This window comes from Nerophis ophidion, linkage group LG04, assembly GCF_033978795.1.
Source record: "Nerophis ophidion isolate RoL-2023_Sa linkage group LG04, RoL_Noph_v1.0, whole genome shotgun sequence".
NCBI classification, from domain to species: Eukaryota; Metazoa; Chordata; class Actinopteri; order Syngnathiformes; family Syngnathidae; genus Nerophis; species Nerophis ophidion.
In genome coordinates, this window is record NC_084614.1 from 80,673,483 (window position 1) to 80,795,982 (window position 122,500).

At 38.6% G+C, this 122,500-nt stretch overlaps 5 protein-coding genes across 9 annotated transcripts in view; 2 read left to right on the forward strand and 3 right to left on the reverse strand.

Moving 5' to 3' along the window:
* Positions 1-557, reverse strand: part of LOC133552012 (transcription factor COE1-like) — a 100,415-nt gene extending 99,858 nt beyond the window's left edge. The window contains exon 1 of one of the 3 annotated variants that reach the window (XM_061899247.1): positions 157-557. In XM_061899247.1, coding sequence (XP_061755231.1) covers positions 157-275 — 119 coding nt within the window. In that variant the 5' untranslated portion in view covers positions 276-557. The remainder of the gene's footprint in view (positions 1-156) is intronic. The other 2 variants (XM_061899248.1, XM_061899249.1) reach the window with 2 other exon arrangements.
* Positions 558-12,413: 11,856 nt separating this feature from the next.
* On the reverse strand, positions 12,414-51,323 carry LOC133552013 (RING finger protein 145-like). Of its 3 annotated transcripts, XM_061899252.1 has the most exons (13): positions 51,175-51,256; positions 43,770-43,903; positions 33,873-34,122; positions 33,688-33,796; positions 33,525-33,616; positions 29,005-29,240; positions 28,737-28,912; positions 23,272-23,412; positions 23,010-23,192; positions 22,709-22,856; positions 22,514-22,636; positions 13,850-14,083; positions 12,414-13,783 (listed from the first exon to the last, which is right to left on the reverse strand). In XM_061899252.1, the coding sequence occupies exons 3-13, from the start codon at positions 34,054-34,056 to the stop codon at positions 13,418-13,420; spliced, it is 1,992 nt and encodes a 663-aa protein (XP_061755236.1). In that variant the 5' UTR covers positions 34,057-34,122; positions 43,770-43,903; positions 51,175-51,256; the 3' UTR covers positions 12,414-13,417. The 3 variants fall into 3 exon arrangements, with proteins under 3 accessions (XP_061755236.1, XP_061755234.1, XP_061755235.1); XM_061899250.1 differs by lacking the exon at positions 43,770-43,903 and having other exon boundaries at positions 51,175-51,323; XM_061899251.1 differs by lacking the exon at positions 43,770-43,903 and having other exon boundaries at positions 51,075-51,230.
* Positions 51,324-59,411: 8,088 nt separating this feature from the next.
* Positions 59,412-68,268, forward strand: LOC133552014 (ubiquitin-like domain-containing CTD phosphatase 1). The gene is made up of 10 exons (XM_061899253.1): positions 59,412-59,569; positions 59,701-59,948; positions 60,021-60,112; positions 63,890-63,975; positions 64,949-65,064; positions 65,128-65,226; positions 65,295-65,332; positions 65,486-65,584; positions 65,663-65,907; positions 67,845-68,268. Exons 2-10 carry the CDS (start codon positions 59,795-59,797, stop codon positions 67,870-67,872), a joined length of 957 nt encoding a protein of 318 aa, XP_061755237.1. The 5' UTR covers positions 59,412-59,569; positions 59,701-59,794; the 3' UTR covers positions 67,873-68,268.
* Positions 68,269-71,193: 2,925 nt separating this feature from the next.
* On the reverse strand, positions 71,194-79,457 carry LOC133552015 (ubiquitin domain-containing protein 2-like). The gene is made up of 3 exons (XM_061899255.1): positions 79,122-79,457; positions 72,312-72,548; positions 71,194-72,240 (listed from the first exon to the last, which is right to left on the reverse strand). The coding sequence occupies exons 1-3, from the start codon at positions 79,189-79,191 to the stop codon at positions 71,765-71,767; spliced, it is 783 nt and encodes a 260-aa protein (XP_061755239.1). The 5' UTR covers positions 79,192-79,457; the 3' UTR covers positions 71,194-71,764.
* A 10,567-nt stretch (positions 79,458-90,024) lies between these two features.
* LOC133552016 (beta-2 adrenergic receptor-like) overlaps positions 90,025-122,500 on the forward strand; it is a 42,370-nt gene continuing 9,894 nt past the window's right edge. The window contains exons 1-3 of the mRNA XM_061899256.1: positions 90,025-90,125; positions 116,372-116,552; positions 122,342-122,500. The exon at positions 122,342-122,500 is cut by the window's right edge and continues 133 nt beyond it. Of these exons, the coding sequence (XP_061755240.1) occupies positions 90,054-90,125; positions 116,372-116,552; positions 122,342-122,500 (412 nt within the window). The 5' untranslated portion in view covers positions 90,025-90,053. The remainder of the gene's footprint in view (positions 90,126-116,371; positions 116,553-122,341) is intronic.

Below are 122,500 nucleotides of genomic sequence, written 5' to 3' on the forward strand. Positions count from 1 at the left end.
ATTTATGGACCCAAAAAGCATGCAGGAATATACTCATGCATGTGCTCATTTGGGACTTCAGAAGAATTTCTTGCAAATTGACATTCGAAAAATTCTATAAAAATGAGTACCAAAGCAGGAAGTGTTCATCATGCGTGTTGGTCAGGTTGTGCTCACCTTTGTGCGGCCGTGTGAGCGTCCAGCACGCCGCCCCCCTGCATCCAGCCCCGGACGGCGTTCATGCCGACCAGCGGCTCCTCCTTCAGGCTGCCGCCGCTCCGCTGGATGCCGAACATGGACGATGCTCTGTGGGCGCGCACGGCACTTGTTCCTCCGGCGGGTGCGCGCGCTACATGGGCCAAGGTGTGCAAATGTCCAAAAAGGTGGTCCAAGGTCTGTGGCGCCTACCACGACTTCAGCATCACCGGAGTCCTGCAGGGTCCACTTGACTTCAGCGTGTCCGGTCCTGAGGAGGTTCTGGAGAAGACTTCCTCGATTCTGTCTTGTGGGGAAGCGCACACGGCTTCTCCCGCCACGGGGAGCGGGCGGGGGGTACGGTGAGGGGCTAGAGGGGACTTGGTGGGCGTGTCCAGGATGAGAGGCCACGCCCCCCCGTGAGTGGAGTGGACGTGTGTTGCTCTGAAGTTTGATGATGAGGGAAATAAGTTTCATGATGGAGGGGAAATAGCATGAAGTTTGTGTTGGAGGAAAAAAGTGAAGTTTCAAGATGTTTAAGAGAAATGTGATGAAATCTGATGTTGGAGAGAAAATACATAAATCTTGCTGTTAGAGAGAAAAGACATACATGTTAATGTTAGAGAGAAACAACATGAATGTTCATGTTAGAAACTGCATACATTTTTAATGTTAGAGAGAAATAACATGATTTTTTATGTTGGAGAGAAATAGCATGAGTTTTGATGTTTGAGAGAAAAGACAAAAATGTTGATGTTAGAGAGACAGAACATACTTTATGTTAGAGAGAAATAACAATTTTTTATGTTAGAGAGAAAGAACAATTTTTTATGTTAGAGAAATAACATGAGTTTTGATGTGAGAGAATAGATATAAATGTTGATGTTAGTGAGAAATAGCATGAGTTTTGATTTTTAAGAGAAAAGACAAAAATGTTGATGTTAGAGGGAAAGAACATGATTTTTTATGTTAGAGAGAAAGAACATAATTTTTTATGTTAGAGAAATAACATGAGTTTTGATGTGAGAGAATAGATATAAATGTGGATGTTAGAGAGAAGTAACATGAATTTTGATGTTAGAGAGAAACTGCATACATTTTGATGTTAGAGAGAAGTAACATTAATTTTGATGTTAGAGAGAAATAATATGAATTTTTATGTTAGAGAGAAATAGCATGAGTTTTGATGTTTGAGAGAAAATTAAGTTTCATGATGGAGGGGAAATAGCATGAAGTTTGTGTTGGAGGAAAAAAGCATGAAGTTTCATGATGTTTAAGAGAAATATGATGAAATCTGATGTTGGAGAGAAAATACATAAATCTTGCTGTTAGAGAGAAAAGACATACATGTTAATGTTAGAGAGAAACAACATGAATTTTCATGTTAGAAACTGCATACATTTTTAATGTTAGAGAGAAATAACATGATTTTTTATGTTGGAGAGAAATAGCATGAGTTTTGATGTTTGAGAGAAAAGCCATAAATGTTGATGTTAGCGAGAAATAGCATGAGTTTTGATTTTTAAGAGAAAAGACAAACATGTTGATGTTAGAGAGAAAGAACATGATTTTTTATGTTAGAGAGAAAGAACATAATTTTTTATGTTAGAGAAATAACATGAGTTTTGATGTGAGAGAATAGATATAAATGTGGATGTTAGAGAGAAGTAACATGCATTTTGATGTTGGAGAGAAATAACATGAATGTTTATGTTAGAGAGAAATAGCATGAGTTTTGATGTTTGAGAGAAAATTAAGTTTCATGATGAAAGGGAAATAGCATGAAGTTTGTGTTGGAGGAAAAAAGCATGAAGTTTCATGATGTTTAAGAGAAATGTGATGAAGTCTGATGTTGGAGAGAAAATACATAAATCTTGCTGTTAGAGAGAAAAGACATAAATGTTAATGTTAGAGAGAAACAACATGACTTGTCATGTTAGAAACTGCATACATTTTTAATGTTAGAGAGAAATAACATGATTTTTTATGTTGGAGATAAATAGCATGAGTTTTGATGTTTGAGAGAAAAGCCATAAATGTTGATGTTAGTGAGAAAGAACATATTTTTTTATGTTAGAAAGAACATCATTTTTTATGTTAGTGAAATAACATGAGTTTTGACATGAGATAATAGATATAAATGTGGATGTTAGAGAGAAGTAACATGAATTTTGATGTTAGAGAGAAACTAAATACATTTTGATGTTAGAGAAAAATAACATGAATGTTTATGTTAGAGAGAAATAGCACGAGTTTTGATGTTTGAGAGAAAAGCCTCAAATGTTGATGTTTAAGAGAAATGTGATGAAGTCTGATGTTGGAGAGAAATAATATGAATTTTGGTGTTAAAGAGAAATAACATGAATTTTGATGTTAGAAACTGCATACATTTTTAATGTTAGAGAGAAATAACATGATTTTTTATGTTGGAGAGAAATAGCATGAGTTTTGATGTTTGAGAGAAAAGCCATAAATGTTGATGTTAGCGAGAAATAGCATGAGTTTTGATTTTTAAGAGAAAAGACAAAAATGTTGATGTTAGAGGGAAAGAACATGATTTTTTATGTTAGCGAGAAAGAGCATAATTTTTTATGTTAGAGAAATAACAAGAGTTTTGATGTGAGAAAATAGATATAAATGTGGATGTTAGAGAGAAATAACATGAATTTTGATGTTGGAGAGAAATAACATGAATGTTTATGTTAGAGAGAAATAGCATGAGTTTTGATGTTAGAGAGAAAATTAAGTTTCATGATGGAAGGGAAATAGCATGAAGTTTGTGTTGGAGGAAGAAAACATGAAGTTTCATGATGTTTAAGAGAAATGTGATGAATTTTGATGTTAGAGAGAAATAACATGAATTTTTATGTTAGAGAGAAACTGCATACATTTTAATGTTAGAGAGAAATAACATGATTTTTTATGTTGGAGAGAAATAACATGAATGTTTATGTTAGAGAGAAATAGCATGAGTTTTGATGTTTGAGAGAAAATTAAGTTTCATGATGGAAGGGAAATAGCATGAAGTTTGTGTTAGAGGAAAAAAGCATGAAGTTTCATGATGTTTAAGAGAAATGTGATGAAATCTGATGTTGGAGAGAAAATACATAAATCTTGCTGTTAGAGAGAAAAGACATACATGTTAATGTTAGAGAGAAACAACATGAATGTTCATGTTAGAAACTGCATACATTTTTAATGTTAGAGAGAAATAACATGATTTTTTATGTTGGAGAGAAATAGCATGAGTTTTGATGTTTGAGAGAAAAGACAAAAATGTTGATGTTAAAGAGACAGAACATACTTTATGTTAGAGAGAAATAACAATTTTTTATGTTAGAGAGAAAGAACAATTTTTTATGTTAGAGAAATAACATGAGTTTTGATGTGAGAGAATAGATATAAATGTTGATGTTAGTGAGAAATAGCATGAGTTTTGATTTTTAAGAGAAAAGACAAAAATGTTGATGTTAGAGGGAAAGAACATGATTTTTTATGTTAGAGAGAAAGAACATAATTTTTTATGTTAGAGAAATAACATGAGTTTTGATGTGAGAGAATAGATATAAATGTGGATGTTAGAGAGAAATAACATGAATTTTGATGTTAGAGAGAAACTGCATACATTTTGATGTTAGAGAGAAGTAACATGAATTTTGATGTTGGAGAGAAATAACATGAATGTTTATGTTAGAGAGAAATAGCATGAGTTTTGTTGTTTGAGAGAAAATTAAGTTTCATGATGGAAGGGAAATAGCATGAAGTTTGTGTTGGAGGAAAAAAGCATGATGTTTCATGATGTTTAAGAGAAATGTGATGAAGTCTGATGTTGGAGAGAAAATACATAAATCTTGCTGTTAGAGAGAAAAGACATACATGTTAATGTTAGAGAGAAACAACATGAATTTTCATGTTAGAAACTGCATACATTTTTAATGTTGGAGAGAAATAGCATGAGTTTTGATGTTTGAGAGAAAAGACACAACTGTTGATGTTAGAGAGACAGAACATACTTTTTTATGTTAGAGAGAAATAACAATTTTTTATGTTAGAGAGAAAGAACAATTTTTTATGTTAGAGAAATAACATGAGTTTTGATGTGAGAGAATAGATATAAATGTTGATGTTGGTGAGAAATAGCATGAGTTTTGATTTTTAAGAGAAAAGACAAAAATGTTGATGTTAGAGGGAAAGAACATGATTTTTTATGTTAGAGAGAAATAACATAATTTTTTATGTTAGAGAAATAACATGAGTTTTGATGTGAGAGAATAGATATAAATGTGGATGTTAGAGAGAAGTAACATGAATTTTGATGTTAGAGAGAAACTAAATACATTTTGATGTTAGAGAGAAATAACATGAATGTTTATGTTAGAGAGAAATAGCATGAGTTTTGATGTTTGAGAGAAAAGCCTCAAATGTTGATGTTTAAGAGAAATTGATACAGTCTGATGTTGGAGAGAAATAATATGAATTTTGGTGTTAAAGAGAAATAACATGAATTTTGATGTTAGAAACTGCATACATTTTTAATGTTAGAGAGAAATAACATGATTTTTTATGTTGGAGAGAAATAGCATGAGTTTTGATGTTTGAGAGAAAAGCCATAAATGTTGATGTTTGAGAGAAAGAACATACTTTTTTATGTTAGAGAGAAAGAACATATTTTTTTATGTTTGAGAAATAACAAGAGTTTTGATGTGAGAAAATAGATATAAATGTGGATGTTAGAGAGAAATAACATGAATTTTGATGTTGGAGAGAAATAACATGAATGTTTATGTTAGAGAGAAATAGCATGAGTTTTGATGTTTGAGAGAAAATTAAGTTTCATGATGGAAGGGAAATAGCATGAAGTTTGTGTTGGAGGAAAAAAGCATGAAGTTTCATGATGTTTAAGAGAAATGTGATGAAATCTGATGTTGGAGAGAAAATACATAAATCTTGCTGTTAGAGAGAAAAGACATACATGTTAATGTTAGAGAGAAACAACATGAATTTTGATGTTAGAAACTGCATACATTTTTAATGTTAGAGAGAAATAACATGATTTTTTATGTTGGAGAGAAATAGCATGAGTTTTGATGTTTGAGAGAAAAGCCATAAATGTTGATGTTAGCGAGAAATAGCATGAGTTTTGATTTTTAAGAGAAAAGACAAAAATGTTGATGTTAGAGGGAAAGAACATGATTTTTTATGTTAGAGAGAAAGAACATAATTTTTTATGTTAGAGAAATAACATGAGTTTTGATGTGAGAGAATAGATATAAATGTGGATGTTAGAGAGAAGTAACATTCATTTTGATGTTAGAGAGAAATAACATGAATTTTTATGTTAGAGAGAAATAGCATGAGTTTTGATGTTTGAGAGAAAATTAAGTTTCATGATGGAAGGGAAATAGCATGAAGTTTGTGTTGGAGGAAAAAAACATGAAGTTTCATGATGTTTAAGAGAAATGTGATGAATTTTGATGTTAGAGAGAAATAACATGAATTTTTATGTTAGAGAGAAACTGCATACATTTTAATGTTAGAGAGAAATAACATGATTTTTTATGTTGGAGAGAAATAACATGAATGTTTATGTTAGAGAGAAATAGCATGAGTTTTGATGTTTGAGAGAAAATTAAGTTTCATGATGGAAGGGAAATAGCATGAAGTTTGTGTTGGAGGAAAAAAGCATGAAGTTTCATGATGTTTAAGAGAAATGTGATGAAATCTGATGTTGGAGAGAAAATACATAAATCTTGCTGTTAGAGAGAAAAGACATACATGTTAATGTTAGAGAGAAACAACATGAATTTTGATGTTAGAAACTGCATACATTTTTAATGTTAGAGAGAAATAACATGATTTTTTATGTTGGAGAGAAATAGCATGAGTTTTGATGTTTGAGAGAAAAGCCATAAATGTTGATGTTAGCGAGAAATAGCATGAGTTTTGATTTTTAAGAGAAAAGACAAAAATGTTGATGTTAGAGGGAAAGAACATGATTTTTTATGTTAGAGAGAAAGAACATAATTTTTTATGTTAGAGAAATAACATGAGTTTTGATGTGAGAGAATAGATATAAATGTGGATGTTAGAGAGAAGTAACATTCATTTTGATGTTAGAGAGAAATAACATGAATTTTTATGTTAGAGAGAAATAGCATGAGTTTTGATGTTTGAGAGAAAATTAAGTTTCATGATGGAAGGGAAATAGCATGAAGTTTGTGTTGGAGGAAAAAAACATGAAGTTTCATGATGTTTAAGAGAAATGTGATGAATTTTGATGTTAGAGAGAAATAACATGAATTTTTATGTTAGAGAGAAACTGCATACATTTTAATGTTAGAGAGAAATAACATGATTTTTTATGTTGGAGAGAAATAACATGAATGTTTATGTTAGAGAGAAATAGCATGAGTTTTGATGTTTGAGAGAAAATTAAGTTTCATGATGGAAGGGAAATAGCATGAAGTTTGTGTTGGAGGAAAAAAGCATGAAGTTTCATGATGTTTAAGAGAAATGTGATGAAGTCTGATGTTGGAGAGAAATAACATGAATTTTGATGTTAGAGAGAAATAACATGAATTTTGATGTTAGAGAGAAATAACATGAATTTTGATGTTAGAAACTGCATACATTTTTAATTTTAGAGAGAAATAACGATGTGTTATGTTGGAGAGAAATAGCATGAGTTTTGATGTTTGAGAGAAAAGCCATACATTTTGATGTTAGCGAGAAATAGCATGAGTTTTGATTTTTAAGAGAAAAGAAAAAAATGTTGATGTTAGAGAGAAAGAACATGATTTTTTATGTTACAGAGAAATAGCATGAGTTTTGATGTGAGAGAATAGATATAAATGTGGATGTTAGAGAGAAGTAACATGAATTTTGATGTTAGAGAGAAACTGCATACATTTTGATGTTAGAGAGAAACAACATGAATTTTTATGTTGGAGAAAAATAATATGTTTATGTTAGAGAGAAATAGCAGGAGTTTTGATGTTTGAGAGAAAAGCCTTAGATGTTGATGTTAGAGAGAAAGAACATGTTTATGTTACAGAGAAATAGCATGAGTTTTGATGTGAGAGAAAATATATAAATGTTGATGTTAGAGAGAAACAACATACATTTTTATGTTGGAGAGAAATAGCATGAGTTTTGATGTTAGAGAGAAATGACATGACTTTTGTTGTTAGAGAGAAATACCATGAAGTTTCATTATGTTTAAGAGAAATATGATGAAGTCTGATGTCTGAGAGAAATAATATGAATTTTGATGTTAGCGAGAAATAACATGAACTTTGGTGTTAGAGAGAAACTGCATGAGTTTTGAAGTTAGAGGGAAAATACATAAATGTTAATGTTAGATAAAAATAGCATGAGTTTTGATGTTAGAGAAAAAAAATACATAAATGTTGATATTACAGAGAAATAACATGAATTTTTATGTTGGAGAAAAATAGCATAAGTTTTGATGTTAGAGAACAAAGACAAATGTTGAAGTCAGAAAAAAATAGCACAAGCTTTCATATTAGAGACAAATTACATGAATTTTTATGTTGGAGAGAAATAGCATGAGTTTTGATGTTAGAGAGAAAAGACAAATGTTGATGTTGGAGAGAAATAACATGATTTTTTAATGTTAGAGAAATAGCATGAGTTTTGGTGTGAGAGAAAAAAGATATAAATGTTGATGTTAGACAGAAATAACATGATTTTTTTTTTGTTAGAGAAATAGCATGAGTTTTGATGTTGGAGAGAAATACCATGTTTCTTGATGGAGGGGAAATATCTTCAAGTTTGTGTTCAAGAAAAAAACCACAAGAAGTTTCATGATGTTTGAGAGAAATAATATGAATGTTGATGTTAGTGAGAAACTGCATACATTTTGATGTTAGAGAGAAATAACATACTTTTGTTGTTAGAGAAATAACATGAAGTTTCATGATGTTTAAGAGAAATGTGATGAGGTCTGACGTTTGAGAGAAATAATATGAATTTTGGTCGTAGCGAGAAAAAACATTAATTTTGATGTTAGAGAGAAATTCCCTGATTTTTCAAGTTAGAGAGAAATAACATGAGTTTTGATGTTACAGAGAAATGCCATGTTTCATGATGGAGGGGAAAAAAACCATGAAGTTTCATGATCCATCCATCCATCCATCTTCTTCCGCTTATCCGAGGTCGGGTCGCGGGGGCAGCAGCCTAAGCAGGGAAGCCCAGACTTCCCTCTCCCCAGCCACTTCGTCTAGCTCTTCCCGGGGGATCCCGAGGCGTTCCCAGGCCAGCCGGGAGACATAGTCTTCCCAACGTGTCTTGGGTCTTCCCCGTGGCCTCCTACCGGTTGGACGTGCCCTAAACACCTCCCTAGGGAGGCGTTCGGGTGGCATCCTGACCAGATGCCCGAACCACCTCATCTGGCTCCTCTCCATGTGGAGGAGCAGCGGCTTTACTTTGAGTTCCTCCCGGATGGCAGAGCTTCTCACCCTATCTCTAAGGGAGAGACCCAAACTCATTTGGGCCGCTTGTACCCGTGATCTTATCCTTTCGGTCATGACCCAAAGCTCATGACCATAGGTGAGGATGGGAACGTAGATCGACCGGTAAATTGAGAGCTTTGCCTTCCGGCTCAGCTCCTTCTTCACCACAACAGATCGGTACAACGTCCGCATTACTGAAGACGCCGCACCGATCCGCCTGTCGATCTCACCATCCACTCTTCCCTCACTCGTGAACAAGACTCCTAGGTACTTGAACTCCTCCACTTGGGGCAGGGTCTCCTCCCCAACCCGGAGATGGCATTCCACCCTTTTCCAGGCGAGAACCATGGACTCGGACTTGGAGGTGCTGATTCTCATTCCAGCCGCTTCACACTCGGCTGCGAACCTATCAAGTGAGAGCTGAAGATCCCGGTCAGATGAAGCCATCAGGACCACATCATCTGCAAAAAGCAGAGACCTAATCCTGCGGTCACCAAACCGGAACCCTTCAACGCCTTGACTGCGCCTAGAAATTCTGTCCATAAAAGTTATGAACAGAATCGGTGACAAAGGACAGCCTTGGCGGAGTCCAACCCTCACTGGAAATGTGTTCGACTTACTGCCAGCAATGCGGACCAAGCTCTGACACTGATCATACAGGGAGCGGACCGCCACAATAAGACAGTCCGATACCCCATACTCTCTGAGCACTCCCCACAGGACTTCCCGAGGGACACGGTCCAATGCCTTCTCCAAGTCCAAGAAATAACCTGAAGTTGTATGATGTTAGAGAGAAATAACCTGAAGTTGTATGATGTTAGAGAGAAATAACCTTAAATTGTATGATGTTAGAGAGAAATAACCTGAAGTTGTATGATAGAAAGAAATAACCTGAAGTTGCATGATAGAAAGAAATAACCTTAAATTGTATGATGTTAGAGAGAAATAACCTGAAGTTGTATGATTGAAAGAAATAACCTGAAGTTGTATGATGTTAGAGAGAAATAACTTGAAGTTGTATGATAGAAAGAAATAACCTGAAGTTGTATGATAGAAAGAAATAACCTTAAATTGTATGATGTTAGAGAGAAATAACCTGAAGTTGTATGATTGAAAGAAATAACCTGAAGTTGTATGATGTTAGAGAGAAATAACTTGAAGTTGTATGATAGAAAGAAATAACCTGAAGTTGTATGATAGAAAGAAATAACCTTAGATTGTATGATGTTAGAGAGAAATAACCTGAAGTTGTATGATAGAAAGAAATAACCTGAAGTTGTATGATGTTAGAGAGAAATAACCTGAAGTTGTATGATAGAAAGAAATAACCTGAAGTTGTATGATGTTAGAGAGAAATAACCTGAAGTTGTATGATGTTAGAGAGAAATAACCTGAAGTTGCATGATAGAAAGAAATAACCTGAAGTTGTATGATGTTAGAGAAAAATAACCTTAAATTGTATGATGTTAGAGAGAAATAACCTGAAGTTGTATGATAGAAAGAAATAACCTGAAGTTGTATGATGTTAGAGAGAAATAACCTGAAGTTGCATGATAGAAAGAAATAACCTGAAGTTGTATGATGTTAGAGAGAAATAACCTTAAGTTTGATGTTGGAGAGAAATAACCTGAAGTTGCATGATGTTAGAGAAAAATAACCTGAAGCTGTATGATGTTAGAGAGAAATAACCTTAAATTTGATGTTGGAGAGAAATAACCTGAAGTTGCATGATGTTAGAGAAAAATAACCTGAAGCTGTATGATGTTAGAGAGAAATAACCTTAAGTTTGATGTTGGAGAGAAATAACCTGAAGTTGCATGATGTTAGAGAAAAATAACCTGAAGTTGTATGATGTTAGAGAGAAATAACCTGAAGTTGTATGATGTTAGAGAGAAATAACCTTAAGTTTGATGTTGGAGAGAAATAACCTGAAGTTGCACGACGTTAGAGAGAAATAACCTGAAGTTGTATGATGTTAGAGAAAAATAACCTGAAGTTGTATGATGTTAGAGAGAAATAACCTGAAGTTTGATGTTGGAGAGAAATAACCTGAAGTTGCATGATGTTAGAGGAAAAATAACCTGAAGTTGTATGTTGGAGATAAAAAAAACCTTTAGGTGATGTTAGAGAGAAAGAACCTGAAGCTGTATAATGAGAGAAATAACCTTGAGTTTAATGATGTGAAAGATAAATAACCTGAAGTTTGATGCGAGATATATTCTAACCTGAATTTTAACGATGTTAGAGAGAAATAACCTGAAGTTTAACGTGAGACCGATTTTAATCTGAAGTTTGATGATGTTGGAGATAAATAATCTGACGTTTGATGTTTTAGAGAAAGTTTGATTTTCAGAAATAACTTGAAGTTTGATGTTAGAGGAAAAACAACCCAAAAATTGATGATGTTCAAGATAAATAACCTGAAATTTTAAGATGCTAGAGAGATTTAAACACGAAGTTTGATGTTGGATAAATAATCTGTAGTTTTATGATGTTTGAGAAAAATAACCTGAAGTTTAATGATGTTAGAGAGCAATGACATGAAGTCCCTGTTGATATTGAAGCCGTGAGTGTGTGCAGTGTTTTGGTTAATGTGTTCAGCAGCTAAATAAACAGCGAATAGCGACAACAATAATAGCACTAATAGTGGGAATGATGGAACATAATTGCAGCCACATTTTCTCTGCTCCTTTAAAACTCAACCAGCATATTCACTCATGATATTGTTATATTTAATTTACATCAATCTAAATAATGTGGGACATTTAGCTTTTTTTAAAGCCAAACTCTCTAAATAATATTAGATTAGATAGTACTTTATTTATTCCTTCAGGAAAATTAAAATTTTCAGCACAATCCGTTTCAAAATTAGACAAACATTACAGGGAGACAGAACAGGATTGCTGACGGGTCTGCTGGCTTCCAGCGCCCCTTACAAAAAAGGTGAGATACAGGTAAACAGGTAAAAAATTCTATAAAATAAAATAAACAATTTTTTTTTTTAAATCGGTCCAAGTCTGGGCCCTGGAGAGGGGGTCCAGACTGAGGCCAAGGGAAAAAAACAACAACTCATAGCCATAGTAAGTGAAGTGAATTGTGAAGTGAATTATATTTATATAGCGCTTTTCTCAAGTGACTCAAAGCGCTTTACATAGTGAAACCCAATATCTAAGTTACATTTAAACCAGTGTGGGTGGCACTGGGAGCAGGTGGGTAAAGTGTCTTGCCCAAGGACACAACGGCAGTAACTAGGATGGCACAAGCGGGAATCGAACCTGCAACCCTCGAGTTGCTGGCACGGCCGCTCTACCAACCGAGCTATACTTATATATAGTATTATATTTACAACATACAAGTAAACACTACATTAGGTACACACTGCTTTCATAACTTTATATTTCATTCCTGCAGGATACTGAATATATGTCCATATTATTAATAATATAGACATACTAGCAATATATATTGAGAAAGAGCCAGAACATGTATACAATTTCTTAACATGGTGTACCTGATGAAGTGGCCAAAAGTAAAATGACTTTATTGAACGTCTTTTATCTAATTGTGGGGAAATAAAGCAAAAGCATGCAGTAAATATTTTTTTTTTTAAAAAGTCAAACTTCTTCCCAGTAAGAAAGGTAACTCACGTGCTGGAGAACTGCAGCGCCATCCTGTGGCTGAGGAGTGACACTGCAAAGAGGGCAACTGCTTGGTTAGAGGAATTGAGCTCACTTTCAAAGCCGTCCCAAAAGAAATAGTCGCCTGCAGAGTGGATGCTTCATTTTAATTGGTGTAAAACGCCACAATCCCACAATGCCCCTGGCCTTCATTCACCGTCGTCACAGCGAGGTCAAGTCGAAAACGCGCCGGTTCTAGAGGGAGCGTGTGAGCGCCGAACAGTCGCGAGGATATAGAATTTGGAGCGGACCGTCGGCGATGATGGCGTGGAGCTCGTGTGCAAAATACGTCAAAGTCTACATTTCATCTCATACAAAAATAATCATCAATAAACATTTTGGTGGCACGGGAGAGGGGTTGGGGGGGGGGCGGGTCTCATCCTACATTCATCATGTATTCATGCTGGACGCCGCCCCCTCCCCCCTCACACCTCCACTTGACAAGAGCGCTAATAACACTGCGTGGAAGGTAATGAGCGCCCGCTCCGAGTCGTCTGCGTCCAGCCGATCCCACTCCTGACAGTGGAGCGATCACACCGGCTGTGGGGCGCGTCATACGGGGCCGGAGAGGGCGTGGCCAAAGACAAGCAACATCACGAGGAAGCCTCGACGTGGCGACGGACTCGTTCTGGCTCGTTTGGTTACGGACATGGCGCGACGGCTCCGAACCGTCGCTACTTGAAATGACATCAGTGCAAAAGTGAATCCCCAACCCCAAAATAAACCTTGAGCACATCAGGGAGGAAGGAAGCTTTGGTAACCGTGGAAACGTGCGGGCGTCTTCATAGAGGCATGCAGCATCGGCATCATTGTGAGCGTCTCGGCTTCATGTTCTCCCATCACGCGGCTCTGGGTGGGCGGGGCGCCAGGAGGCAATGATAAGGAATTTGTAACACTGGACTGCAACGTGGCGGCGGCACGTGATGAAATGTGGGACGCCAAGGCGAGCACCGGTCCCCTACTGGTGATGTCACTTTACTGGCGGGATGGCGTTCTCCGGGCTTTTTGGGTTCTGAAGAGGGTTCCGGTCACGATGGAAGAGCCGATCAGTGGACAAGTGAGCGTGTTTTACATGCACGTGGTGGGAGGGGCTCACAACTCCTGATTATCCGATAGAGTCCTTCCAGGGTTTGGCTGTGGCTCCGCCCCCTCCTGGACGGGAGGTGGCGGGGGATGAGGGTGTGTGTCCCCCATGTGTGAGGAGGAAGAGGATGAGGATGGCGAGGACTGAGTGGTACATCCAACCTTCTCTTCCCTCCCAGCCGTGGAGTCTTCCTGTCCTGCAGGCCTCTGGTTGGCTGGGGGCGTCTCTGCGTCGGGGGCTAACGTGGCGGGCGCCGATTGGCTCTTCAGCTGAGCGTGACAGAGCGGACACGTCTCCTGCACGTAGAGCCACTTCTTCAGACAGCCGGCGTGGAAGAAATGGCTGCACGGCGTAATGACGGCGCTGTTCAGGTCCTGGAGGGAGAGCGAGTATATGGGGGTGAGGAGGCGATGGACGCCACGCTCCAGTGTGTTGGTTACCTGGTAGCAGATGGCGCAGATGTCGTTGTACTGCCGCAGCTGCGCGTCGCTCGCCGTCGGCAGGCTCTTGATCTTGTTGACGGCGTCCCGCCGCAGCAGGAAGCTCTGCCAGCCCAACTGCGCCCGCAGCCACACGTTGTAGTAGGAGTGCACCAGGATGATGGTGCTGCCCATCACGCTCCACTCCCCAAACACCGTCTCCGACACGCCGTAACACACCACGCACACCGCCACCTGACACGACGAGCACACGTGCAACACACATTATTCATGTTTGTATCATTTCTTCACCAATTTAACTTTATAAATCAAGTTTAAACCTTCGTCTTTTAGTAAAGGTTAAACCGTTATTATCTTTTAACCTTTTTGAACAAGTCGTGCATGCTTTTATTTGAAGTGGCCTGGACTACAGCAATGCACTTTATGTTTTAATAATACAACTTTAACATTTGACAACCAAATAATAAAACAAGGTGACTCGGTAAAAAATCTGGGTATTATCTTCGACCCAACTCTCTCCTTTGAGTCACACATTAAAAGCGTTACTAAAACAGCCTTCTTTCATCTCCGTAATATCGCTAAAATTTGCTCCATTTTGTCCACGAAAGACGCCGAGATCATTATCCATGCGTTTGTTACGCCTCGTCTCGATTACTGTAACGTATTATTTTCGGGTCTCCCCATGTCTAGCATTAAAAGATTACAGTTGGTACAAAATGCGGCTGCTAGACTTTTGACAAGAACAAGAAAGTTTGATCACATTACGCCTGTACTGTATATACCTTTATATACATATATACATACATATATACCTATATTGGCTCACCTGCACTGGCTTCCTGTGCACTTAAGATGTAACTTTAAGGTTTTACTTCTTACGTATAAAATACTACACGGTCTAGCTCCAGCCTATCTTGCCGATTGTATTGTACCATATGTCCCGGCAAGAAATCTGCCTTCAAAAGACTCCGGCTTATTAGTGATTCCTAGAGCCCAAAAAAAGTCTGCGGGCTATAGAGCGTTTTCCGTTCGGGCTCCAGTACTCTGGAATGCCTTCCCGGTAACAGTTCGAGATGCTACCTCAGTAGAAGCATTTAAGTCTCAACTTAAAACTCATCTGTATACTCTAGCCTTTAAATAGACCTCCTTTTTAGACCAGTTGATCTGCCGCTTCTTTTCTTCCTCCTATGTCCCCCCTTCCCTTGTGGAGGGGGTCCGGTCCGATGACTATGGATGAAGTACTGGCTGTCCAGAGTCGAGACCCAGGATGGACCGCTCGTCGGGACCCAGGATGGACCGCTCGCCTGTATCGGTTGGGGACATCTCTACGCTGCTGATCCGCCTCCGCTTGAGATGGTTTCCTGTGGACGGGACTCTCGCTGCTGTCTTGGATCCGCTTGAACTGAACTCTCGCGGCTGTGTTGGATCCACTATGCATTGAACTTTCACAGTATCATGTTAGACCCGCTCGACATCCATTGCTTTCAGTCCCTTAGAGGGGGGGGTTGCCCACATCTGAGGTCCTCTCCAAGGTTTCTCATAGTCAGCATTGTCACTGGCGTCCCACTGGATGTGAATTCTCCCTGCCCACTGGGTGTGAGTTTTCCTTGCCCTTTTGTGGGTTCTTCCCAGGATGTTGTAGTCGTAATGATTTGTGCAGTCCTTTGAGACATTTGTGATTTGGGGCTATATAAATAAACGATTGATTGATTGATTGATGCTGGCATTAGCCAAAAAGCTCTCTCCCGGTTGCAGTTAGTCCAGAACGCGGCAGCAGGACTTTTAACAGGGGCCAGGAAACGCCAGCATATAACCCCAATTCTTCAGAGTTTGCACTGGCTCCCTGTTCATTTTAGAATTGATTTTAAAACATTGCTGTTTGTTTTTAAATCTTTACATGGACTGGCACCTCAATATATCTCGGACCTCATCCAAATTTACATCCCTGCGCGCGCTCTGAGGTCCGAGAGCCAGTTCCAGCTCGTGGTGCCCAAGACCAGACTTAAGACCAGGGGAGACAGGACCTTCTCTGTGGTCGGCCCTAAGCTCTGGAACACTCTGCCCCTCCATGTTCAAACTGCTTCCACAGTGGACTCTTTTAAGTCTCGTCTTAAGACCCACTTTTATTCTTTGGCTTTTAACACTACGTGAGTTGTGTGGTCCTCTGTTCTCTGTGTTTTTTATACATTTTGATTTATATTTTACTGTTTTAATTGATTTTACCCTTTAAAATAGTTTTTAATCATATTTGTTTTTATATTGTTTTCATTGGTTTTATATTTATTTATTTTTTGTTTTTATTCAGTCATTGGTGGAGCATAATATGTATATATATATATATATATATATATATATATATTTTATTTTATAATTTTTTTTCTTTTTACAATTTTTTTTAACATGGCCGTGCAGCACTTTGGAAACGTTATTGTTGTTTAAATGTGCTATATAAATAAAGTGGATAGGATTGGATTGGAAGTTTTCCTTCTAAGTCAGGGGTCTCAGACAGGCAGCCTGCCAGACGTTATTTTAATGTTAGTGTGGCCCGCAAATTTTGTATGAATGGCGCTTGACAGCGTTGTGTGCAGAGCTGAAGGAATCTACCAATCACGGTGCGGTATATGGCTCTTGAAGGCGGAACATTGACGTCACTTGCGTGATGCAAGCAGAGAAACGTTTTGACACTTTTCCACAAGACCCGCACGCGCTCTTCCTCCCTCCCTCGCTCGTTCTCTCGCTCTCTCTCTAGCTCTCGCTGTCACTGTGTGTGTGTCTCTCTCTCGCTCCCTCCCCCGGCGCTGCAGTATAAAGTCCGAACCAGGGAGACTAGCGGTCCCGGTAGCTTCCGAAGCACTCCGCCAAAGGACCGAGCGACAATACAAAACTGGGGTGCATTAGACCCCAGCGCTGATACTCGGACAGTGTCCCTAGGCAAATTGGACGTGTAACAGGGTAGTCGTGATGTCAGCCTATTCGGGGCTAATTTTGCTACCAAAACTGGAAACCCCCCCACCCACTCCTGTTGGCTCCAGACAGAGACAATTTTTGGGTCCAAATTGGCTCTTTCAACATTCTGGGTTGCCTACCCCTGCGTTAGTGGAAAAGCGGCAAATGAGAGAAAGCGACAGAAATGTTGCCATGGAGACGAGGGGTTTTCTTACGTGCTTGGCTACAGTCCTACCGCGACACCTGTCCGCCAGTAATAACAGTCCCCAATAACTTGGACCAATTCAAACAGTTATTCGTTTTTTCTTATTTGCATTGCCTCACATTACTTAATTCTCATTTTGTTCATTTATATTTTGATTTTATTTTGAGTTGAAAATAAAAATAAAGACATTTAAAAATATTTTTGGGGGAAGATATTTTCTCTACATCCAGTGGCCCCCAGGTACATTGAGTTTGAGACCCCTGCTCTATGTCCTATGTGTCAAAGTCAAGGACCTTGGGCCGGATGAATGATCTATGGCCCCCGGGATGATATTTGATTAGTATGAGAACCGGCCCGCAGGCCACAGCCGCCTGCTGCTGTTTTGGACGCACCATCAGTGTTGGCGCTAGGAATTTTCAAAATGGGGTCACAGGGACCCCATCAAGTCATAAAAATGGGGTCCCCACAGTAAATTTTGGGGGTTCCACTTTTTTAATATAGTAAATTATATTCAACAATTCACATATTAAATAGGGAACTTTATCTTCTATCTTAATCACTGACAAAGGGAATGAATAACACTTGTATTTCTCATATATTTTAACATAGTAATTGGAATGTACATTTGTAAATTATCGAAGCTAAATAAAACAAAGAAACAATAAAAATTAAGTATCCTTTGTTAACAAAATGTCAAAGTCCAATGGAATAAAAATCACAACCAAAAGCAATAAAATTGATTATGTCTGTGTTTATATAAATGAAACATTTATATAAAGTTATTGTGATCAAAATGATCACGGTTATCATTATTATTGCAGTTTATTGTTGAATGTGCTCAAAAAGTACTTAGGCTAAAATATTTTAACAAAACTGTATTTTCATTTTCAGAAAACTAAATAAATAAATGGGTTGTACTTGTATACTGCGTTTCTACCTTCAAGGTACTCAAAGCGCTTTGACACTACTTCCACATTTACCCATTCACGCACTGATGGAGGGAGCTGCCATGCAAGGCTCTAACCAGCACCCATCAGGAGCAAGGGTGAAGTGTCTTGCTCAGGACACAACGGACGTGACGAGGTTGGTACTAGGTGGGGCTTGAACCAGGGACCCTGGGGTTGCGCACGGCCACTCTCCCACTGCGCCACGCCAGTGGGAGAGTACACAATATAGTTTCTTGGCAGGAGAAACTGCCAAGAAACTATATTTTTTAAACCCCACCTTCTACCAACCTTGACACATCCGTTGTGTCCTGAGCAAGACACTTCACCCTTGCTCCTGATGGGTCCTGTTTAGGGCCTTGCATGGCAGCTCCCGCCATCAGTGTGTGAATTGGTGAATGTGGAAATAGTGTCAAAGCCCTTGGATACCTTGGAGGTAGAAAAGCGCTATACAAGTATAACCCATTTACCATTTATCATCTTCCATTTTAATTTGTAAACGTTTTAGAATATCTAATAATAAATGCAAATTGGAAGATCACTTTCAGTTTATGGGACGTTGCACAAACAAACATCCCGTCTGTTTCAACTCGACTATGTGGAGTTTATATCGATAACTTAACGTTCGATGTGAATACTGTGTTTTATTTGTTTGGACTGCATGGTTTATAAAAGTTTAGATTGGAGTATGATGTTCCTTAATGGGGGAAAGATGTTAATGGCTCTTGTTTTCTAGTTAGCATTTAAGCTAGCTTGCAAGCTAACGCTAGTCCAGGGGTGTCAAACGTACGGCCCGCGGGAGGAGTTTGCTAAGTATGAAAATAAACCAACATTTTTGAATGAAAAAAACTGCTGTTTTTTAAATGTGTCCACTAGATTTCGCAATAGCAATTCTTTTTGTACATTTGTAATTATGCTACATATGTTAAAAAAAAAAAAAAACCACGTTAGTGAACCAGTCGAGGAAAATGAGCAAACCACATAAATAACGTTCAGTAATTTGATTTTTTTATTTAAAAATTAACACCAATGTGCTGACTGATGAACATTATCACCTAATTTATTCAGAAGGTTTAAATAATGACAAATAAAGGTAGAATACTATTAACCGCAACATGTAAGTGTAAAAAAAAAAAAACATTATAAATTTGTAGATTTACAGAATGTGCTTGTTCTATTTTTAAACAAACAAAAAAAAACAATCTGAAGTTGTCTTTATTTTGGAGTTATCATGCCGTGATTTTACCAGTCCGGCCCACTTGGGGGTAGATTTTTCTCCATGTGGCCCCCGATCTAAAATGACTTTGACACCCCTGCGCTAGTCAGTCCATAATTCTATCAAAAAGGGGTGATTAGTTAAAGTACCAATGATTGTCACACACATACTAGGCATGGCGTAATTATTCTCTGCATTTGACCCATCTCCCTTATCACCCTCTTGGAGGTTTTGGAACTCTACGCTTTGGCCAGCATTTGCAAAAGTTTGTGTTTTTAAAGACAAAAGTATGCATTTACGTGTGAACAAGAAGCCTTAACGCAGAGACAAGAGTGCGTTTAGGTATCTGTGTTCATGCGGACATGGCCTTAGTCTCAATATTTGATCTGTTTTAACGGCTAAGCTTTTATTGTTTTAAATACTGGTTTGTACTGTCACACATTAAGATTTAATACAATAAAAAGTACACAATAAAATCCATTATCTTTAATCATTATTTCTGGCGGTGCTTGAACGCAACGAAAAAACACATCGGCCTTGTCTTATAATCTTTGTTGCTCAGACAGTAAAGTTTTTATATAAGTTTAGATAGGGATATGTTGTTTCCGAATGGGGAAAGACGTTAATGTCTCTTGTTTTCATGTTAGTCCTTGAGTTTTTTTAAAAGTGTTGTAACCAATCATGGAGTATCTATAAGTCAACCGAAAACATGCTTTATATTGTAGTTTCTTCACAATAGCCACCCTTTGCTTGGATTACTTTTTCGCACAATCTTGGCCTTCTCTGGACGAGCTTCAAGCACACCTGTGAAGTGAAAACCATCTCAGGTGACTACCTCTTGAAGATCATCGAGAGAATGCCAAGAGTGTGCGAAAACGTAATCAGGGCAAAGGGTGTCTATTTGGAAAAAAATAGTACATAAAACATGTTTTCAGTTATTTCGCCTTTTTTTGTTAAGCATAAGTTTGATGCCTTCAGCAACAACCATGAATTGATTAACGTGGACCCCGACTTAAACAAGTTGAAAAACTTATTGGGGTGTTACCATTTAGTGGTCAATTGTACGGAATATGTACTGTACTGTGCAATCTACTAATAAAAGTATCAATCAATCAATCAATCAATCTACAATGTAAATAGCCAACAAATTAAGAAAACCCATTGAATGAGAAAGTGTGTCCAAACGTTTGGTCTGTACTGTGTATTGTACATTTGTGATCAAAATTATTCAACCCCCACCCAATTTTGGTGTTTTAGCAAGTTGGACATTTATTCCGTATTGTCTTTATAGTCATATCAAATAAAGATGTGTCAAATAGACAAATGCAACTTAAATTGTAACACTGTATTTTACAAAATACCAAAAAAGGACATTTTTCTTAATATCTCATGGACAAAATGATTCAACCCCATAGTTCCATGCATCTTTAGTACTTAGTAGAACAGCCTTTGGCAGTAATGACATCCTTCAAACGTGATCCATAACCGGACACAAGCTTCTTTTAGCTTTATTTTAGCCCATTCCTCTTGGGCAAAGGCCTCCAGTTCATTCATATTCTTGGACTTGTGTGCTGCAACTGCCTTCTTCAAGTCCCACCACAGCTTTTCTAGAGGATTTAGGTCTGGTGACTGTGAAGGCCACTCCAGAGTCTTCCAGCCCTTCTTCTGCTACCACTCTGATGTTGATTTGGAGGTATGCTTGGGATCCTTGTCCTCTTAGAAGGTCCAACGTCTCCCAAGCCTCAGCTTCGTCACTGACTTCATGACATTTGCAGCTAATATATCCTGCTAGGAAATAGAATTCATAATGCCTTGAAGGCGCTGGAGATTCCCGGTACCTGAGGCAGAGAAACAGCCCCAGAGCATGATTGACCCCCCACCATGCTTAACAGTAGGCAAGGTGTTCTTCTCTTTGTAAGCTTCATTTTTTCTCCTCCAGACATAACGTTGATTCATAGGCCCAAAGAGTTCCACTTTTGTCTCATCACTCCATAGAACAGTTTCCCAAAACCTTTGGGGTTTGTCCAGATGATTTTTGGCATACTGGAGTCTATTTTCCTTGTGCCTGGTAGTCAGAAGTGGGGTGCGCCTGGGAGTTCTGGCATGGAGGCCTTTATCTCGTAGTGTGCGCCTTATTGTCTGGGACGAAACCTGCGTGATCCCCTGTTGTAGTTCCTCAGCTGTTTTTCACCACTGTACGCACACAGCATCCTCTTTCTACCACGCCCAGGTAGTGTTTCCACTGTGCCTTTAGCTTTAAACTTGCGAATTATGCTCCCAACTGTGTCTCCTGGAATGTGGAATGTCTTTGCTATTTTCTTATATCCATATCCTTTCTTATGAAGAGAAATGACCTCCTCTCTTGACTTCTTTGACCACTCCCTGGACTTCACCATGTTGCAAATACACCATTGACCATCTACAAGAAGCTGAGCGTCACAGTCTTTTTCAATCAGTTTAATTGTTGCTCGTTATGGTTCTAATCACATCTACAGGTGTTTTCAACACCTGAATGAAAAGACCTTATTCAAATTCTGTTCTTAAGAGTTATGATCTTCAAGGGGTTGAATAATTTTGTTAATGACACTGTTTGGTGTGTTACAAAATATCATGTTGTAATTCAAGTTGCATTTGTCTATTTAATGCATCTTTATTTGATATGACTATAAACAAAATACGGAATAAATGTCCTACTTGCTAAAACACCAAAATTGTGTGAGGGTTGAATAATTTTGGTCACACCTGCCGAAAATGCATAATAAAAAAAGGGAAAAAATATATTTAAGTCGCACTAGAGTATAAGTCGCATCTTTTGGGGAAATTAATTTAATAAAACCCAACACCAAGAATAAACATTTGAAAGGCAATTTAAAATAAATAAAGAATAGTGAACAACAGGCTGAATACGTGTACGTTATATGACGCATAAATAACAACTGAGAATGTGCCTGGTATTTTAACGTAACATATTATGGTAAGAGTTATTCAAATAAACATATAGAACACGCTATACGTTTACCAAACAATCCGTCACTCCTAATTGCTAAATCCGATGAAATCTTATACGTCTAGTCTCTTACGTGAATGAGCTAAATAATATTATTTGATATTTTACGGTAATGCGTTAATAATTTCACACATAAGTCGCTCCTGAGTATAAGTCGCACCCCTGGACAAACTATAAAAAAAACTGGGACTTACAGTCCGAAAAATACGATATATATATATATATATATACACACAGGATTTTGAACCTGTAATAACATATATAATGACCAATTATGCAAATTAGACATCTTGATAACGCCAATATAGATTGCAGTAGTGTGAGAAACATTGATGTGTGTGTCTACCAAGAACTCCAGCAGTCTGTAGGTCCCGTTGACGCAGTAGATGACCTCATCCATGTTCTCCACCGGAGCCTTGCGGAACTCCTCCACCATGAAGAGCACGTAGATGAGCAGAGTGCCCAGCACCTGCACACGTCAGCATTGATCAGCCGGATCGCACACGCGTGGCACAAACACACACAAGATATATTGTCTTACCTGCAGTGAGGTGAGGATGGAGGAAGAGATGATGATGAGGAGCCAGAAGTCCATGTGAAAAAACTGACAGATCATGTAAGCCATGTACGCCGGGAAGATGAGGAGAAACAAACACAGCGACACAGCTCGGAAGTGCTTCCACAAACTCCTGAGAGGATGGTGGAAAAGTGATGAGGTCACAAACCAGGTGGCAGTTATTGAGGCGCTAACCTTCTCACTCATTGCCTTTATTCCACTATTTTGACTCCTACTATATTCGCTAATTTCCTGTTTAAAGCCAGGGGTCCGATCTGGTACGTACTTGTCTCTGGAGGCCCCCAGTGCCAGGACGATGGGGTCGGCGATCTCCAGCATTGACTGCAGGATGGAGGCCACCACGATGAAGAGGATGATGGAGAGGAGGAAGGCTCGGTGGATGACCTGCAGCTCGATGAGCCCCGTCTGCATGGCCAGGATGAGCAGCGTGATGCCCTCCGTCATGCCCCTGCACGCGTGTAGTGAGGAAACGGGTGAGCGTGTGTCCTGCAGCCGGGCCAGACCCCCGCCCCACGGGCCCCGCCCACCTGTGCATGGTATTGTCGTTCATGAAAGCCCGGTAGCCCTGCAGGTAGAACTTGCAGAGCGTGAGCACGCCCAGAGCGATGAAGGAGACGGTGAAGACCAGACCCAGGAGGGAGTATGGCGTGCTGCAGCACTCTGCGATGCTGCCGGGAACGACAACAACAACAACAACACTTCACATACACGGGAAACTAGGCCTGGGCCAAAAACACATTTTGCACCACAATATTTTGACATACAAATAATTGCCGATAAACAATATTACTGTCAACATTATTTTGAGATCAAATTAATCACTGATCTAAAGACAGTTCATTAAAATGTACCTTTTTAAAGGGGAACATTATCAGCAAACCTATGTAAGCGTCAATATATACCTTGATGGTGCAGAAAAAAGACCATATATTTTTTTAACCGATTTCCGAACTCTAAATGGGTGAATTTTGGCGAATTAAACGCCTTTCTGTTTATCGCTCTGGAGGCGATGAGGTCAGAATGCGACGTCGCCGAGGTAATACAGCCGCCATTTTCATTTACAACACTTTTTTTTTCCAAGATGGCGCTGCTGTAGTGGCTGCTGTTGGCAGGAGCTCTGTGCTCTTGTGTCATCCTTTTGTGTTTCCCTCTTGTTTTCATGTGTTATTATATTTTCTTGCCTTTTGGTCCAGGACGCTTTGGGACTGTGTGACAAGGGGTGGCACTTTCGTGACCTCTGTGGTGCTTTTTTTGTGGACTTCTGGATATGCCTCCCGGGAGCCTTTTGGCCATGGAGACCAGCTGCAGGGTTTTTGCCACACCGGAATCGGTTTGGAGGGACCGGAGGAGATGCGGATGAGGGGACAGGGCTGCAGAGCTAACAATGAGCGCTGGGACGGAGAGTCTTCGCGGTGTCTTGGCTGGGTGAGCAGGTGTCGGAGACCTCAGTCACCTTGGACGTATCCTCGCTCATCCATGCGGACTGGACACTGGCCGAGAGGGGAGTCGGCTGTCTTGGTTGCTTTGTTGGGTCTGCTCCTGTCTCTGGCCATGCTCCCCAGCGGACGATGGCGTGGAACACCGCAGAGGCCACCACAGTGGATATGTTTCTTTTACTTTTTATTCATAGCTGTATGTAGAAGTGTCTGGTTGTATCTGCTGCTTTAATGTCTTTAATGTCTGTCCTTTGTGTTCTTTGATGTTTCCCTCTTACACACATGTAAGAGGGATGTGTTCTATGGCTATGAGTTGTTGTTTTTTTTCCCTTGGCCTCAGTCTGCACCCCCTCTTCAGGGCCCAGGCTAAGACTGATGTTTTTATTTTATTTTAAACTTCTATTTTTTTCTCCCATTCCCCCCCTTGTTTACCTGTATCTCATCTTTTTTGTAAGGGGCGCTGGAAGCCGGCAGACCCGTCAGCGATCCTGTTCTGTCTCCCTGTAATGTTTGTCTAATCTTGAATGGGATTGTGCTGAAAATTTCAAATTTTCCTGAAGGAACTCTCCTGACGGAATAAATAAAGTACTATCTAATCTATCTAATCTAATTGTAAACATTGGGTCTCAGCTCTGTTATTTTCCGTTTTTTCGACTATTTTTTGGAACCTTGGAGACATCATGCCTCGTCGGTGTGTTGTCGGAGGGTGTAACAACACTAACAGGGAGGGATTCAAGTTGCACCACTGGCCCGAATATGCGAAAATGTCTGCTGCCAGACCCCCATTGAATGTACCAAAGTGTCTCCGCATTTTACCGGCGATGACAGACATGGCACAGAGATGTATGGATAACCTGCAGATAAATTTGCAAAGATAAAGTCAACGAAATCACAAAGATGAGTTCTGTTGATGTTGACTTATGTGCTAATCAAACATATTTGGTTGCGGCGTCACTGCCAACTAATCGATGCTAACATGCTACGCTAATGAACGCTAACATGCTATTTACCGGCGGTGCTAAAGCAGACATGGCACAGAGATGTATGGATAACCTGCAGATGCATTTGCAACTATATTACGTTTCCTTCCACCCACATTTAATGCGAAAAAATCACTTACTAATCGACGGATTTAAGTTGCTCCAGTGTCACAAGATGCGAAAGTCCTGATCGTTTGGTCCGCACATTTTACCGGCGATGCTAACGCAGCTATTCGGCCATGCTATGGCTATGAATAGCTATTCGCTCAATAGCTTCAGTTTCTTCTTCAGTACTTTCATACTCCAACCATCCGTTTCAATACAGGCGTAATCTGTTGAATCGCTTAAGCCGCTGAAATCCCAGTCTGAATCTGAGCTAATGTCGCTATATCTTGCTATGGTATTCGCCATTATTTGTTTGTATTGGCAGCACTGTATGACGTCACAGGGAAATGGATAGTCGCATCGCAAATTAGCTGCGGGACGCAAATGGCCTCCGAAGCACACTTTTGACACCCCTGCTATAGATAATAAAAAATTTAATCTGATTAATCTATCGATAAAAAGCAGAGCCTGGCGACGCATGCGCGTTTATCATAACTTTCTCGCTCTCTCTAAGTCTCTGCCCCTCCCTCACAAATTCTGCTGCTTGTGCACACCTTCAGAATTTGTTTAGTTTTTAACCCCTTCTTAACCCTGAACGTACATTGAAAATACACGAAATCCTAACTTAAAATGCCGGACATTTGAGGCATTTAAGAAACTCCACCCGGACAATACTGTAAATATTCTGTACAATTGACCACTAAATGGTAACACCCGAATACGTTTTTCAACTTGTTTAAGTCGGGGTCCACGTAAATCAATTCATGGTGCCTCGGTGTGCATTGTTTACACAACGTGCGGTGCGCTACTTAATATGTCCGTGTGGAACTCGTTCGGTACACATTCAAACCGAACCAAAGCCCTACTCGTCAAACACTACCATGAACGTGTACATCATCAAGGGAGAGGCATGACTACAAATGAATTGCGTGCAAATGGAATATGGATCTTAGGATGTGGAAATGTTGTTTCATCGCACATCTACCGCTGCGTTAAGTGCAGGAAATACAGAAAAGCTGCAAATGTCCAACAGATGGCAGATTTGCCAGAAGTGAGAACAGAAACAGCGCCACCTTTTACCTACTGCGGCATCGACTGTTTCGGGCCCATTCATAGTAAAGGATGGAAGGAAAGAAGTCAAAAGATATGGATTATTGTTCACATGCTTATGTTCTCGAGCTGTGCACATTGAAACAATCGACGACTTATCGACAGATGCTTTCATGAATGCCCTTCGAACTCTGATCGCCATCAGAGGTCCTGTCCGACATTTAAGGTGCGACCAAGGGACAAACTTTATGGGTGCTAGGAGAGAGTTTTCGGAGTTAATGACAGACATGGATCAAGAACAACAAAGGGTCATTGGTTGCGAATTTGTGATGAACGTTCCATCAGCAAGCCACATGGGAGGTATCTGGGAACGCCAAATTCGAACAGTGCGAAGCATACTGACAGCAATGCGTGACAAGTACTCAAACAGACTCGATACAACTAGTCTAAGAACATTACTTTACGAGACAATGGCAATCATCAACAGTAGACCCTTAAGTGTTGAATATCTAAATCAGGGGTGCCCATTACGTCGATCGCGAGCTACCAGTCGACCGCGGGGGGTGTGTCAGTCGATCTCCAGCCAGGCTTTTAAAAATATACATAAAAATGAGCAATCATCAATCGTACCAAGACTTCACTTTTGTCAGTTTTTTGACATTCTCGGCACCCGAGGATCTTGTGAGATGACGCTGGCTGCTGCGAGCTCATGTTTAAGAAAAAAATCACTAACAGGGCGGACGCAGAGAAACACATTTTATTTCTAGAGACTCCGTACCTACTGTCAAAACTCTAAAGACCGACTGCAAAGTTCCTGTCTTCATCCATAAAAGACCTGTTTCATCCTGCCTGTGCTAACAAAATAAGAGTCTCAGAAAGCTAGCGTGCACAAGCTAGCAAGCTACGGAGTTTGATGCCAATGTATTTCTCCCCCGCCCTCAGCGACCGCTTTCTCACTTGTTTGCCCACCCGCACACTCACTGACGTCACTCACCTGCTGCCAGACATTAAAGGGCCACACACATATGCTACTCTCATAACAAAGTGTTTAAAAACGAGTATGCAAGTTGGACAAATGAGATGCCAAATCCAACCACTTTCATGTGGTATTGGACAGAAAGGAGGACTTTTTTTCTCCTCCATTTGAAAATGCGGACGTTATCAGCACCACTGTCTAATTCCAATCAATGCAAGTCATCAGAATCAGGTAATACACCAACTTATATTCTTGTCTTCATGAAAGAAAGGAATCTATGTGTGTTAAACATGCTTGTATTATCATTAAACACCATTAACTTGTTAACAAAAATGTGTCTTTCATAAATAAATAAATATAAATTATATATATAAATGAGGTAGATCCCCTCGAGTTGGTCAATTGAAAAGTAGCTCGCCTGCAGAAAAAGTGTGGGCACCCCTGATCTAAATGATCCCACGGGTCCAGAACCACTAACTCCCAATCACATATTAACGATGACATCTTCAGTTATTCTTCCCCCTCCAGGACAGTTTTGCAAAGACGATTTGTACTTGAACAAAAGATGGAAAAGGGTGCAATTTCTCGCAAATTAATTTTGGCAAAGATGGAGGCGAGAATATTTGTTGAATCTCCAACAGCGACAGAAATGGCAGAAAGTTTCAAGAAACCTGCAAGTAAATGATATTGTGATAATACAGGATGACAACGCTCCAAGATGTAAATGGAAACTAGCTCGAGTGATAGAGACTTTAGAAAGCCCAGACGGCAAAGTTCGAAAGGTGAAGTTGAAGACCAGTGAAACCACTTTTGAGAAAGGGAAACCACTGACGAGACTGATATACCTAGAAAGACCTATTCACAAAGTCGTGACCCTACTTGAGACTGACTGACACAGTAAAACAGATTCTAACCAGGACACTTCTTAGAAAATCACATTGAGAGACAATGAGTGATTTTGGTGGGAGTGTAAGTGTTGTTGAAAACTTACACTTAATATTTTTAGTTTTAAGGGTTAACATTTGTTGTTGTAAATTATTATGGTTCTGAAGTCATGTTATATTTTTTGTAAATAAGACACATTTGGTGTACTATAAAAAGGGCAATTTATTTTCTTTGTCACACCGCTATTGTCGCGAGATTTGTTGTGGTGTTTGGAGTTGCAGACATGCAAAGGACTTTGGGCCATCAGCAGCAGTGGGGAACATTTGGCTAGCTGAACAAATTGCACAACACTGGAGTGTTTGCTGCCCAAGATCCTCCGAAGTGGCAGGCGGCCACGAGTTTTCACGGCTTAAAACTCAAGTAAAGAGCCCGTCTTTAAGAAACCGAGCCAGTGTTGTCATTTCGGAGCCACACCCCGTACCGAAACGGTTCAATACAAATACACGTACCTCTACACCCCTGGCACATGGCGATTATTGAGTTAATTTTCATGCACACACCTGGTGAGGAAGAGGAAAAGCAGCCTTTCTCGAGAAGTGGGCTGGTCTCTGGTGCTGAAGTACGAGTAGATCTGCAGAGCGAAGAGCAGCAGCCAGAAGCACATGAAGAGCACTGGGAGGACCAGCTGGTTCCACAAGGACATTCCCAGGGCCAGCAGCCCGTAGACCTCCACCACCTGCGCTCAGGGAAACGAGAAAATAAGTCCCCTGGGCACTCGGGTACCTGGTCGGCCCGGTTAAAGTTAAAAGTTAAATCGGCTTCTCTCACCTGGACCAACTCTTTGTAAGCAGTCTTGGCCAGGTTGTACGGCACCAGGAGGTTGGACGCCAGGAAGTAGATGACCTCCAGGCCCGTGAAGATCATGGAGAACTTGTTGATGAAGACAGTGGTCTCCAAGGGGACCAGGCACAGCCGGGCCACCAGGGGGAGCAGATGAGCCGAGAAGAGCCAAATCCTTTTTGTCTGCATTACGCAGGAACACAAGGTGCACACGACCAGCTGACCTGGGAGCAGCGCATGAACGGTTTTATTCGAAAGATACGAGAAGAAACAATGTCAGCAGAAACACAAAGGCAAGAAAAGAACATTCTAGCTTCAGCACTCTGTGGCCTATTTATAGCACAGAGTTCTACTGTTCTTTGGTGTGCTTCCAACTGCACGTGTCTTGTGATCTTACTAGGGTTGTAACGGCACACAAAAATTTCGGTTCGGTACGTACCTCCGGTTCACGGTTCGGTTCATTTTCGGTACAGTAAGAAAACAAAATATCCATTTTTTGGTTATTTGTTCACCAAATTTGTAAACCTGGCATAACATACATGTACACACAGGGTCCATTGCCAAGATTAATGTGGTCAACATACAGTGGGGCAAAAAAGTATTTAGTCAGCCACCGATTGTGCAAGTTCTCCCACTTAAAATGAGGACCGAGGTCTGTAATTTTCATCATAGGTACACTTCAACTGTGAGAGACAAGAATGTGAAAAAAAAATCCAGGAATTCACATTGTAGGAATTTTAAAGAATTTATTTGTAAATTATGGTGGAAAATCAGTATTTGGTCACTTCAAACAAGGAAGATCTCTGGCTCTCACAGACCTGTAACTTCTTTTAGAAGCTCTTCTGTCCTCCACTCGTTACCTGTAACAACGGCACTTGTTTGAACTCGTTATCTGTATAAAAGACACCTGTCCACAGCCTCAAACAGTCAGACTCCAAACTCCACTACGGCCAAGACCAAAGAGCTGTCAAAGGGCAACAGGAAAGGAATTGTAGACCTGCACCAGACTGGGAAGAGTGAATCTACAATAGGCAAGCAGCTTGGTGTGGAAAACATCAACTGTGGCAGCAATAATCAGAAAATGTAAGACATACAAGACCACTGATAATCTCCCTCGATCTGGGGCTCCACGCATGATCTCATCCCGTGGGGTCAAAATGATCATGAGAACGGTGAGCAAAAATCCTAGAACCACACAAGGGGACCTGGTGAATGACCTGCAGAGAGCTGGGACCAAAGTAACAAAGGTCACCATCAGTAACACACTACGCCGACAGTGCCAGACGTGCCCCCCTGCTTAAGCCAGTGCATGTTCAGGCCCGTCTGAAGTTTGCCAGAGAGCACATGGGAGTATGTCATGTGGTCAGATGAAACCAAAACAGAACTTTTTGATATAAACTCAACTCGTCGTGTTTGGAGGAAAAAGAATACTGAGTTGCATCCCAAGAACACCATACCTACTGTGAAGCATGGGGGTGGAAACATCATGCTTTGGGGCTGTTTTTCTGCTAAGGGGACAGGACGATTGATCCGTGTTAAGGAAAGAATGAATGGGGCCATGTATCGTGAGATTTTGAGCCAAAACCTCATTCCATCAGTGAGAAATTTGAATGGTTGACCAAATACTTATTTTCCACCATAATTTACAAATAAATTCTTTAGACTTCCTACAATGTGAATTCCTGGATTTTTTTTCACATTCTGTCTCTCACAGTTGAAGTGTACCTATGATGAAAATTACAGACCTCGGTCATCATTTTAAGTGGGAGAACTTGCACAATCGGTGGGAGACTGAATACTTTTTTGCCCCACTGTATATAAAATAAAAACTAAATAAGATAGGGCTCAGAATGGTTTCTAAACAAAATCTTTCTACATATAAAGTGCTTTTTTGATTGATTAATTGAGAGTTTTATTAGTAGATTGCACAATACAGTACATATTCCGTACAATTGACCACTGAATGTAAACACCCCAATAAGTTTTTCAACATGTTTAAGTCGGGGTCCACGTTCATCAACACTAGGGATGATACTCGAAACCGGTTTTCCCGGTTGTTCGATAAGAAAAGAACCGAGTCATCGGACTCGAACCCCTTTTTGATAACCGGTACCCGTTATCGAGACCACTATAGTAAAGAAAAAGAGTTGGTTCTTTATTCGAATCCGTCCCGACCGGAAATGACGTCACGTAGCTCAGTCATTCGGCGCAGATAGCGAAAGCAGGAAAAAAACGGACGGGAAAAAGCGCTCCAAGGTGTAATAAAGTTCAAAACAAAAGGCATAATCCAATGAATAACTTTACTGAGAGATTTGAACAGGGTACAAACACATGTCCAACACTTTTACGACCAACCGGAAACATAGCAACCAAGTTAGCAACGCACCTCCTTTACGGCAGCTGTCGCAACGTTCCTAACGCAACCGCAGCATATATACAACATATCCCCCTTTTTTAACTTTTGTTTTTCTTTCCTTGTAAACAAAGCAAAATCACACTGTATATGTGTTGACAGGTTAATTATAAATAATGCAGACGTGGCATGTTGGCTGAGTTCTTGACGTTTACTGCCGGGTGACGATGTTTCCACCCACATGCTTCACAGTAGGTATGGTGTTCTTGGGATGCAACTCAGTATTCTTCTTCCTCCAAACACGACGAGTTGAGTTTATATTAAAAAGTTATATTTTGGTTTCATCTGACCACATGACATTCTCCCAATCCTCTGCTGTATCATCCATGTATCCATTTTGGTATAAACTCAACTTGTCGTGTTTGGAGGAAGAAGAATACTGAGTTGCATCCCAAGAACACCAGACCTACTGTAAAGCATGGGGGTGGAAACAACATGCTTTGAGGCTGTTTTTCTACTAAAGGGACAGGACGATTGATCCGTGTTAAAGGGGAACATTATCACCAAACCTATGTAAGCGTCAATATATACCTTGATGGTGCAGAAAAAAGACCATGTATTTTTTTAACCGATTTCCGAACTCTAAATGGGTGAATTTTGGCAAATTAAACGCCTTTCTGTTTATCAGTCTTTTAGCGATGACGTCAGAACGTGACGTCACCGAGGTAACACACCCGCCATTTTCATTTTCACATTACAAACACCGGGTCTCAGCTCTGTTATTTTCCGTTTTTCCGACTATTTTTTGGAACCTTGGAGACATCATGCCTCGTGGGTGTGTTGTCGGAGGGTGTAACAACACTAACAGGGAGGGATTCAAGTTGCACCAATGGCAAGAAATCTGCCGCCAGACCCCCATTGAATGTACCAAAGTGTCTTCACATTTGACCGGCGATGCTAAGACAGACATGGCACAGCGATGTATGGATAACCTGCAGATGCATTTGCAACTATAAAGTCTACGAAATCACAAAGGTGAGTTTTGTTGATGTTGTTGACTTATGTGCTAATCAGACATATTAGGTCACGGCATGACTGCCAGCTAATCGATGCTAACATGCTATTTACGCTAGCTGTATGTACATTTGAAACTAGATACCCACATTTAATGCGAAACAAACACTTACCAATCGACGGATTTAAGTTGCTCCAGTGTCACAAGATGCGAAAGTCCTGATCGTTTGGTCCGCACATTTTACCGGCGATGCTAATAAGGCAGCCATGCTATGGGCCACTTCATTAGGTACACCCATTTTATGGCCGAATTTCGTTTTCGCTATCTGCCTCCATACAACGACCATCTGTTTCAATACATGCGCAATCTGTTGAATCGCTTAAGCCGCTGAAATCCGAGTCTGAATCCGAGCTAATGTCGCTATATCTTGCTGTGGTAACCGCCATGTTTGTATTGGCAGCCCTGTGTGACGTCACAGGGAAATGGACAGTCGCACTGCAAATAGGGAAAATCAAGAACTTTAAAGCTTTTTTTAGGGATATTCCAGGAGGTGTAAAATTTTGAAAAAAAAACTTCGAAAAATAAAACAAGCCACTGGGAACTGATTTTTATTGTTTTAACCCTTTTGAAATTGTGATAATGTTCCCCTTTAAGGAAAGAATGAATGGGGCCATGTATCGTGAGATTTTGAGCCAAAACCTCCTTCCATTGATTGATTGATTGATACTTTTATTAGTAGATTGCACAGTACAGTACATATTCCGTACAATTGACCACTAAATGGTAACACCCCAATAAGTTTTTCAACTTGTTTAAGTCGGGGTCCATCAGTGAGAGCTTTGAATGGTTGACCAAATACTTATTTTCCACCATAATTTACAAATAAATTCTTAAAAATTCCTACAATGTGAATTCCTGGATTTGTTCTTTACCTTCTGTCTCTCACAGTTGAAGTGTACCTATGATGAAAATTACAGACCTCTGTCATCATTTTAAGTGGGAGAACTTGCACAATCGCTGGCTGACTAAATACTTTTTTACCCCACTGTATGTCCGTGTGGAAACTCGTTCGCTACACCTCTGAACCGAACCGAAACCCCCTTACCGAAACGGTTCAATACAAATACCCCTAGATCTTACCTATGAGTGCTGTGGTGAATCTGTTCATGGAGAGAGGGTCCAGGTACACGGGTCCCTCGTGGCCCGACTCCAGCTCACTGCGCACGTAATCCCTGAGAGGAGACGTCACGCTGATTGAAGCACTGCAGCGTGTGTGTGTGTGTGTGTGTGTGCACGCACATACCTGGACACCTGGTGGCCAGCAAAGAGGAGTAGAGCGGTCAGCACGTAGAGGTATAGTTTGACGAGGTGCTGACGAGGCAGAGTGAGCAGCACCAGGCTGAGAATGTAACCTGCGCGCACACACAGTATAAACACATCATGACATGAATGTGTGTTAATGTGTGTGTGTGTGTGTGTTTTACCCACCCACGTAATGCAGGTAGAGCGCCAGGTACTTGTACTGGAACAGAGGGTTGTTGGACAGGCTGGAGCGCTGGATCTTCTGGAAGAAGGAGCTAACGTCCCAGCGGTACAGCACGTCCAGGAGCATGATGCTGGGGACGCGCAGGCCCACGTTGAGCACCGCCTCCACGCGATCCTTCACCGCCATGAGCTCGCCGTGACTTCTGACTGCCGCGCAGAAGAGACCGCCGGGCTAGGGTTCCAGCAGGTGGTGCTGTGGAGCGTTGCCACGGGGGAGGAGGAGGAGTAGGATGTTTGGGCCGCAGAGAATGACGAGAATGAAAGCAGAGTGCAGAAGAAAGATGGGGACTAATATTAGAAAGAAGGCAAAATAACACAGTGTTACGCAGTTTTGACATTCTCACACCACACTTGACATTTCTTACACTGATATTTCCTCCATTTTTTTTCCCCACAATAAAAAACTTCGGTCCTCGCGGATTGCCGTGGTTCGAGTACCTCTAACTCAGTGGTTCTCAACATTTTTTCAGTGATGCACCCCCTGTGAACATTTTTTTAATTCAAGTACCCCCTAATCAAAGCAAAGCCTTTTTGGCTGAAAAAAGAGATAAAGAAGTAAAATACAGCACTATGTCATCAGTTTCTGATTTATTAAATTGTATAACAGTGCAAAATATTGCTCATTTGTAGTGGTCTTTCTTGAACTATTTGGGAAAAAAACATATAAAAATAACTAAAAACTTGTTGAAAAATAAACAAGTGATTCAATTACAAATAAAGATTTCTACACATAGAAGTAATCATCAACTTAAAGTGCTCAACTTAAACATTTCTTCACAAAAAAAGAAATCTTTAACATCAATATTTATGGAAAATGTCCACAAATAAAAATCTAGCTGTCAACACTGAATATTGCATTGTTCTTTTCACAGTTCATGAACTTACGTTCATATTTGGTTGAAGTATTATTCAATAAATATATTTATAAAGGATGTTTGAATTGTTACTATTTTTAGAATATTTAAAAAAAAATCTCACATACCCCTTCGTATACCATCAAGTACCCCCAAGGATACGCGTACCCTAATGCCCTAACTAATCCCAGACCAATCAATCAATCAATCAATCAATGTTTATTTATATAGCCCCAAATCACAAATGTCTCAAAGGACTGCACAAATCATTACGACTACAACATCCTTGGAAGAACCCACAAAAGGGCAAGGAAAACTCACACCCAGTGGGCAGGGAGAATTCACATCCAGTGGGACGCCAGTGACAATGCTGACTATGAGAAACCTTGGAGAGGACCTCAGATGTGGGCAACCCCCCCCTCTAGGGGACCAAAAGCAATGGATCAAGTAATCAATCATTACTTTGTGCTAAATCCAACCAACCACGGAAGGCACCGCGCAAAAAACTAATCGGAAGCAATTGAAGGCGGGTTGTATCGTTTTTAACTATCTTTTACACACAACAGGATCAACATTTACAACCCGCTTGAGAGAAGATGGACGATAGGTAACTACCCAATTTGGTTCACTGTTAATTAAGGCTGGGCGATATAGCCTGGTATTAATATCTCGATATGTTTAGGCCATGTCACGATACATCTCAATATTTTGCCCTAGCCTTGAATGAACACTTGATGCTAGGGGTGTAACGGTACATGTATTTGTGTTGAACTGTTTCGGTTTGGTGCGGAGCAGTACCGAACGAGTTACACACGAACATGTGAAGTAGCCGCCTATGCTAAAGTCTTAACAAGCTGCTCTGCCTCTGTCTGTACACAGCACCCTGCATTGTCCCGCCCACACAACCATCTGATTGGTTACATACAAAGCCAATCAGCAATGCGTATTCAGAGCGCATGTCGTTATCGCTTTAGCAGATAGGTCTTTAGCAGGGGAGCAACGCACTCTCCCCAAATTATATTCCAAGTCAACTACTTTCTAAACATCACTATGATGTTGACCTTCTAGAAACAAACTGCAGCTCAGCTCACTCGCAGTCCTGGCTTTAGGTGAAGGCTAGTTAGCTTTTAGCGTAACGTTAGCTCATTTTGCTGTGTGTGTGTGTTACGGACAGTGTTGTTTGAGGTGTTGAAGCAGCAAAAAAGGACATTAAATGAAGAGTTTCTGTCTCTGATAGTGTATAAAATAATGTAAGTGTATCATAAAGCCTACATGAACTCCATGGTGGTCAGGGATGAATTTTCAGCTATAGTTACATGAATCATTAGTAATGTAACAGCCTAGTTTTGAATGGCAGGGTCCCTGCTATCACATGTTGATACAAATATAACATTTACATAATAAAAATAAACTACAGGCTTCCCCAATGCTGTAATAAATTTAGCATGATGAGTTGACTTGAAACTGTTTGTTGCACTTTTTATATGTAGAAGAAAAGTTGTGTCATTTTATTTAATCAAAGCGACAACTTGAAGCGGTTTAATGTGGATTAACGTGGGCAGAATTTTTAGAGTGTTCCCAATGTTAAAAGGATCAAGCCATTTTTTACAAATATGGTAAATAAATAACCAAAAAATGTATATTTTGTTGTTTTCTTACTGAACCGAACCGTGACCTCTAAACCGAGCTACGTACCGAACCGAAATTGTTGAGTACCGTTACACCCCTACTTGATGCATATAATCACAGCAGTATGAACATTGTAGGTGTCTGCATTAAAACATTGTTGTTCATACTGCATTAATATATGCTCATTTTAAACTTTCATGCAGAGAGGGAAATCACAACTAAGTCACTTGACCAAAACGGTATTTATTAAAGTTATTAAGCAGTGGCACAAACGTTCAGAAAGTGCAAGATTGTCAGAGACATTTTAAAACAAGCTATAAGTGCACTTTTGCTAATGATGTCACCAAGATGACATATCAAAACAATACTAAATTAAAGTGTACTTTATGTACAGAACGCCACTACAATGGTTAAAAAAAAAGAAAGTGCACTTTTGTGCATGATGTCACACAAGATATTTCAATAACTGTCAAATAAAAAATGAGCTGCATTATAGGAAATCAAATAGTGTAAGTCCTTCGCTATGTTGTAGGTCACTGCGGACGTTATCTCCTTCAGTTGTTGACTATTTTTTTTCATAAGGTTTTGATGTGGAAATAGTTGCTGCGGCATTTTGTTGGTGTGGCACCGAACGGAAATGTTGATGCAGAGTTTCAAGCACTCATTCTCTAGCACTATGTCATCAGTTTCTGATTTATTAAATTGTGTAAAAGTGCAAAATATTGCTCATTTTTAGTAGTCTTTCTTCAACTATTTGGAAAAAAAGATATAAAAATAACTAAAAACTTGTGGAAAAATAAATAAGTGATTCAAGTATAAATAAAGATTTCTCCACATAGAAGTAATCATTAACTTAAAGTGCCCTCTTTGGGGATTGTAGTAGAGAAATGTTGATGCAGAATTTCAAGCACTCCTCATTCTCTGGCGGGTGACTTTTCAAATGATGCCACATTAGCAGTGTTGCTACAAAAAGTAGCAGCACAATTGTTCATCTTTCCGCTTGAAGCCAAACCACCGCCGGACGATGGATCCTATGAGGTTTTTCTTGGTAATTAATTCTTCCTCCATTTGTTACCAGATTCGCACCTTCTCTCTCTCGTATTACCACCCGCACTTCTCCGTTAGCATCACAGCTAATGTTACCATGTTGCTACTAGGGATGCACCGAAATGAAAATTTGTGGCCGAAGCTGAATACCGAATAATGAATGCAGTTTTTCACAATTTTTTTATATTGCATAAATAGCCTAGAATAAATATTTAGACATGTTTTTCAAATAAAGTATTTTTTTATTGAATATTGACATTTTTTTAATATTCCAGTAGCCTTTGCTTTTCAAAAAAAGCACAAAGTGTTTCATTTATATTAGGCCTTCAAACAAAACATGCATTCCAAAAAAAATAAAGTGCATTAAAGTGGATAAACCCACAACAAATGAATTATTGTCCTTTTGGCAAAAGTCTGCTTAGCCACAGTAGATATGCTAATAATGTAAACAGAAGGCTCAAGTAAATCTCAATAAGTGTGTGCTTGTAACCTCATACACTTATACAGGTACACAACATATCCCAACGTCACTGCACGTTGGTTGATTGCGTCATTGCGTCAAAAAATTGCGTCGCACGCCACTATTCGGCCTTGTTCTTAACTCATTCCACCGAAGGCCGAATGTGGCAATTTTTGCCATATTCGGCCGAATATATTCGGTTACCGATTAATCGGTGCATCCCTAGTTGCTACCTCTCTGCTCCGCGGGAGCGTGCGACGTTGCACACGTGACAGTATGTGACGTATGTACGAAGGTGCGCTTGGTTTAAGTCTAACTCACCGGTGCCTCCTTGGAAATGCCCCCCCTCTACCTCAAGGAACTGCTCACCCCCAAATCCTCCACACGACACCTCACAGGCTAACCTCCTCCAACCTCCACGGACAAAGCTTCGAACAATGGGAGACCGGGCTTTCTGCTCCGCTGCTCCCAGTCCGTGGAACGCTCTCCCTGACCACCTGAGGGCGCATCAGACTGTGGATGCTTTTAAAAAAGGCTTAAAACCCCATCTTTTTAAAAAAAGCCTTTCTGTAGACATGCATGCTGGTTGTACCCTTTGGGCTGTTTCTAGTTTTATATTGTATTTATTTTTATTATTACTATTTTTTACACTGTGGCACTTTGAGGTTGTTTGCTCAACATAAGGTGCTTTTTACAAATAAAATCTATTATTATTATTATTATTATTAAGTCTCTGTGAGAAGGAGAGACAAGAAAGAGTGGGAAACCCATGCAGTGTAATTCCCGCAGCTATAAGCAACTGCGTGAGAACGTATACTCGAATATCACGATATAGTCATTTTACCATCAGGCAGGCGCTACAGGTGCATCAGAGCCAGAACCAACAGGCTCAGAGACAGCTTCTTTCCCAAAGCTGTCACCGTGTTGAACTCTAACTTATAATAATAATAATTCACCACCTATACAATATAATGCCCCGATACCCTACTGTGCAATACTAGCCTTCGAGTGCAATACGTCCGTCACTGATTGTTATTTATTACTTCGGTACTCCTGTCTTGCTCTGTATATTGTACAGTATTTGTATTTTGTACTTCTATAGTGTTTTGTATATTGTACAGAATCTCTTATTATTTTTATTGGATAGTAGCCTGTTTATTTCAATTGTTAGTTTTTCCTTTATGTCATTTATTTCACCCCATATTTGTTCCCACTGCCGCACCTTAAGTTGGAGTCTTTAATCTCGTTATATGCAAATATAATGATAATAAAGTTCATTCTATTCTATTCTAATCTATATCGCACAGAGACAAACCCGGGATATATCGAGCATATCGATATATTGTCCAGCCCTACTGCTAATTTGCGGGTTGTCCTTGAATTTCTTAGGTAATATTTACTGTTTTAATGCTGCTGTAAGTCTGTGTAACATATATTTGCCTCTTCTCCTGGCCAGTTCACACTTGAAAAAGACTTGTCTCATAGTAATTTATGTCAGAGTTACAGACTTGTAAATATCAATTTAGACCCCAACCCTAAAGCAGTGTTTCTCAAAATTTTAAATTCCAAGGTCTATTCTTAACTCTGATAGGGTACAAATGGATCCAAATGGACCCTATAGTCGGTGTTACAGACCTTGTAAAGTCAGAAACAGTTTAGCGTGAGGAAACTATCATCCATCATGAGTGAAGATGCCACAGTGCTTTAAGTGGCTGTGAGGACATTGACTTTAAGGCGTAAATCGACGTTAAAAAAAAGGCCAAAAAAATCTATGAACGCATCACGACGTTAAGTCTCACTCATGACATTCTTCAGAAACCTGAAGAATGTCATGAGTTGAAAAGACAACAGTGGGTGGGGCTCATTCATCAAACAAAGTTTACTATCTGCTGCTCTCTCTCTCACACTTTAGTCTCCTTTTTCAAAGATCAACACAAACGCTCCTTCTTTCCTTCCTTATGGACATGGCTTCACATTCCTTTCTGCTCATACAGACGACCTGGAAACATGATCTCAGGGCAACAGTCCACCGTGGAATGTGAGCGTCTGCATTGGGGAGGAATAATGCACACATGCCATGCTCAAATTTCATGTTTCATTGTTCTACTCTCAAATGGTTGCATGGTAACGTCCTCCGCCTTCATAAAGTGTGTCCTCTGTCGTGACACACAACTACCAGGGGTTATTTTTAGGGATGCACCGAATAACCGAATATATTCGGCCGAATATGGCAAAAAAACCCACATTCGGCCTTCGGTGGAATGAGTTAAGAACAAGGCCGAATAGTGGCGTGTGACGCAATTTTTTGACGCGGTGACGTTGGGATATGTTGTGTACCTGTATAAGTGTATGAGGTTACAAGCACACACTTATTGAGATTTAGTGGGGCCTCTGTTTACATTATTAGCCTGTTGTGTAGGCTACCTGTATAAGTGTATGAGGTTACAAGCACACACTTAATTGAGATTTACTTGAGCCTTCTGTTTACATTATTAGCATATCTACTGTGGCTAAGCAGACTTTTGCCAAAAAGGACAATAATTCATTTGTTGTGGGTTTATCCACTTTAATGCACTTTATTTTTTTTTGGAATGCATGTTTTGTTTGAAGGCCTAATATAAATGAAAAACTTTGTGATTTTTTTGAAAAGCAAAGGCTACTGGAATATTTAAAAAATATCGATATTCAATAAAAAAATTACTTTATTTGAAACATGTCTAAATATTTATTCTAGGCTATTTATGTAATATAAAAAAAATTGTGAAAAACTGCATTCATTATTCGGTATTCGGCCTTCGGCCAAGCGTTTAAAATTTATTCGGCTTCGGCCACAAATGTTCATTTCGGTGCATCCCTAGTTATTTTACAATTTTTTTTCTACAAACCCCAAAACCAGTAAAGTTGGCACGTTGTGTAAATCGTAAATAAAAACAAAATACAATTATTTGCAAATCCTTTTCAACATATATTCATAATAATAGACTGCAAAGACAAGGTACTTAATGTTTAAAATGGAAAACTGTTATTTTTTGCAAATATTAGCTCATTTGGAATTTGATGCCTGCAACATGTTTAAAATCTGGAGAAATCACTGCACGTAAGCGATGATATTACGGACCTTCGATCCCTCAGGCGGTACTGCATCAAAAAGCGACATCAATGTGTAAAGGACATCACCACATGGGCTCAGGAACACTTCAGAAAACCGTTGCCGGTTCTACAGTTTGTCGCTACATCTGTAAGTGCAAGTTAAAATTCTACTATGCAAAGCAAAAGGACATCACCACATGGGCTCAGGAACACTTCAGAAAACCGTTGCCGGTTCTACAGTTTGTCGCTACATCTGTAAGTGCAAGTTAAAATTCTACTATGCAAAGCAAAAGTCATTTATCAACAACACCCAGAAATGCCGCCGGCTTCGCTTGGCCCTGAGCTCATCTAAGATGGACTGATGCAAAGTGGCAAATTGCTCTGTGGTCTGACGAGACCACATTTTTAATTGTTTTTGGAAACTGTGGAAGTAGTGCCCTCCGGACGAGAGAGGAAAAAAAAAACATCCGGATTGTTATAGGCGCAAAATTTAAAAGGCAGCATCTGTGATGGTATGGGGGTGTATTAATTGGGGGTTAAATCCCCATAAAATGATTCCCGGGCACGGCACCGATGCTGCCCACTACGCCTCTCACCTGCGAGGGGGTAATTAACGATGATGGGTCAAATGCAGAGAATAATTTCGCCATATCTAGTAAGTGTGTGACAACCATTGGTACTTTAACTTTTAACTTTATTAGTGGCTAAGGCATGGGTAACTGCAATTTACACATCTGCCTTCACAGATGTGTAAATTGCAATTTTAAATTTCCCGCGAAGTGTCCTGTTGAAAACGTCGCGGAATGATGACGTGTGCGTTTGACGTCGCCGGTTGTGACATTTTTTTTCCAGCCCGATCCAAGCTATAAGTCGTCTGCTTTAATCGCATAATTACACAGTATTCTGGACATCTGTGTTGCTGAATCTTTTGCAATTTGTTCAGTTAATAATGGAGACGTCAAAGAAGAAAGACGTAGGTGGGAAGCGGTGTATTGCGGCCGCCTTTAGCCACACAAACACAGCCGGTGTTTCCTTGTTTACATTCCCGAAGGTGAAGCTTTACTATGGAACAGACCGGTCAAGCGAACATGGTTCCCGACCACATGTCAATCGGCAGGTTTTGGTGGGAAAATTGTGCTAATAAGTCGGCTCTTACCGTAGACATGAGCAGAGCTTGCGTCCTCCTGCAGCTGCGGCCTTTTACCTCCTCCAACCGGAGACACTGGCGGTCACCACACCCCTCCGACTTTCAGGTACCATATAATCTCACTAAAACACTAGTAACACAATAAGCAGATAAGGGATTTTCCACAATTATCCAAGTAAATGTGTCTAATAACATCTGAAACGCTTACACTAGACGCGCCTTTTTTTTCTTTTTCTAGTCCTTCACTCTCACTATCCTCATCCACGAATCTTTCATCCTCGCTCAAATTAATGGGGAAATTGTCGCTTTCTCGGTCCGAATCGCTCTGGCTGCTGGTGGCTATGATTGTAAACAATGTGAGGATGTAAGGAGCTCTACAACTCGTGTCGTCACGCACACATCGTCTGCTACTTCCGGTACAGGCAAGGCTTTTTTATTAGCGAGCAAAAGTTGTGAACTTTATCATCGACGTTCTCTACTAAATCCTTTCAGCAAAAATGTGGCAATATGGCGAAATGATCAAGTATGACACATAGAATGGACCTGCTATCCCCGTTTAAATAAGAAAATCTCATTTCAGTAGGCCTTTAAAGATCTACAAAAAATTATTTGGGAATGTCCGGCGGGCCAGATTGAAAAGCTCAACAGGCCGCATGTGGCCCCCGGGCCTTAATTTGCCCAGGTCTGCATAAGGGGATACGATAATGGCATCGAAATCGATCATTTCTTAAAGGCCTACTGAAATGAGATGTTCTTATTTAAACGGGGATAGCAGGTCCATTCTATGTGTCATACTTGATCATTTTGCCATATTGCCATATTTTTGCTGAAAGGATTTAGTAGAAAACATCGACGATAAAGTTTGCAACTTTTGGTGCTGATAAAAAAAGCCTTGCCTGTAACGGAAGTCGCAGACGATGACATCACAAGGGTGAGTAATCCTCACATCATTTTTAATGGGAGCCTCCAGCAGCAAGAGTTATTCGGACAGAGAAAACGACAATTTCCCCGTTAATTTGAGCGAGGATGAAAGATTCGTGGGTGATGATATTGATAGCGAAAAACTAGAAAAATAAAAAATAAAAATAAATAAAGTTTTTTTTAAAAAAAAGACGATTGCATTGGGACGGATTCAGATGTTTTTAGACACATTTACTAGGATCCATCCATTTTCTACCGCTTATTCCCTTTTGGGGTGGCGGGGGGCGCTGGCGCCTATCTCAGCAACAATCGGGCAGAAGGCGGGGTACACCCTGGACAAGTCGCCACCTCATCGCAGGGCCAACACAGATAGACAGACCACATTCACACTCACATTCACACACTAGGGCCAATTTAGTGTTGCCAATCAACCTATCCCCAGGTGCATGTCTTTGGAAGTGGGAGGAAGCCGGAGTACCCGGAGGGAACCCACGCAGTCACGGGGAGAACATGCAAACTCCACACAGAAAGATCCCGAGCCTGGATTTGAACCCAGGACTGCAGGAACTTCGTATTGCGAGGCAGATGCACAAACCCCTCTTCCACCGTGAAGCCCTATTTACTAGGATAATTGTGGGAAATCCCTTATCTTTCTATTGTGTTGCTAGTGTTTTAGTGAGATTAAATAGTACCTGATAGTCGGAGGGGTGTGTCCACAGGTGTCTTGAGGCCAGTGTCTGATGGAAGTCATGGCAGATACAAGGGCGGCACTAACTCCACAGATCTCCGGTAAGAGGCGACTTTTTAACAATTTTCTCACCGAAACCTGCCGGTTGACAAGTGGTCAGGATCCATGTTTGCTTGACCACTCTGATCCATAGTAAAGCTTCACCTCCGGGAATATTAAACAAGGAATCACTGTGTGTTTGTGTGGCTAAAGGCTAAAGCTTCCCACCTACATCATTCTACTTTGACGTCTCCATTATTAATTGAACAAATTGCAAAAGATTCAGTAACAGAGTTGTCCAGAATACTGTGTAATTATGCGATTAAAGCAGACTACTTTTAGCTTGGATCGGGATGGAACAAAATGTCCGCTACAACCGGTGACATCAAGCGTACGCGTCATCATACCGACGTTTTCAACAGGACACTTCGCGGGAAATTTAAAATTGCAATTTAGTAAACTAAAAAGGCCGTATTGGCATGTGTTGCAATGTTAATATTTCATCATTGATATATAAACTATCAGACTGCGTGGTCGCTAGTAGTGGCTTTCAGTAGGCCTTTAATTTGCCCAAGTCTGCATAAGTGGATACGATAATGGCATCGAAATCGATCATTTCTTAACAAACATCATCCCCATGCACACAACCCAAATACAACCAGCCTCATGATGGCAGGGTTCTGTTACGTAATCGTCCAGTCCCTCCTTATATAACGTTATCATCCACAACTGTGTTTTTGTCACTTTAATCCAGCCAAAGCAGGGAAATGTAGACCCCCATTCAGGAAGGAAGGAACCCGGTCTTTACTGCAGGGGTCACCAACATTTTTGAAACCAAGAGCTACTTCTTGGGTACTGATTAATGCGAAGGGCTACCAGTTTGATACACACTTAAATAAATTGCCAGAAATAGCCAATTTGCTCAATTAACCTTCAATAAATAAATCGATAAATATAAAAAAATGGGTATTTCCTACCGTCATTCCGTCGTAAATTTTTTTTCTTTTTACGTAAGATTTTTTATAGAGAATAAATGATGAAAAAAACACTTAATTGAACGGTATAAAAGAGGAGAAAACACACAAAAAAATGAAAATTAAATTTTGAAACAAAGTTTCTCCTCAATTTTGACTCTTTAAAATAAAATATTCAACCGAAAAAAATGAAGATAAATAGATAATTGGAATCTTTTTGAAAAAATAAAAAAAATAATTTATGGAACATCATTAGTAATTTTTCCTGATCAAGATTAATTTTAGAATTTTGATGACATGTTTTAAATAGGTTAAAATCCACTTTAAAATAAGATTTAAATTTGATTCTACAGATTTTCTACTTTTGCCAGAATATTTTTTTTTTATTTTAATCATAATAAGTTTGAAGAAATATTTCACAAATATTCTTCGTCGAAAAAACAAAAGCTAAAATGAACAATTGAATTAAAATGTATTTATTAGTCTTTACAATCAAAAAATAAAATACTTGAACATTGATTTAAATTGTCAGGAAAGAAAAGGAAGGAATTTATCAGGTATATGTGTTTAAAAATCCCAAAATTTTGAAACATAGTTTCTCTTCAATTTTTACTCTTTAAAATAAAAAAATTCAACCGAAAAAAATTAAGATAAAAACTAGCTAATTCGAATCTTTTTGAAAAAAATTTCAAAAATAATTTATGGAACATCATTAGTCATTTTTCCTGATCAAGATTAATTTTAAAATTTTGATGATGTGTTTTAAATAGGTTAAAATCCACTTTGAAATCAGTTTTAAATTTGATTCTACAGATTTTCTAGTTTTGCCAGAATAATTTTTGGGAATTTTAATCATAATAAGTTTGAAAAAGTATTTCACAAATATTCTTCGTCGAAAAAAACAGAAGCTAAAATGAAGAATTAAATTAAAATGTATTTATTATTCTTTACAGTTAAAAAAATACTTGAACATTGATTTAAATTGTCAGGAAAGAAGAGGAAGGAATTTATCAGGTATATGTGTTTAAAAATCCTAAAATTTTGAAACAGTTTCTCTTCAATTTTGACTCTTTAAAAGAAAAAAATCAACCGAAAAAATTAAGATAAAAACTAGCTCATTTGAATCTTTTTGAAAAAATTTTAAAAAATAATTTATGGAACATCATTAGTAATTTTTCCTGATCAAGACTAATTTTAGAATTTTGATGACATGTTTTAAATAGGTTAAAATCCACTTTAAAATAAGATTTAAATTTGATTCTACAGATTTTCTACTTTTGCCAGAATATTTTTTTTTTATTTTAATCATAATAAGTTTGAAGAAATATTTCACAAATATTCTTCGTCGAAAAAACAGAAGCTAAAATGAAGAATTAAATTAAAATGTATTAATTATTCTTTACAATAAAAAAAAAATACTTGAACATTGATTTAAATTGTCAGGAAAGAAAAGGAAGGAATTTATCAGGTATATGTGTTTAAAAATCCCAAAATTTTGAAACATAGTTTCTCTTCAATTTTGACTCTTTAAAATAAAAAATTCAACCGAAAAATTGAAGATAAAAACTAGCTCATTCGAATCTTTTTGAAAAAAATTCAAAAAATAATTTATGGAACATCATTAGTAATTTTTCCTGATCAAGACTAATTTTAGAATTTTGATGACATGTTTTAAATAGGTTAAAATCCACTTTAAAATAAGATTTAAATTTGATTCTACAGATTTTCTAGTTTTGCCAGAATAATTTTTTTTAATTTTAATCATAATAAGTTTGAAGAAATATTTCACAAATATTCTTCGTCGAAAAAAACAGAAGCTAAAATGAAGAATTAAATTAAAATGTATTTATTATTCTTTACAATTAAAAAATAAAATACTTGAACATTGATTTAAATTGTCAGGAAAGAAGAGGAAGGAATTTATCAGATATGAGTTTAAAAATCCTAAAATTTTGAAACATAGTTTCTCTTCAATTTTGACTCTTTAAAATAAAAAATTCAACCGAAAAAAAAGAAGATAAAAACTGGCGAATTCGAATCTTTTTGAAAAAAAATTTAAAAATAATTTATGGAACATCATTAGTCATTTTTCCTGATCAAGATTAATTTTAGAATTTTGATGACATGTTTTAAATAGGTTAAAATCCACTTTGAAATAAGATTTAAATTTGATTCTACAGATTTTTTAGTTTCACCAGAATATTTTTGGGGAATTTTAATCATAATAAGTTTGAAGAAATATTTCACAAATATTCTTCGTCGAAAAAAACAGAAGCTAAAATGAAGAATTAAATTAAAATGTATTTATTATTCTTTACAGTTAAAAAAAAATACTTGAACATTGATTTAAATTGTCAGGAAAGAAGAGGAAGGAATTTATCAGGTATATGTGTTTAAAAATCCTAAAATTTTGAAATTTAAAATAAAAAATTCAACCGAAAAAATTAAGATAAAAACTAGCTCATTCGAATCTTTTTGAAAAAATTAAAAAAATAATTTATGGAACATCATTAGTAATTTTTCCTGATCAAGATTCATTTTAGAATTTTGATGACATGTTTTAAATAGGTTAAAATCCACTTTGAAATAAGATTTAAATTTGATTCTACAGATTTTCTAGATTTTGCCAGAATATTTTTGGGGAATTTTAATCATAATAAGTTTGAAGAAATATTTCACAAATATTCTTTGTCGAAAAAAACAGAAGCTAAAATGAAGAATTAAATTAAAATGTATTTATTATTCTTTACAGTTAAAAAAAAATACTTGAACATTGATTTAAATTGTCAGGAAAGAAGAGGAAGGAATTTATCAGGTATATGTGTTTAAAAATCCTAAAATTTTGAAACATAGTTTCTCTTCAATTTTGACTCTTTAAAATAAAAAATTCAACCGAAAAAATTAAGATAAAAACTAGCTCATTCGAATCTTTTTGAAAAAATTTAAAAAATAATTTATGGAACATCATTAGTAATTTTTCCTGATCAAGACTAATTTTAGAATTTTGATGACATGTTTTAAATAGGTTAAAATCCACTTTAAAATAAGATTTAAATTTGATTCTACAGATTTTCTACTTTTGCCAGAATATTTTTTTTTTATTTTAATCATAATAAGTTTGAAGAAATATTTCACAAATATTCTTCGTCGAAAAAACAGAAGCTAAAATGAAGAATTAAATTAAAATGTATTAATTATTCTTTACAATAAAAAAAAAATACTTGAACATTGATTTAAATTGTCAGGAAAGAAAAGGAAGGAATTTATCAGGTATATGTGTTTAAAAATCCCAAAATTTTGAAACATAGTTTCTCTTCAATTTTGACTCTTTAAAATAAAAAATTCAACCGAAAAATTGAAGATAAAAACTAGCTCATTCGAATCTTTTTGAAAAAAATTCAAAAAATAATTTATGGAACATCATTAGTAATTTTTCCTGATCAAGACTAATTTTAGAATTTTGATGACATGTTTTAAATAGGTTAAAATCCACTTTAAAATAAGATTTAAATTTGATTCTACAGATTTTCTAGTTTTGCCAGAATAATTTTTTTTAATTTTAATCATAATAAGTTTGAAGAAATATTTCACAAATATTCTTCGTCGAAAAAAACAGAAGCTAAAATGAAGAATTAAATTAAAATGTATTTATTATTCTTTACAATTAAAAAATAAAATACTTGAACATTGATTTAAATTGTCAGGAAAGAAGAGGAAGGAATTTATCAGATATGAGTTTAAAAATCCTAAAATTTTGAAACATAGTTTCTCTTCAATTTTGACTCTTTAAAATAAAAAATTCAACCGAAAAAAAAGAAGATAAAAACTGGCGAATTCGAATCTTTTTGAAAAAAAATTTAAAAATAATTTATGGAACATCATTAGTCATTTTTCCTGATCAAGATTAATTTTAGAATTTTGATGACATGTTTTAAATAGGTTAAAATCCACTTTGAAATAAGATTTAAATTTGATTCTACAGATTTTTTAGTTTCACCAGAATATTTTTGGGGAATTTTAATCATAATAAGTTTGAAGAAATATTTCACAAATATTCTTCGTCGAAAAAAACAGAAGCTAAAATGAAGAATTAAATTAAAATGTATTTATTATTCTTTACAGTTAAAAAAAAATACTTGAACATTGATTTAAATTGTCAGGAAAGAAGAGGAAGGAATTTATCAGGTATATGTGTTTAAAAATCCTAAAATTTTGAAATTTAAAATAAAAAATTCAACCGAAAAAATTAAGATAAAAACTAGCTCATTCGAATCTTTTTGAAAAAATTAAAAAAATAATTTATGGAACATCATTAGTAATTTTTCCTGATCAAGATTCATTTTAGAATTTTGATGACATGTTTTAAATAGGTTAAAATCCACTTTGAAATAAGATTTAAATTTGATTCTACAGATTTTCTAGATTTTGCCAGAATATTTTTGGGGAATTTTAATCATAATAAGTTTGAAGAAATATTTCACAAATATTCTTTGTCGAAAAAAACAGAAGCTAAAATGAAGAATTAAATTAAAATGTATTTATTATTCTTTACAGTTAAAAAAAAATACTTGAACATTGATTTAAATTGTCAGGAAAGAAGAGGAAGGAATTTATCAGGTATATGTGTTTAAAAATCCTAAAATTTTGAAACATAGTTTCTCTTCAATTTTGACTCTTTAAAATAAAAAATTCAACCGAAAAAATTAAGATAAAAACTAGCTCATTCGAATCTTTTTGAAAAAATTTAAAAAATAATTTATGGAACATCATTAGTAATTTTTCCTGATCAAGACTAATTTTAGAATTTTGATGACATGTTTTAAATAGGTTAAAATCCACTTTAAAATAAGATTTAAATTTGATTCTACAGATTTTCTACTTTTGCCAGAATATTTTTTTTTTTATTTTAATCATAATAAGTTTGAAGAAATATTTCACAAATATTCTTCGTCGAAAAAACAGAAGCTAAAATGAAGAATTAAATTAAAATGTATTAATTATTCTTTACAATAAAAAAAAAAATACTTGAACATTGATTTAAATTGTCAGGAAAGAAAAGGAAGGAATTTATCAGGTATATGTGTTTAAAAATCCTAAAATTTTGAAACATAGTTTCTCTTCAATTTTGACTCTTTAAAATAAAAAATTCAGCCGAAAAAATTAAGATAAAAACTAGCTCATTCGAATCTTTTTGAAAAAATTAAAAAAATAATTTATGGAACATCATTAGTAATTTTTCCTGATCAAGACTAATTTTAGAATTTTGATGACATGTTTTAAATAGGTTAAAATCCACTTTGAAATCAGTTTTAAATTTGATTCTACAGATTTTCTAGTTTTGCCAGAATAATTTTTGGGAATTTTAATCATAATAAGTTTGAAGAAATATTTCACAAATATTTTTCGTCGAAAAAAACAGAAGCTAAAATGAACAATTGAATTAAAATGTATGTATTATTCTTTGCAATCAAAAAATAAAATACTTGACATTGATTTAAATTGTCAGGAAAGAATAAGAAGGAATTTAAAAGGTAAAAAGGTACATGTGTTTAAAAATCCTAAAACCATTTTTAAGGTTTGTAATTTTTCTGTAAAATTGCTTTTTATAACTTTCAGAAAGACAAAGTAAAAAAATAAATGAATTTATTTAAACAAGTGAAGACCAAGTCTTTAAAATATGTTGTTGGATTTTCAAATTCTATTAGAGTTTTGTCTCTCTTAGAATTAAAAATGTCGAGCAAATCTAGACCAGCCTGCTAGTAAATAAATAAAATTTTGAAAAATAGAGGCAGTTCACTGGTAAGTGCTGTTATTTGAGCTATTTTTAGAACAGGCCAGCCTTACTGCCATTTCCCAGTGATGCCGAAATGAACTCTAGTAACCTCTCGCTCTGCCTGAACTCCAACAATGCGACGCAATGCTGACATTATTCCAAATACGGCCAATGAAAACAAAACCTGATCTATTCCGTACCCATCTCCGTTTTGAGGGCCTGAAATGTGAGCCGAGATCAGGCAGATGCACTTAAGCTAACAGCTAGCTTAGCCTAGCCACAAGCTAAGCTGCCTGTCAATAACGTCAACAACAACAAAGGCGCCACGGGCGTTTAATTCAAAACAACGCGGGTTGACCTCGTACACAAAAGCAAGCACATAAAAGGGAGATATATAAAACAAGAAGGTGTTAATTTGAGTTTATACGTTGAGCTTTGGCGCCGCTCGCGCTCCAATTTAAGCTAGCCTTAGCTGCTAGCTAGCGTTAGCATCAACAAAACGGCGGATAAATGTCAAACTCACACGCAGTTTAGAGAAGGCGTCACGGACTCGGTGTGCTTTCCGGCATGGGCATCGACCATTTTTAACGGGACATTGTAATAAAAAAAAGGTTTATGGGTACCGGGGATGGAGCCGCCTCTCGCTGTCAGGATGCGGCCGACCCGCGCGTCTCACCACGTAGCCATTTTGCTAGCGGCGAGGAGGCCGCGCCACGCATGCGCAGCGAGGTTGCGACGGACCGGACGTGATGATGAATGGCCGCTGGTCAGTTTTAATTTTCTGTTTCAAAAATGGAAATGGGGAAACAAGACACGACAGGTTTATGTGAATTTAATTTAAAAAAATAAAATAATAATAATAATAATAATTTTTGACAGTAGAAAGGAATAACAACGTCTAAAAATAGTTTGATTTTCACTTCATATGTTATATAACAAAACTTTGAATCCACAGTGAAAAAAAAGAAAAAAGGCCAACCGGATGTCTTATCATTTTCTGACACCGAAAAAAAGATATTTTCAAAGTAAAAGCGGGAATAATTACTAATCACCCATCCATCCATTTTCTACCGCTTATTCCCTTTCGGGGTCGCTGGCGCCTATCTCAGCTACAATCGGGCGGAAGGCGGGGTACACCCTGGACAAGTCGCCACCTCATCGCAGAGCCAACACAGATAGACGGACAACATTCACACTCACATTCACACACTAGGGCCCATTTAGTGTTGCCAATCAACCTATCCCCAGGTGCATGTCTTTGGAGGTGGGAGGAGCCTATCCCCAGGTGCATGTCTTTGGAGGTGGGAGGGGCCTATCCCCAGGTGCATGTCTTTGGAGGTGGGAGGAAGCCGGAGTACCCGGAGGGAACCCACGCATTTTTGCACTTTGGATCAACATTAATTGGATTTTTGTGTTTATCTGGAAAAATAAAAATACATCAAAGGAAAACCGCACAAAAATCCAATTTTATGGCAATATTTGAATGAAAATCCACCCTTTTTTGTTAGTTTTAAAATCTGGCATATATAATAAAAATCGAAACACCGCCCTAATTTTGTTTCTTGATTTGCGTTTTAGAATTGTAAATAGAATGAACAGAAGCTACACGGACTGTTATTGTTATGCTAAAAACATGATAAATGCGAAGGAAAAGCTAAAATACTGCTTCGGGTTCAATTTTTCATCACGCAGATAAATGCGCATTTTTGCACTTTGGACAAACATAAATTGGATTTTTGTGTTTATCTGGAAAAATAAAAATACATCAAAGGAAAACCGCACAAAAATCCAATTTTATGGCAATATTGGAATGAAAATCCACCCTTTTTTGTTAGTTTTAAAATCTGGCATATATAATAAAAATCGAAACACCGCCCTAATTTTGTTTCTTGATTTGCGTTTTAGAATTGTAAATAGAATGAACAGAAGCTACACGGACTGTTATTGTTATGCTAAAAACATGATAAATGCGAAGGAAAAGCTAAAATACTGCTTCGGGTTCAATTTTTCATCACACAGATAAACGCACATTTTTGCACTTTGGATCAACATGAATTGGATTTTTGTGTTTATCTGGAAAAATAAAAATACATCAAAGGAAAAATGCTCAAAAATCAAATTTTATGTCAATATTTGAATGAAAATACACCCTTTTTTGTTAGTTTTAAAATCTGGCATATATAGTAAAAATCGAAACACCGCCCTAATTTTGTTTCTTGATTTGCGTTTTAGAATTGTAAATAGAATGAACAGAAGCTACACGGACTGTTATTGTTATGCTAAAAACATGATAAATGCGAAAGAAAAGCTAAAATACTGCTTCGGGTTCAATTTTTCATCACACAGATAAACGCACATTTTTGCACTTTGGACAAACATTAATTGGATTTTTGTGTTTAACTGGAAAAAAAAAGACATGAAAAGGAAAAACGCTCAAAAATCAAATTTTATGGCAATATTTGAATGAAAATCCACCCTTTTTTGTTAGTTTTAAAATCTGGCATATATAATAAAAATCGAAACACCGCCCTAATTTTGTTTTCTTGATTTGCGTTTTAGAATTGTAAATAGAATGAACAGAAGCTACACGGACTGTTATTGTTATGCTAAAAACATGATAAATGCGAAGGAAAAGCTAAAATACTGCTTCGGGTTCAATTTTTCATCACAGAGATAAACGCACATTTTTGCACTTTGGATCAACATTAATTGGATTTTTGTGTTTATCTGGAAAAATAAAAATACATCAAAGGAAAACCGCACAAAAATCCAATTTTATGGCAATATTGGAATGAAAATCCACCCTTTTTTGTTAGTTTTAAAATCTGGCATATATAATAAAAATCGAAAAAAAAATCCCTAATTTTGTTTCTTAATTTGCGTTTTAGAATTGTAAATAGAATGAACAGAAGCTACACGGACTGTTATTGTTATGTTAAAAACATGATAAATGCGAAAGAAAAGCTAAAATACTGCTTCGGGTTCAATTTTTCATCACACAGATAAACGCGCATTTTTGCACTTTGGACAAACATAAATTGGATTCTAGTGTTTATCTGGAAAAATAAAAATACATAAAAGAAAACCGCACAAAAATCCAATTTTATTGCACTATTTGAATGAAAATCCAACCTTTTTTATTTGTTTTACAAATCTGCAATATATAATAAAAATCGAAAAAACGTCCTAATTTTGCTTTTTGATTTACATTTTAGAATTGTAAATAGAATGAACAGAAGCTACACGGACTGTTATTGTTATGCTAAAAACATGATAAATGCGAAAGAAAAGCTAAAATACTGCTTCGGGTTCAATTTTTCATCACACAGATAAACACACATTTCTGCACTTTGGATCAACTTTCATTGGATTTTTGTGTTTATCTGGAAAAATAAAAATACATCAAAGGAAAACCGCACAAAAATCTAATTTTATGGCAATATTTGAATGAAAATACACCCTTTTTTGTTAGTTTTAAAATCTGGCATATATAGTAAAAATCGAAACACCGTCCTAATTTTGTTTCTTGATTTGCGTTTTAGAATTGTAAATAGAATGAACAGAAGCTACACGGACTGTTATTGTTATGCTAAAAACATGATAAATGCGAAAGAAAAGCTAAAATACTGCTTCGGGTTCAATTTTTCATCACACAGATAGACGCACATTTTTGCACTTTGGATCAACATTAATTGGATTTTTGTGTTTATCTGGAAAAATAAAAATACATCAAAGGAAACCGCACAAAAATCTAATTTTATGGGAATATTTGAATGAAAATCCACCCTTTTTTGTTAGTTTTAAAATCTGGCATACATAATAAAAATCGAAAAAACGTCCTAATATTGTTTGTTGATTTGCATTTTAGAATTGTAAATAGAATGAACAGAAGCTACACGGACTGTTATTGTTATGCTAAAAACATGATAAATGCGAAGGAAAAGCTAAAATACTGCTTCAGGTTCAATTTTTCAGCACACAGATAAACGCACATTTTTGCACTTTGGATCAACTTCAATTGGATTTTTGTGTTTATCTGGAAAAATAAAAATACATCAAAGGAAAACCGAACAAAAATCAAATTTTATGGCAATATTGGAATGAAAATCCACCCTTTTTTGTTAGTTTTAAAATCTGGCATATTATATAATAAAAATCGAAAAAAAAGCCCTAATTTTGTTTCTTGATTTGCGTTTTAGAATTGTAAATAGAAAGAACAGAAGCTACACGGACTGTTATTGTTATGCTAAAAACATGATAAATGCGAAGGAAAAGCTAAAATACTGCTTCAGGTTCAATTTTTCATCACACAGATAAACACACATTTCTGCACTTTGGATCAACTTTCATTGGATTTTTGTGTTTATCTGGAAAAATAAAAATACATCAAAGGAAAAATGCTCAAAAATCCAATTTTATGGCAATATTGGAATGAAAATCCACCCTTTTTTGTTAGTTTTAAAATCTGGCATATATAATAAAAATCGAAAAAAAAATCCCTAATTTTGTTTCTTGATTTGCGTTTTAGAATTGTAAATAGAATGAACAGAAGCTACACGGACTGTTATTGTTATGCTAAAAACATGATAAATGCGAAGGAAAAGCTAAAATACTGCTTCGGGTTCAATTTTTCATCACACAGATAAACGCACATTTTTGCACTTTGGAGAAACATTAATTGGATTTTTGTGTTCATCTGGAAAAATAAAAATACATAAAAGAAAACCGCACAAAAATCTAATTTTATGGCAATATTGGAATGAAAATCCACCCTTTTTTGTTAGTTTTAAAATCTGGCATATATAATAAAAATCGAAACACCGCCCTAATTTTGTTTTTTGATTTGCGTTTTAGAATTGTAAATAGAATGAACAGAAGCTACACGGACTGTTATTGTTATGCTAAAAACATGATAAATGCGAAAGAAAAGCTAAAATAATGCATCGGGTTCAATTTTTCATCACACAGATAAACGCACATTTTTGCACTTTGGACAAACATTAATTGGATTTTTGTGTTTATCCGGAAAAATAAAAATACATCAAAGGAAAACCGCACAAAAATCCAATTTTATGGCACTATTTAAATGAAAATCCACCATTTTTTGTTAGTTTTAAAATCTGGCATATATAATAAAAATCGAAAAAACGTCCCAATTTTGTTTTTTGATTTGCGTTTTAGAATTGTAAATAGAATGAACAGAAGCTACACGGACTGTTATTGTTATGCTAAAAACATGATAAATGCGAAGGAAATGCTAAAATACTGCTTCAGGTTCAATTTTTCATCACACAGATAAACGCACATTTTTGCACTTTGGACAAACATAAATTGGATTTTTGTGTTTATCTGGAAAAATAAAAATACATCAAAGGAAAAATGCTCAAAAATCTAATTTTATGTCAATATTTGAATGAAAATCCACCCTTTTTTGTTAGTTTTAAAATCTGGCATATATAATAAAAATCGAAACACCGTCCTAATTTTGTTTCTTGATTTAGGTTTTAGAATTGTAAATAGAATGAACAGAAGCTACACGGACTGTTATTGTTATGCTAAAAACATGATAAATGCGAAGGAAAAGCTAAAATACTGCTTCGGGTTCAATTTTTCATCACACAGATAAACGCGCATTTTTGCACTTTGGACAAATTATAAATTGTATTTTTGTGTTTATCTGGAAAAATAAAAATACATCAAAGGAAAAATGCTCAAAAATCCAATTTTATGGCAATATTGGAATGAAAATCCCCCCTTTTTTTATTTGTTTTAAAATCTGGCATATATAATAAAAATCGAAACACCGCCCTAATTTTGTTTCTTGATTTGCGTTTTAGAATTGTAAATAGAATGAACAGAAGCTACACGGACTGTTATTGTTATGCTAAAAACATGATAAATGCGAAGGAAATGCTAAAATACTGCTTCGGGTTCAATTTTTCATCACACAGATAGACGCACATTTTTGCACTTTGGATCAACATTAATTGGATTTTTGTGTTTATCTGGAAAAATAAAAATACATCAAAGGAAAACCGCACAAAAATCAAATTTTATGGCAATATTGGAATGAAAATCCACCCTTTTTTGTTAGTTTTAAAATCTGGCATACATAGTAAAAATCGAAACACCGCCCTAATTTTGTTTCTTGATTTGCGTTTTAGAATTGTAAATAGAATGAACAGAAGCTACACGGACTGTTATTGTTATGCTAAAAACATGATAAATGCGAAGGAAAAGCTAAAATACTGCTTCGGGTTCAATTTTTCATCACACAGATAAACGCGCATTTTTGCACTTTGGACAAACATAAATTGGATTCTAGTGTTTATCTGGAAAAATAAAAATACATAAAAGAAAACCGCACAAAAATCCAATTTTATTGCACTATTTGAATGAAAATCCAACCTTTTTTATTTGTTTTACAAATCTGCAATATATAATAAAAATCGAAAAAACGTCCTAATTTTGCTTTTTGATTTGCGTTTTAGAATTGTAAATAGAATGAACAGAAGCTACACGGACTGTTATTGTTATGCTAAAAACATGATAAATGCGAAGGAAAAGCTAAAATACTGCTTCGGGTTCAATTTTTCATCACACAGATAAACGCACATTTTTGCACTTTGGACAAATTATAAATTGTATTTTTGTGTTTATCTGGAAAAATAAAAATACATAAAAGAAAACCGCACAAAAATCCAATTTTATGGCAATATTTGAATGAAAATCCACCCTTTTTTGTTAGTTTTAAAATCTGGCATATTATACAATAAAAATCGAAAAAAAAGCCCTAATTTTGTTTCTTGATTTGCGTTTTAGAATTGTAAATAGAAAGAACAGAAGCTACACGGACTGTTATTGTTATGCTAAAAACATGATAAATGCGAAGGAAAAGCTAAAATACTGCTTCGGGTTCAATTTTTCATCACACAGATAAACGCGCATTTTTGCACTTTGGACAAACATTAATTGGATTTTTGTGTTTATCTGGAAAAATAAAAATACATAAAGGAAAACCGCACAAAAATCCAATTTTATGGCAATATTTGAATGAAAATCCACCCTTTTTTGTTAGTTTTAAAATCTGGCATATATAATAAAAATCGAAACACCGCCCTAATTTTGTTTCTTGATTTGTGTTTTAGAATTGTAAATAGAATGAACAGAAGCTACACGGACTGTTATTGTTATGCTAAAAACATGATAAATGTGAAGGAAAAGCTAAAATACTGCTTCGGGTTCAATTTTTCATCACACAGATAAACGCACATTTTTGCACTTTGGACAAATATTAATTGGATTTTTGTGTTTATCTGGAAAAATAAAAATACATCAAAGGAAACAGCACAAAAATCAAATTTTATGGCAATATTGGAATGAAAATCCACCCTTTTTTGTTAGTTTTAAAATCTGGCATATATAATAAAAATCGAAACACCGCCCTAATTTTGTTTCTTGATTTGCGTTTTAGAATTGTAAATAGAATGAACAGAAGCTACACGGACTGTTATTGTTATGCTAAAAACATGATAAATGCGAAGGAAAAGCTAAAATAATGCTTCGGTTTCAATTTTTCATCACACATTTTTGCACTTCGGACAAATTATAAATTGTATTTTTGTGTTTATCTGGAAAAATAAAAATACATCAAAGGAAAACCGAACAAAAATCAAATTTTATGGCAATATTGGAATGAAAATCCACCCTTTTTTGTTAGTTTTAAAATCTGGCATATTATATAATAAAAATCGAAAAAAAAGCCCTAATTTTGTTTCTTGATTTGCGTTTTAGAATTGTAAATAGAAAGAACAGAAGCTACACGGACTGTTATTGTTATGCTAAAAACATGATAAATGCGAAGGAAAAGCTAAAATACTGCTTCAGGTTAAATTTTTCATCACACAGATAAACGCACATTTTTGCACTTTGGATCAACATTAATTGGATTTTTGTGTTTATCTGGAAAAATAAAAATACATCAAAAGAAAACCGCAAAAAAATCAAATTTTATGGCAATATTTGAATGAAAATCCACCCTTTTTTTAGTTTTAAAATCTGGCATATATAATAAAAATCGAAAAAAAAGCCCTAATTTTGTTTATTGATTTGCGTTTTAGAATTGTAAATAGAATGAACAGAAGCTACACGGACTGTTATTGTTATGCTAAAAACATGATAAATGCGAAGGAAAAGCTAAAATACTGCTTCGGGTTCAATTTTTCATCACACATTTTTGCACTTCGGACAAATTATAAATTGGATTTTTGTGTTTATCTGGAAAAATAAAAATACATCAAAGGAAAACCGCACAAAAATCAAATTTTATGGCAATATTGGAATGAAATCCACCCTTTTTTGTTAGTTTTAAAATCTGGCATATGTAATAAAAATCGAAAAAAAAGCCCTAATTTTGTTTCTTGACTTGCGTTTTAGAATTGTAAATAGAAAGAACAGAAGCTACACGGACTGTTATTGTTATGCTAAAAACATGATAAATGCGAAAGAAAAGCTAAAATACTGCTTCGGGTTCAATTTTTCATCACACAGATAAACGCACATTTTTGCACTTTGGACAAACATAAATTGGATTTTTGTGTTTATCTGGAAAAATAAAAATACATCAAAGAAAACCGCACAAAAATCCAATTTTATGGCAATATTGGAATGAAAATCCACCCTTTTTTTATTTGTTTTAAAATCTGCCATATATAATAAAAATCGAAAAAACGTCCTAATTTTGTTTCTCGATTTGCGTTTCAGAATTGGAAATACATATAAACGTTGTAACAGCAGAAAAACAATACTTAGGCTCAGTTCGGCCATTGGATCAAAGAACGCCGGCTCGTTGCTACGACAACCAGTCTTTGTCCTACGTCACTTCCGGCGGGAGGCTCAAGCCGGAAAGAGCTGGTCCCGCTAAATGAAGCTGACACGGACAACTTTGCCGAGTCCCCTTTTTAGTCCCGTTCGTTGCGAGCCGCATGTTAGCGTCACATGCTCGCAGAATTGAGACAGGTGAGGACGCGCACACCTGTGCACTTCCGGCGGCTAATGCTAGCTAGCTAGCCGCCTAGCTAGCCAGAGCTAGCATGCTAAAAACATTAACACGCAGTCAACCTGGTTTTGTCTTTTTGCTTTGTGTCTAGTCATCCTGTGTGTGTGTGTGTAAGTGTGTGTGTGAGTGTGTAAGTGTGTGTGTAAGTGTGTGTGAGTGTGTGTATTGAGGAGCCGCTGTGAGCCATGTCCGTGTCAGTCATCATCAAGTGGGGGGGCCAAGAGTACTCCATCACCTCCCTCTCCGAGGAGGACACGGTCATGGATCTCAAACAGTCCATCAAGACCCTGACCGGGGTTCTGCCGGAGAGACAGAAGCTGCTGGGGCTAAAGGTCAAAGGTTAGTGTGTGTGTGTGTGTGTGAGGATCGTGTTGTCATCTATTGTCCTCACCCGGGATCTTGCTCCGACAGGAAAGCCAGCGGAGGACCAAGTGAAGCTGGGCTCGCTCAAGCTCAAACCCAACACCAAGATCATGATGATGGGCACCCGGGAGGAGGGCCTGGTAGGACACAGACACACAAAAACACACTAATGCACTAACACAGGGGTGTCAACATCAAATCAAATCAATCTATGTTTACTTATATAGCCCTAAATCACTAGTGTCTCAAAGGGCTGCACAAACCACCACGACATCCTCGGTAGGCCCACATAAGGGCAAGGAAAACTCACACCCAGTGGGACGTCGGTGACAATGATGACTATGAGAACCTTGGAGAGGAGGAAAGCAATGGATGTGGAGCGGGTCTAACATGATACTGTGAAAGTTCAATCCATAATGGATCCAACACAGTCGCGAGAGTCCAGTCCAAAGCGGATCCAACACAGCAGCGATATATAGATTCCTATCTTTCATGAAGACAAGAATATAAGTTGGTGTATTACCTGATTCTGATGACTTGCATTGATTGGAATCAGACAGTATAGTGCTGATAACGTCCACGTTTTCAAATGGAGGAGAAAAAAAGTTCCTCTTTTCTGTCTAATACCACATGAAAGTCGTTGGTTTTTGGCATCTTATTTGTCCAGCTTCCATATTCGTTTTTATACACTTTACAAGAAATACATTGGCGGCAAACTCCGTAGCTTGCTAGCTTGTTTGCGCTGGCTTTCGGAGACTCTTATTTTGTTAGCGCAGGCGCGATGGAGCGGCGCTTTTATTGTGAAGACAGGAACTGTGCGATCAGTCTTTAGGCTTTTGACGGGAAGTACGGCGTGGCGCAGTGGGAGAGTGGCCGTGCGCAACCCGAGCGTCCCTGGTTCAATTCCCACCTAGTACCAACCTCGTCACGTCCGTTGTGTCCTGAGCAAGACACTTCACCCTTCCTCCTGATGGGTGCTGGTTGGCGCCTTGCATGGCAGCTCCCTCCATCAGTGTGTGAATGTGTGTGTGAATGGGTAAATGTGGAAGTAATGTCAAAGCGCTTTGAGTACCTTGAAGGTAGAAAAGCGCCATACAAGTACAACCCATTTATCATTTATTTATTTAAATAAAAAGTGTCTTTTTTCCTTTACACTTTTGATTGATTGATTGATACTTTTATTAGTAGATTGCACAGTACAATACATATTCTGTACAATTGAGCACTAAATGGTAACACCCCAATAAGTTTTTCAACGTTTATTAATTACTTAATAAATGACCAAGTCGAGGTGATCTACCTCATATATACATATACACACATATCATATATATTTATGTATATATATATATACAGTATATAATTTATAGTTATTTCTTTTGCCGTTTTTGTTGACATGTTAAAGGTGTTTTAATGAATATACATGCATGTTTAACATATAGATTCCTATCTTTCATGAAGGCAACAATATAAGTTGGTGTATTACCTGATTCTGATGACTTGCATTGATTGGAATCAGACAGTATAGTGCTGATAATGTCCACATTTTCAAATGGATGAGAAAAAAACTTCCTCCTTCCTGTCTGATACCACATGAAAGTCGTTGGTTTTTGGCATCTTATTTGTCCAGCTTCCATATTCGTTTTTATACACTTTACAAGAAATACATTGGCGACAATTCCGTAGCTTGCTGGCTTGTTTGCGCTGGCTTTCGGAGACTCTTATTTTGTTAGCGCAGGCGCGATGGAGCGGCGCTTTTATTGTGAAGACAGGAACTGTGCGATCAGTCTTTAGGCTTTTGACGGGAAGTACGGTTGAAATAAAGAGTGTCTTTTTTTCTTTACACTTTTGATTGATTGATTGATACTTTTATTAGTAGATTGCACAGTACAATACATATTCTGCACAATTGACCACTAAATGGTAACACCCCAATAAGTTGTTCAACGTTAATCAATTACTTAATAAATGACCAAGTCGAGGTGATCTACCTCATATATACATATATACACATATCATATATATTTATGTATATATATGTATACATATATATATACAGTATATAATTTATAGTTATGTCTTTGCCGTTTTTGTTGACATGTTAAAGGTGTTTTAATGAATATACATGCATGTTTAACATATAGATTCCTATCTTTCACGAAGGCAACAATATAAGTTGGTGTATTACCTGATTCTGATGACTTGCATTGATTGGAATCAGACAGTATAGTGCTGATAATGTCCACGTTTTCAAATGGAGGAGAAAAAAACTTCCTCCTTCCTGTCTAATACCACATGAAAGTCGTTGGTTTTTGGCATCTTATTTGTCCAGCTTCCATATTCGTTTTTATACACTTTACAAGAAATACATTGGCGACAACTCAGTAGCTTGCTAGCTTGTTTGCGCTGGCTTTCGGAGACTCTTATTTTGTTAGCGCAGGCGCGATGGAGCGGCACTTTTATTGTGAAGACAGGAACTGTGCGATCAGTCTTTAGGCTTTTGACGGGAAGTACGGTTGAAATAAAAAGTGTCTTTTTTCCTTTACACTTTTGATTGATTGATTGATACTTTTATTAGTAGATTGCACAGTACAGTACATATTCTGCACAATTGACCACTAAATGGTAACACCCCAATAAGTTGTTCAACTTGTTTAAGTTAAGACACCAACACACCGGGACGCTAACAAACTTATAACCTGTAACATCAATAAACTAACACAACAACAGACCAATAAACTAACATGACACACTAAAACATCAACACACTATTATACTAGGCCAGGGGTGCCCACACTTTTTCTGCAGGTGAGCTACTTTTCAATTGACCCAAGTCGAGGAGATCTACCTCATTCCTATTTATAATTTATATGTATTTATTCATGAAAGAGACATTTTTGTTAACAAGTTAATGGTGTTTAATGATAATACAAGCATATTTAACACACATAGATTCCTTTCTTTCATGAAGACAAGAATATAAGTTGGTGTATTACCTGATTCTGATGACTTGCATTGATTGGAATCAGACAGTGGTGCTGATAACGTCCGCATTTTCAAATGGAGGAAAAAAAAACGTCCTCCTTTCTGTCCAATACCACATGAAAGTGGTTGGATTTGGCATCTCATTTGTCCAACTTGCATACTGGTTTTTAAACACTTTGTTATGAGAGTAGCATATGTGTGTGGCCCTTTGATGTCCGGCAGCAGGTGAGTGACGTCAGTGAGTGTGCGGGTGGGCAAGCAAGTGAGAAAGCGGTCGCTGAGGGCGGGGGAGAAATACATTGGCATCAAACTCCGTAGCTTGCTAGCTTGTGCACGCTAGCTTTCTGAGACTCTTATTTTGTTAGCACAGGCAGGATGAAACAGGTCTTTTATGGTGAAGACAGGAAGTGTGCAGTCGGTCTTTAGAGTTTTGACAGTAGGTACGGAGTCTCTAGAAATAAAATGTGTGTTCTCTGCGTCCGCCCTGTTAGTGATTTTTTTCTTAAATATGAGCTCGCAGCAGCCAGCGTCATCTCACAAGATCCTCGGGTGCCGAGAATGTCAAACAACTGGCGAAAGTGAAGTCTTGGTATGATTGATGATTGCTCATTTTTATGTAGATTTTTTAATGCCTGGCTTGAGGTCGACTGACACACCCTCCGAGATCGACCAGTCGATCGCGATTTACGTAATGCCCACCCCTGTACTAGGCCATAAACACACTAACACAGCAACACACTCCTTCAGACTAACACACCAGTAAACTAACATCAATCACAATGCTAATGAACCAGCACACAAACTCACTGACTGACTAACACGCCAACACACTAACTTACCAAAAAACTAACACGACGACTACACATAACAGACTCACACACTTAACACACACGCACATTTTGTAACACAAGACGAGTGTGGCTTTTGTGCAGGAGGAGGTTTTAGCCCCGCCCCCTGAGAACGACGACGTGGTCAATGATTTTGACATTGAGGATGAGGTCATCGAAGTGGAAAACAGGTGTGTGTGCATATATGTATGTACATATAAATATATATGTATCTATAAGTATATACACAACAGTGTAGTGTATATAGAGTACATATGTATGCATATTTATGTACTGCTGTATATATACAAAAAGTGGCAATTGATCATATAACGATCTGAATATGAAAATGTTATATGTATACATGTATGTTTATATGTGTATATATATGTGTGTGTGTGTATGTATATACATGTGTGTGTGTATATGTATATACATGTGTGTGTGTGTATGTATATACATGTGTGTGTTTGTATATGTATATACATGTGTGTATGTGTGTGTGTCTATATATATACATATATATATGTATGTGTGGGTATATATGTATATATATATATATATATATATATATATATATATATATATGTATGTGTGTCTGTATATATACATATATATATGTATGTGTGTCTGTAAATATATATATATATATATATATGAAAAAAAAATAAAATATATATATATATATATATATATATATATATACACATATGTGTGTCTGCGATGAGGTGGCGACTTGTCCAGGGTGTACCCCGCCTTCGGCCCGATTGTAGCTGAGATAGGCGCCAGCGCCCCCCCGCGACCCCACAAAGGAATAAGCGGTAGAAAATGAATGGATGGATGGATACATATGTGTTTATGTGTATATATATATATATATATATATATATATATATATGTATGTATATTTATGTGTGTATGTATTGTGTGTATATATGTGTATATATATATGTGTGTGTATATATATATATATATGTATGTATGTATTATGTGTGTATATATATATATATGTATGTATGTATGTATGTATATATGTATTTATATGTATATATATATATATGTATATATATGTATGTTCCAGCGTGTATGGCCACCACATGAGGCAGTGTTTAAAATTGCTGTGTGTCTTCCAAGTATAAAAAGAAGAATGTTGTCATCCCCCAGAGAGGAGAACTTGGCTAAAATTGCACGCAGGGTCAAAGATTACAAAGTGGAGGAGCTGAACCCCCCCAGAGAAGACAAAAGACTTCTGGTTCTGGATGTGGATTACACTTTGTTTGGTGAGTTTTAGCCCCGCCTACAACTGAAACACACACACTCCATCATGTGTGTGTGTGTCCCAGATCACAAGTCATGTGCGGAGACCGGCCAGGAGCTGATGAGGCCGTTCCTTCACGAGTTCCTGACGTCAGCCTACGAGGACTACGACATCGTGATCTGGTGTACGTACGACTAGTCAGCCGCCGCCTCTCCTTTCTCCTTTCACACATTCCCCTGCGTTTCCCTGCAGCCGCCACCAGCATGAAGTGGATCGACGCCAAGATGAAGGTACAGCGGCTCAGCTGGGACCATGTGACCCCGTGCTGCCAATCAGCAAGACAAACGTGGTTTTTTGACCGCACTTGGTCACTTCCTGTAGTGGAACCTCTCGCCAAGACATGTGTGTGATGTTGATTACATGTGTGTGTGTGTGTGTGTCAGGAGTTGGGAGTGACGGACAACCCTAACTACAAGATCACCTTCATGCTGGACAGCGCGGCCATGATCACGGTCCACACGCCAAAGAGAGGCGTGGTGGAGGTCGGTACACACCTGTGTTCCCTTTCTTTCACGCTCTGTGGCCGCTTCATTAGGTACACCTGCTGTGTGTGTGTGCAGGTGAAGCCGCTGGGGGTGATCTGGGGCAAGTACGAGGACTTCTACAGCAGGAAAAACACCATCATGTTCGACGACATCGGACGCAACTTCCTCATGAACCCGCAGAACGGACTGAAGATCCGACCCTTCATGAAGGCACACATGAACCGGGAGAAGGACCGGGAGCTGCAGAAGCTGGCCCAGTACCTGAAGGAGATCTCCAAACTGGACGACTTTTCTGGACTCAACCACAAACACTGGGAGAGGTAACACACACACACACACACACACACACACGCATTTGTTGGCTTGTAGGGCTGCAAATCTTTGGGTACTTAACGAGTCGATACGATTTCGATTTCTGGGGTGTCGATTCGATTCTTGAATCAACAAGATTCTCCATTTTCAAACCGATTCTCGCAATGTATTATTTGGTTGAGTAACATGAAGGAACTTTTTCAAAACAGTTTAGAAAAGCTCCTTCTGTTCGCATGGCGTTGGTCTAAAAATGTCTTGAAAAAGGGATTTTTACGGAAAAAAAATTACTCAATCTTTGAAAATTATAAATTATCTTGTATTTTTTATTGTATTTTTCAAAACATTTTTTGTAAATAATTTTTGGGAAAATTATGGATAAATAAAAACAAAAGTAAATAAAACTTTTTTTTAATACATTTTTAGAAAATTATGAACTAGTTAGAAAAATATATACATTTTAATCGATTAATGATAATTAATAATCAATGTTTTAAAATGTATATATTTTTAATACTTTTTATACAATTATTAATCAAATTAAAATAATTTTTTAAATAATTTTTGGAAAATCAAATGTAAAAATGTATTTGTTTTTTGAAAATTATGAATCAATTAAAATACTTTTTGTAAATTTAATTTTTTTTTTGTTAATTTTTAATACATTTTTAGAAAATTATGAGTTCATATTTTTAAATCGATTAATAGTTATTATTAATAATCGATTAAAAATTTTATAGATATTTTTAAATCAATTTTAGAAAAATATTAATCCTATTGAAATTATTTTTTAAATCACTTTTGGAAAATAATCACATTTATATTACCATTTGTTATTTTTTAAATAAATTTTTGAAAATTATGAATGAATCAAATAATTTTTTGTACATTAAAAAAGTAATTTTATTTTTAAATGCATTTTTGAAAATAATTAATCAAATTTAAAATTATTATTTTTTAAATAGATTTTTGAAAATAATGAATCACTTTAAAAAACTCAGTTTTTGAAAATTATGGATCAATTATAAAAATAATTTTCTATAAAAGAAAATGATCAATTTTAGAAAATTCTTAATCGATTTAAAAAACAAACAAACAAACAAAAAAAATATATATATATAAAATTATAAAAGAAAATTATTAATTTTTGAAAATTCTTAATCGATTTAAAAAACAACAACAACAAAAAAAAAATATATATAATTATAAAAGAAAATTATTAATTTTTGAAAATTCTTAATCGATTAAAAAAAATATATATATATATATATATATAATTTTACAATTGAGATGAGCAAGAACAGCAATTCGGCCGCGAATCAATTTTTTTGTGCACCCCTACTAGCTAGCATTATCTAATACAGGGGTTCTTAACCTTTTTGACCTGGGGGCCCAACTTTTTTCACTGCATAGAGGCCTGGGGCCCACTCAAATGTTAACCCTGAATTTGTAATCTTACCCATACATCTTAATTGTATTCGATAGTGATATCTTAAGTCAGGCTGATTACAAAAATAAATACTTATCAAATATAACGCAAAAGAAGGGACTCATAAAAAATGATACATACAATTACGCAGTGCTAAAATATATACATTTCAACCAAGTTGATGACAATATTAATATATATATATATTTCTTAAATAAACTGACAATAACATTCAAACACAGTTTCATCACTTTAGTCATAATTTTTGCCCTTCAGAAACTTCTCAATAACCTTAGCTCTAGACTTCTGTTTGTTTGATGTTGTCTTTACTGCCACAAGTGGTGGAAAAGTGCATTACAACTGAATATCGCGCTGCAGCACATACAGCTGAGAAATGGGTAATAAATAGCGGCCCTCTAGGTGGCGCTAGGGGGGCCTATAGTTACGAAACACTGATCTAATTGTGTGTGTGTGTGTGTGTGTGTGTGTGTGTGTGTGTGTGTGTGTGTGTGTGTGTAGGTACCTATCCAAAAGGCAGCAACAATGATTACAACACCTGCCACCATCACACACACAAGACGAGATGTTCACAACAAACCGGAAGTCAAAAAACCCGGCAGCCAGGCTCCGCCCATTCCTCACCGCTGCCATGTTTGAATGCGCTTTAGCATGCGTCCACACGAGAACACGCAGCGCTCGCAGCGAACCACACACACACACAAAAAGAAAATGCATCCAAATGTGTGCTTGTTGTCACGAGACGGCTGTTGGAACTTGTCTTCTCCACAACATCCTGGAAGTCTGGATCAGTGGAACGGTTCTGTGTTTTTTGGGTCAGGAGGAAAGGGAACTGTGTGTGTGTGTGTGTGTTTGTGTGTTTGTGTGTGTCTTAAGGACACACTCTGGCTGTAAATATGACAATAAAACTTTTTTCTACACCAACTTTTCAATGGCAAGAATCACTTCACTGCAAATCTTTTTTTCTAGTTTTAATGTTCTTGTCAAGTCTTAAATAGTCTGAGAAGCTCAACAGAAATGCATTATATATATATATATATATATATATATATATATATATATATATATATATATATATATATACACACACGTGTTTCTGTGTGTGTGTATATATATATATATATATATATATACATATATATATGGATGAACACCAAACATTGATAGGATAAAATAACATGTTTTTGATATTAGGTTTAAATAACATGCATTGTTGATATAATAGTCTAAAATAACATGTAATATTGAATATTAGGACAAAACATGCTTTTACTGATATTAGGATAATATAACATTGCTATTAATAGCATAAAACGATAGTAAGGAAAAAATAACACCGTTTTTAATATTGGGACAAAAATCACATGATTATTAGGATAGAATAATATTGAAATTAAGATAGAACCATTGTTGGGATTATCAGGAAAAGTAACACTTATTGATATTAGGACATAACACAATTACAGTATTAGGATAAAATTATATTATTATTAAGATGGAAGCGTTATAACTATTAGGACGTAATAAAATGATCATTGACAAAATAATATGTAATATTGATATCATTAGGTTAAAATAAGATGATAATTTTTGGGCCCGAAAAAAAAAAACACAGAATATATAATTGTTATGACAAAATAACATGACATTCTCGAGAAAAAAATACATACTGTAACAAAATATTATTTATTGTTAATATAATGACATAATATGACTTTAATGACAACATAACATAAGTTATTATTACAAATACCTTATGAAGACAAATAACTGATATGGGAGAAAATATTACGACATAACATTGATTGTTGACATAACATCAAAATCAATATTATTTTTAGGAAAACTATTACTATGCAGGCAAAACTAAATTTATTATAATTAGCAGAAAATAAAATGAAATATTGTTGTACTGAGGGTACATCACTTTTTAATGGTCCTGCTTCAAGTGTTAAGTTCAGACCCAAAGGAGTGAGAACGTCTTAGCTCCACCTAGTGGACATTTGGAATGAAGACAGAAAAACACTTCTCTTTGTAGGCCATGCACTAGAAATGCTGGGTTATTTTTGGTAACCCAATTTATGGGTTGCTGGTGTCGAGTTAAGGTTTGGAGATGTTTTTATGAAGAGCAACCCATTTTTGGGGGTTATCAGGGTATTATTTCAGCTCAATTGCTGGGTTTTCAAAATGATTAACCATTTTTGGGTTGTTTTTCAATGAGTAACCCATTTATGGGTTGTTTTTCAATGGGTAACCCATTCATGGGTTGTTTTTTATTGAGTAACCCATTTTTGGGTTGTTTTTCAATGAGTAACACATTTATGGGTTGTTTTTCAATGAGTAACCCATTTATGGGTTGTTTTTCATTGAGTAACACATTTATGGGTTGTTTTTCAAAGAGTAACCCATTTATGGGTGGTTTTTCAATGAGTAACACATTTATGGGTTGTTTTTCAATGAGTAACCCATTTATGGGTTGTTTTTTATTGAGTAACCCATTTTTGGGTTGTTTTTCAATGAGTAACACATTTATGGGTTGTTTTTCAATGAGTAACCCATTTATGGGTTGTTTTTCATTGAGTAACACATTTATGGGTTGTTTTTCAATGAGTAACACATTTATGGGTTGTTTTTCAATGAGTAACCCATTTTTGGGTCGTTTTTCAATGAGTAACACATTTATGGGTTGTTTTTCAGTAACACTTATGGGTTGTTTTTCATTGAGTAACACATTTATGGGTTGTTTTTCAATGAGTAACACTTATGGGTTGTTTTTCATTGAGTAACACATTTATGGATTGTTTTTCAATGAGTAACCCATTTTTGGGTTGTTTTTCATTGAGTAACACATTTATGGGTTGTTTTTCAATGAGTAACACATTTATGGGTTGTTTTTCAATGAGTAACACATTTATGGGTTGTTTTTCAACGAGTAACCCATTTTTGGGTTGTTTTTCAATGAGTAACACATTTATGGGTTGTTTTTCAATGAGTAACACTTATGGGTTGTTTTTCATTGAGTAACACATTTATGGGTTGTTTTTCAATGAGTAACCCATTTTTGGGTTGTTTTTCAATGAGTAACTTATTTATGGGTTGTTTTTCAATGAGTAACTCATTTTTGGGTTGTTTTTCAATGAGTAACCCATTTTTGGTTAAGAAGCTTTTTTTTTTTAATGAAAAAGTTACTTTTTTTTTAAGGGGATTTTATTATGTATTAATCTCATTAACATTATTTAAACACACCATCTTTTGACCTCGGTGTTTGTCAAATCCTAGTTACGGCCTTGTTTTTAACATGATTTTTTTTTTAGCGACCCCGTGTTTTAACGTTGTAGTGAATTTAGCAGAAAAAAAACATCAAAGAGGAGCATCAAGGTTTCGTTTTTCAAAATAAGGCAAACCTGAAAAATTGGTACAAAAATGGGATTTCTCTACATCAATTTTATAGCAGAAATGTGAACATTTAAATAAAAACTATTCCCGGTTCTTTCACGTGGATTACAGTTGAGACATTTTTCAAGATGGCTGACAGTTCTTCCAGAATGTTATAGAAAGTATGAGAATGTGTGAGCTGCTGCCTGCTCTTCTTTACTTATATAATTATGTAATATTTGTCAAGGTATTTACGCAATGTTTAGGTTTTTGGCAGAGGCATCTTGTCTCTCCATCCATTTCTGTGCTGTTATTTGATTGAATGACGGAACATGAAAGTCGTGGCGCAGGGAGAGAAGGACCAAAACTGGATTTTCCGGCAAAAATTCAAAGTAGAGAAGAATTACCGCAGGTGAGCAAGGAGGAGAGAAAGGGGCGGGGGGCGAACAAAGACCCTGTGGGATATCAAAACATATTTGGGGAGAATTATTGACAAAGTCATTTTTTAATTTTTGCAGCAAAAAGAGAACTTTTCTCATGCAGGACAAAATGGCTGGTGCTTGTGCACTGCTTATTATTACTATCTACTTCACATTTTTTATTAAATACTCTCATCATATGCCAAATATCGGCGCCGACATCGCCAATATTTAGGACTCTAGTAAAAGATGAACCAAATACAGTATCAACAGATGTGAACGTTGTGAGAATTAGGCTCCGCCCTCTCGGTACACTGCAAAGAATACGTCCCAGATTAGAAACAAATAATCATTTTAATTAAAAAAAAGGTTTTCAATCAAAATATGCGTTGTTGTTGCTGCAATGGAGGATGACGATGTGCCTTCATCATGTTCCGGAACACACACATGATTGTAGCGTGACGTAAATTTAGCGTGTCATCCAGCGGTGGCGCCGTCTTTGCGTGTTGAGCTGGGAGAGGCGCCATGAAGAGTCCAGGTGGCGAAAGGTTCAAAGTCTTTATGTCAGCAGAACCTTGGCATGATGAGATAAACATGAGTCGTCATCTCAGAGTCCCGCCTCCGGCGCTAATTCTCTACGGGCGTGGGCTCCTGCCGCGGTCCTTCTGCCGGGTCCGGCCCGGGCGTCTCAGCCTTCCGCGCCGGCGGCGGCTGGCTGAGGATGACCTGCACCACGTAGTCCCGCGAGATGTTGAGCTGGTCTAGACGCAGTCTGTCCGTCAGCGGGCGACCCGAGAAGAACCAGCGCTGGGTGCCGGCGGCCACGCCCTCCTGACTTTGGAGGCGGCGTTTCATCATGCCCACCGTGTCTACGGATCGCACCGGCAGCCGGAGATCGCGACCCGTGGAGAGGCGCAGCCGCAGTTGGAAGTCCCCGGCCGCGCCGCCGTCGCCCGCCGCGGAGGCGTCGGCGCCGCCGGAGTCCGGGTCGGAGCCGTCGGGTTCGTCCGAGCGCTCCTCGATCATGTTGACGGGCGGCGACAGGCAGTAGACCGGCAGCTGGTAGCGGTTCCCCAGCTCGTCGTAACATTCCGTCAAAGCTCCTGCGGGGGAGAACACGAGTAGTCGGGTCACGCCACCAGAGCGATGCATGCTGGGTATTGGGCACACTGACCGTGCGGCAGGGTGATGCTGGCGCCGTCCAGTATGGCCTGGGCCAGCTGGTGGTCGTGGCTCTCGAAGGCGCTGGCGGCCGCACGCAGCGCGTCCCAGATCTCTTTGCGGCCCTCGAAGGCCGGCGCCGTGTCCCAGAACTCATCTCGCTTGCTGCGCAGCTGGCCTTCCGTCATCGGGTAGTCGCTCTTCCATTTTGGACGCTCGCGTTTCAGAGGTTGGTTCCGCCCCAGCGCCACTGCAGGGAGACCACCCGTTACTGAATCTCCCCGGTCCCATCAAATCAATCGGGGACGGTGTGGCGCGATTGGGAGAGCGGCCGTGCCAGCCACATACCCCACACTCCCCCAATCCAACGCCCTCCACGCAAATCCCATAGGGGTGATGGAAGGACGGTTAGTGCCAGAGAACTGCGGCCTACCACCATAACCCCGCACTCCCTTCCTTCCGTTGCTGGATGTACGTTGTAATAGGACCCCCTTAGGAGCCCAGTCTAGATTGTATTTTTTTACTCATCCTTCCCCAGCGTTCTACCTTTTACCCCATCTTTTACGGGGCGCCTTGTGGCGACCCATCAGCGTTTCTGTTCTGTAACCCTATGCACTGTAACCATAACCCTTTGTTTGTCTAATCTTGAACCCTAACCCTTGAACGGGTTTGTGCTAAAAACAAAGTTTCGTTGTACTTGTGCAATGACAATAAAGGTCTGTCTGTCGGTCTGTCGGTCGGTCGGTCGGTCGGTCGGTCGGCCTGTCTGTCGGTCGGTCTGTCTGTCTGTCGGTCGGTCGGTCGGTCGGTCGGTCGGTCGGTCGGTCGGTCGGTCGGTCGGTCGGTCGGTCGGTCGGTCGTCGGTCGGTCCGGTCCGTCGGTCGGTCGGTCGGTCTGTCTGTCGGTCTGTCGGTCGGTCGGTCGGTCTGTCGGTCCGTCGGTCGGTCCGTCGGTCGGTCCGTCGGTCGGTCCGTCGGTCGGTCCGTCGGTCGGTCCGTCGGTCGGTCCGTCGGTCGGTCCGTCGGTCGGTCGGTTCGTCGGTCGGTCGGTCCGTCGGTCGGTCCGTCCGTCGGTCGGTCCGTCCGTCGGTCCGTCCGTCCGTCCGTCTAACCTGAGGGTTCCTGCTTCGATCCCCACTTTCTACCGACCTCGTCACAGTCCGTTGTGTCCTTGAGCAAGAGACTTCACCCTTGCTCCTGATGGGTCGTGGATAGGGCCTTGCACGGCAGCTCCCGCCATCAGTGTGTGAATGGGTGAATGTAGAAATGGTGTCAAAGCGCTTTGAGTGCCTTGAAGGTAGAAAAGCGCTGTACAAGTATAACCCTTTTACTTGACGACGCAACAATAAAAGAAATAAAAGCTTGCTCACACGTCGTCAGGAAACAACAACAACACCCGGACACAAAGACGCGGCTGATCGGAACCAAAACGAAACGTGTTCAATGTAGCATAAGATTGTTTGTGAAAATAAAGCCAATATTGACATTTTTTGCGGTTCCTTTTATTTTGAAAAGCATCAAAACACATTTTGGTACTGGTACCAAAATATTTGGTATCTGGGAAACACTAGTATGTTCACTATCGTATTTAATGACAAAATTGTTTTTTGATTGCAATAAGAAACATGTTTTAATGTATCATAATATTATTTGTTAAACTAAAGCCAATATTGACATTTTTGGTGCTTCCCTTTATTTTGAAAAGAATCAAGATCCCTTTTGGTCCCGGTACCAAAATAATGGTATACGGACAATACTAATATGTTCACTATCTTATTTCATGACAACATTGTTCTTTGATTGCAATAAGAAACATGTTTTAATGTATCATATTATTTGTTGTTAAAATAGAGCATACATTTTGGTACCGGTACCAAAATATTGGTATCGGGACAACACTAGTATGTTCACTATCGTATTTAATAACAACATTGTTCTTTGATTGCAATAAAAACATGTTTTAATGTATCATAATATTATTTGTTAAACTGAAACCAATATAGACATTTTTTGTGGTTCCCTTTATTTTGAAAAACATCAAAATACATTTTGGTACCGGTACCAAAATATTGGTATCGGGACAACACTAGTATGTTCATTATCTTATTTAATGACAACATTGTTCTTTGATTGCAATACAAAACATAACATTTTTTGTGAAAATAAAGCCCATATTGACATTTTTTTGTGGTTCCTTTTATTTTGATAAGCATCAAAACACATTTTGGTACCAGTACCAAAATATTGGTATCTGGGAAACACTAGTATGTTCACTATCGTATTTAGTGACAAAAATTGTTCTTTGATTACAATAAGAAACATGTTTTAATGTATCATAATATTTGTTTTATTAAAATAAAGCCAATATTGACATTTTTGGTGGTTCCCTTTATTTTGAAAAGCATCAAAATACATTTTGGTACCGGTACAAAAATATTGGTATTGGGACAACACTAGTATGTTCATGATCTTATTTAATAACAAAATTGTTCTTTGATTGGAATAAAAAACATTAGATTTTTTTGTGAAAATAAAGCCAATATTGACATTTTTTGTGGTTCCTTTTATTTTGAAAAGCATCGAAATACATTTTGGTACCGTTACCAAAATATTGGTATCTGGGAAACACTAGTATGTTCACTATCGTATTTAATGACAAAATTGTTCTTTGATTACAATAAGAAACATGTTTTAATGTATCATAATATTTGTTTTATTAAAATAGAGCCAATATTGACATTTTTGGTGGTTCCTTTTATTTTGAAAAGCTTCAAAACACCTTTTGGTACCGGTACCAAAATATTGGTATCGGGACAACACTAGTACGTTCACTATCCTATTTAATGAAAGAAATGTTTTTTGATTGCAATACTAAACATAAGATTTTATGTGAAAATAAAGCCAATATTGACATTTTTTGTGGTTTTTCTTTTATTTTGAAAAGCATCAAAACACATTTTGGTACCGGTTCCAAAATATTGGTATCGGGTCAACACTAGTATGTTCACTATCGTATTTAATAACAACATTGTTCTTTGATTACAATAAAAACGTGTTTTAATGTATCATAATATTATTTGTTAAACTAAAGCCAATATTGACATTTTTGGTGCTTCCCTTTATTTTGAAAAGCATCAAAATACATTTTGGTACCGGTACAAAAATATTGGTATCGGGACAACACTAGTATGTTCACTATCTTAAATAATGGCAACATTGTTCTTTGATTGCAATACAAAACATAACATTTTTTGTGAAAATAAAGCCAGTATTGACATTTTTTTGTGGTTCCTTTTATTTTGAAAAGCATCAAAACACATTTTGGTACCGGTTCCAAAATATTGGTATCTGGGAAACACTAGTATGTTCACTATCGTATTTAGTGACAAAAATTGTTCTTTGATTACAATAAGAAACATGTTTTAATGTATCATAATATTTGTTTTATTAAAATAAAGCCAATATTGACATTTTTGGTGGTTCCCTTTATTTTGAAAAGCATCAAAATACATTTTGCTGCCGGTACCAAAATATTGGTATCGGGACAACACTAGTATGTTCACTATTGTATTTAATGACAAAATTGTTCTGTGATTGCAATAAACATGTTTTAATGTATCATAATATCATTTGTTACAGGCCTACTGAAACCCACTGATAGTTTATAGATGAGATTAGATAGTACTTGATTTATTCCTTCAGGAAAATTTAAATTTTCAGCATATATCAATGATGAAATATTAACATTGCAACACATGCCAATACGGCCTTTTTAGTTTACTAAATTACAATTTTAATTTTCGCGCGAAGTATCCTGTTGAAAACGTCGGTATGATGACGTCTCGGATTGTAGCGGACATTTTTTTCCAGCCCGATCCCAGCTATAAGTAGTCTCTTTTCATCGTATATTTACACACTATTCTGGACATCTGTGTTGCTGAACCTTTTGCAATTTGTTCAATTAATAATGGAGACGTCAAAGAAGAAAGATGTAGGTGGGAAGCGGTGTATTGCAGCTGCCTTTAGCAACACAAACCCAGACGGTGTTTCCTTGTTTACATTCCCGAAGGTGAAACTTTACTATGGAACAGAGTGGTCAAGCGAACATGGTTCCCGACCACATGTCAAACGGCAGGTTTCGGTGAGAAAATTGTGGTAATAAGTCGGCTCTTACCAAAGACATGAGCGGATGGCTTGCGTCGTTCCTTGTGCACCTGTCAAAAAGGCAGCTGTGGACTCTCTTGCCTCCTCCGACCGGCCTCACTCGAACGTGGGAGGCTACTAGTGAAGTGAAGTGAATTGTATTTATATAGCGCTTTTTCTCTAGTGACTCAAAGCGCTTTACATAGTGAAACCCAATATCTAGGTTACATATAAACCAGTGTGGGTGGCACTGGGAGCAGGTGGGTTAAGTGTCTTGCCCAAGGACACAACGGCAGTGAGTAGGATGGTGTAAGCGGGGATTGAACCTGCAACCCTGAAGTTGCTGGCACGGCCGCTCTACCAACCGAGCTATACCGCCCTACTACTGTGTAGGAGGGGGGGGAAAAAAGCTCAGCCTGGCCTTCAACGGCTGCCTTCGCTTCGCCTCGTCGAGAAACGTGGATTCCCTCAGAGACACTGGCGGTCGCCACACCCCTCTGACTTTCAGGTAGCATATAATCTCACTAAAACACTAGTAACACAATAAGCAGATAAGGGATTTTACAGAATTATCCTAGTAAATGTGTCTAATAACATCTGAATCGCTCACACTGCCCTCGCCTTTTTTCTTTCTTTTTCTTCTTGTCCTTCACTCTCACCCACTCTACAAATCGGTTTAGCTCGAATGGTAGAGCGGCCGTGTCAGCAACTTGAGGGTTGCAGGTTCGATTCCCACTTCTGCCATCCTAGTCACTGCCGTTGTGTCCTTGGGCAAGACACTTTACCCACCTGCTCCCAGTGCCACCCACACTGGTTTAAATGTAACTTAGATATTGGGTTTCACTATGTAAAGCGCTTTGAGTCACTAGAGAAAAGCGCTATATAAGTATAACTCACTTCACTATAATTTACTAACACAATAGACTGATAAGGGATTTTCCAGAATTATCCTAGTAAATGTGTCTAATAACATCTGAATCGCTCACACTGCCCTCGCCTTTTTTTTTTTCTTCTAGTCCTTCGCTCTCACCCACTCTACCAATCGGTTTAGCTCGAATGGTAGAGTGGCCGTGCCAGCAACTTGTGGGTTGCAGGTTCGATTCCCGCTTCTGCCATCCTAGTCACTGCCGTTGTGTCCTTGGGCAAGACACTTTACCCACCTGCTCCCAGTGCCACCCACACTGGTTTAAAAATGTAACTTAGATATTGGGTTTCCCTATGTAATGCGCTTTGAGTCACTAGAGAAAAGTGCTATATAAATATAATTCACTAACACAATAGGCTGATAAGGGATTTTCTAGAATTATCCTAGTAAATGTGTCTAATAACATCTGAATCGCTCACACTGCCCTCGCCTTTTTTCTTTCTTTTTCTTCTTGTCCTTCACTCTCACCCACTCTACCAATCGGTTTAGCTCGAATGGTAGAGCGGCCGTGCCAGCAACTTGAGGGTTGCAGGTTCGATTCCCGCTTCTGCCATCCTAGTCACTGCCGTTGTGTCCTTGGGCAGGACACTTTACCCACCTGCTCCCAGTGCCACCCACACTGGTTTGAATGTAACTTAGATATTGGGTTTCACTATGTAAAGCGCTTTGAGTCACTAGAGAAAAGTGCTATATAAATATAATTCACTAACACAATAGGCTGGTAAGGGATTTTCTAGAATTATCCTAGTAAATGTGTCTAATAACATCTGAATCGCTCACACTGCCCTCACCTTTTTTTTCTTCTAGTCCTTCACTCTCACCCACTCTACCAATCGGTTTAGCTCGATTGGTAGAGCGGCCGTGCCAGCAACTGCCGTTGTGTCCTTGGGCAAGACACTTTACCCACCTGCTCCCAGTGCCACCCACACTGGTTTGAATGTAACTTAGATATTGGGTTTCACTGTGTAAAGCGCTTTGAGTCTCTAGAGAAAAGCGCTGTATAAATATAATTCACTAACACAATAGGCTGATAAGGGATTTTCCAGAATTATCCTAGTAAATGTGTCTAATAACATCTGAATCGCTCACACTGCCCTCGCCGTTTTTTTTTTCTTTTTCTTCTAGTCCTTCACTCTCACTTTCCTCATCCACGAATCTTTCATCCTCACTCAAATTAATGGGGAAATCTTTGCTTTCTCGGTCCGAATCGCTCTCGCTGCTGCTGCTGGCAATGATTGTAAACAATGTTCACATGTGAGGAGCTCCACAACCCGTGACGTCACGCGCACATAGTCTGCTACTTCCGGTGCAGTCAAGGTTTTTTTTATTAGCGTCCAAAAGTTGCAAACTTTATTGTGGATGTTCTTTACTAAATCTTTTCAGCAAAAATATGGCAATATCGCAAAATGATCAAGTATGACACATAGAATGGAGCTGATATCCCCGTTTAAATAAGAACATCTCATTTCAGTAGGCCTTTTATTTTGAAAAGTATCGAGATACATTTTGGTATCAAAAATATTGGTATCGGGACAAGAGTACCTTGCCGTAAGCAATGAACCCTGACATTTGTTTACAGTCCGTGTGTCGGAAATGTTTAAAAATAAAACATCAACATTGTCAGAGTCAAAGGGTGAAAATAAATGTAGCGGCTAGCCAGTAGTTAGCTAACTATGCTAACTCGGCTAGCATGCTAACAAGCGAGTGAACAAAACAGCTGCCCGGCTTCGAGGCTAAGCGGCGGCCAGCACTTTACCTCCGGTTCCGTCCGAGTTCTCGTTCAAGCTGCCCGAGGAGTCGTGGTGGCTCCCCACACAGCCACCCATGGATGGTTCGGCACAGCAGCCCGGCTGGGTAGCTCGCCCCCCCACCCCCGGAGCGGTACGCGGCTAACGGCTACATGAGCTAGCTAGCCCCGCTCCCGTTCACTTCCGCCCTGCCTTGCGCCCTCGTCTCCTTCACTTGCTCCCTCGCCCGCTTTCCTTAATTCCTACCCCCCTCGGGAACGTTTCCCGTCAAGTTGAAGAGAGTATGACCCAAAAAGAGTAAGCCAAAAAAAAAAAACATTTAAACGGGGATAACAGGTCCATTCTATGTGTCATACTTGATCATTTCGCCATATTGCCATATTTTTGCTGAAAGGATTCCCTGTACCGGAAGTAGCAGACGATGTGCGCGTGACGTCACGGGTTCTGGAGCTCCTCACATCCTCACATTGTTTACAATCATGGCCACCAGCAGCGAGAGCGATTCGGACCGAGAAAGCGACGATTTCCCTCATTAATTTGAGCGAGGATGAAAGATTCGTGGATGAGGAAAGTGAGAGTGAAGGTGTTACGTTTGCGCGGCATCGTGGATGCGCGGGGAGTGTCGCCTCTCGATGCGCAGGATCACAGCAGGCAGGAATGAAGGTACGAACAGCCTTTTAATGTGAAGTTACAAAAGAACACTGGTACAAAAGAGCAAATCAAAGGCGTGTCCGAGCACAGAAAACTAAAAGCTAATATACACAGAAGACAGAGTTCGAAGTCCATAAAGCGCGAGCCAAGCGCGCGGAGGCAAGTTACATTTAGCAAGCAGAAAAATAAACAGAGACTACTCACGTAACGGTTGCAGGTGCAAACAAACTGGCGAGAGCGAACTTAGGTAGCAGAGGGGCTTAAATACAGAAAACATAATTACAAACCGGTGTGTGAATGAGCCATGCAGGAGGAGCAAATAAGGTAGTCATGGTGGCGAAAGTAAACAAGGAAGTGCGCTATGAAACGGGATCGAATGAGTCCAAAACATGACCAAACATAATAGGAAATTACAAAAAGGGGACAAAACATACTACAGAAGGACTAGAAAAAAAAAACTAGACGGCAGAGCGATTCAGATGTTATTAGACAAATTTACTAGGATAATTCTGGAAAATCCCTTATCTGCTTATTGTGTTACTAGTGTTTTAGTGAGATTATATGCTACCTGAAAGTCGGAGGGGTGTGGCCACGGTTGTGGTGACCGCCAGTGTCTCCGGTGGGAGGAGGTAAGATAGTCCGCAGCTGCAGGAGGACGCAAGCTCTGCTCATGTCTACGGTAAGAGCCGATTTGCTAGCACAATTTTCTCACCGAAACGTGTGGTCGGGAACCATGTTCGCTTGACCGCTCTGTTCCATAGTAAAGCTTCACCTTCGGGAATGTAAACAAGGAAACACCGGCTGTGTTTGTGTTGCTAAAGGCAGCTGCGATACACCGCTTCCCACCTACATCTTTCTTCTTTGACGTCTCCATTATTAATTGAACAAATTGCGAAGCGTTTGAAATTTTTCACACACACTTGTTATTTCATATGTTGACCAGAGGGGGAGCACTTTTAAAACCATGCATCCATCCATCAATTTTCTACCACTTATTCCTTTTGGAGTCGCTAGTGCCTATCTCAGCTACAATCGGGCGGAAGGCGGCGTACACCCTGGACAAGTCGCCACCTCATTGCAGTGTCTATATACATATTTTTTGTAATAAAAAAAATATATATATAAAAAAATGTTGGCCAAAAGGGGCGCATTTCAATTTCTCACACACACTTGTTATTTCATATGCTGGCCAGAGGGGGAGCACTTTTAAAACCATGCATACATCCACCCATTTCCTAACGCTTATTGCCTTCGGGGTCGCGGGGGGCGCTGGTGCCTATCTCAGCTACAATCGGGCGGAAGGCAGGATACACCCTGGACGAGTCGCCACTCATCGCTGGGCCAACAAAGATAGTCAGACAACGCTCACACACTAGGGCCAATTTAGTGTTGCCAACCAACCTATCCCCAGGTGCATGTCTTTTGAAGTGGGATGAAGCCGGAGGGAACCCACGCAGTCACGGGGAGAACATGCAAACTCCACACAGAAAGATCCCGAGTCTGGGATTGAATCCAAGATTGCAGGACCTTCGTATTGTGAGGCAAACGCACTAACCCCTCTGCCACCGTGAAGCCCCGATTCAGATGTTATTAGACAAATTTACTAGGATAATTCCGCAAAATCCCTTATCTGCTTATTGTGTTACTAGTGTTTTAGTGAGATTATATGGTCGTACCTGAAAGTCGGAGGGGTGTGGTGACCGCCAGTATCTCTGAGGAAAGCCACGTTTCTCAACGAGGCAAGATTTGTTTTGAGCGAGGATGAAACATTCGTGGATGAGGAAAGTGAGAGTGAAGGACTAGAAAGAAGAAAAAAAAGACGAGGGCAGTGGGAGCGATTCAGATGTTATTAGACACATTTACTAGGATAATTCTGGAAAATCCCTTATCTGCTTATGGTGTTACTAGTGTTTTAGTGAGATTATATGGTCGTACCTGAAAGTCGGAAGGGTGTGGTGACCGCCAGTATCTCTGAGGAAAGCCACGTTTCTCAACGAGGCAAGATTTGTTTTGAGCGAGGATGAAACATTCGTGGATGAGGAAAGTGAGAGTGAAGGAGTAGAAAGAAAGAAAAAAAAGGCGAGGGCAGTGGGATCGATTCAGATGTTATTAGACATATTTACTAGGATAACTCTGGAAAATCCCTTATCTGCTAATTGTGTTACTAGTGTTTTAGTGAGATTATATGGTCGTACCTGAAAGTCGGAGGGGTGTGGTGACCGCCAGTATCTCTGAGGAAAGCCACGTTTCTCAACGAGGCAAGATTTTTTTGGAGCGAGGATGAAAGATTCGTGGATGAGGAAAGTGACAATGAAGGACTAGAAAAAAAAAAGACGAGTGCAGTGAGATATATTCAGATGTTATTAGACACATTTACTAGGATAATTCTGCAAAATCCCTTATCTGCTTATGGTGTTACTAGTGTTTTAGTGAGATTATATAGTCGTACCTGAAACTCGGAGGGGTTTGGTGACCGCCAGTATCTCTGAGAAAAGCCACGTTTCTCAACGAGGCCAGATTTTTTTTGAGCGAGGATGAAAGATTCGTGGATGAGGAAAGTGAGAGTGAAGGACTAGAAAGAATAAAAAAGACGAGGGCAGTGGGAGCGATTCAGATGTTATTAGACACATTTACTAGGATAATTCTGAAAAATCCTTTATCTGCTTATTGTGTTACTAGTTTTTTAGTGAGATTATATAGTCGTACCTGAAAGTCGGAGTGGTGTGGTGACCGCCAGTATCTCTGAGGAAAGCCCCGTTTCTCAACGAGGCAAGATTTTTTTTGAGCGAGGATGAAAGATTCGTGGATGAGGAAAGTGAGAGTGAAGGACTAGAAAGAAAAAAAAAAGACGAGGGCAGTGGGAGCGATTCAGATGTTATTAGACACATTTACTAGGATAATTCTGGAAAATCCCTTATCTGCTTATGGTGTTACTAGTGTTTTAGTGAGATTATATGGTCGTACCTGTACAACCTGAAGGCCGGACCCGCACCTTTTTTCAGCACCAGTCGACGGGTGGTGGCGATGCCCATCTCTGCAAGGGACCCTCTTCGAAACACGATCTTTCGAAATGATCGCCGCATAATACATTGTACTTTGTGTGTGTGGTCCAATCCAACCATGTTCGCTTGACCGCTCTGTTCCATAGTCAAGCTTCACCGCCATCTTTCGGGAATGTAAACAATGAAACACCAGCTGTGTTTGTGTGGCTAAAGGCGGCCGCAATACACCGCTTCCCACCTACAGCTTTCTTCTTTGACGTCTCCATTATTTATTGAACAAATTGCAAAAGATTCAGCAACACAGATGTCCAGAATACCGTGGAATTATGCGATGAAAACAGACGACTTATAGCTGGGAACGATGCTGGAACAATCAATATGTGGTACAAATATATACTATTAGCATAATACAGTCATCACACAAGTTAATCATCAGAGTATAAACATTGAATTATTTACATTATTTACAATCCAGGTGGGGTGGGATAAGGAGGGGGTTTGGGCGGAGGGGTTAGGCTGCGTTGATATCAGCAATTCATCTGTGCTACATCTGTGCTGTAAAATGTTTTAAATTATTCTAAAATACATTTTCTGACAAAATCCTGTCCCCATTTTGTCTGTGCTGTATTTTTTAGTCCAACTATTACAGTTTTTATATTACTATTATTATTTAATAAAAAAGCAGAAGTATTATTTGCGCATGGTGCCGTCCGCCAAAAATACCGAAATCATCCCAAACTTGTCCGATTTGTTTGAGCTGTGATTTTTGTTGTTGTGTGGCTATTATAGTTTCTGTGTTATTAATGTTTTATGGTATTTTATTGTTAACGTTTGTTAACATATTTGTAAACATTTGTTAACATCATTTTTGTTAACATGTTGTTACTGCCAACAAAAATTATGTTGACAAATGTTAACAAATGTTAACAAAAAATACTATGAAACGCTACTATAGTTTTTGTGTTATTGACGTTGTATAGTTTTTTTGTTAACTTTTGTTAACATATTTGTTAACATTTGTCAACATCATTTTTGTTAGCAGTAATAACATATCAACAAAAAATGTTGTTAAAAAATGTCAACAAATATGTTAACAAAAGTAACAAAAAAAATACTATAAAACGCTATTATAGTTTTTGTGCTATTAACGTTTTATAGTATTTTTTGTTAACATTTGTTAACATATTTGTTAACATTTGTCAACATCATTTTTGTTAGCAGTAATAACATGTTAACAAAAATGTTGTTAAAATATGTTAACAAATATGTTAACAAATGTTAACAAAAAATACTAAAAAAAACGCTATTATAGTTTTTGTGTTATTAATGTTTTATAGTGTTTTTGTTAACATTTGTTGACATTTGTTAACATTTGTCAACATCATTTTTGTTAGCAGTAATAACATGTTAACAAAAATGATGTTAAAACATGTTAACAAATGTTAACAAAAAATACTATAAAACGCTATTATAGTTTTTGTGTTATTAACGTTTAATAGTATTTTTTGTTAACATTTCTTAACATATCTGTTGACATTTGTTGACATAATTTTTGTTAGCAGTGATAACATTTAAACAAAAAATATGTTGACGAATGTTAACAGATATCTTAACAAATGTTTAAAAAAATACTATAAAATGTATTTTATAGTATGTGGCTATTATAGTTAACACAAAAACTATAATAGCCACACACACAAAAAAAAATTGCAGCACAAACAAATCGGACAAGTTTGGGATGATTTTGGTATTTTTGGCGGAGGGCACCATGCGCAAATAACACTTGTGCTTTTTTAAAATTCTATTATAGTTTTTGTGTTATTAACGTTTTATAGTATTTTTTGTTAACATGTTTGTTAACATTTCTTAACATCATTTTTGTTAGCAATAATAACATGTTAACAAAAATGATGTTAAAAAATGTTAACAAATATGTTAAATGTTGACAAAAAACACTATAAAACACTATTATAGTTTTTGTGTTATTAACGTTTTATAATATTTTTTGTTAACACACAAGACAACTTGTCTTTTAGTCGTAAGTAAGCAAACAAAGGCTCCTAATTAGTCAGCTGACATATGCAGTAACATATTGTGTCATTTATCGTTCCATTATTTTGTCAACATTATTAAGGACAAGCGGTAAGAAACAATTATTAAAATACTTGTTCATTTACTGTTAATATCTGCTTACTTTCTCTTTTAAAATGTTAAATCTACACTTCTGTTAAAATGCAACAATCACTTATTCTCCTGTTGTTTGCACCCTTTACATGAATTTTGGATGATATCACAAATTTGGGTATCAATCCGATACCAAGTCGATACAGGATCATACATTGGTCATATTCAAAGTCCTCAGGTGTCCAGGGACGTATTTCCGGAGTGTATAAACATAAAATGAATAAAAAAAACCCGAAAGTTGTTGGTATGCCAAAAAATATTGACGTAATCAAAGTAGTATCGACTCGATACGAGCCTGTACTTGGTATCATTACAGTGGATATTAGATGTCGCTCCACCAATGGTGTTTGTTGGAGACTTTGAGCTCAACGGCGTGCACATGAGGCCTAAAAACAAACCGAAGAAGTGTGTAACATTATAAAATACAACACACACACACACACACACACACACACGCACACACACACACACACACACACACACACACACACACACAGTCTTGTATTTGTGACCTTCTTGAGACCTCCGAAAAATGCCTACCTCTTTTTGGGTATATAAATATTTGCATATACAAAATTATTTTATTATTATTATTAATTAATTAATTATTATTATTATAATTTTTAATCTTCATTATCTACTTCAAGTTATTACAGTATGTCTCTATATACATATTTATTTATTTTTTTAATACATTTTGGCCTAAGGGGGGTCATTTCAATTTCTTCCACACACTTGTTATTTCATATGTTGGCCGAGGGAAGCACTTTTAAAACCGACACACTACACACACACACACACACACACACACACACTTGTTCACGCACCAGCTTACAAATGGATACAGCGGATGTGTGTGTGTGTGTGTGTGTGTGTGTGTGTGTGTGTGTGTGTGTGTGTGTGTGTGTGTGTGTGTGTGTGTGTGTGTGTGTGTTACAGTGTAGATGATAGTAACATATCTCGAGCAGCTGATAATGTGAACGCATGCACCTGCTGCCTCGCATCATTCCACACACACACACACACACACACACACACACACACACACACACACACACACACACACACACACACACACACTTACTTGGATTGAGCAGCCTGCAGAGGGCAGAGTTCTGCAACAGGAAATACTTGTCAAGCTGTTTGTTTCCTCCACGACAGGCCGGCTTTATAGTCGTATTACAAACCCCGTTTCCATATGAGTTGGGAAATTGTGTTCGATGTAAATATAAACAGAATACAATGATTTGCAAATCCTTTTCAACCCATATTCAGTTGAATATGCTACAAAGACAACATATTTGATGTTCAAACTCATAAACTTTATATATTTTTTTTGCAAATAATAATTAACTTAGAATTTCATGACTGCAACACATGCCAAAGTAGTTGGGAAAGGGCATGTTCACCACTGTGTTACATCACCTTTTCTTTTAACAACACTCAATAAACGTTTGGGAACTGAGGAAACTAATTGTTGAAGCTTTGAAAGTGGAATTCTTTCCCATTCTTGTTTTATGTAGAGCTTCAGTCCTTCAACAGTCCGGGGTCTCCGCTGTCGTACTTTACGCTTCATGTTTTCCATGGGAGACAGGTCTGGACTGCAGGTGTGCCAGGAAAGTACCCGCACTCTTTTTTTTTACAAACACGTGCTGAATGTGGCTTGGCATTGTCTTGCTGAAATAAGCAGGGGCGTCCATGAAAAGGATGGCGCTTAGATGACAACATATGTTGTTCCAAAACCTGTATGTACCTTTCAGCATTAATGGTGCCTTCACAGATGTGTAAGTTACCCATGCCTTGGGCACTAATGCACCCCCATACCATCACACATGCTGGCTTTTCAACTTTGCGTCGATAACAGTCTGGATGGTTCACTTCCCCTTTGGTCCGGATGACACAATGTCGAATATTTCCAAAAACAATTTGAAATGTGGACACTTTTCCACTTTGCATCAGTCCATCTTAGATGATAGATAGATAGATAGTACTTTATTTATTCCGTCAGGAGAGTTCCTTCAGGAAAATTACAATTTTCAGCACAATCCCATTGAAGATCAGACAAACATTACAGGGAGACAGAACAGGATCGCTGACGGGTCTGCCGGCTTCCAGCGCCCCTTACAAAAAAGATGACATACAGGTAAACAAGGGGGGGGGGGGGGAGGAGAAAAAAATAGAAGATTAAAATACAATTAAAAAATCGGTTTTAGCCTAGGCCCTGGAGTGGGGGTGCGGACTGAGGCCAAGGGGGAAAAAAAAAAAAAAAACTCGGGCCCAGAGAAGTCGGCGGCGTTTCTGGATGTTGTTGATAAATGGCTTTCGCTTTGCATAGTAGAGCTTTAACTTGCACTTACAGATGTAGCGACAAATTGTATTTAGTGACAGTGGTTTTCTGAAGTGTTCCTGAGCCCATGTGGTGATATCCTTTTAGAGATTGATTTCGGTTTTTGATACAGTGCCGTCTGAGGGATCGAAGGTTAAGATTATTCAATTTTGGTTTCCGGCCATGCCGCTTACATGGAGTGATTTCTCCAGATTCTCTGAACCTTTTGATGATATGATGGAGCGTAGATGTTGAAATCCCTAAATTTCTTGCAATTGCACTTTGAGAAAGGTTGTTCTTAAACTGTTTGACTATTTGCTCACGCAGTTGTGGACAAAGGGGTGTACCTCGCCCCATCCTTTCTTGTGAAAGACTGAGCGGTTGTTGGGAAGCTGTTTTTATACCCAATCATGGCACCCACCTTAGCCTGATATCGGGCCCAGAGAAGCCGGGTGGCGTTTCTGGATGTTGTTGATAAATGGCTTTCGCTTTGCATAGTAGAGCTTTAACTTGCACTTACAGATGTAGCAACGAACTGTATTTAGTGACAGTGGTTTTCTGAAGTGTTCCTGAGCCCATGTGGTGATATCCTTTTAGAGATTGATTTCGCTTTTTGATACGAAGGTCACGGTCATTCAATGCCGCTTACGTGGAGTGATTTCTCCAGATTCTCTGAACCTTTTGATGATATTATGGAGCGTAGATGTTGAAATCCCTAAATTTCTTGCAATTGCACTCTGAGAAAGGTTGTTCTTAAACTGTTTGACTATTTGCTCACACAGTTGTGGACAAAGGGGTGTACCTCGCCCCATCCTTTCTTGTGAGATACCGAGCAGTTTTTGGGAAGCTGTTTTTATACCCAATCATGGCACCCACCTTAGCCTGATATCGGGCCCAGAGAAGCCGGGTGGCGTTTCTGGATGTTGTTGATAAATGGCTTTCGCTTTGCATAGTAGAGCTTTAACTTGCACTTACAGATGTAGAAACAAACTGTATTTAGTGACAGTGGTTTTATGAAGTCTTCCTAAGCCCATGTGGTGATATCCTTTTAGAGATTGATTTCGCTTTTTGATACGAAGGTCACGGTCATTCAATGCCGCTTACGTGGAGTGATTTCTCCAGATTCTCTGAACCTTTTGATGATATGATGGAGCGTAGATGTTGAAATCCCTAAATTTCTTGCAATGTCACTTTGAGAAAGGTTGTTCTTAAACTGTTTGACTATTTGCTCACGCAGTTGTGGACAAAGGGGTGTACCTCGCCCCATCCTTTCTTGTGAAAGACTGAGCAGTTTTTGGGAAGCTGTTTTTATACCCAATCATGGCACCCACCTTAGCCTGATATCGGGCCCAGAGAAGCCGGGTGGCGTTTCTGGATGTTGTTGATAAATGGCTTTCGCTTTGCATAGTAGAGCTTTAACTTGCACTTACAGATGTAGCAACAAACTGTATTTAGTGACAGTGGTTTTATGAAGTCTTCCTAAGCCCATGTGGTGATATCCTTTAGAGATTGATTTCGCTTTTTGATACGAAGGTCACGGTCATTCAATGCCGCTTACGTGGAGTGATTTCTCCAGATACTCTGAACCTTTTGATGATATTATGGAGCGTAGATGTTGAAATCCCTAAATTTCTTGCAATTGCACTTTGAGAAACGTTGTTCTTAAACTGTTTGACTATTTGCTCACGCAGTTGTGGACAAAGGGGTGTACCTCGCCCCATCCTTTCTTGTGAAAGACCGAGCAGTTTTTGGGAAGCTGTTTTTATAGCCAATCATGGCACCCACCTTAGCCTGATATCGGGCCCAGAGAAGCCGGGTGGCGTTTCTGGATGTTGTTGATAAATGGCTTTCGCTTTGCATAGTAGAGCTTTAACTTGCACTTACAGATGTAGCAACAAACTGTATTTAGTGACAGTGGTTTTCTGAAGTGTTCCTGAGCCCATGTGGTGATATCCTTTTAGAGATTGATTTCGCTTTTTGATACGAAGGTCACGGTCATTCAATGCCGCTTACATGGAGTGATTTCTCCAGATACTCTGAACCTTTTGATGATATTATGGAGCGTAGATGTTGAAATCAGTAAATTTCTTGCAATTGCACTTTGAGAAAAGTTGTTCTTAAACTGTTTGACTATTTGCTCACGCAGTTGTGGACAAAGGGGTGTACCTCGCCCCATCCTTTCTTGTGAAAGACCGAGCATTTTTTGTGAAGCTGTTTTTATACCCAATCATGGCACCCACCTGTTCCCAATTAGCCTGCACACCTGTGGGATGTTCCAAATAAGTGTTTGATGAGCATTCCTCAACTTTACCAGTATTTTTTTGCCACCTTTCCCAACTTCTTTGTCACGTGCAAAACAACAAAAAATAGGTTTATCAGTTTGAACATCAAATATGTTGTCTTTGTAGCATATTCAACTGAATATGGGTTGAAAATGATTTGCAAATCATTGTATTCTGTTTATATTTACATCAAACACAATTTCCCAACTCATATGGAAACGGGGTTTGTACTTGTCAAGCTGTTTGTTTCCTCCACAACACTTAAAATACTGACTGTTGGCCCCACCAGGTTTGCATATAAGACGGCTGAGGGGGGGGCTGTCATTACCTCACTGGGCCAGTGTGTGTGTGTGTGTGTGTGTGTGTGTTGGTCAGTGGGTGGGAGGGGGCCTGTAGTAAACACATGCACACCACAAGGTAGAGAGAGAGGGAGAGAGAGAGAGGCACGGGGAGTGTGTGTGTGAGAGGAAAGGTCGTGCGCCGAGTTTTTTTACCATGAAACTTTTGGGCTTTTTTGGCGAACTTGAACGTCTCCCGGATCGAAATCGCCGAGGTGGCAAGATGGAGGTAAGAACGCGAGCCAGAGTGCATGTGCTGTGTTTTACTTACATGCGTACACACTGTTTTACTACTATCAATCAATCAATCAATCATCCATCCATCCATTTTCTACCGCTTATTCCCTTTCGGGGTCGCGGGGGGCGCTGGCGCCTATCTCAGCTACAATCGGGCGGAAGGCAGGGTACACCCTGGACAAGTCGATCAATCAATGTTTATTTATATAGCCCCAAATCACAAATGTCTCAAAGGGCTGCACAAATCATTACGACTACAACATCCTCGGAAGAACCCACAAAAGGGCAAGGAAAACTCACCCAGTGGGCAGGGAGAATTCACATCCAGTGGGACGCCAGTGACAATGCTGACTATGAGAAACCTTGGAGAGGACCTCAGATGTGGGCAACCCCCCCCTCTAGGGGACCGAAAGCAATGGATGTCGAGCGGGTCTAACATCAATCAATCAATCAATGTTTACTTATATAGCCCTAAATCACTAGTGTCTCAAAGGGCTGCACAAACCACTACGACATCCTCGGTAGGCCCACATAAGGGCAAGGAAAACTCACACCCAGTGGGACGTCGGTGACAATGATGACTATGAGAACCTTGGAGAGGAGAAAGCAATGGATGTTGAGCGGGTCTAACATGATACTGTGAAAGATCAATCCATAATGGATCCAACACAGTCGCGAGAGTCCAGTCCAAAGCGGATCCAACACAGCAGCGAGAGTCCCGTTCACAGCGGAGCCAGCAGGAAACCATCCCAAGCGGAGGCTGATCAGCAGCGCAGAGATGTCCCCAGCCGATACACAGGCGAGCAGTACATGGCCACCGGATCGGACCGGACCCCCTCCACAAAGGAGAGTGGGACATAGGAGAAAAAGAAAAGAAACGGATCAACTGGTCTAAAAAGAACATGAGAGAGTTCAGTTCAAAGCGGATCCAAGACAGCAGCGAGAGTCCCGTCCACAGGAAACCATCTCAAGCGGAGGCGGATCAGCAGCGTAGAGATGTCTTCAACCGATACACAGGCGAGCGGTCCATCCTGGGTCTCGACTCTGGACAGCCAGTACTTCAGCCATGGTCATCGGACCGGACCCCCTCCACAAGGGAGGGGGGGGACATAGGAGAAAGAAAAGAAGCGGCAGATCAACTGGTCTAAAAAGGAGGTCTATTTAAAGGCTAGAGCAGGGGTAGGGAACCTATGGCTCCAGAGCCAGATGTGGCTCTTTTGATGACTGCATCTGGCTCTCGGATAAATCTGAGCTGACGTTGCGTAAGACGATAATTTCATGAATAATTCCACTTGTAATCACGGTGTTGTGAAGTGAATGATATTTATATAGCGCTTTTTCTCTAGTGACTCAAAGCGCTTTACATAGTGAAACCCAATATCTAAGTTACATTCAAACCAGTGTGGGTGGCACTGGGAGCAGGTGGGTAAAGTGTCTTGCCCAAGGACACAACGGCAGTGACTAGGATGGCAGAAGCGGGAATCGAACCTGCAACCCTCAAGTTGCTGGCACGGCCACTCCACCAACCGAGCTAAACCGCCCCACGTGTTAAAAATAACGTTCAAAATATAAAAAAATCCCATGCATTTTAAATCCATCCATCCGTTTTCTACCGCACCTGTTAAAGGAAGTTGCGTTAATGGTAAGAAGTTATGTATTTATTATTGGTTAGTGTGGGGCTAGTTCTTCAGACCACCAAGCACCGACATGAGAGCCTGATTCAGGGTTACGACATTGTTTTATTTTTCAATAACTCTTTCAGTTGCTTCCTGGCAATTGTATTTTCCTCTTTCATTCTCGCTCGCGCTCTGGCTCCAGCCCCAACCCCGTCTCTCCTCCTGGCTGCTGCTTATAACAAAGCGACAGGTGATTAGATAACAAGGCAAAGGTGGGCCATCTACGCACCTGTCGCTGATTTCGAGGCCGATCCTGGCAAGACCCCGCTTCGCTGCAGGCCCGCAGGCCACGCCCCGCTCCACAATTAGCTTCAGAATAACAATGGTATTACAAAGAATAAGAGACCTATTATACTCTAGAAATGTTGGTCTTACTTAAAAATGCACACATTTAGTTGTTCAGTGTTTACATTTTTTGTATATGGCTCTTAGGGAAGTACATTTTAAAATATTTCGATTCTTGGCTCTCTCAGCCAAAAAGGTTCCCGCCCCCTGGGCTAGAGTACACAAATGAGTTTTAAGGTGAGACTTAAATGCTTCTACTGAGGTAGCATCTCGAACTGTTACCGGGAGGGCATTCCAGAGTACTGGAGCCCGAACGGAAAACGCTCTATAGCCCGCAGACTTTTTTTGGGCTCTAGGAATCACTAATAAGCCGGAGTCCTTTGAAGGCAGATTTCTCACCGGGACATATGGTACAATACAATCGGCAAGATAGGATGGAGCTAGACCGTGTAGTATTTTATACGTAAGTAGTAAAACCTTAAAGTCACATCTTAAGTGCACAGGAAGCCAGTGCTGGTGAGCCAGTACAGGTATATATGTATGTATATATGTATATAAAGGTATATACAGTATAGGTATATATGTATGTATATATGTATATAAAGGTATATACAGTATAGGTATATATGTATGTATATATGTATATAAAGGTATATACAGTACAGGTGTAATGTGATCAAACTTTCTTGTTCTTGTCAAAAGTCTAGCAGCCGCATTTTGTACCAACTGTAATCTTTTAATGCTAGACATGGGGAGACCCGAAAATAATACGTTACAGTAATCGAGACGAGGCGTAACAAACGCATGGATAATGATCTCGGCGTCTTTAGTGGACGGAATGGAGCGAATTTTAGCGATATTACGGAGATGAAAGAAGGCCGTTTTAGTAACGCTTTTAATGTGTGACTCAAAGGAGAGAGTTGGGTCGAAGATAATACCCAGATTCTTTACCGTGTCGCCTTGTTTTGTTATTTGGTTGTCAAATGGGGGGGATCTTTCTGTGTGGAGTTTGCATGTTCTCCCCGTGAATGTGTGGGTTCCCTCCGGGTACTCCGGCTTCCTCCCACTTCCAAAGACATGCACCTGGGGATAGGTTGATTGGCAACACTAAATTGGCCCTACTGTGTGAATGTGAGTGTGAATGTTGTCTGTCTATCTGTGTTGGCCCTGCGATGAGGTGGCGACTTGTCCAGGGTGTACCCCGCCTTCCGCCCGATTGTAGCTGAGATAGGCGCCAGCGCCCCCCGCGACCCCGAAAGGGAATAAGCGGTAGAAAATGGATGGATGGAAATGTTAAAGTTGTATTATTAAATAGAGGTCAGTGTCTAGCAGGACCGATAATCAGCATTTCCGTTTTTTTGGCGTTAAGTTGCAAAAAGTTAGCGGACATCCATTGTTTAATTTCATTAAGACACGCCTCCAACTGACTACAGTCCGGCGTGTTGGTCAGCTTTAGGGGCATGTAGAGTTGGGTGTCATCAGCATAGCAGTGAAAGCTAATACCGTATTTGCGGTATTTGCTAATACTGTATTTGTGCGGTATGTATTTGGTCAGGTCGCGGGGGCAGCAGCCTAAGCAGGGAAGCCCAGACTTTCCCTCTCCCCAGCCGCTTCGTCCAGCTTGCCAACCCTCCCGGATTTTCGGGGAGACTCTGGAAATTCAGCGCCTCTCCCGAAAACCTCCCGGAAGAAATTTTCTCCCGAAAATCTCCACTCCAGCTCCATGCGGACATGAGTGGGGACAGCCTGTTTTCCCGCCCGCTTTCCTGTTATATTAACAGCTTGCCTGCCCGATCACGTTACAACATCTACGGATTTTAATAAAAAACTGCACACACAAGGAGACGAAGCAGAAGAACGAGGAAGTCACAGCCATGGCGACGGCGTCTGTAATAGAGTGATTCTATGTTGTCTGCTGCCATCTCCTGGTGAATGTTGGCTATAGCGTTATGGTTGTTGCTTTTTGATTGGCCAACGATTTACGTGGTGTTGTGCACCTGACGGCAAGTGACTCTCGCCAGTACGCAAATGGCAGAACAAAGGTTACTCAAATGGTGAAAGGTAAGTGTTGTTGTTTTTTTTTTTTAATAACCAGCAAGGATAGTACAGTTAGTAGAACAACTGTGTTTTTATTACTGTGTATTTGACAGGTGCCTTCTGAAATTCAACTATTTATTTTATTTATATATATATATATATATATATATATATATATATATATATATATATATATATATATATATATATATATATATATATATATATATATAGTAAAATAAGTATATATAGCTAGAATTCACTGAAAGTCAAGTATTTCATTGATATATATATTTATATATATGAAATATATATGGAATACTCGAGTTGGTGAATTATACTCCTCCCCTCTTAACCACGCCCCCTGCCCAAACCACGCCCCGTACGACCCACTACACCCTCCCCCCACCCCCAACCTCCCGAAATCAGAGGTCTCAAGGTTGGCAAGTATGTCCCGGGGGGGATCCCGAGGCGTTCCCAACCTGTCCCTGGGTCTTCCCCCGTGGCTTCCTACCGGTTGGACGTGCCCTAAGCCCCCTCCCCAGGGAGGCGTTCGGGTGGCATCCTGACCAGATGCCCGGACCACCTCATCTGGCTCCTCTCCATGTGGAGGAGCAATACATCTTACAGTGTGCAGTAGAATAGACCGTTCATGTCCAGTATACGGTATCTTCTTCTCAAACTGTGGTACAGCAAAAAAAAAAATCACTTTGTAAAAGTACAGTGTTTTATGTTCCTATAGTCAAACACAGTGTTGCTGTTGGAACCGTGGCCACAAATGTTAAATGTACTTGGCAAATGATACCTTTTCGTTTGTTTTTTGATGAATACTTAGTCCTACTGCGCTACTGTATTTTGATGTTGGTAATTATGGTGGTACTCGGAGGGACACTTGGGGGTGAAAAAAAATTTGGGAACCACCGTTCTACTAGATAATGTATATGTAGATATACTGCACATGTACATGTTCTACTATACATACTGTGTATGTGCAGTATATCAACACATATACAGTGTATTCTACTACATACTGTACATGTACAGTATGTGCACGTATAGAGAATGTTCTACTACATACTGTATATGTGCAGTACATGCACATATACAGTATGGAGTATATTTTACTACATACTGTAAATGTGCATATAGTTCACATATACAGTATGTTGTACTATGACAGACTGTGTATGTGCAGTATATGCACATATGTTCTACTACATACTGTATATGTGTGTCTGTATGTGTGCGTTAAAGTGTGTTTGTGTGTGCGTCTGTTAATGTGTGTGTGCGTGTGTGTGTGTGTGTTTGCGTGTGTTTGCGTCTCTGTCTGTCAGTGTGTGTGTGTGTGTGTGTGTGTTTGTTTGTGTGTGAGTGTGTGAGTCTGCGTGTGTTTGTGTGTCTGTCGGTCAATGTGTGTGTGAGTCTGTGTGCGTGCGTCAGAGTGTGTTTGTGTGTGTGTGTGTGTGTGTGTGTTTGCGTGTGTTTGCGTGTGTTTGCGTCTCTGTCTGTCAGTGTGTGTGTGTGTGTGTGTGTGTTTGTTTGTGTGTGAGTGTGTGAGTCTGCGTGTGTTTGTGTGTCTGTCGGTCAATGTGTGTGTGAGTCTGTGTGCGTGCGTCAGAGTGTGTTTTTGTGTGTGGTTGTGTGTGTGTGTGTCCAGTCAATGAGGACAGAGGTCAGCAGGTTGCATGCAGAAAAGCTGCGTTAGAGTCTTTTATAAAAGATTGAATTTTGGGGAGCACGGAATGTTCCGTCCAAAGTGTCGTGTACACTGATGGACGCTTTTGCCGCCCTCAGCACTTTCTTCCCTGCCAGAGTGGTTCCAACGGAAAATGACAAAACACTTTGCTCATTGAGCGAGTCTACGTGTCTGGATTAAAGTGCCAGTTAATGCATTCGCATGCGTCTGGATTGTTCTGGAATAAAGCCAACACACACACACACTCACACACACACACACACACACACACACACACACACACACACACAATGATTTAAAAGGTGGTTCTCAAACTTTTGGTACTTTTGGAGCCGGAAAAAACTTGGCTCTCCAATTACGACATTTAGGACCGCCATTAAAATACAGTAGCGTAGTAGGCCTACGTCAGGGGTCTCCAAACTTTTTGACTCGGGGGCTGCATTGGGTTAGAATATATATATATATATATATATATATATATATATATATATATATATATATATATATATATATATATATATATATATATACACATATATATACATTCATATACGTATATGTACATGTATATATACATATATACATAAACGTATATATATATATATATATATATATACACACATATATATACATGTGTGTGTATGTATATATATATACAGTATATATATTGTATGTATATATATACATCTATATATATATACATACATATACGTATATATACATGTATATATACATATATCTATACATATATGTATATATATACAGTATATATATTGTATGTATATATATACATATATTTATTTATATATATACATACATATACATATATACATGTATATATACATATATATACATGTATATATATATGTAAATATATATATATACATATATATATGTATATATATATATATATATATATATATATATATATATATATATATATATATATATATATATATATATAGTCTCCAAAATGTTCACCACTACAATAAAAAACAAACAAAGAAAAATATAAAAAGTAACGTATTGTAATTGTAATTTGACTTAGACTTAAACTTCCTTTTTATTGTCATTCAAATTTAAACTTAACAGTACAAACAAGAACGAAATTTCGTTGCGTTAGCTTTTGGTAGTGCAGGATTAAAAAAATAAAAATAAATAAAAAAGCAATAAGGTGCAGATATAAATAAGTAGATTACTGTACAGATAAATACATGGCACTTTTTCATATGCATCCAGGATTATGGATGTATGTTATATTGTCTTTCTGTTTATATTAAATGGGTGTAATTATGATCTGTGTATTGTGTTTGGACTTTTTTTTCCCTTTAATATCCACAAACTTCAGTGAACAGTGATTTTTTTTTTTTTTTTTTGCGACATGACTAGGGCAGGTTGTTTGAATTGGGTCATATAGGTAAACACGTTTTGCTATTTTCACTTCCAGTCAAAAAAATCATGGTCATTGACCTGATTTACTCGTGCTCTCCGCAAGATGAGGCGGCAAATTTAAAAACAATCAGATTGTCTGATAAATACAAAAGCCAAAACCAGTGAAGTTGTGTGTTTTGTAAATAAAAACCGAATACAATGAGTTGCAAATCCTTTTCAACTTATATTCAGTTGAACAGCTTAAGTTGTTCAACAGTCCGGGGTCTCCCTTGTGGTATTTTAGATAAAGCATCACACATTTTCAAAGGGAGACAGGTCTGGAGTACAGGTAGGCCAGTCTAGTACCTGCACTTTTTTACTACGAAGCCACGCTGTTGAAACACGTGGCTTGGCATCGTCTTGCTGAAATAAGCAGGGGCGTCCATGATAACGTTGCTTGCTCCAAAACCTGTATGTACCTTTCAGCATTAATGCTGCCTTCACAGATGTGTATGTCACCCATGCCTTGGGCCCATCACAGCTGCTGCTGGCCTTTGAACTTTGCGCCTAGAACAGTCCGGATGGTTCTTGTCCTCTTTGGTCCGGAGGACACCACGTCCACAGTTTATAAAAAACAATTTGAAATGTGGACCGCAGAACACTTTTCCACTGTGCATCAGTCCATCTTAGATGAGCTCGGGCCCCAGCAAAGCCAGTGGCATTTCTGGATGTTGTTGATAAATAGCTTTCGCTCTTCATAGTGGAGTTTTAACTTGCACTTGCAGATGTAGCGACGAGCTGTAGTTACTGACAGCGGTTTTCTTTATGCCATGAAGTTTAAAGCCACTGCAACAGCTGAGGACATCAATGATGCGGTCCAGAATCCTGAACACTTCCGTTATGCTGAGGAGACTAAAGTGGCGTGGGAGGAAGGAAGACTGTCAGATGTCATCCCTACTATACCCGCCTCCTTCTCCCACTCTTTTCATCAAAAATTTTTTAAGCCCTGTTTTTCACTGCATATTTTCCATGTGGTGATATCCTTTACACACCAATGTCGCTTTTTGGCGAGGGATCCAAGGTCCGTAATATCATCGCTTACGTGCAGTGATTTCTCCGGATTCTCTGAACCTTTTGATGATTTTACGGACCGTAGATGGTGAAATCCATAAATTCCTTGCAATAACGCGGGGAGAAATGTTGTTCTTAAACCGTTGGACAATTCGCACACGCAAACCTCGTCCCATTCTTGTTTGTGGAAGCTGCCTTTACACCCAATCCTGGCACACACCTGTTCCCAATTAGCCTGTTCACCTGTAGGATACTCCACTTTCTCAGTCTTTTTTGCCACTTGTGCCAGCTTTTTTTTTTTAAAAACATGTTGCAGGCATCAAATTCCAACCGAGCTAATATTTGCAAAAAAATAACAACATTTTCCCAGTTCGGACGTTAACTATCTTGTCTTTGCAGTCGATTTAATCGAATGTAAGTTGAAAAGGTTTTGCAAATCATTGGATTTTGTTTTTATTTACAATTTAGACAACGTGGCAACTTGACTGTTTTTTTTGGGGTTTTGTGATATTAAATTGAAAACAGGTTCGATGCCGTAGTTTGGTACCACATGGTAGGAAATAACTTTTACGTGCTGGCTCACCATGGATGTGTCCCATCCTGCACCACACTCACATTGGCTGACAGTCAAAGCCCCGCCCACCCACTAATTGACCCCGTCTGACCCAATTAACTCTCTCATAAACACACACGCCCACAAATACTGACATCAAGGTTGTCATCTGCATGCTGCACAAACACACTCTTGTGTCTGCAGGGGCCACGTGCACGCTGCAGGGGCGTGCACGTGGCCCCTCCCTTCCTGCGTTGACGATGACCTCACTGACTACATAGACTACACAACTTGTGCGGCGGCAACACAACAACACACACCAGTTTTGAAGCAGCAGTTAATAATGGCCGCGTGTCGTTGATATGAATTATACACACTACTGGATATATTGTATCATTGTATATTATTAGGGTCCGCCCTGCCTATGGCAAAGGACTCCACAGGAGTCCTTTGCCATAGGCAAGGACCCTATTGTTCCTGCTGCGTTTTATTCTTTCTTTCTTTCTTTCTTCCGCACTGTCGCGCCCCAATTTCACCCTCTTAACATATTTCAAAACTCACCAAATTTGACACACACGTCGGTCTTTCATGCCTTCCCAACATATTAGGCAGCCAAATCATAAAAATCAAAATTGCGCAATAGCGCCCCCTAGGAAAAAAAAAAAGAGACTGCTTGTAACTTCCGTTAGGAATGTCTTAGAGACATGAAACAAAAACCTCTATGTAGGTCTGACTTCGACCTAAATTTCATAATTGTATCTTCTGGGGCAAAAATTTACGGACATTTTGCAAAAACCCATTCAAAGCTAAATTTTCACAAAAAATGCAATTTTTGCCTCTTTGAGCTGTAATTTGAGCCCCTTAAAATGCTTCAAAACTTACCAAACTTGGCAGACACATCAGGACTGGCAGAAATTGGGATCTAATGAAATTTTTTTTTTTAAAAACTCAAAATTGCGCTCTAGCGCAATTTTTGAGTAAAACACAGAAAAAACTGCTTCTAGGAAGAAAACACAGACAAAACTGCTTGTAACTTCCGGTAGGAATGTCGGAAAGACATGAAACAAAAACTTCTATGTAGGTCTTACCTAGACCTACATTTTAGTAATTGACAGCTAGCAGAAATAATCAACAGGAAGTTGGCAATTACCCCTTCAAAATAAAAGTTTTCGTGAAAACCCGTCACCTTTTTCAAATCAAAACTCCTCCCAGTGCGTTTGTCGTTTCGGCTTCAAACTCGCACAGGAGAGAGATTGAACCCTTTTAAAAAAAGTGGTCGGACAAAATTGTGATAAGTTCTCCGGTTTTGATTTTACGCGCGTTCAAAGAACCCCTGCGCAAATTTTCCTAAAAAATGTCATTTTTGCCTATTTGAGCTGTAATTTGACCCCCTTAAAATGCTTCAAAACTCACCAAACTTGGCACACACATCAGGACTGGCAACAATTGCGAGCTGATGAAAAAACCAAACTCCAAAACTCAAAATTGTGCTCTAGCGCCCCCTAGGAATACAACACAGACAAACTGCTCCTAGGAAGAAAACAAAGACAAAACTGCTTGTAACTTCCGGTAGGAATGTCAGAGAGACATGACACAAAAACCACTATGTAGGTCTGACTTAGACCTACATTTGAATAATTAACATACTTTGGCAAAAATCAACAGGAAGCTAGATATTTTCGCTTCAATACAACAACTGCATTACTTTCACAATGCATTAAATAGTGGGACGAAGGCGTCTTAAGCCCTGGGGATCGGGGGCAGCAACCCAAGGCGCGCTCGCACCTTCGCACCCTAATTTGACCCCCTTAACATGCTTCAAAACTCACCAAATTTGACACTCACATCGGTATGGAGCTACAGACCAACTTATTAAGCAACCAAACCCCAAAAATGAAAATTGCGCGCTAGCGCCCCCTAGTAAGAGACAAAACACAGACTGCTTGTAACTTCCGTTAGGAATGTCGTAGAGACATGAAACAAAAACTTCTGTGTAGGTCTGACTTAGACCTACATTTCCAATAAAAAACGTCTGTACCCAAAATCAACAGAAATTTTGCAAAAACTCAATCAAAGCAACATTTACGCAAAAAATGCTATTTTTGCCTCTTTGAGCTGTAATTTGACCCCCTTAAAATGCTTCAAAACTCACCAAACTTGGCACACACATCAGGACGGGCAGAAATTGCGATCTAGTGAAAAAAACAAACCTTAAAACTCAAAATTGCGCTTTATTGCAATTTTTGAATAAAACACAGAAAAAACTGCTCCTAGGAAGAGGAAACGGATAAAACTGCTTGTAACTTCTGGTAGGAATGTTGGACAGACATGAAACAAAAACCTCAATGTAGGTCTTACTTGGACCTACATTTTGATGATTGGCATCTTTCAGTTGAAATCGCCAGGAAGTTGGCAATTACCCCTTCAAAATAAAAGTTTTGTAAAAAGCCGTCACCTTTTTCCAGACAAAACTGCTTGTAACTTCTGTTAGGAATGTCGTAGAGACATGAAACAAAAGACCTCTATGTTGGTCTGACTAAGATCGGGACTCGGGACACGGAGGCGGCGGCCAACGGCGGACCCGACCAACGCTGCTTGCAGCTTTAATTTCATTTTGATATTACTTTGTATGTTGTATTATTTTATATTGCATTATATTTTCTATTCTATTATATTATATTGTATAAAATATTACATGATTTTTATATTATTTTCTATTGCATTGTTAGATTTATATTATATTACTTTCTACTTTATTATATTATGTTGTATGAAATCCATCCATCCATTTTCTACCGCTTATTCCCTTCCGCCCAGTTTTAACTGTTGTATAAAATATTACACAATTTTTACATTATTTTATATTGCATTATATTATATCCATCCATCCATCTTCTTCCGCTTATCCGAGGTCAGGTCGCGGGGGCAACAGCCTAAGCAGGGAAACCCAGACTTCCCTTTCCCCAGCCACTTCGTCTAGCTCTTCCCGGGGGATCCCGAGGCGTTCCCAGGCCAGTCGGGAGACATAGTCTTCCCAACGTGTCCTGGGTCTTCCATACCGGTTGGACGTGCCCTAAACACCTCCCTAGGGAGGCGTTTGGGTGGCATCCTGACCAGATGCCCGAACCACCTCATCTGGCTCCTCTCCATGTGGAGGAGCAGCGGCTTTACTTTGAGTTCCTCCCGGATGACAGAGCTTCTCACCCTATCACTAAGGGAGAGACCTGGAAACTCATTTGGGCCGCTTGTACCCGTGATCTTATCCTTTCGGTCATGACCCAAAGCTCATGACCATAGGTGAGGATGGGAACGTAGATCGACCGGTAAATTGAGAGCTTTGCCTTCCGGCTCAGCTCCTTCTTCACCACAACGGATCGATACAACGTCCGCATTACTGAAGACGCCGCACCGATCCGCCTGTCGATCTCACGATCCACTCTTCCCTCACTCGTGAACAAGACTCCTAGGTACTTGAACTCCTCCACTTGGGGCAGGGTCTCCTCCCCAGCCCGGAGATAGCACTCCACCCTTTTCCAGGCGAGAACCATGGACTCGGACTTGGAGGTGCTGATTCTCATCCCGGTCGCTTCACACTTGGCTGCGAACCGATCCAGTGAGAGCTGAAGATCCCGGTCAGATGAAGCCATCAGGACCACATCATCTGCAAAAAGCAGAGACCTAATCCTGCGGTCACCAAACCAGAACCCCTTGACTGCGCCTAGAAATTCTGTCCATAAAAGTTCTGAACAGAATGGGTGACAAAGGACAGCCTTGGCGGAGTCCAACCCTCACTGGAAATGTGTCCGACTGACTGCCGGCAATGCGGACCAAGCTCTGGCACAATAAGACACAATAAGATAGTCCAGTACCCCATACTCTCTGAGCACTCCCCACAGGACTTCCCGAGGGACACGGTCCAATGCCTTCTCCAAGTCCACAAAGCACATGTAGACTGGTTGGGCAAACTCCCATGCACCCTCAAGAACCCTGCCGAGAGTATAGAGCTGGTCCACAGTTCCACGACCAGGACGAAAACCACACAGTTCCTCCTGAATCCGAGGTTGGACTATCCGGCGTAGCCTCCTCTCCAGTACACCTGAATAAACCTTACCGGGAAGGCTGAGGAGTGTGATCCCACCATAGTTGGAACACACCCTCCGGTCCCCCTTCTTAAAGAGAGGGACCACCACCCCGGTCTGCCAATCCAGAGGTATCGCCCCCGATGTCCACGCGATGCTGCAGAGTCTTGTCAACCAAGACAGCCCCACAGCATCCAGAGCCTTAAGGAACTCCGGGCGGACCTCATCCACCCCTGGGGCCTTGCCACCGAGGAGCTTTTTAACAACCTGAGCCCCAGAAATAGGAGAGTCCACCACAGATTAATATATTTATGTTATATTATAATATTTTTTAATTTATTATATTATATTGTATATCATATATTGTAATATATTGTATTATTTTGTCTTTTAATACATTATATTAAATCTTATATTACATGATTTTTATATTATATTGCATTAGCCTTCCCGGTAAGGTTTATTCAGGTGTACTGGAGAGGAGGCTACGCCGGATAGTCCAACCTCGGATTCAGGAGGAACAGTGTGGTTTTCGTCCTGGTCGTGGAACTGTGGACCAGCTCTATACTCTCGGCAGGGTTCTTGAGGGTGCATGGGAGTTTGCCCAACCAGTCTACATGTGCTTTGTGGACTTGGAGAAGGCATTGGACCGTGTCCCTCAGGAAGTCCTGTGGGGAGTGCTCAGAGAGTATGGGGTATCGGACTGTCTTATTGTGGCGGTCCACTCCCTGTATGATCAGTTTCAGATCTTGGTCTGCATTGCCGGCAGTAAGTCGGACACATTTCCAGTGAGGGTTGGACTCCGCCAAGGCTGTCCTTTGTCACCGATTCTGTTCAGAACTTTTATGGACAGAATTTCTAGGCGCAGTCAAGGGGTTCCGGTTTGGTGACCGCAGGATTAAGTCTCTGCTTTTTGCAGATGATGTGGTCCTGATGGCTTCATCTGACCGGGATCTTCAGCTCTCACTGGATCGGTTCGCAGCCGAGTGTGAAGCGGCCGGAATGAGAATCAGCACCTCCAAGTCCGAGTCCATGGTTCTCGCCCGCAAAAGGGTGGAGTGCCATCTCCGGGTTGGGGAGGAGACCCTGCCCCAAGTGGAGGAGTTCAAGTACCTAGGAGTCTTGTTCACGAGTGAGGGAAGAGTGGATCGTGAGATCGACAGGCGGATCGGTGCGGCGTCTTCAGTAATGCGGACGTTGTACCGATCCGTTGTGGTGGAGAAGGAGCTGAGCCGGAAGGCAAAGCTCTCAATTTACCGGTCGATCTACGTTCCCATCCTCACCTATGGTCATGAGCTTTGGGTCATGACCGAAAGGATAAGATCACGGGTACAAGCGGCCCAAATGAGTTTCCAGGTCTCTCCCTTAGAGATAGGGTGAGAAGCTCTGCCATCCGGGAGGAACTCAAAGTAAAGCCACTGCTCCTCCACATGGAGAGGAGCCAGATGAGGTGGTTCGGGCATCTGGTCAGGATGCCACCCGAACGCCTCCTGAGGGAGGTGTTTAGGGCACGGGGAAGACCCAGGACACGTTGGGAAGACTATGTCTCCCGGCTGGCCTGGGAACGCCTCGGGATCCCCCGGGAAGAGCTAGACGAAGTGGCTGGGGAGAGGGAAGTCTGGGCTTCCCTGCTTAGGCTGCTGCCCCCGCGACCCGACCTCGGATAAGCGGAAGAAGATGGATGGAAGATGGATGGTATTCATTCAAACCTAAAAATCATTGCTTTCAATACTTGGTGCCAACTTAGAAGGATGCAATATTTTCAGGTGACTTAATGCTAACGTTAGCTCGCTGATATTTTATGCTAGAATTTTGGCTAATTATGTAAGATTAACCCCTAAAAATCATGGATTTTGAAACGTCTACCTTCTTCTCTGTTAGCATGCTAATGTTAGTATGCTAACATTTATTGTTAGCATTTTTAATAAAATTGTATTCATTCAAACCTAAAAATCAGTGCTTTCTCAACTGAGAAGGACGTAATATTTTCCGGTGACGTAATGCTAACGTTAGCTCGCTGATATTTTTAGCTAGAATTTTGGCTAATTATGTAAGATTAACCCCTAAAAATCATGGATTTTGAGACATCTACCTTCTTCTCTGTTAGCAAGCTAATATTAGTATGCTAACATTTATTGTTAGCATTTTTAATAAAATTGTATTCATTCAAACCTAAAAATCAGTGCTTTCTCAACTGAGAAGGACGTAATATTTTCCGGTGACGTAATGCTAACGTTAGCTCGCTGATATTTTAAGCTAGAATTCTGGCAAATTTTGTAATGGATTTTGAGACATCTAACTTCTTCTCTGTTAGCATGCTAAATTTTTGCAAATTGTATCAATTCCAACCTAAAAATCATTGCTTTCAATACTTGGTGCCAACTTAGAAGGATGCAATATTTTCCGGTGACGTAATGCTAACGTTAGCTCGCTGATATTTTATGCTAGAATTTTGGCTAATTATGTAAGATTAGCCCCTAAAAATCATGGATTTTGAGACGTCTACCTTCTTCTCTGTTAGCATGCTAATATTAGTATGCTAACATTTATTGTTAGCATTTTTAATAAAATTGTATTCATTCAAACCTAAAAATCATTGCTTTCTCAACTGAGAAGGACGTAATATTTTCCGGTGACGTAATGCTAACGTTAGCTCGCTGATATTTTAAGCTAGAATTTTGGCAAATTTTGTAATGGATTTTGAGACATCTAACTTCTTCTCTGTTAGCATGCTAAATTTTTGCAAATTGTATCAATTCCAACCTAAAAATCATTGCTTTCAATACTTGGTGCCAACTTAGAAGGATGCAATATTTTCAGGTGACGTAATGCTAACGTTAGCTCGCTGATATTTTATGCTAGAATTTTGGCTAATTATGTAAGATTAACCCCTAAAAATCATGGATTTTGAGACGTCTACCTTCTTCTCTGTTAGCATGCTAATATTAGTATGCTAACATTTATTGTTAGCATTTTTAATAAAATTGTATTCATTCAAACCTAAAAATCATTGCTTTCTCAACTGAGAAGGACGTAATATTTTCCAGTGACGTAATGCTAACGTTAGCTCGCTGATATTTTAAGCTAGAATTTTGGCAAATTTTGTAATGGATTTTGAGACATCTAACTTCTTCTCTGTTAGCATGCTAAATTTTTGCAAATTGTATCAATTCCAACCTAAAAATCATTGCTTTCAATACATGGTGCCAACTTAGAAGGATGCAATATTTTCAGGTGACGTAATGCTAACGTTAGCTCGCTGATATTTTATGCTAGAATTTTGGCTAATTATGTAAGATTAACCCCTAAAAATCATGGATTTTGAGACGTCTACCTTCTTCTCTGTTAGCATGTTAATATTAGTATGCTAACATTTATTGTTAGCATTTTTAATAAAATTGTATTCATTCAAACCTAAAAATCAGTGCTTTCTCAACTGAGAAGGACGTAATATTTTCCGGTGACGTAATGCTAACGTTAGCTCGCTGATATATTAAGCTAGAATTTTGGCAAATTTTGTAATGGATTTTGAGACATCTAACTTCTTCTCTGTTAGCATGCTAAATTTTTGCAAATTGTATCAATTCCAACCTAGAAATCATTGCTTTCGATACATGGAGCCAACTTTAAAGGACGCAATATTTTCAGGTGACGTAATGCTAACGTTAGCTCGCTGATATTTTACGCTAGAATTTTCGCAAATTTTTTAAGTTTAACCCCTAAAAATAATTGATTTTGAGACATCTAACTTCTTCTCTGTTAGCATGCTAACATTTAATGGTAGCATTTTTGCAAATTGTATTAATTTAAACCTAAAAATCATTGCTTTCGATACTTGGCGCCATCTCATAAGGGCGCGATATTTTCCGGTGACATACTGCTAACGTTAACTTGCTAACATTTTACGCTAAATTTTGGCAAATTTGGTAAGTTTAACCTTAAAAATCATGGCTTTTGATATGTCTAACTTCTTTTAGGTTAGCAGGCTAATGTTAGTATGCTAACATTTTATGCCGGCATTTTTGCAAATTGTATCCATTCAAACCTCAAAATCATTGCTTTTTGTTACTTGATGCTAACCTTTCCTTTCTTACATTATCATGCGGACGTTATCATGGTAACATTATATGCTAATTGTATTTGGTTTAAACCTGGAAATCATGGCTTTTGATATTTGTCGGCAACTTAGAAATGTGCTTTCTTTTCCTACGTTATATTAATGTTAGCATGCTAACGTTTTATGCTATCATTTTAGCTATAATATGATTTGTTTAAACCCCAGAGTAATGGCTTTTGGTAGCTGGCGCCATCTTATAAGTACACCAATCGTTCATGTAATCATGTTAATGTTAGCATGCTAACATTTTATGCTAGCACTTTAGCTAATTTTATTCATTTCAACCGGTTTTGATACTTTTTGCGACCTTGCACGTACGCTCGCTGTTCCCAACGTTCAATCAATCAATGTTTATTTATATAGCCCTAAATCACAAGTGTCTCAAAGGGCTGCACAACCACTACGACATCCTCGGAAGAACCCACATAACGTTAGCTATATGCTATCATTTTAGCTATTTTAATTAGTTTAAACCCCAAAATAATGTCTTTTGGTGCCTGGCGCCATCTTATTAGTACACCCGTTCATATTATCATGCTAATGTTAGCATGCTAGCATTTTAGATAAGCACTTTAGCTAATTGTATTAATTTCAACCTACAATTTGTTGGTTTTGATACTATTTACGACCTTGCACGCATGCTCGCTGTTCCCAACGTTAGCATGCTAATGCTTTATGCTATCATTTTAGCTAATTTAACGACTTTAAACCACAAAATAATGGCTTTTGGTACCTGGCGCCATCTTATAAGTACGCCAAACGTTCATGTAATCATGTTAATGTTAGTATGCTAAAATTCTATGCTAGCACTTTAGCTAATTTTATTAATTTCAACCGGTTTTGATACTTTTTGCGACCTTGCAAGTACGCTCGCTGTTCCCAACGTTCAATCAATCAATCAATGTTTATTTATATAGCCCTAAATCACAAGTGTCTCAAAGGGCTGCACAACCACTACGACATCCTCGGAAGAACCCACATAACGTTAGCTATATGCTATCATTTTAGCTATTTTAATTAGTTTAAACCCCAAAATAATCTTTTTTGTTGCCTGGCGCCATCTTATTAGTACACCCGTTCATGTTATCATGCTAATGTTAGCATGCTACCATTTTAGGCTAGCACTATAGCTAATTGTATTAATTTCAACCTACAATTTGTTGGTTTTGATACTATTTACGAGCTTGCACGTATGCTCGTTGTTCCCAACGTTAGCATGCTAATGCTTTATGCTATCATTTTAGCTAATTTAACGACTTTAAACCACAAAATAATGGCTTTTGGTACCTGGCGCCATCTTATAAGTACGCCAACCGTTCATGTAATCATGTTAATGTTAGCATGCTAACATTCTATGCTAGCACTTTAGCTAATTTTATTAATTTCAACCGGTTTTGATACTTTTTGCGACCTTGCAAGTACGCTCGCTGTTCCCAACGTTCAATCAATCAATCAATCAATCAATGTTTATTTATATAGCCCTAAATCACAAGTGTCTCAAAGGGCTGCACAACCACTACGACATCCTCGGAAGAACCCACATAACGTTAGCTATATGCTATCATTTTAGCTATTTTAATTAGTTTAAACCCCAAAATAATCTTTTTTGTTGCCTGGCGCCATCTTATTAGTACACCCGTTCATGTTATCATGCTAATGTTAGCATGCTACTATTTTAGGCTAGCACTTTAGCTAATTGTATTAATTTCAACCTACAATTTGTTGGTTTTGATACTATTTACGAGCTTGCACGCATGCTCGCTGTTCCCAACGTTAGCATGCTAATGCTTTATGCTATCATTTTAGCTAATTTAACGACTTTAAACCACAAAATAATGGCTTTTGGTACCTGGCGCCATCTTATAAGTACGCCGACCGTTCATTTCATCATGCTAACGTTAGCAAGCTAACATTCTATGCTAGCACTTTAGCTAATTTTATTAATTTCAACCGGTTTTGATACTTTTTGCGACCTTGCACGTACGCTCGCCGTTCCCAACGTTCAATCAATCAATCAATCAATCAATGTTTATTTATATAGCCCTAAATCACAAGTGTCTCAAAGGGCTGCACAACCACTACGACATCCTCGGAAGAACCCACATAACGTTAGCTATATGCTATCATTTTAGCTATTTTAATTAGTTTAAACCCCAAAATAATGTCTTTTGGTGCCTGGCGCCATCTTATTAGTGCACCCGTTCATTTTATCATGCTAATGTTAGCATGCTACCATTTTAGGCTAGCACTTTAGCTAATTGTATTAATTTCAACCTACAATTTGTTGGTTTTGATACTATTTACGAGCTTGCACGCATGCTCGCTGTTCCCAACGTTAGCATGCTAATGCTTTATGCTATCATTTTAGCTAATTTAACGACTTTAAACCACAAAATAATGGCTTTTGGTACCTGGCGCCATCTTATAAGTACGCCAACCGTTCATGTAATCATGTTAATGTTAGCATGCTAACATTCTATGCTAGCACTTTAGCTAATTTTATTCATTTCAACCGGTTTTGATACTTTTTACGACCTTGCACGTACGCTCGCTGTTCCCAACGTTCAATCAATCAATCAATCAATCAATGTTTATTTATATAGCCCTAAATCATAAGTGTCTCAAAGGGCTGCACAACCACTACGACATCCTCGGAAGAACCCACATAACGTTAGCTATATGCTATCATTTTAGCTATTTTAATTAGTTTAAACCCCAAAATAATGTCTTTTGGTGCCTGGCGCCATCTTATTAGTACACCCGTTCATGTTATCATGCTAATGTTAGCATGCTACCATTTTAGGCTAGCACTATAGCTAATTGTATTAATTTCAACCTACAATTTGTTGGTTTTGATACTATTTACGACATTGCACGCATGCTCGGTGTTCCCAACGTTAGCATGCTAATGCTTTATGCTATCATTTTAGCTAATTTAACGACTTTAAACCACAAAATAATGGCTTTTGGTACCTGGCGCCATCTTATAAGTACGCCAACCGTTCATGTAATCATGTTAATGTTAGCATGCTAACATTCTATGCTAGCACTTTAGCTAATTTTATTAATTTCAACCGGTTTTGATACTTTTTGCGACCTTGCAAGTACGCTCGCTGTTCCCAACGTTCAATCAATCAATCAATCAATCAATGTTTATTTATATAGCCCTAAATCACAAGTGTCTCAAAGGGCTGCACAACCACTACGACATCCTCGGAAGAACCCACATAACGTTAGCTATATGCTATCATTTTAGCTATTTTAATTAGTTTAAACCCCAAAATAATCTTTTTTGTTGCCTGGCGCCATCTTATTAGTACACCCGTTCATGTTATCATGCTAATGTTAGCATGCTACTATTTTAGGCTAGCACTTTAGCTAATTGTATTAATTTCAACCTACAATTTGTTGGTTTTGATACTATTTACGAGCTTGCACGCATGCTCGCTGTTCCCAACGTTAGCATGCTAATGCTTTATGCTATCATTTTAGCTAATTTAACGACTTTAAACCACAAAATAATGGCTTTTGGTACCTGGCGCCATCTTATAAGTACGCCGACCGTTCATTTCATCATGCTAACGTTAGCAAGCTAACATTCTATGCTAGCACTTTAGCTAATTTTATTAATTTCAACCGGTTTTGATACTTTTTGCGACCTTGCACGTACGCTCGCCGTTCCCAACGTTCAATCAATCAATCAATCAATCAATGTTTATTTATATAGCCCTAAATCACAAGTGTCTCAAAGGGCTGCACAACCACTACGACATCCTCGGAAGAACCCACATAACGTTAGCTATATGCTATCATTTTAGCTATTTTAATTAGTTTAAACCCCAAAATAATGTCTTTTGGTGCCTGGCGCCATCTTATTAGTGCACCCGTTCATTTTATCATGCTAATGTTAGCATGCTACCATTTTAGGCTAGCACTTTAGCTAATTGTATTAATTTCAACCTACAATTTGTTGGTTTTGATACTATTTACGAGCTTGCACGCATGCTCGCTGTTCCCAACGTTAGCATGCTAATGCTTTATGCTATCATTTTAGCTAATTTAACGACTTTAAACCACAAAATAATGGCTTTTGGTACCTGGCGCCATCTTATAAGTACGCCAACCGTTCATGTAATCATGTTAATGTTAGCATGCTAACATTCTATGCTAGCACTTTAGCTAATTTTATTCATTTCAACCGGTTTTGATACTTTTTACGACCTTGCACGTACGCTCGCTGTTCCCAACGTTCAATCAATCAATCAATCAATCAATGTTTATTTATATAGCCCTAAATCACAAGTGTCTCAAAGGGCTGCAAAACCACTACGACATCCTCGGAAGAACCCACATAACGTTAGCTATATGCTATCATTTTAGCTATTTTAATTAGTTTAAACCCCAAAATAATGTCTTTTGGTGCCTGGCGCCATCTTATTAGTACACCCGTTCATGTTATCATGCTAATGTTAGCATGCTACCATTTTAGGCTAGCACTATAGCTAATTGTATTAATTTCAACCTACAATTTGTTGGTTTTGATACTATTTACGACATTGCACGCATGCTCGGTGTTCCCAATGTTAGCATGCTAATGCTTTATGCTATCATTTTAGCTAATTTAAATACTTTAAACCACAAAATAATGGCTTTTGGTACCTGGCGCCATCTTATAAGTATGCCAACCGTTCATGTAATCATGTTAATGTTAGCATGCTAACATTCTATGCTAGCACTTTAGCTAATTTTATTAATTTCAACCGGTTTTGATACTTTTTGCGACCTTGCAAGTACGCTCGCTGTTCCCAACGTTCAATCAATCAATCAATCAATCAATGTTTATTTATATAGCCCTAAATCACAAGTGTCTCAAAGGGCTGCACAACCACTACGACATCCTCGGAAGAACCCACATAACGTTAGCTATATGCTATCATTTTAGCTATTTTAATTAGTTTAAACCCCAAAATAATCTTTTTTGTTGCCTGGCGCCATCTTATTAGTACACCCGTTCATGTTATCATGCTAATGTTAGCATGCTACTATTTTAGGCTAGCACTTTAGCTAATTGTATTAATTTCAACCTACAATTTGTTGGTTTTGATACTATTTACGAGCTTGCACGCATGCTCGCTGTTCCCAACGTTAGCATGCTAATGCTTTATGCTATCATTTTAGCTAATTTAACGGCTTTAAACCACAAAATAATGGCTTTTGGTACCTGGCGCCATCTTATAAGTACGCCGACCGTTCATTTCATCATGCTAACGTTAGCAAGCTAACATTCTATGCTAGCACTTTAGCTAATTTTATTAATTTCAACCGGTTTTGATACTTTTTGCGACCTTGCACGTACGCTCGCCGTTCCCAACGTTCAATCAATCAATCAATCAATCAATGTTTATTTATATAGCCCTAAATCACAAGTGTCTCAAAGGGCTGCACAACCACTACGACATCCTCGGAAGAACCCACATAACGTTAGCTATATGCTATCATTTTAGCTATTTTAATTAGTTTAAACCCCAAAATAATGTCTTTTGGTGCCTGGCGCCATCTTATTAGTGCACCCGTTCATTTTATCATGCTAATGTTAGCATGCTACCATTTTAGATAAGCACTTTAGCTAATTGTATTAATTTCAACCTACAATTTGTTGGTTTTGATACTATTTACGAGCTTGCACGCATGCTCGCTGTTCCCAACGTTAGCATGCTAATGCTTTATGCTATCATTTTAGCTAATTTAACGACTTTAAACCACAAAATAATGGCTTTTGGTACCTGGCGCCATCTTATAAGTACGCCAACCGTTCATGTAATCATGTTAATGTTAGCATGCTAACATTCTATGCTAGCACTTTAGCTAATTTTATTCATTTCAACCGGTTTTGATACTTTTTACGACCTTGCACGTACGCTCGCTGTTCCCAACGTTCAATCAATCAATCAATCAATCAATGTTTATTTATATAGCCCTAAATCATAAGTGTCTCAAAGGGCTGCACAACCACTACGACATCCTCGGAAGAACCCACATAACGTTAGCTATATGCTATCATTTTAGCTATTTTAATTAGTTTAAACCCCAAAATAATGTCTTTTGGTGCCTGGCGCCATCTTATTAGTACACCCGTTCATGTTATCATGCTAATGTTAGCATGCTACCATTTTAGGCTAGCACTATAGCTAATTGTATTAATTTCAACCTACAATTTGTTGGTTTTGATACTATTTACGACATTGCACGCATGCTCGGTGTTCCCAATGTTAGCATGCTAATGCTTTATGCTATCATTTTAGCTAATTTAAATACTTTAAACCACAAAATAATGGCTTTTGGTACCTGGCGCCATCTTATAAGTATGCCAACCGTTCATGTAATCATGTTAATGTTAGCATGCTAACATTCTATGCTAGCACTTTAGCTAATTTTATTAATTTCAACCGGTTTTGATACTTTTTGCGACCTTGCACGTACGCTCGCTGTTCCCAACGTTCAATCAATCAATCAATGTTTATTTATATAGCCCTAAATCACAAGTGTCTCCAAGGGCTGCAAAACCACTACGACATCCTCGGAAGAACCCACATAACGTTAGCTATATGCTATCATTTTAGCTATTTTAATTAGTTTAAACCCCAAAATAATCTTTTTTGTTGCCTGGCGCCATCTTATTAGTACACCCGTTCATGTTATCATGCTAATGTTAGCATGCTACCATTTTAGGCTAGCACTATAGCTAATTGTATTAATTTCAACCTACAATTTGTAGGTTTTGATACTATTTACGAGCTTGCACGCATGCTCGCTGTTCCCAACGTTAGCATGCTAATGCTTTATGCTATCATTTTAGCTAATTTAACGACTTTAAACCACAAAATAATGGCTTTTGGTACCTGGCGCCATCTTATAAGTACGCCAACCGTTCATGTAATCATGTTAATGTTAGCATGCTAACATTCTATGCTAGCACTTTAGCTAATTTTATTAATTTCAACCGGTTTTGATACTTTTTGCGACCTTGCAAGTACGCTCGCTGTTCCCAACGTTCAATCAATCAATCAATCAATCAATGTTTATTTATATAGCCCTAAATCACAAGTGTCTCAAAGGGCTGCAAAACCACTACGACATCCTCGGAAGAACCCACATAACGTTAGCTATATGCTATCATTTTAGCTATTTTAATTAGTTTAAACCCCAAAATAATCTTTTTTGTTGCCTGGCGCCATCTTATTAGTACACCCGTTCATATTATCATGCTAATGTTAGCATGCTAGCATTTTAGGCTAGCACTTTAGCCAATTGTATTAATTTCAACCTACAATTTGTAGGTTTTGATACTATTTACGAGCTTGCACGTATGCTCGTTGTTCCCAACGTTAGCATGCTAATGCTTTATGCTATCATTTTAGCTAATTTAACGACTTTAAACCACAAAATAATGGCTTTTGGTACCTGGCGCCATCTTATAAGTACGCCAACCGTTCATGTAATCATGTTAATGTTAGCATGCTAACATTTTATGCTAGCACTTTAGCTAATTTTATTCATTTCAACCGGTTTTGATACTTTTTGCGACCTTGCAAGTACGCTCGCTGTTCCCAATGTTCAATCAATCAATCAATCAATCAATGTTTATTTATATAGCCCTAAATCACAAGTGTCTCAAAGGGCTGCAAAACCACTACGACATCCTCGGAAGAACCCACATAACGTTAGCTATATGCTATCATTTTAGCTATTTTAATTAGTTTAAACCCCAAAATAATGTCTTTTGGTGCCTGGCGCCATCTTATTAGTACACCCGTTCATGTTATCATGCTAATGTTAGCATGCTACCATTTTAGGCTAGCACTATAGCTAATTGTATTAATTTCAACCTACAATTTGTTGGTTTTGATACTATTTACGACCTTGCACGCATGCTCGCTGTTCCCAACGTTAGCATGCTAATGCTTTATGCTATCATTTTAGCTAATTTAACGACTTTAAACCACAAAATAATGGCTTTTGGTACCTGGCGCCATCTTATAAGTACGCCGACCGTTCATTTCATCATGCTAACGTTAGCAAGCTAACATTCTATGCTAGCACTTTAGCTAATTTTATTAATTTCAACCGGTTTTGATACTTTTTGCGACCTTGCAAGTACGCTCGCTGTTCCCAACGTTCAATCAATCAATCAATCAATGAATGTTTATTTATATAGCCCTAAATCACAAGTGTCTCAAAGGGCTGCAAAACCACTACGACATCCTCGGAAGAACCCACATAACGTTAGCTATATGCTATCATTTTAGCTATTTTAATTAGTTTAAACCCCAAAATAATGTCTTTTGGTGCCTGGCGCCATCTTATTAGTACACCCGTTCATGTTATCATGCTAATGTTAGCATGCTACCATTTTAGGCTAGCACTATAGCTAATTGTATTAATTTCAACCTACAATTTGTTGGTTTTGATACTATTTACGACCTTGCACGCATGCTCGCTGTTCCCAACATTAGCATGCTAATGCTTTATGCTATCATTTTAGCTAATTTAAATACTTTAAACCACAAAATAATGGCTTTTGGTACCTGGCGCCATCTTATAAGTACGCCAACCGTTCATGTAATCATGTTAATGTTAGCATGCTAAAATTCTATGCTAGCACTTTAGCTAATTTTATTAATTTCAACCGGTTTTGATACTTTTTGCGACCTTGCAAGTACGCTCGCTGTTCCCAACGTTCAATCAATCAATCAATCAATCAATGTTTATTTACTGTATATAGCCCTAAATCACAAGTGTCTCAAAGGGCTGCACAACCACTACGACATCCTCGGAAGAACCCACATAACGTTAGCTATATGCTATCATTTTAGCTATTTCAATTAGTTTAAACCCTAAAATAATGTCTTTTGGTGCCTGGCGCCATCTTATTAGTACACCCGTTCATGTTATCATGCTAATGTTAGCATGCTACCATTTTAGGCTAGCACTATAGCTAATTGTATTAATTTCAACCTACAATTTGTAGGTTTTGATACTATTTACGAGCTTGCACGTATGCTCGTTGTTCCCAATGTTAGCATGCTAATGCTTTATGCTATCATTTTAGCTAATTTAAATACTTTAAACCACAAAATAATGGCTTTTGGTACCTGGCGCCATCTTATAAGTACGCCGACCGTTCATTTCATCATGCTAACGTTAGCATGCTAACATTTTATGCTAGCACTTTAGCTCATTTAATTCATTTCAACCAACAATTTGCCTGGAAATATTTTTAACAATATTGTATTATATCGTATAACATTACATAGACCGTTATATGGAATAAAAGATGCGTTTTATGTTTGTAGGTCACAGAGGTGACAGGGGTCCAAGAGGCCCTGAGCGTCCCGTCGTCACCGGCTAACCAATCAGACGCCAGCAACTCCTCAAAGCCGCCTGATTGGTCAGCTCCATCTTCAGAGTACAACGATGCCGAGGTGGTCCTGCTTGGCGCCGCCATGGCCATTCTGGTTGTGGCCATCGTCTCTGGTGAGTCTCCTTATGGACTGAAGCACAGGTTCAAACGTTGATTAAACAAGACAAGAAGCAAGGAATTAAACAGAGACAAAATTCAATTTAGCTCAATGAGGAGAAACACGTACATCTGCACCCTTTTAGAGTGTTCCACGCTCTGACGAAGGATTGCACGCCTTCTCTATTAGTTGGACTTTCCCTGATTACATGGCAACAGTTGTTTTTAAAGGGAGAAGGGGGGTTCAAACACTGATGACATTTATTAAAGAAGACAAGAAGCAAGGAATTAAACAGAGACAAAATTCAATTTAGCTCAATGAGGAGAAACACGTAAACCTGCACCCTTTTAGAGTGTTCCACGCTCTGACGAAGGATTGCACGCCTCCTATTTTATTTGGACTTTCCCTGATTACATGGCAACAGTTGTTTCTAAAGGGAGAAGGGGGGTTCAAACACTGATGACATTTATTAAACAAGACAAGAAGCAAGGAATTAAACAGAGACAAAATTCAATTTAGCTCAATGAGGAGAAACACATACGCCTGTACCCTTTTAGAGTGTTCCACGCTCTGACGAAGGATTGCACGCCTCCTCTATTAGTTGGACTTTCCCTGATTACATGGCAACAGTTGTTTCTAAAGCGTGAGGGGGGGTTCAAACACTGATGACAACTATTAAACAAGACAAGAAGCAAGGAATTAAACAGAGACAAAATTCAATTTAGCTCAATGAGGAGAAACACATACGCCTGTACCCTTGTAGAGTGTTCCACGCTCTGACGAATGCTTGCACGCCTCCTCTTTTATGTAGACTTTCCCTGATTACATGGCAACAGTTGTTTCTAAAGGGAGAAGGGGGGTTCAAACACTGATGACAACTATTAAACAAGACAAGAAGCAAGGAATTAAACAGAGACAAAATTCAATTTAGCTCAATGAGGAGAAACACATACACCTGCACCCTTTTAGAGTGTTCCACGCTCTGACGAATGATTGCACGCCTCCTCTTTTATGTAGACTTTCCCTGATTACATGGCAACAGTTGTTTCTAAAGGGAGAGTGGGGGTTCAAACACTGATGACATCTATTAAACAAGACAAGAAGCAAGGAATTAAACAGAGACAAAATTCAATTTAGCTCAATGAGGAGAAACACGTAAACCTGCACCCTTGTAGAGTGTTCCACGCTCTGACGAAGGATTGCATGCCTCCTCTTTTATTTGGACTTTCCCTGATTACATGGCAACAGCTGTTTCCAAGGGAAGGGGGTCGTAAACAGCCATCGCCTTTGGTTACAAAACAGTTCAAAGAAAAGGTCAGTTCAAAGAAGAGGTCGTAAAACAGTTCAAAGAAGAGGTGCCTGGGGGGGGGGGGGGGGGGAGACAGGTCTTGCTTCCTCTTCGCTTTGTAGTTCTCGGGTCAAAACAAAATCTTCCTGTGGATTATAATGGAAGAAAGAAACCGAACACCTCCATGTTGCTTCCCATCCTACACAGTGGAGTTTTACAAGCCTTCTTCTTGGTAGGGTCACAAAGTTTTGAGATTACTTAGATACAATTATTTTAACACGGATGAATGGATGAATGGATGGATGGACAATCAGACAGACGGAAGGATGGATGAATGGACAAAAGAAGGGACGGACTGATTGATGGATGGATGCACGGACAGACTGAGGGATGGATTGACCGATGGATGGTTGGATGAACGATGAACGAATTGATTGGTGAATGGATAGATGGATTGATTGAGGATAAATGGATTGACTTATTCTGCGATGAGGTGGCGACTTGTCCAGGGTGTACCCTGCCTTCCGCCCGATTGTAGCTGAGATAGGCGCCAGCGCCCCCCGCGACCCCGAAAGGGAATAAGCGGTAGAAAATGGATGGATGGATTGACTTATTGATTAATGATGTGTGAAATGATGGATGATATATATATAGATGAATGAATGAATTGATGGATGGATGAATGGACTGATTTATTGATTGAAGGATGAGATATGTGGATAAAGTAATCGATTTCTTGACTTATTGATAAATGTATCGATGAATGGATAGATAGCTAATCCATCAATGTATTGATTGATGAATGAATGAATTGATAGATCACGTGTGGATAAATGAATTGATTGTTTGATGAATGGAAGGATAGATCAATGGATTGATGATGAATTACTTGTTGGCTTACATGTGTATGGATGAATTGATTAATGAATGGATTGATTGGTTGTTGGATTAATGGATGAATTGATGAATGGATGGATGTATTGATTGATGGAATTATTGATTGGTGATCAATTGACTGTTTTATTAATGATGAATACATTAATGAAATACATATATATGAATTGATTGAGGAATGGACTGATGGATAAATGGATGAAAGGTGGATGAATGGATGCATAGATGAATGGACTGATTTATTGATTGAAGGATGAATGAGTTGATGGATGAGATGCGGATAAATTAAGCGATTGATTTATTGACTGATTGATGATAAATGGATTGATGAATAGATAGATAGATGAATGGGCTGATGTATTGATTGATGGATGAATGAATGGATAGATAATGTATGGATAAATGAATTTATTGTTTGATGAATGGATTGATGGATGAAAAGATCAATGGATTTATTTTATCAATGATGAATTAATTGCTGGCTTACATGTCTATGAATGAATTGATTAAAGAATGGATTGATTGATTGTTGGATTAATGGATGAATTGATGAATGGATAGATTGGTTGAAATTTTGATTGGTGATTTATTAATGATGAATAAATTAATGGAAGACATATAGATGAATTGATCGATTTAAGAATGCATTGATGGACAAATGGATGAATGGATGCAAAGATGAATGGGCTGATTTATTGATTGAAGGATGGATGAATGGATGAATTTATTTGAAGGATGAATGAGTGATGAGATACGGATAAATTAAGTGATTGATCTACTGACTGATTGATGATCAATGAAATGATGAATAGATAGATAGAAAGAATGGGCTGATGCATTGATTGATGGATGAATGAATGCATGAATGACATATGGATGAATTAATGTACTGTTTGATTAATGGATGGATGGACAGATTGATGGATTTATTTATCGATGATGAATTAATTGTTGGCTTACATGTTTATGGATGAATTGATTAATGAATGGATTGATTGCTTGTTGGATTAATGGATGAATTGATAGATGTATAGATTGATGGAATTATTTATTGGTGATTAATGGACTGATCTTTTTAATGATGAATAAATTAATGGAAGATATAAAGATAGATGAATGGATGCATGGATGATTGGACGGGTTTATTGATTGAAGGATGAATGAGTTGACGGATTAAGTGATTGATTTATTGACTGATTGATGAATGGATAGATAGATGGATGAATGGGCTGATGTATTGATTGATGGATGAATGGATGGATGGATGACGTATGGATAAATTAATTTATTGTTTGATGAATGGATGGTTGATGGATCAATGGATTTTTTTCATTGATGATGAGTTGATTGATGGATTGATTGATAACGCGTGACGTCACACATTGTGGAAAAAATGTTGGTCCAGCACCCTTTACAGCTAAAAGTCTCTTTTCATCGCATAATTACACAGTATTCTGGACGTCTGTGTTGCTGAATCTTTTGCAATTTGTTCGATTAATAATGGAGACGTCAAAGAAGAAAGATGTAGGTGGGAAGCGGTGTATTGCATCATTACACAGTATTCTGGACATCTGTGTTGCTGAATCTTTTGCAATTTGTCCGATTAATAATGGAGACGTCAAAGAAGAAAGATGTAGGTGGGAAGCGGCGTATTGCGGCCGCCTTTAGCAACACAAACACAGCCGGTGTTTCCTTGTTTACATTCCCGAAAGATGGCGATGAAGCTTTACTATGGAACAGAGCGGTCAAGCGAACATGGTTCCCTACCACATGTCAACCGGCAGGTTTCGGTGAGAAAATGGTGGTAATAAGTCGGCTCTTACCGTAGACATGAGCGGAGCTTGCGTCGTTCCTCGTTCACCTGTCAAAGAGGCAGCTGCAGACTCTCTTGCCTCCTCCCACCGACCGCCCCCGACCGTCGGATGCTTCCAACGTGGAAGAAGCATCGGCTGCCTTCGCCTCGTCGAGAAACGTGGCTTCCCTCGGAGACACTGGCGGTCACCACACCCGTGGCCACGCCCCTCTGACCTTCAGGTTGTACAGGTACTGTCAGAGTTATTTGTCGTTGAACCCCAAGATGCAGAGACGGAGGCAGGCATACAATATTAAAACATGATTTAATTAAAACTAAACAAGAACAAACAAAAAGCACGCACGTGGGCGGAATAACAAACTAAGGGAGCTAGCACTGGAAGCTAGAAAACAAAAAGGAACTTTAGCATGGAAGCTAGTGGATAGCAAACGGAAAAACTGGAAATAACTAATGCTAACAGAAACAGCTTACCGCTACGACGACCAGGACAAATTGTAGCATGACAGGTAGTAGCTGTAACAAAACGACAAGTAGCACGACAAGAGTGATATGTGGCAACGACCATACAACGATCCAGCAACTGACACAAGACAAAGCTGGTACAAATAGGAGCGGGCTGATTGGCAACAGGTGTGGCCTGGTGCCAATCAGCTGCAGCTGAGGAGGAACACAGCACTCAGGGAACAAGACAGGAAGCTGACAAAATAAGAGCACTAGACAGGAACTAAAGACAGCAGATACTAAATACAGACAAATGCAGAGGAAAAAACTAAAACATAGACAAACTGTCAGGGGAAAGCCTGGCTAAAAGTCGTCTCTTTTCATCGCATAATTACACAGTATTCTGGACTTCTGTGTTGCTGAATCTTTTGCAATTTGTTCAATTAATAATGGAGACGTCAAAGAAGAAAGATGTAGGTGGGAAGCGGTGTATTGCGGCTGCCTTTAGCAACACAAACACAGCCGGTGTTTCCTTGTTTACATTCCCGAAGGTGAAGCTTTACTATGGAACAGAGCGGTCAAGCGAACATGGTTCCCGACCACATGTCAACCGGCAGGTTTCGGTGAGAAAATTGTGCTAATAAATCGGCTCTTACCGTAGACATAAGCGGAGCTTGCGTCCTCCTGCAGCTGCGGACTATCTTACCTCCTCCCACCGGAGACACTGGCGGTCACCACAACCGTGGCCACACCCCTCCGACTTTCAGGTAGCATATAATCTCACTAAAACACTAGTAACACAATAAGCAGATAAGGGATTTTCCAGAATTATCCTAGTAAATTTGTCTAATAACATCTGAATCGCTCTGCAGTCTAGTTTTTTTTCTTCTAGTCCTTCACTCTCACTTTCCTCATCCACGAATCTTTCATCCTCGCTCAAATTAATGGGGAAATCGTCGCTTTCTCGGTCCGAATCGCTCTCGCTGCTGGTGGCCATGATTGTAAACAATGTTCAGATGTGAGGAGCTCCACAACCCGTGACGTCACGCGCACATCGTCTGCTACTTCCGGTACAGGCAAGGCTTTTTTATTAGCGACCAAAAGTTGCAAATTTTATCATCGATGTTCTCTACTAAATCCTTTCAGCAAAAATATGGCGAAATGATGAAGTATGACACATAGAATGGAGCTGCTATCCCCGTTTAAATAAGAACATCTCATTTCAGTAGGCCTTTAATGAATTGATGAATTGCTCGATGAATGAAGTGATGTATGGATGAATAGATGAATGTGCTCATTTATTGATTGATGATGAATTAATGGATGGATGATGGAGGTATGAATGCAATGATGGTCTGCTTGTGTCCAGGTAACGTGTTGGTGATCAGCGCCATCTTGCGCTCCCGCCGGCTGCAGACGGTCACCAACCTTTTCATCACCTCGCTGGCGGTGGCCGACCTCATCATGGGCGTGGCCGTGGTTCCGTTCGGGTCCGTCTACATCCTGCTGGGGTCCTGGCATTTCGGCA

Bases quoted from the DNA above. Each gene is read 5' to 3' on its own strand.
- LOC133552013 (XM_061899250.1), bottom strand. From the start codon at position 34,056: ATGGCGGTGAAGGATCGCGTGGAGGCGGTGCTCAACGTGGGCCTGCGC. The intron at 33,617-33,687 runs GTATGTGCGTGC...GTCTCCTCTCAG, and splicing joins GCTGGCCACCAGGTGTCCAG to GGATTACGTGCGCAGTGAGC. The intron at 22,857-23,009 runs GTACGTACCAGA...CCATCCTCTCAG, and splicing joins CTGGGGGCCTCCAGAGACAA to GAGTTTGTGGAAGCACTTCC.
- LOC133552014 (XM_061899253.1), top strand. From the start codon at position 59,795: ATGTCCGTGTCAGTCATCATCAAGTGGGGGGGCCAAGAGTACTCCATC. The intron at 63,976-64,948 runs GTGTGTGTGCAT...GTCATCCCCCAG, and splicing joins GTCATCGAAGTGGAAAACAG to AGAGGAGAACTTGGCTAAAA. The intron at 65,333-65,485 runs GTACAGCGGCTC...TGTGTGTGTCAG, and splicing joins GGATCGACGCCAAGATGAAG to GAGTTGGGAGTGACGGACAA.
- LOC133552015 (XM_061899255.1), bottom strand. From the start codon at position 79,191: ATGGGTGGCTGTGTGGGGAGCCACCACGACTCCTCGGGCAGCTTGAAC. The intron at 72,549-79,121 runs GTAAAGTGCTGG...GTCTCCCTGCAG, and splicing joins GAACTCGGACGGAACCGGAG to TGGCGCTGGGGCGGAACCAA. The intron at 72,241-72,311 runs GTCAGTGTGCCC...TCTCCCCCGCAG, and splicing joins CAGCATCACCCTGCCGCACG to GAGCTTTGACGGAATGTTAC.